Raw genomic sequence first — 144,179 nt, forward strand, 5'->3', positions numbered from 1 at the left:
TAAATTAAAAAATATATGTTTGAAACCTACGTGTTAATATGATTAAAAAAAAACTCTGCATTCCAAAATAATATTTAGCATCAGAAGTTAAGTATGATCAGCACCCTGATATACACAGCTTGAAATCTTCTACAGTCTTTTACAGAATGTGGAGGTTTTGGAAGAGCCAATTAAGGAGGAGACATTGTTAAGTGGGTGTAGCAGGAAGTAGTGAGCAGGTGAACTATTTCTCAAAAAAATAACAAACCAGAACATTCACTTGCTTGTTCTTGGAGTCTATACCCAACAGAAATCATCATCATTATACTTATGGTACTATATCTTGTCTATCTAAAGAAAACTTTGCCTGTCCATAAATAATCTGTTCAAGTTGTTCAATAGAAATTGTTTGCCTTAATTGGTCATGCTTTTATTTTTTGGAGTAATGAGTGAAAAAAAAAGAAATAAAACCAGAAAAAGAACATAAAGTAATCAAAAAATAATGACTGAGTGCAAACAGTGCATCTGAGCATGAGGCTCAAGACTTACCTCACATTTTTGTTAATTTGTCTCTCAAACTCTTTGAAGTACAGAAAAACCTAAATAGGCCAAATTCTCATTGAGTTGACCCCCAATCTTGGCTCCAATTATATTATATATTTTCTCTTTTATAATGAGTGATTACTGTTACTAAAATTCAGTTTATTCTTCTGTAAAACAGGAAAGATAGTACTTAAGAAATCATTATGACTATGCTTTTTAATAAATTGGATGCGATATACCAAAAACCTACAACTGTGCATCCACATCCAAAATCACATTTCACCAAGTGAGAACCTTTCTAGCCCACTATGCCTATCCTAATAATGCCATTAGGCAACATCAGGAGGTATTAGGATACCATCGCATAATCTCATGCCACAGCAGTGAATGAGAACTTCCTGTGTTTTTGTCCATCCAGAGGATAAATCACTTTCCCGAAAAATATTCAGACAAGAAATACAACTCTTTTTTAAATGATTTAATACCTTGAAATGAAATGCCTCAACATTAAATTTATTATATGCAATATGTAATTGGCTACTATCCCATAATGATGACACACTACTATTAAACAAGACAGGCAATATCTCTACTTTCATGGAGCATGACATCTTGAGGGAAAAATAAATAAATAATCAGATCAAAAACTTCAAACAGAATAATTTCAATGAAAGATTTGAATATGATAGGGGGTTATGGGGTAGTAAGTCGTTTAAATAGGAGAGATCATGGTAACTTATCAATGGGAATAACATTTTTTTACTAATATTAATGAGGCATAAAAAGTGCAATAGTTAACCCCAAGCAAATTTAGCATAAAAATACTTCTGATAGAAAAACCACAGACTCCAGTTTTTCTGTGTATGTATTTTCACATGTACCATGGAGCTCAGGTTGGCTTCAATCTTACTATGTAGAGAAGAAACCAAGAAACTCCTTATCACTCCACCTTTACCTCCTAGGTGCTCAGATTATAAGTGTGAACATTCATTCCTTGAGACTCTGAGAAGTAGAAAATCGCTCATTGTGTCTAGAGAATGGGATGAAACCTAGCATGGAATGAAATTAAATCAGATTTATTTTATTTTATTCTATTTTATTTCATTTTATGCTCAGCCTGTGTTATCCAGTACAAGGGAGACATGGTTAGGAAATTAGATTTTATTCTCAGAAGACAGGAAAACAAGTAAGATGCTTTAATAATTAGGAAAGCAATGCATTAGAATTTTCTATATGAAATGATTGACTTCAATGTTAAGATAGAAGAGAAACAAGACTCTGAGAGAATAATGCCATGAAACTAGGATACAACTATTAAAAGTGAAACATTATTGGGTTTTCCATGTATTTGGAAGGTACTGTAGAGATGATTTACAGAAGATTCTGCTTTTGTAAAAAGACTAAAGTCAAGAATGACTTCTAATTTTCTAAAGAAAAACTGGGCACCAGGTCCATCACTCAGAAGATGTTAATGTGGAAAGCTTTAAAACATAGGTTGATTGGAATATATTAGACTGAATGGACTATCAGATGTGCAAGCTCAGCATATGAGTCTGAAGTTCATTAAGGAGATGACAGGAGCTAAGTCAGGTAGACATAAAAGAACAAATGTAAAACAGGAACACAATGATCTGAGAAACATCAGTTCATCCAAAGTAAAGGTGCAGTAGACAGAGAATTAAATTAGGATCGACAAGACAAATGTTGTTCTTCAGAGTAATGGTGATTTGTTTCCTATGAAATTGCTTCTATTTCCCTACAGCTTTATTAAATGGTAATTGACATACAATAATCTGTCTATATCTAAAGTATTCAATTCCATAAGTTTTAAGAAAGTTAGTTTTCCTTAAGTCCAAGTGGATCAAGGACCTCAACATAAACCCAGCTACTCTGAACCTGCTAGAAGAGAAAGTAGGAAGTAGTCTTGAACGCATTGGCATAGGAGAACACTTTCTAAATAGAACACCAGTAGCACAGACACTGAGAGAAACAATCAATCAATGGGACCTCTTGAAACTGAGAAGCTTTTGTAGGGCAAAGGATACGGTCAACAAGGCAAAGCGACAGCCTACAGAATGGGAAAAGATATTCACCAATCCCACATCTGACAAAGGACTGATATCCAGAATATATAAGGAACTCAAGAAATTAGACATCAAAATGCCCAACAGTCCAATTAAGAAATGGGCTATAGAACTAAACAGAGAATTCTCAACAGAGGAAACTCAAATGGCTGAAAGACATTTAAGGAATTGCTCAACATCCCTAATCATCAGGGAAATGCAAATCAAAACAACTCTGAGATACCACCTTACGCCTGTCAGAATGGCTAAGATCAAAAACACTGAAGACACCTTATGCTGGAGAGGATGTGGAACTGGGGGAACTCTCCTCCACTGCTGGTGGGAATGCAAGCTTGTACAACCACTTTGGAAATCAATATGGCGCTTTCTTAGAATATTGGGAATCAATCTCCCCCAAGATCCAGCTATACCACTCTTGGGCATATACCCAAGGAATGCTCAACCACACCACAAGAGCACTTGTTCAGCTATGTTCATATCAGCATTGTTTGTAATAGCCAGAACATGGAAACAACCTAGATGCCCTTCAACTGAAGAATGGATAAACAAAATGTGGTACATATACACAATGGAATACTACTCAGCAGAGAAAAACAATGACATCATGAGGTTTGCAGACAAATGGATGGACCTAGAAAAAATCATCCTGAGTGAGGTATCCCAGACTCAGAAAGACAAACATGGTATGCACTCACTCATAACAGGATACTAGATGTGGAACAAGGATGACTGGACTGCTACTCACATCACCAGGGAGGCTACCTGGAAATCAGGACCCCAAGAAAGACACAGGGATCGCCCAATGACAGAGAAATGGAATGAGATCTACATGAACAGCCTGGACAGGAGTGGGGGTAGTGAAGGGCGAGGGTCGAGGGAAAGAGAGCTTGGGTGAGTGGGAGATTCCAGCTGGATCAACAACAGAGAGGGAGAACAAGGAATAGGAGACCATGGTAAATGAAGACCACATGAGAATAGGAAGAAACAAAGTGCTAGAGAGGCCCACAGAAATCCACAAAGATACCCCCACAACAGACTGCTGGCAATGGTCGAGAGACAGTCCGAATTGACCTACTCTGGTGATGGGATGGCCAAACACCCTAATTGTCGTGCTAGAAACCTCATCCAACTACTGAGGGATCTGGATGCAGAGATCATGACTAGGCCCCAGGTGGATCTCTGGGAGTCCAATTAGCAAGAATGAGGAGGGTTTATATGAGAGAGAATTGTTGAGACCAAGGTCGGATAAAGCACAGAGACAAATAGTCAAACAAACGGAAACACATGAAATATGAACCAATGGCTGAGCGGTCACCAACTGGATCAGGCCCTCTGAGTGGGTGAGACAGTTGATTGGCCTGATCTGTTTGGGAGGCATCCAGGCACTGGCACTGGGTCCTGTGCTCATTGCATGAGTCGGCTGTTTGAAACCTGGGGCCTATGCAGGGTCGCTTGGCTCGGCCTGGGAGGAGGGGACTGGACCTACCTGGACTGAGTCCACCAGGTTGATCTCAGTCTGTGGGGAAGGCTTTGCCCTGGAGGAGATTGGAATGGGAGGCGGGCTGGGGGGAAGGTGAGGGGGGCAGGAGGGGGGAGAACAAGGGAATCTGTGCCTGTATGTAGAACTTAATTGTATTGCAAAATAAAAATTAAAAAAAAAAAAAAAAGAAAGTTAGTTTTCAGAAAAGTCACCACTGCAGTAAGGATAGTGACCATGTCCACCACCCATTGTGACCCTTTGTAAATTCTCTTTGCAGATCTGCCTTCATTCACTGGGACCCCAGGTAAGCTCTCAGCACAGTTCTGTGACCACAGTTAAGCTGCATATTTTATATGTTATTTGTAATACATATATATCAATTTGTTTGACTTATTTTAATCAAAACAGTTAAATGGCTTCTGTATTGCTGTATGTATCTATAGATCATCTTTTCAAGTTGCTGACTAGCATTTCATTTTATGAGAATGTCAAAATTTCTTTGCTTATTGATGGTTACTTCTATTTCATGTCTTTGATGATTACAATAAAGCAAATGTGCATGAATGTTCATATATAACTCATTTTATAGATTTAAATTTTACTTCTTCTTGGAGAACATGTACATAGCAGAACACATGGATTATATGGTCAGTATTTTTTTTAACATTAATTCTAATAGATCATTGTTTTGTGACATGATTATATATTTTGTTTCCATAAGAAGTATATAAAAAGTTTTAGTTCCTTGACATCTACAATGACAGCTGATATCATCATATTTATGAATTTTAGCCATACTAATAGGTATGGGGTATTTCATATTCCTGCAAATATTCTTGAATTTTTCTTTAAATAATATTTTTATTTAGATATGGTTCATTCAGTACCTATGAGTCTTTACTTATTTTTTGTTTTCATTGTTATATGTTTTTGAAACAGTATCTCATGTAGCTCAAGTTAGACTATGCAGCTGAGGGTGACCTTCCTGCCTTGCTTCCTGAGTCCTAAGATTACAGTTATTCACTCTCATGCATGGTTTTTTCTATGTAGTCAAACCCAGAGCCTTTTGTACGCTAGGAAAATACTTTACCAACTAGGCTAAATTCCCATCCCTTTTACTCTGAAGTTGAACGATGATTAGGGGTAGTTATTTGCTACTCCTAAGGTAAAACTTCCTTCAGGAATCTACTGAGAACTGCTTTAATTTAGAGGGTTTTTTTTTTTTCCAAGATGGTTCATGAGACAAGGTTTTTGGTTTTGTTTTGTTTTCTGAGTGTAACATCTTAGCTCTATTTTCTTCAGTCCTTCTATATGGTTATTTCTATGGCCTTCTGTGGTCTCCTCAAATGTAGGGTCTTATCATTGTTATTCTGAATATTTTCTTACTTCCTTGAGTGTCCATTATCACACAATCTTGTCTTATCTGGACCCTACATTTCCTTACCTGTGAGCTCTGTTTTCCAAAACAAGGAGGTATGCTATGGTCTGCCTAAGGTTTTCATTGTGTTTCATCACCCTTGCAACAGAGGCTGGAATCTCTCTTGAGGCAGAAAAGTGTAGTAAGAAACATTTCTTCTGAATTACTAGTCTCTCATTAGTATTGATATTTCATTTCCAAATTCAATTTATATATATATATATATATATATATATATATATATTATTTTTAAAGGACTTGCTTTACAAAAAAAATGACTTGCTTTACTATAGCAATGTTCTAATTTCTGTAAGACTTTAAATCCATTGCAACATCATGTGTGCACTTATACTTTTGTAAAATACTGTAGATTAGTGATGAAGCATTATCATGAAAATTAAAAATGAATAGAGTGCCCATGTAGCTGAAAACCCTTCTTTTCTTCTCACTTATTTTCATAAGCTCATGTAGGCCTTGGTTACTCAGTTAATACATATTCACGTTATTATGGCTCTACCATAAGCAGATATTATATGAAACATTATTCTTGTTCTTTGAGTTTATAATATTACATATTATGAAACACAATAATCCACACCATAATATCTAGTGAGGGACATTGATACAAAATTGTTTGGCCAGGTCATTGCAACCATTGTCCAAGAGGATCATCATAGCATCTCAAAGGTTATTTAAAATACTTTCAGTTTTCAAATACAAATTACAAGTATGAAATTTGTAACTAATGAGGACTTGACAATATATCTGTCTACATCAAAGGACTGAATGAGTTAGGGAAAACTTTGGAGCTCATATCCTTAGATTGGTGTATTTAGAAGCTATGGAAAAAAGCTTGACTTCAGAAAAAGGCAAGGAATACCTGCCATATTTTCTATTTTTCTACTCCTTGATGTTGTTTTAAAAGGGTTCCTTAATTAATTTTGTTCTGCTGCAAAACAGTGCCTTATATTGGATACTTTAAAAACAGTATGACTTACATTTGACTTACAGTTTTATGAGATGAGAAATCCAAGATCAAGGCAATCTCCACCTGGTGAATATTCATACCACAGAGGCAAGAAGAGGCCACATTCTTGTCTATCAACTCACTCAACACCACATTCATGAAGGCAGTGTTCTCATGTCCTGAGCTCCTATATTAGGCCTTGACTTTCAACACTCTTACATTGCGGTTCTCTCTAGCACTGGCACGTGGGGAATGTGTTTATACTTCAACAGAGCATCTGCCTCTTCCTAATCCATCAAGTCCAGAGGTAGAAGTTTTGTTTCACTTTCAATTTTGTCCATATAATAAAATCAAGGTCATTATCTAAGAATGAGGAAGGACAGATGACTTAACAAGATAAGTAAGGATATAAAAGTATTCTCCTCGAGAATAAAGGAGATCTCTTGTTAAATTGCATTCTAATTTTAGATATTTACTGTAAATTTATATAGTTTCAAAAATGTAGATTTAAGGAAAGGATTAAAAGGTAAATGTATACATGTTAAAATACCTTGAATATTCATGATAAACTGAAGCTCAGTACTAGATGTGGCATATCCAATTCTGCTTGAAATATGAATGAAGAGTGTTATAATGCCTCCAATCAGTTGAGAGGGGACTGTTTTCAAGTGCCAATGCCCAAGGTAGAAAGTAGAAAGAGCCAATACTTTAACAAGCACTTCACTACACCAGAACATAGCACCAACAGCTTGGTTTTCTAAGGTAAAGAAAATGTCAATGAATAATTGGTCTGTGCCTTTAAAAACTATTTCCTGCACAGTTGATGGAGAAAACCAGATGCACGTTGGTTTCTATGCTGGTTATGTCTCTCCCTGTATGATAGGTACAATTCCATTAGCAACACCCTAAATCTAACCATTATACAGATTATTAATTTTATTTCTTTTCATAGATGTTTCTCTCTCTTTGTATTTTTTCCAGTGTTTTTTTTTTTGTGTATCTGTTTTGTGGTTTTCTAGAGAATGCCTTCAGTTTTTTCCAGATATACGCATGTAGCTTGAGTTTTCCTGCCTGGCCCATGGTCAGGGCAAATCTCTCTCACTTGCCAGTCCCACAGCCACTCAGACCCGACCAAGTAAACACAGAGACTTAAATTGGTTACAAAGTGTATGGCCGTGGCAGGCTTCTTGCTAATTGTTCTTACAGCTTAAATTAATCCATTTCTATAAATCTATACCTTGCCACATGGCTCGTGGCTTACCGGCATCTTCACATACTGTTTGTCATCATGGAGGCTGGCAATGTCTCTCTGACTCAGCCTTCCACTTCCCAGCTTTATTTTCCTCCTTGTCCCGCCTACACTTCCTGCCTAGCCACTGGCCAATCAGTGTTTTATTTATTGACTAATCAGCAACACATTTGCCATACAGAACATCCCACAGCATACGCACATTAGTCCAACAGCCAGGGCAAGCTTCTGGTTTACGTCTCCCAGTCTTTGCCATATTTTCAGTGTATGTAGACAATGTTTCCATTTGATCCTTTTATTTTATGCCAACAAATCAAAGGAAAGCACATTAAATTTGAAATGTGAAGCCTACATTTTGTTCTCTTCTCAATCACCCTTTCTATAAACAATAAATATTAAATAAATTTACATTGGCACCAATAACTTTGTATTTTACCAACATTCTAAACTTATCTTTCATTTTGTAAACTTTTTGCTAACACTACTTATATTTTTAAAAGATATGATGTGCTATTGTTTGTATTTAACAATGAATGATTAAAGCAATTTAATTCACATTAGCTACTTCATATACTTATTTTGGGGGTAAGAAGAGTTGAAATTTAATTTCAGAGTAATTTTCAAATATGTAACATACTGTGAAGCATTATTTTTATCATAAAATAGTCAGTATGGTATTAAACAGATCTAAAAAATTTTCCTTTTACTGTATAATCACATTTTGGTACCTTTTACCCAAATCTTCTGACCATCCTTCCAAGCATCCTCTGAAGCTGCCATTCTACTTTCTACTTCAATAAATCCCACTGTTATAGATTCAATATTTCAATAATGTCTCTCGAATTTTCTTATGGCCATAACATTGTAACAGACTAGCAGTTGAAGCAATGATAATTAACATGATCCCTGCCCTCATTAAGAACTGTCTTATTATTAGGACAACATGTATGACAATGAAGGAAAAGGAACATCATACACTCTGAATCTCCTCTGCTTCCCAGATGTTTCCAAGGATGTTGAAAGTTTTATGCATTCAGAGGGGAAGGGCAAAATTGTGGAATGGCTAAAATGGTAGAATGTAATCTTTATTTCAGGGGTTCAGTAAGGAGTATCAAAAGAAGTCCAAATATACAGTAAGACAAAGGGGGACACGTGGCAGTGGGGAAGGCCATGCCTTGACAGGGTGAAGGGTTTGCTTGGAAATGACGAAACTGACGGTGAACTTAACGATTTTGAGAAGTGCTCCCTCAACTCTGGATTAACTTCAGAGAGGACATGGTTAGCCTACCACAGACTCTTCCAAGTATCATTTAAAAAAAATTAATCATGTTTCTTTCAAAATACTGAGAAGTCATTACTGTGTGCTCTTCATGAGCTGCTGCAGGTTTTTATTGGGTTAGCGTTGCCAGTTTAAGTGTCGCTTCCCCTGGTCCTGCCAAGCTCTTCCTGTGAGATTTACTACTCTACCTTCTGTGAATGATCCACTGAACATATTCACAGGCATCTTGATTTCATCTAGGACAAATGGTCCTCAAAGAAGAAATTTCCCTTTCTTCCTTCATGTTCACATTTATTTCAGAAACGTATCTGACAATGTAGCTTATATTTTTTTAAGCCTTTCCCTGCCCTTCTTACTCCTTGTATTGTGAAATGATCTAAGAGTTTTAAATGACACTGGAGAAGAACAAAGCAACCCAGCAGCTAGGGAAAGTCAGTGTGCCCCATCATTTTCTGCTCTGAAGAGATAAACTGATCAATGACATGCTACAGTGATTTTACCAGAAAGTCTAGTTATTGTTTTGGCTTTTGCACATTAAAACTAGCAATGGTTCAATTAGAAGGGTCATGTTAAAAATTTTCTTGCCAACTCTGAAGTTTCTTATTGGTTGCCTAGATAATCACCCCCCTGCTCCCATCCAGGAAGTCTCTGCTCAAAAGGGAGACTTCTGAACCCAAGAGAATACTTATTCATTTGAAATAGTATGAAGGAACCCACAATGCAGTGAATGAAACATCAAGAAAATGTAAACATCTTTATGGTGGTGGAATTCCTGACGTGCGGTGCAAGATGCTTCTAACAGAAAACAGCTGTTCCATGTGTGTCTACAACCAGGCAAAAGGAAGAATGTGAGTCAGATAACTTGAGTCATTACAAACCAGTTTAAAGCAGCTTTAATGCCCTCAGATATTAATGAAAGTCAATGAGCAGCATTGAATACTTTGCCCTTCAGGGGCTGTCGCTGGTCAGCTGCGTGCTGTTTGTTTCTGAGTTAATCAAATTACTATATCATTGTTGCATTTGTATTCTCTGCCATTAACGCAGAGGGTCTCTGAGGGAGGAAAGGGATGTTCTTGGCACCTTAAGCCCATGGGGGCTCAGGGAAGGCACTCACTTAGATTACCCCTGTTGATGTAGTGGCGTAGATGAAGATCGGTGGCAGGCATCAGTGTTTAATGTGTCTAAAAACTGAATCAGATCATGTTATCCAGGCAAAATAGGAAAAGCACACTCAAAGAAGAGAAAGAAACTGTAATCAGACACATGCATTGGTGTTAATTTCTTAATCTGCTTCTCCTTGTGAGGTTCAGACATTCATAATTCATAATACGAGTGGAAGTCATTTCAGAACAATTAGTCCTGCGATGGAACTAATTGTTATCAAAATAAAAACCACATTCTGAGTGATACTGATACTTTCCACTTGTACTTGGCAAAAAAAAAAAATCGTTCCCCCCAGCAGCAGAATGGTTAAAATGAAGAAGCCAGGTTATTACACATTTCAATTCCAGAGTCAAATATAAAAATTTCTATTATAGGGACAATTAATTACATCTCAAAATGGCAAATGTGCATCCTTGTCAGGTAGAGTGTACTCTGATGGCCTTTCCTCAAACACTGAATGTGGAGATTTGATCTCTTCTAATGGTGCCGAGAAAAGGGTAATTACGCTATGGTCAAAGCTAATTTGCTTTCTGCCAGATGAACTGTTGTATTTTATTGTACGCTGACATTTTAAAGTAATTACGGCACTGTTGACCTTAGACAATTCCAGTTGTATCGCTGTCTACAGCTGCAGTGCTCGGTCTACCTTTGGCTGGCAGACAGTGGCTGTAACGAGGTAATGACACGGACAAAGAGCACCATATGGGGCTCCTTTGAGATACACAAAGCCCAGTGAAAGGAAACAAGAAAATTTTAACATCATCATTACGGTCACACATCTCTACAACTATAAAGGATCTTGTCCACACAAGCTTGTGTGCATGCACAGGCACACACAAGCACACAAATAATCTAAACACTTTGCCTGCTTATATCTTAGATGTGTGCATGGGTGTATATGAGCATGTGTGAGTGTGAGAGTGTGTCTCTTTTGTAAATGGCAGCATGCATCAAGAAGAAAAAGAGGTCAGGTACAACTGAACGTGACGGACTGGTCTTCCACTGACACGAGTTCAAAGGCTAAAGACTATTGATTGAGATAAAAGCCCAGGTTCTTATCTAATGTTAAAGACACTCCTTGTTGTCTGGAAGCTGTGCACATAATTAGCCAGAAAGACAAGCACTTCAGCTGGAAAATCACTATAGGCTGAGCTTCCTGAAACTCAGATTTTCATTTACAGAAGAAGTTATTATTTGTTGATATTTTTAAACATGCTCTCTGACTGCCTTTTCTATGATAGAAATAAAAATGTGTTCAGTATTGATCTGGTTAATATATCCCTGACAAGATAACAAAATAGATTAGTATAACTCAGAAAGAATAATGATTCAGTTTTTTTCAAGCAAAAATGAATAGTAGATGGAACCCTGGAATTACAGATGAGAAGAGACAGAAGAAAACTAAGCCTTAGTACTGTTGAACATTTTACTGTGCTTATTAGGATATGTGGAAAGGAACTATGGAAATGTGAGCTAGCACACAATAGGAGAGGGGTATTGCCCACACCACAGCTTATGGCCTACTTAGGCAATTATTACAAGAAGCAAAATAAAAATCAATTTATTTCCTATTAAATTATACTTGTATTATCAATCACTCTTTTAGTAATTTTCAAAAGGGTGCATGAGTCATTACTTCATTGAGGAAAAACTAATGTAAATGATGTCACAGAGGTGGTAGCAATTGCTTCCATGTCCTTGGGTAATTCAAGCTGTGGGATGTGTTAAAGTTTGTTTCCTAGCCCCCGCCCCCTACCACTGTTTTTTTTTTTTTATGTTTGAAAATCTTACTGCTAGAATATTTTTGCTTTCATTTTAAAGACTAGGTTTATTTGGAAGAATCCCCACTAAAATAAAAATTGCATGGAACTGAGGCATCTATTAAAATGGTCATTTGCAAAATATTAATTTTGTGTGGTGCACAGTTAGGACTTAACCTTCTTGTAATGCCAATAAAAAAAGATATTCTAGAGCACAGAAATATCCCTCTGTGAAGTCCTATTTGTTATATACCTAGGCTTAGGATATAGTGATTAATCCTGATTTTATATATATATATATATATATATGAAAAAATAAATACAGTTAAAGAATATTTACCCAACTGTGAAATTCTATGTGAAATTCCTACTAGTTTTAGAATAACTCAACCACTCTGACAGTTATTTTAAAAATGATATATCCAATAAAAAGCATATTCTAAAACCTGCAAAGGGAACACTTTTAAACACATGAAAGCATTCTGAGTGTTTAAAGTGGTATCCTAAAAAACTTATAATTCCAGTACATTGGATGTTCATAGATTGATACATGGGTCTCAAAACGGATCACTAAACACAACTGAAAAAATATAAACAACCACCATATTTATGTTCTAGTTTTATTGTCATTAGGGATAATTGCACATACCCAAGAGACAACTTTTATTTATGAATATCCCTGACTGTAGAACTTCACCACACATACTAAAAGGTAAGCAAACCTCCCTTTTCATACTTTTAAAAACTTAAAAAAAATATTTATTTCTTTGGAGTGTACATAGTTTTGTGGAATTTGAATTCTCTTGTCTAATTGTGTCTACTTTGCAGCTCCAAAGCAGTGGAACAAGGAAAAGAAGGTAAAGAACAATTTCCAAAAGCTAAATTTATCTTAAAAATAAAGACAGAAGAAGAAGCGGAAAGAAAGCCTCTGTATCATATTTCTCACAGAGGAATGGAGTGAGGGAGATACATGAGGTTGTGGAGTCACGGAGGCAGGAGACACATCCTGATAGATTGAGAATGAGTAGTGGAAAGAAGGAGGGTGACAAGTAGTAAGAAATCACTTCCTTGCATTCAGAGTGAGCGATGCAGCTGCAGGAGCAGAGAGGCAGATAGATGGAGTTACCAGTTCAGATAAGGAGAGAGCAACACCAGCAATGCCGGGGACTCTGTACAAGCCCACACTCTGTAAAGAAAGTGTGCAGCATCACGGAACATTCACTGCAATATTTGTGACCAGACCCTAAAAAAGCCCAACTATTTAAATACTGATGAAGTCTTTTAATGATCAATGAAGATGCAAAACAGACAATAGCCGTATATAAGAGCTCTGAGTTCTAATCTTCACTATTGATTTTTTAAATTATGTTTAGACATCTTTCAGAACACATATAAACATTATTATTGTTTTGACTGTGCTTTGTGAAGTAGTTCCAGTCAGGTCTGAGAGACACACAACTGCAGCTTTGTATAATATCACATTTAACTCCACTGATTATTTTAGAAATCTTTTTATGCCAATAAAAGGTGATAGACAGATAATGAGTGTGTAGACATTGAAGATGATAAAAAACAAAACCAGAAACAACAAGGACAGCTTTCGGGCAAGTAAGCACATTAAAGCATGAATTTAAAAATCTTGTAGAAAGTTCTAGAGATGAGTAGAAAGCAAGACAATGCTCCCAAGTCTCCCAAAATGAGCTATTTTTTTTTTATGCAAAGCTATTTTGAGCCATAAAAAAACAGTAATTCTAATCAAGTCTACAGATTCATTAAGGACCATACTAGATCGAGGTCAGATGTGTGACCCTCCAATCTGGGTGCACTTAGCTGAGGCAATGCCATTTCATCATTACTCTCTTGAATTTATTGTCCATGAAATAGGCTGTTGCCTGCTTTTCTATCAAAACAAATATAAAGACTAATCCAGCACGTAAAAATGTAAGTCGGGCTATTGAATCTTTGTAGCTAGCCTGAATATACTGCACAGCAAAAGAAATATTCACAACAGTTAAAAGTATCCGCCCTAATGGAATGTATTATCTCCCCTAAAGATCTATTGCGTGAAGTGACTTTCATTAATTTCAGGAAATGGAAAGCAATCTTCGTATGTCTGACTTTCCTTAAATGTCGTCTGTGGAGGAAAAGTTTAAAACAGCCCCAACATTTTACTTTGCACATCAAAATATGGCTGAAAACACAGACAAAAGATGCTGAGAAACTATGGGAGACCAAAACACCAGTATTAGCATAGATATTCTGCACAAAGGTAAATATTAATAAAATGAAATACTTAAGGTACCGTAAGTAGAAAAATATGTACATAGGGATTTTCACACATTTATTTTTATATACAGTTTTTAAGATAAGCAATTAATGATAGTAAGACTTCTTTCAACACTGATTTAGTTAAAATATTAGGTTTATATATTTTATATATTTATCATTTTCATATTATATTTATTTATATTTTACTGATAACACAATTAAAAAGTGAAGCAAACCCAGATCATTACAAAGTTAATTAAATTAAATACAATCTACAGTTACTACCAATTTTCTTTATTACATTCAGCTTGGCTTTCAGTCCAATCACAAATTGGCCTTTTCAATCACAAATTTAAATATTTCAGATAAGTTATCATTTTAGATCGTATCGGAGAACTATTTTACGCACATTCCTACCAAATAATAAATTTTACATAGATTAACCTAAATTAAGAGTCAGACAGAAAATGGTTACTTTTTTTCTTTCTTTCTTTTTTTTTCCTTCCATTTTTCTTTTCTGAATGATGAGTGACTGTCAGTGTGTGGACGCCTCTTTTCAGGGAATGTGTGAAACTGTCACCCCGCTATATCTACAGGACAATCCAGATGTTACCCAGTATGAAATCTGGATCTCAGCATTGTGATGATTGTCAAATGAGAGGCACTTAACTATGTGCCTGAGTCCTAGAGAAATGACACTTGGAAAGAGTTGAAGGATGCCAATATCTCTCCATATTTCAGACCTGTGTTTCTCCTCTAGTGAGCTTGCAATATGCTCTTCCAAAGTAATATTAAAATACTTAATAATCTATTTTGGAAAAGAATGGGCTTCACCTCTGAACAGACTTCATTAGTGCTTATATAGAAAGAAAATTTTGTGCTTTACAGGTTTTCTCTAATCATAGCTGCGGAAGCTGAGGAATTCTGATCTGAGGACAATACGTGCCACACTGGCATCTCAGCCTGTTTATGTAGGTAATGGCTGGTTTAGGATCTCTCTGAACTGTCACGTAGCATTTGAATTAATGAGGCCATGGAGGTCTAAGGTCCCTAAAAGGCCTCTCTAGATTAGGGTCTATTAAACTTGCCACAAGCTGCTCAATGTTGAAAAGTGACAGCAGAGGCCCTTTTAATTTAATGTTTTGTTCTAATTTTTATTCCATTTTTTTTTATTTTAGAGTACCAAAAATATTATTTCCACATTTCTCAGCAAATATCCACTAAACGTCCATTGAAGAAATTTCTATACATATATTAGGCACTAAAAAATAATCTTTATGAATTAATCAATATTTCAAAGGAACCATTATCAAAATATAAATTTAGAGAATTATGTTTAAGAAGTTAAATTGTGAGTTTATATATGAGCCAATTAATTTTACATTTTATTGTTCCAAATTGAAGATTACAAAGTGCAGCTAAATTCCAAACTAAAATAATTGAAACTATAAAAATGTTGGTATGTATAATTAGGAATGAAAAGAGGATAATATCATGGTGCACTCTTGAAATGCACAAATATTGTCACAAAAGAAACAATTAGTTTTCTGTAAGGACCATGGTTAGTATCATCCTCCTTTATTTTCAGGACATGACTTTCATATTTTCTTGGGCATATTTTGTTTATTTCCTGCATAACTTCAATCTCTATTCCAGATGCCTATAGTTTTTCTAGATTGTGATCCCATTAATAGAATTTTTGTTTTGCTTTAAAGTTTTGGAATGCAAATTCAATTTAATGTCCCCACATGCAATAGGTGCTTAGCCTTTATTTTCCTGCACATGATCATTAGATGGTCAAAATATGAGGTTATTTTCGGAGTGATTATGATGATGTTGACGAGGCCTGACACTTACGCCACTTCAAACGCACAACCACCAACAGTTCCATTGCAACAAAAGAGCTCCCAGCATAACACATTTTAATAGTCAGCAGAGTTGTGAATTCACAGCTCTGCACAGCAGGTGTGGCTGCACATCTTTGCGCCCCCAAATACATTTGCTCATCTAATCTGACAGATTAGACAATGGCACAAAACCTCCATCACCAATGTCTAAACAAAGACTTCATTTCAAGAGAGGCAAAGCTCTGTGCAGACTGTGTTGCCACTAATAACTTTTCCAAGCAGAAAACAATGTATATTTTATTAATGAAAAACAAATTGCAGCAGGCAAGATGAATGTCTTGGCTTTTCTGACATTTTAAATAATTTGTTTTCTCTTCCCTTTTGTGCCTCTAATATTTACCTTCATATCAATCTTTATGCAATTTTGTTAATTAGCTGTGGTACTGGCAGTAGAAAATGGAAGGCTTCATACTCTAAGATCTTAAAGTCTCATGCAAAAGAAAACTGTGTGGTTTTCATGTTATGTATTGGTGTGTTTGTGTGTGTGCGTGTGCATGCCTGTGTGTGTGTGTGTGTGTGTGTGTGTGTGTGTGTGTGTGTGTATGTAATTACATTGGAAAGTATCACTAAGTATGGTCAGAGTTAAGTTGGATTTCGGATACTCATACTCCAGAGATAGGTACTTAGGCAAAGACTTTCAGTAAGAAAAGACAACCTGATTTAATATTCCACTTTATGACAGCAGAAAAGTAAACATCAAACTAGAGATGTGCATGTTTTCCTTGAGGGAAAGGCCTGTGTGTTACTGGGCTTGGTGTCTTGGTCAAGGCAGCACTTATCCTGAATTAGGAGGAGGAAATAGCAGTCCTGGTGTATAGCAGGTCAGTTGCAAATGTCGACTTGAACAATTTACAAATCAGGAGCCTGACTTCAGTCAGTGGCTTGTGGAACCTCCCCCTAGCATTTTCCTATTATTTAAAGATCATGTAAGGTATATCAAGAGTATGTTCGATGAAAATACTAATTTAGAGATAAATTCTGTAAGTGTCGGGAAGCACCGGCTTCTGCTAAGCAGTTTCACTTCAAACAAGAGGGTTGCTAGTTTTGTCAACAGTACGAGGTCATGGAAGGCTGCCAAAGAGAACAGACCTTTTTCAGTAAAATGCCTCCAGTTCTCAGCAATCGTAAGATCTCCTGTACTGTTTTATTACTAATATTTAAACTTTGGCATTGCATCTTCTGCTGACAATTTCTTGAGTTGGAAACCTTCAGCACAGAATGAGTTCACACACACACACACACACACACACACACACACACACACACACACACACGGCAATGAATCACAGTACACTCTCTGACAAGTTTAAATGATTTTTCATTGTCTTGTGAGACGGGGAAGGACAAGGAGTGTGAGGTTGATAAAGTTGTACTGTAAACTCTTCCTCTGTCTCTGTCTTTCAAGTGACTGCCTGAAAGTTATATGATATACATTAGTAAGAAAAAAAAATCCTGAACAGTGAGAAGATAATTTCACTGAGGGAACAGTTTCACTAATAAATTTCAGTGTTGTTTACATTTTATAATATGTTGTAATTGATCCTAAAATGAACATATGCTGTACTTTCCTCTTTGAGTGTTTAAAAGCAATTTTAAAACACAAAACTGAAATGGCCTTTCAGATTTGTCATTATCTTAATAACCAAACTTGAAAGTTAATATACTTAGAATGGCAGTATTTCTCAGGTAATGAGTGGAAAAATCTGAAGTGCTTGATCACCAAGGCCATCTCTCACTTGCAATGCAAGCATTGCTTTGGAGAATCAGCTACCGAAATGCTCATTTGGATTTTCTCTTGTCTTTGTGGAAAAGGGCTCTTTTGAAATGAAGTACATTAAGGCCTTTTTGTGACTGGCAGAGAAAGCACCTTGTAAATAGAATAATAAATGCTCAGTTCTATTAACTGGGCACAAAGTAGTACTATCAAGTACTTATACTGCTCCTATCATTGTGATTCTTAATGAGATTTTTATTAGAATTTTTTGATTTTTACCTGTTAGTATTATTCAAGCCCTTAAGATATATAAGAACAAATGCAAATTACTCATAATATAAATGAGAATTTCACATATTACTAATGATATCCTGGAGTTGTAAGATATAATTAACATTAGAGAGTGCCTGGAGAACTCAGGCAGAAACAAAACTGGAATTTCAGCTTTATTATTAGAAACGTATTGATGCAGAACTCACAGGTAGGTCTTGCTCCCTCGGCTGCCCCTATTTTCTTGGAGAATGGTTCAAGTATTTAAAGCTTTCTTGCTGCCTTGGCTGGTTTTTAACACAACCCGTGCGTGGAGAACTCTGACATTTTGGGGCGGACATTATGCTGTATTGTATTACAGCAATATCTGTAAGCTATGCATGGCCACTTTTATTGTTTTAGTGTTTTAAAAGCTATGTTCTGTTTTAAAATTACATTAAGAATATAAATTTCAACCTCAGAATCATGAGTCCTTACAACGGTGGCTGAATGTGTGCTTTTTAGCACAGGGTACGTTTCATTTAATATTAAGCATTCATCCTCTTACATTTTTTTTCTATTTTTGAAAACCATTTGAAATGAATAGACATACACCATAGGATTCTAGACTGAGGGCTGATGACAGACTGAAGCCTAGTGGCCTCTTGTGCAGACACTGCCCAGAGAATATTTGAAGTTGCTACAGTTTACGAAGAGGCTGATCTTCACAGAAGCCAGATTTTCTAAAAAAGAAAAAAAAATTTAAAGCCATTTTGCTCCTAATCATAGACAAGCATTATAGATCTTAAAGCATGGCTGTGACCAGGCAATATTTTTACTCATACACTTTTAAGTGGAGACTAGAAGCTGCACAATTTTGGATAAAGGATTTATATCCTTATAAATTCCATGGAATCCCCTACAAAGCAACTGTGAATATAGGGGTTTCTGAATAATACCTTGTGCTATTCATTAATCAAACTAAAATAATGGAAAAGCACAGAAATTATTCTGAATTGATATGAAATAAGTCATGATCCAGCCATTCTACCATATGGTTTAAATTGGTCATCATATATTTAGGAAGAGTTTTTGTGTTAGTCTACACAGAATAACAAAACACACTCTCCCTTCCTTGTGATCAACATTACCACTTCTGGCCACATCCAGGAAAAAAGAAGTTATTGCAATGTTTTATAGCAAAGATGTTAGAAGATGATGTTCTTCACCACTGGTTTACTCTTACTGATCCAGTTTAAAAAGTTCAAGTTTTAGGCATGACCTGTGATCAATCAACATGGTGTAGCACAAAGATGTCATGATGCTTTTGTGCTTGGCCATCACAGGCTATGGAATTATAATTTGCATTATTTAGTGTTAAAGGAATTGATTTTACTTATTTGAAACAAATCACTAGGTGCTTAGTATTTATGCAAGTTTATTTTACTCTCAGGGACATAGTATTTACAATGAATGGTCAAGAAAGAGTTTACTATAAAATAGTTTGTTTATATTTCCCTTAATCTTTGAAGCCCATGCTGGAACAATTTTAAATCTGTTAGTCTTATAGATAATAAGTGATATAAGTTTGCCATCACTTGACTTGTAAAATATTAGACCAGCAAAATTGGAACTTTATTATAATGTTTTAGGGACATAATTTAAAAAAAAGAACTGTGCATACTTATTGACACCTATGAATAATTTTGTAACTGCTCTTGTCATCACAAAATATCTATCAGTACTGTTTTCATACACAAGTCAGTTATTAAAACTCAGGCAACATGGTATCTTCTCAATTTGGACAGTTAAAATGTCATAAATATGTTAAAGAGAAACACAGAGTTTAATGTGAAAATTTACAGCTGTACCTGTATTCCCACTGAAGTCCCATAAAGAACTAAGATCTCTAAGGTAATGTCCACTGGGCTGTCTAGTAATCATTTTATCTATCTGTCTATCTATCTATCTATCTATCTATCTATCTATCTATCTATCTATCTATCTTGCTAGTGGTCATATCCATTCCTCATAGTAACTGTTTCTAACTCAATCCATTTTCTCCAAACCATTTATTCTAACTCCAACCCTCACTAGAGAAATAACCATTCCTCTTACAGAGTCTTCATTGAGGGGATATAAATCATCAAGAGTCAGCTCTTTCAAATTGCTGACATCCAACAGATCCCTATTCTGAGTCCTTTTGTCTCTCTCTATCAGCCACTAAAACTGCTGTAGTAGGAGACACAGACATCACTGGCAATGATTAGGGGAAGAGTCAAGTGACTGTTCTCCCGCCTGGACAGGCCTACTCTTTAGGCCCTAAGCCCCGAGGAACACCCTATATCCATCCTCCCATCATGGCCCCAACAGCCAGTCATCAGGTAAAAGTCCTGCAAGCAGGCTGCTCCACCACCCCAGCCATCCACTGGACTCTGAAATGTACAAGTCCCACTTCACCCACAAACCCACAGAATCCATCATCTTCCCCTGGGGCAACCATTTACCACAGCATCAGCTGACCACATGCATCACCTGCACCAATTAGAGGAAGAGATGAATAGACAGCAGTGTAAGAATACATTCAACAACATGAAGAGCAATATGGCACCACCAAAACCTGGTGGTTCTACAACAGCAAGCCCTGAACATTCCTACGCAGATGAAGCAGAACAAAACAACCTTAAAAACAATCTTATGAAGATGATAGAGGCCCTTAAAGAGGAAATGAAAAATTCCCTTAAAGAAATCAAAGAAAAGACAAAAAAAAATGGAAGAAATCAATAAATCCCTTAAAGAAAGCCAAGATAAAACAATCAAACAACTAAAAGAAACTTAAGGACCTGAAAATTGAAATAGAGGCAATAAAGAAAACACAAACCAAGAAAATATTGGGAATGGAAAATCTGGGTAAATAAATAGGAAGTATAGATGCAAACATAACCAACAGAATACAAGAGATGAAAGAATCTCAGGTACTGAAGATATGATAGAGGAAATAGATTCACAGGTCAAAGAAAAGGTTAAAAACCCATGAAACATCCAGGAAATCTGGGACACCGTGAAAAGACCAAACCTAAGAATAACAGATATAGAAGAAGAGAAGAATACCAGCTCAAAAGCACAAAAAAATATATTCGAGAAAACCATAGAAGAAAACTTTCTCAACCTACAGAGGGATGTGACTATGAATATACAAGAAGCTTACAAAACATCAAACAGACTGGACACAAAAAAATCCCCTCACCACATAATAATCAAAACATTAAACATAAAGATTAAAGAAAGAATTTTAAAAGCTGCAATTAAAAAGGCCAAGTAACATATAAAGGTAAACCCATCAGAATAATACCCAACTTCTCAATGGAGACACTGAAAGCCAGAAGACAGACATCATGTAAACACTATGAGACCACAGATGCCAGCCCAGACTATTATATTCAGCAAAGCTTTCAATCACTATAGACAGAGAAAACAAGATATCCCATGACAAAACCAGATTGAAATAATACCTATCCACAAATCTAGCCTCACAGAAAGTACTAGTAGGAAAACTTCAACCCAAGGAATTAGATGCACCCAGGAAAACACAGGCAATAGATAATCCCATACCAGCAAATTCCAAAGAAGGGAAATACACACACTAGCACCACCACCACCAAAACCCCAAAATAACAGGAAATAACAATCACTGATCAATAATATCAATGGATTTATTCACCTATAAAAAGACACAGGCTAACAGAATGTATACAAAAATAGGATCCATCCTTCTGCTGCATAAAAGAAACACACCTCAACTTCAAAGACAAATATTACCTCAGAGTAAAAGGTTGGGAAAAAATTTCCAATAAAATGGATGTAAGAAGCAAGCTGGTGTAGCTATCCTAATATCTAACAAAATAGACTTCAAACTAAAATGAATCAAAAGAAATCAGGAAGGACATTTCATATTCATCACAGAAAAAAATCCATCAAGATGAAGTCTCAATTTTGAACATTTATGCCCCAAATACAAGGGCACATACATTTGTAAAAGAATATTACTAAAGCTTAAATCTCACATTAAACTCCACACACTAATATTGGGAGACTTCAGTACCCCACTATCACCAATGGACAGGTCTGCCAGACAGAAACTCAACAAAGAAATAAGAGAGCTAACAGATGTTATGACTCAAATGGGCTTAACAGACATCTATAGAACATTCCACCTAAACACAAAAGAATATACCTTCTTCTCAGTACCTAGTGGAACCTTCTCTAAAATTGACCACACTCATTTACAAAGCAAATCTCAACAGAAACAAAAAATTGGAATAACCCCTGTAACTTACCAGATCACTATGGCTAAAAGTTAGAATTCAACAACAACACAAATTACAGAAAGACTATAAACTCATGGAATCTAAATAATTCTCAACTGAATCACCAATAGGGTCAAGGAAGAAATAAAGAAAGAAATTAAACACTTTTTAGAATTCAATAAAAATGAATGCACAACATAACCAAACTTATGGGACATTGTGAAAACAGTGCTAAGATGAAAGTTTATAGCACTTAGTGCCTACCTAAAGAAGTTGGAGAAATCTCACATTAGCAACTTAACAGCACACATGAAATCTCTAGAACAAAAAGAAGTGATCTCACCCAGGAGGAATAGATGCCAGAAAATAATCAAATTGAGGACTGAAATCAATAAAATAAAAACAAAGAGAAAAATACAAAGAATCAATGAAACAAAGTGTTGGTTCTTTGAGAAAATCAACAAGATAGACAAACCCTTATTCAAACTGACCAAAAGGCAGAGAGAGAAAATATCCAAATAAACAAAATCAGAAATGAAAAGGGGGATATAACAAGAGACAACGAGAAAATCCAGAGAATCATCAGGTCATACTTCAAAAACCTGGACTCCACAAAATTGGAAAATCTAGAAGAGATGAACAATTTTTTGGATAGGTGCCACATACCAAAATTAAATTAAGACCAGATAAACAATTTTAATAGACCTATAACCCCTAAGGAAATAGAAGCAGTTATTAAAAGTCTCCCAACCAAAAATGCCCAGGCCCAGGTAGTTTAGTGCAGAATCCTACCAGAATTTCAAAGAAGAGCTAATAGCAATACTCTTCAAATTGTTCCACATAATAGAAACAGAAGAACATTGCCAAACTCTTTTTATGAGGCCACAGTTATCCTGATACCCAAACCACACAAAAACTCACCAAAGAAAGAGAATTACAGACCAATCTCCCTCATGAACATTAATGCAAAACTACTCCATAAAATATTGACAAACTGAATCCAAGAATACATCAAAAAATCGTTCACCATGATCAACTAGGCTTAATCCCAGAGATGCAGGGATGGTTCAGCATGTGACAATCTGTCAATGTAATCCACCACATAAACAAGCTGTAAGAAAAAAAAAAAAAACATGATCATCTCATTAGATGCTCAAAAAGCCTTTGACAAAATCCAACAACCCTTCATAATAAAGTTCTTGGAGAGATCAGGGATACAAGGAACACACATAAACATAATAAAGGCAATATTCAGCAAGCCAACAGACAACATTAAACTAAAAGGAGAGAAACTCAGTGATTCCACTAAAATCAGGAACAAAGACAAGGCTGTCTATTCTCTCCATATCTATTCAATATAGTACTCGAAGTTCTAGCTAGAGGAATAAGACAACAAAAGGAGATCAAGGGGATATAAATTAGAAAGGAAGAAGTCAAACTTTTGCTGTTTTCAGATGATATGATAGTATACATAAGTGGTCCCAAAAATTCTACCAGGGAACTCCTACAGCTGATAAACTTTTTCAGTAAGGTGGCAAGATACAAGATTAACTAAAAAAAATCAGTAACCCTCTTATATACAAATGATAAAAGGGCTGAGAAACAAATCAGAGAAGCATCACCCTTTACAATAGCCACAATAATATAAAATATTTTGGGGGTAACTCTAACTAAGCAAATGAAAAACCTGTATGACAAGAACTTTAAGTCTCTGAAGAAAGAAATTGAAGAAGATATCAGAAAATGGATATATCTCCCATGCTCATGGATAAGTAGGATCAACATAGTAAAAATAAAAATCTTACCAAAAGCGATCTGCAGATCCAACACAAGTTTTCACAGAGCTTGAAAGAGCAATACTCAACTTCAATTGGAAAAAAAAATGTCCAACATAGCTGAAACAGTCCTGCACAATAAAAGAACTCCAGGAGACATCCTCATTCCTGACTTTAAGCTCTACTATAGAGCTATAGTATGTACTAAAAGTTTTCCTGTGTCCCAGCCAGCCAGCAGCCAGGACAAATCGCTCCTACTTGAGTCCCCCAAGTAAACACACAGAGGCTTATATTAATTATAACTGTTCAGCCATTCACTCAAGCTTATTACTGACTAGCTCTTCCATTTAAATTAACCCATAATTCTTATTTATGTTTAGCCACATGGCGTGGTACCTTTTCTCAGTTCTGCCTTGTCATCTTGCTTCCTCTGTGTCTGGCTGGCAACTCCTGACTCAGCCCTTCCTCTTCCCAGAATTCCTTTAGTCTGCTCTTCCTGCCTATAATTCCTGCCTAATTACTGGCCAATCAGTATTTTATTTATCAACCAATCAGAGCAACACACATTCACAGCATACAAATTGATATTCCACAGCAATAGTAATAAAAACAGCTTGCTACTAGCATAAAAACAGACACATGGATCAATGGAATTGAATTAAAGACTCTGACATTAATCCACACACCTATGAACACCTAATTTTTGAGAAAGAAGCCAAAAACATACAATGGAAAAAAGAAAGCATCTTCAACAAACGGTGCTAGCATAGATATTGACATGTAGAAGATTGCAAATAGATCCATATGTATTGCCATGCACAGAACTCAAGTCCAAATGGATCAAAGACCTCAATATAAATCCAGTTACACTGAATCTAACAGTAAAGAAAGTGGAAAGTAGCCTTGAATGTATTGGCACAGGAAATCACTTCCTAAATATAACACTAGTAGCATAGACAGTGAGGTTGACAATTAATTTAAAAGCTTCTATAAGGCAAAGAACAATATTAATAGGGCAAAATGACAGCCTATAGAATGTGAAAAGATCTTCACCAACCCCACATCTGATATAGGGCTGATTGTGGCAGGGTCCTATGCTGTTGCTCCCTTTGGGGCAGGGGGCCAAGTAGGCACAGTGTCAAACCCTCGCAGACTCTGGGAGAATGTCAAAACAACAAGCTCAGTTTATTCAGGAAGAGGCAAGCATTATATACCCTCCACCCTACTCTGGGGGAAGGTCTGATGAATATGCATCTGCTAGTGTGGCATGGCTGCCTCTCATTGGTCCAGGTCATCTCCAGATCATGTCTCAGCTGCTGTTGCTAAGGTCCTTAGACAGACCCAGATTGACTCTCAGAAAGTATCTTTTTTACTGGTTTGGGTGGGCTGGCACTCAAGCTTGTTAGGGATGAGTCAACCCACAACTGATCTCTAAAATATATAAAGAAATCAAGAAAATAGAGGTCAAAATACCAAATAATCCAATTAAACAGTGCGGTACAGATTTAAACAGAGAATTCTAAACAGAAGAATCTCATATGCCTGAGATATACTTAAAGAACTGTTCAACATCCTTAGCTATCAGGGAAATTCAAATCAAAATGCCTTTGAAAGACCCTCTGTACCTGTCAGAGTGTCTAAGATCAAAAACACTAATGACAGTCTATGTTGGAGAGGATGTAGAGAAAGGCAAACACTTCTCCACTGCTGGTGGGATTGTAAACTTGTACAACCACTTTGGAAATCAGTATAGTATTTTCTCAGAAAATTGGGAATCAATCAATCTCAAGGCCAAGTGTTGGGAGAAAGGAGGGAGGCTGAGCTCCAGGAGTCCAGTCAAAGAGAAGGAGGAGGGATTACATGAGCAAAGGGGATCAAGATCCTGATGGGAAAACCCAGAGACAGCTGACCCAAATCTTATGGGACCCACAGACTCTGGACCAACAGCTGAGGAGCCTGCATGTGGACAAGAGTTGTGTGGCTTGGTCTGTTTGTGGGGACCCTGGCAGTGGGACCAGGATCTATCCCTGATACATGAGCTGGCTATTTGGAGCCCGTTCCCTATAGTGGGATGCCTTGGTCAGCCTTGATTAGGGTGGGGGCATTGGTCCTGCCTCAACTTGATATGTTATGCTTTGTTGACTCCCCATGGGAGGCCTTACCCTTTCTGGGAAGTTGGTGGGGGTAGGGCGGGAGGGAGATGGAGAGAACAGAAAGAGTGCTGGGAGGGGGAACTGTGGTTGGTATGTAAAATGAGTAAAACATTTAAAATAAAAAATAAAAAAGTAAAAAAATCTTTCATCTTAATTTAAGAAAAATTTGGAGTCTTTAGTTGTCCCCTTATTTGACCTCTGCAGAGTTGACACCAGCAAGGATTCCACTGTTACTGAGAAGTTTCTCAGCCAGCTAACCCCATCTAGACTTGTATGAATAATACAGTTTTCTCAAATTACTTTAGACATTTCTCTTCTGTAAATTTGTCAAGATTTTTTTCTTCTTTACAAAACTTTTAAATTCAGATTTTTAAGGGATTTCTATTTTTAAAGTATGTGAAAGTATTATTATGAAGCTTTACATATCAGAAATGATCAAGATATTTGGTAGTGCTTAAAAAGATGGAAAGTACATCTCACTCTTCCCTGTATTTCATTAACATTTGTAGTCAGTAACAAAATTCAGTTAAAGTGTCAAGTGATATCCTAAAGAGAGTTGAGTATGCTTTTATCCCTGTCTATTGGATTAGCTTTTCTTTGCCAATTGTGATACTCACACCAAGCCCTTGAAATCATCATTACCACCTAGCATGCATTGACTGTTGTGTAATATATCAGCTTTTTCTAGTGTAATTATACATCATAGTTTGTACATGAATCATAAAACTCTCCAAGTTTTGTTCCATTGACACATCTACATTCATCAATGTGAAATTGATATTTCAGCAGTTTGTATGATTTGCTTGGATACTATCAATTTCTAGGATTTTCTACAAAGCCTTATAATTGCCGTAGCTTCATTACATGTTTTTAGGATGAAATACCCTGAAAAAAGAAACTCAAGGGTTAGCTTCAGTTCACACTTCCCTGTTCTATTTTATTATGGTGAGACAGCCAATAAAGTAAGAGGTTGATCTGTCAATCACACCAAACTCATGGACCGATGAGTCCTGCTTAGCCCCTGCTCTCTACTCACCTAGCCCAGAATCCCAGCCAGGGAACGGTGTCACTCACATTCAATGAGTCTTCTTACTTCAATTAATACAATCAAGATAATCCCCTATAAGTGTAATCCTGTCTCCTAATGATTCAGAACTCAATCAAATTTGCAAGTAACATTAGCCATCATAATAACATAATACAATAATATTTAGATCTAGGAACACACTTATCTTTAAAAAGCATATGATGAGAATTTGTTGAATGGTCAAGTATTTTTTATAATTATCCCTTTCTTTCAGTAAAATAACTATATACTCTTGGGGTGCTTCCTTTAGTATCTACACAGGATGGTGAAGCTTGCCATTTAATCCCATAGCTCAAAAATTATAATAATATCTTTAATGGGAATGTTTCTAGCATTAATTTTTGAGATAAGGAGAGAATTTCCTAAATTAAAAACAGAAATTTATCTGTATCTTAAATGTCAAGACAAAAAAGTACAAATATTGATCTACTTATTAACTGTATGCTGGAAATATGGTTTATTCCCATGAAAGTTCGCTACATTAAATAGATTTTACTCCTATATTCGGGAGATCTTTGCAAAAATAATCCTGTGGATTATTTATGCTGCCTTGTGAAATTCAAATACTGAGCTGTCAATGTTAGTGAAAGGAGCATATATTGAAGCAACGATGATGACAATTTCCTTGGTAGAACTTTGTTTTCAAAAAATCAATCTGTTTTCAAAAAAGATTAGTAGATTCAACAATAAAAAATAACTTTAGTTTCATCTTTAAAATTCTTTAGAAGTTCAAGATGTACTCAACTTGCTGGAAATTGTCTTTCATCAAGAATCAGGGTCTTTTACTCCCATGCCATGATGATGTAAAGAACAGAGTACTCAATGAGAATCACATTATTCAGTCCCTCTACCCTTTATAGTCATTACATGTTTTACTTTCTTCATTCACCAGGCATGCCAGCAGAGGATCAGATTGAACCAGTGGTGATGAAGAAATGCGTAAGTGAAATTATGACCTATTTGAATGAAGAAATACACATTCAATTATATGTTTTCTGCCTTGTTTTCTTTAAGTCAGAATTATTTTTCAAGATCCATCATTGTTGATGATTGTAGCTATCATTTATTAATTTGTGTCACTCTATGGAATTTCATTATGAATACATACCATGATGAATCAATCTATTGCGTTTAATGCATTTGTGTCAGCAAGAACACAGCTGTCACTATATTCAGTTGTTGATCCCATTAACGGCTTATGAAGATGATGTAAGATAGTGGTGATGCATTTTGGAGAATTTGCTATGACTCTAGATAATGGCTTTATAAATCCTGTTGCTTATACCTTTTAAAGCTCTCTACAGTTCTAAAGGCTTGTCAGTATCCTTGCTAACTTCCATATGGATCATAAACTTCTTGGCTTTTTGGAGCTCTTTCTTTCTTTAATTGCATCATTATACTGAAAAAGAACCCATGAAAGGAAGACACAATGGGTATGATCTTTGGAGTGTCTTAATTACTCTTCTGTTGCTGTGAAGAGACATCATGACCAAGGCAATTCTTATAAAAGAAAGTACAAGACAGGGTTTCTCCATCTAGCCCTAAAGGCTGTCTGGGAACTTGCTATGTAGATCAGGCTGGCCTCTAACTTTCTCTGCCCCCAATGAGTGCTGAGATTAAAGGTATGTACCACCATCACCTCACTAAAATCATACTTTCTTATAATAATAAAATTATATTAGAAATTAAGGATAGAGGACAAATTGAAAGAATCACAGATATGTAATAAATTATACAACATATTCGTGAATATCCAATATACATTAGATCAAAGAATAAAAATTAAAATAAAATGGATAGAATCAATATATATTCACATACACACACACACACAGGGAAATTTATTAGAGTGGCTTACAGATTGTGGTCCAACTAGTACAACAATGGCTGTCTATCAATGCAAAGTCCAATAATCAGGTAGTTGTTCAAGCTTGAGACTGAATGTCTTATATGGTTCTCAATATTCATCAGAATACTGAAGAAGTAGGTTCTACTACCACTGAAGTAATGAACTTGACAGCAATGGCAAGGGCAAGTGGTCAAAGAGCAAAGGCCTCTTTCCTTTTTGTCCCTTGCATAGACTGCTACAAGAAGTGTGATCCTGATTTAGGGTGGGTCTTGTGACCTCAAGTGATCTGGATTTAAGATGGGTTTTCCTGCTTCAAATGGTACAATTAACTAAAAATTCCTCACAGGGATGCATGAGTTTTAGTTAATTTCAGTTGTAGTCAAGAATACCCATCACAAAAGGACAAATATTTCAAATCAATAACCTAACCTTCTGTCTCAAGAAACTAGACAAAAAGATAAATCCAAAGTTAGACATGACAAAAAAAAATCTAGAGTATTTTGAAATTTAGGCTAGAAAAACAAAACAAGTGAACAAAAGAAAAGATAAAATAATTAGAAAAGTTGTTAATAGAATAAAATTTAAAAGTGCCAAGTGTGTTAAAATCAGATATGGAAATAAGACCAATGCTACTCTCCTCATAGCTATGGGATGAAATGAGCACACTGGATACAACTGTATCTTGACAAGATAATCCAGATTAAATGCACAAATTCTTATTTTTTAATTTTTAAGGATTTAAATTTTTTATTTTATGTATGTGAGTGTTTTGCCTATGTGTATGTGTGTCTCATGCATGCCTTTTGTCTGAGGATGTCAGTAGAGTGCATTAAATCACTTGGAGCTGGAAGAACAGATGATTGTCAGCTGCTGTGTGAACGTTGAGAACTGAACAAAGGTCTGCCATAAAAGCAAAGATTTCTCTTAAATACTGAGCCATAACTCTGCTTCTGTGAAATGTACAATTCTTAGAAAAAAATATACTAACAAAATGATTGAATGAGAAATAGAGAATCTAGGTCCTGGAGAGATGGCTCAGTGATTAAGAGCCTTTTCGGTTCTTCCAGAAGATGCAGGGTTAGTTCCCAGAACCACATTCAGTAGCTCAAAACCACGTGCATCTTCAGTCCCAAGGGAATCTGACACCATCTTCTAGCTTGTATCTTCAGTTTCAAGGAAATATGAAACCTTCTAGTTTATGGCAGCTGCATGCAAGTGGTGCACATATACACACTCAATCACATACACGCACAAAAAATAAATACATGAATCTTAAGAAACAGAGAATCCAAAGACAATAGCATAGATATCTTGTCAGTAATCGTGGTTGTTTGAACAAGCATGTTCCCCATAGGTTCATGTATTTGAGTTCTTAATCACCAGGGAACAAAACTCTTTGAAAAGATTAGGATGTGTGGCCTTTTTGGAGTAGGAGTGACCATATTGGAGGAAGTATGTCACCAGGGGTGGGCTTTAAGATTTCAAAGGTCCAAACCAGGCCCAGTGGCTTGCACTACCTGTTGCTTTCAAATACAGATGTAGAACCCTCAGGTACTATTTCTGCCTGCATGCTGCTATGTTCCCTGCTATGAGGATAATGGACTAAACCTCTGAAACTATAAACAATTAAACACTTTCTTTTATAAAAGGTACCATAGTTATGGTGTCTCATCATAGCGGTAGACCACTAACGAAGACAGAAATTAGTACCAGAGAGTAAGGTATTGCTGTGACAGGCCTCACCATGCTGTTTATTGGTGGAATGTGGACTTTGGTACTTCTAGGGTAGTTGGGCTTAGTAAGCCATATTAGTAGGTACATAGAAGACAGTGCTGAGGGAAATTCGAACTGTAGGGACACAGCTCAAAAAATTTCAGGGAGGAAGAATATTAGTAAGTATGTGGCCTTGAGACAACTCTTTTAGTAATAGTGAAGAATGTGGCTGCTTTTTGCCTTTGTCTGAAAAATCTGCCTGAGGCTAATTTGAAGAGTTTTGGATTAAGGACATTGACAGAGGAAATTCAAAGACTTCCTAAAATTGACTGTGTTGCGTGGTTATCAGTGATCACTTTTATGCACAATTATACTTAAAAGGAGCAAGCTGAGCAAGGAAAACACAAAATGTACAGCTTGAGGAGAAAGTGAGCACGAGAAGTATTAATGGAGCTAAATCCAGTGCTCGGGGAGATAAAAAGTTTAAAGAAAAGATTGATGCTAAATGGAATTGTGGGACCAGTACAGCTTGGCTGCACTGCTGCCATGACAGGCTTGATTAAAAACCAGCCTAAGTTGCTGGTTTACTGGCAGGCAGCAGCTGGTTCCAGGAAAAGCCATAAGCTGACACCACCTGAGACAGGCCAACATCTAAGGGGAAGTACCTGACAGTCCAAACATTCCAACCATTAGGTAAGATTAGACAAGCTCACAAGACTTTTCTGAGATCAGCACACACCTATTCCCTTTCACCCAGATACCCTTAGACAAATGTCAGCCAATCAGAGGTCCTGAACTTTGGAAATCCCCACACTCCAAACTCTACTATGATTAAAAACTCTACCCCAACTGAGCTTAGTGCTCTCTGATTGTACTGCTGTGTTAGACACATGGCAGGTCCAAGTTTGAGCTTGAATAAAGATGCTTTGTTTCTGCATATGGCTTTGTTCTCTGTGGTGATCTTTGGGGGTCCCCATGATCTGGGCATAACATTTGAGGTCTCTTCCTGGGATCTCCAAGCCCACCAGACCACTGCCCATTGAGCCTTCAGTCAACTGGTAAGTTTTCTGTGTCTACTGTTGTGTTTTCTGCGTTTACTTTCATTTTCTGTCTTTCTGTACTGGATATCCTTTCTTAAGTGGGCCCAAAGCTCATAGTAGCCTGTAGACAGTCTAAGCAGATGCCCAGAAAGACCACAGGTTGGTTACCTGGGAGACATCTCAGGACCCTTTTGAATGGGATTGGATCTCTTTTGTTAATTCCTATAGACAACGTGGGTCACTCCCTTGAGCAGGTGCAAAGTCGACATCTTCATTTCACCTGCCTCTGGGTGCCAGGAAGAGTCTGTATTGTTCTGTGAACTGTTGCTTTTGTTCATCCTCTTTCTGACTTATGAGATGATGTTATGGAACAGGCTCAGATAGGGCCAGAAGTATAGGGTTTTAGACTTTTTTAAAAAGGGGAAATTTTCCTGGAAGGGATGAGGCAAACAACCTTTACCTCCCTTGAGCATTTCATTCCCTCAGTCACTCTCCGGCCAGCACCACCAGCAGCACAGGAGGCAGGGCCACCCTGGTTTACTGTGGACTGGGTTTGCCCTTGGCTTGCTGAAGAGTGAAGTGGTGGGGCAGCACGTTAAGCTACAGTGGCTTTGTTGTGACATTGTAGTAAGACATCGCTGCCCAACTGGCTCTGATTCTGGTTGGAAAGTTTTATTTGTCTTGTTGGGAAGTGTTGTCTATTTCTCAAGAAAGCCATGTCTCCCAGTTTTGTCTGTGTTTCCTGGTGTATTCGTAAGTTTTGTTGCAAGCATGGAGTTGAAACAAAAATGGTTAGGATAGTTTTGCTCTCTCTGCTGCCCTGGCTGCATTTATGGTCAGGGCTCAGAATTTATCTCTGAGCTCTCCTCACTGGGTTTGGGTTAGCAGAGGTTCAGATGTCTTTTTGATGTAGGTAACATTAAAATTGTGTTATTCTGTTCTTCTTTATGGGAAAGCTGGCTCTGCAGTTGGATGATGGCTCTTCTTTTTCTAGACCCAGGCATGCTTATTTAAGCTTCCTCTGCGTTGCTTTATCAGTCTGAGCTCCTGCCACAGTGACAAGGAGAATAAAGCAAAGAAGAACAGCCAAAAAATTTAAACTTGTTTTGTGTGAACATTCTGTACCTTGAGGTTTATAAGTTTATTTTGTTTTATATGGTTTAAAAAAATCTGTTAAAATTAAAACTAAAACTAACAACCCTGGGAATTGATAATTAAAAATCTTTGCATGGGTAAATTTAAAAGAACCATATGATATAATTCCATTTTGGATTGCCACCATTTTTAGTCAGCCACATGGCTGGTTGCCATTTTGCTAGACTTAAAGAAGGTGAATGTCATGTGATTTCAACATCTTTGGGCAGTCACATGCCTGGCAGCCATCTTTGCCAGGGTTAGAAAAAATGGATGTCAGATGATTTTACTGCTGTCATCTTGATGAAAGGTGACCATGTTGAGTGGGCCTACTAAGGAGGCAACAACAGGTCTCCAAGATATTTTGGATTAGGGTGAATTCTTATATGATAATTTGTGTCCTGTCCTGAAAACAAGGTTTATAAAAGATAGGACTTAGAAGCAATGCTTGTTTAATGAAATATTCAAGCTGCACCGCAACACTTTTATACATAAGAATGTACCTTGCTCTGGCAGCTAAATTTTGTAATTTAAGTGTCACCCAGGTGATAATGGTTTCAAAGACAGGAAGGGATCATGGGGAACAGCTGAGATTTGTAAAAGTATGGCAAGTTTAGAGTTTATAAAAGAATCCAGCTGCAAGGGTGGACCTTAACAGTTTTGGAAATGCCAGTGCAAGATGATAGTCACCAGAAGCACTAGCCACAGTGAAATGGAGCAGGGTGAGATCTAGAAGGCTTGCTATGTATATGCTGCTGGGGGTGGGGTCAAAGAGGTGATCCAAACCTCTCAAAAAAAAAAAAAAGGGTCAAAAGGATTGTGCATGAATCCCAGATACTGAACTTCGGATTGGTTGCACTATTGGAACTTGAATTTGCCTTATGCAGAGTGTGACTCTGTCATGTTTTATCTCTCTTGAAAGAAAAGAGGGTACTTGTTTTTGATGTTGCAGGAAGACATTTGAAAGATTTTAAACCTTTTTAAGAACAGTTTTTAAAATATTTAAATTTATAAGGCTGTGGAACATTTTAAGTTTATAAAAGTTTTTATATTGTTATTATTTGGACTTAAAGGCTAAAAATTAGAGTCATAGCCATAAGCACCAAATAACTACAAACTGGGATGTTCATTTCTTGTGATACAGCAAGACAATGGCTTAAGAAGTCTGGCAAAGGGTTTAGAGTAGCTTCTGAGCCCATGAGTCTCCACCCTTTGAGTGTTGGAAAACCTCTTTACAGGGGTACCCTAGGACTACCTGCATGTCAGATGTTTGCTTTGAGATTCATAACAGTGGCAAAAGTGCAGTTATTAAATAACAATGGGAAAAATTTTGTAGTAGAAGGTCACCACAACCTGGGGAACTATACTGAAGGGTCAAAGCATTGGAAAAGTTGAGAACCAATAGCTTAGAGAATGTCTCCCTTTAATCAAGGTCTATTCAGGCTTAAGAATATATGTCTAGCCTCCATATCTTTGCTAACTTTGTTAAGCTTAAGCTATTTTGATAAATTGAGTCATATAAATATTTTATATTGATACTAAAAGGAGCTTCAATTGAGAAATTATTATTTTTTTTTAGGCTCATACTTAACAGAGATAAAACTTTGTAGACAGGGTTTCTCTAAGCCATTGTCTCTTGTGAATTCAAGGTCAGGTATTTAGATAAAGCTCTCATTCCTTCAAGGTCTTGGAGAAAGTTCATGATTGCTAAAAAGGGAGTTACTCTCCTTATTTCTGGCAAGAGGACAATGTGGCCCTTCCATTAACATATGGTTGTGGTGCCTTAGAACTTCTCAAGGGCAATACTAGCCTCTAGGCTCCCTTAGTCCCTGTTCATGGGCCATGCCCCAACTCACCCCTTTCTCTTGTTCCCATTTCTGTGTGATCTTTCCTTTGTCATTTTTTCTTGAATTTCCAAGAGACAGCCTTAACAGCTTCGTACAAACTTGTTCTGTTTTTACCCACAAAAATGGCTATTTTGTTTGGTTTATTTACTGAATCCATTATCTATGATTAAAAGGTTTTATTTTGATACTAGGAGAACTTCTGTTCAAAATCATCATTTTTAAGGCTAAATCTGACAAGAATAGAACATAAAGTCTTAGTCTTATGAAAGATGCTAACTTATTATAGACTTAGAGAACACAAGTTAATAGTCAGTCATCCTTGCAAATGATATATAGTTATGCTAAGTACTGTATAATTAATTACAAGGATAAGCATTACTTAGTTCCCTGTATATGTTTTCAAAGTTAAGCTTAAAACAAGTAACTAGAAACAAAGTTGTCTATTCAGATATACCTAAGCAACCCTCGAATACTTCAGAGATATAAAGAATATGGCATTTGAAAGTTTATTTTTATCAGACAGAGACTCCCAGATCCTAGCAGTGACCCAAGTTCTCCAAAGAATACAGGGTACCACAATATCTTCACCTGGGTTATGGCAATTTTGACCATTGGGCAAGATGCCCCAATGCAACATATGCCAGCAAGACCCAGCCCAGAATGTGGACAAGCAGCAGGACACTGGAGAATTGATTGCACCCCTTTTGCTTAGACAAAATAAGATTGGTCTTCCCCATGTTCTTTGTCCACAGGAAAAAACTCTCACCTTATGGGCCTGGCAAAGACTGATGCTGTTCTGACACTTCTACTTCCAATGCTATGGAGACCTGGGTATGGCTAACTGGCTATAGACTTGTGTCTGTCATTTTTAATAGATTTGGTAGCTGCTTGGTCTGCACTCAAATATAATTTATCCTTCTCAGATCTCTGATAGTACTGACAGCTAGGCTAGCTATAACTTTGTCAGTTTGGTAGCATCAGACAATCAGATCCTTCTGCAAGGCTATAACCAGCTTATTTGCTCATTTTATATATAAAAATCAAGCCTTGATTTTTCAAGAGCTACTAGGTCTCTTGATAAGAAAATGTTCCAAGCTGTGAAAGTTTAAGTCATTAAAGTTTGAATATGAGTCTGAAAAAAAGGTCTGAGGATATGGAAGCTTAAAGGTTTGAGGGTCTCAGAAAATGATTTATAGCCTAAGTTTCCCCCACCTGTCTATTCCTAAGAATGATATTTTTCTCCCTCCTGGTCTTGGGACTCCTTCCCTTCCTACTTGCTAGGCCTGAAATTTCCAAATATGTTCATAAATTTTAACTTCTATTCCTAGTTTGAACTTGTCTCAACAGGTTTCTATTTAGCTGGTAGTCACATTGAAGCATCATTTGGTAAGTATACCTGCTCCAAACAACTACAAGCTCTGGACTTGTTGAAAGCTGATGTGGACCAGTCCAGCCAATGTGATTGTTCCCTGTCTCTACAGCTGGTTCAGATAACTACATGCTTCTGATAAATCCACCATTGCCCAGCCTTGGATAGTCTTTCAGCCTATTTGTGCCTTGACAATAATGCCCCAGTGTCAGCTGGAAGTAGTTACAAAAAGAGAATACATATTTTGTCCTGTGCTCCCTGCCCTTAATAGGTTAAAATGCTGAGTCAAAAGAAAACTCCCTGGCATAGGGGACAATGCCCATTGTCTACCTGTAATGTCTATCTATAATGTCTACCTATAATGCCCATTGACATACCAGGAAAATGGGCCCAGAGTTGTCAATTTATGGGTTTATTAACTAAAATGGTTCTGCAATAAAAATAAGATACTTGACCTTCTTAATGCGGAACAAAGGAGATATTATATGGCCTTAAAAATTTTTAAATTATTATTTCTATATAAATCATTCAGGATTATAACCTGGCTGTACTCAAAGATTAGAACTACAGGGTCCTAAGAACGAAGAATGGCAATAGATGCAGATGATACTGCCCTAGAAAACTCTGTTACACATTTCAAGGAATCACTCTCCCTTCTAGCTGAACTAGTTCTCCAAAATAGAAAGGGTCTTCACTTATTGTTCATTCAACAAGGGAGCCTATGCAAGGCCTTAGGAGAGCAATGCTGTTTTTATGTTAACCACTCAGGGGTCATTAGAGACTCCATGGCTGTGTTGAGAAAGTGGATCCATGACTGAGAAAGATAGCAGCAACAAGGAACCAATAAGAAAATTTGTTCAATTGGTCCCCCTTAATGATCTTGTTTCTTTTACTTACACTTGGCCTTTGCCTTCTTAATAAACTAACTACCTTTGTAAAAGAAAGAGTCAGCAGTATTGAGCTAATGGTTCTTAAATTCCATTACCTTGAACCTCTGGGCATACAGGACTCATGATTGAGTTCTGTCATTGGTACTTGTGAAAGTGATGAATGTGAGACCCAGAACAGCTTGGCCACACTACTTCCAGGACAGGCTTGATTAAAAACCAGCCAAGAAAATGGCTTGAGTTTCAGTTTACTGACAGGCAACACCCAGTTCCAGGAAAAGCCAAAAGCTGACACCACCCAGGGATGGACCAGCATATAAGGGGTAGTATCTGACACTCCAAACATTCCAACCATTAGATAGATAATATTAGATAAGATCACCAGATGTCCCTGAACCCAGCAGGCAACTATTCCCTTTCACCCAGACACCCCTAGACAAATGCCAGCCAATCAAGGGTCCTGAACCTTGGAAATCCCCACACTCCAACCTCTACTATGATAAAAAAAAAAACAACCCTGCCCCTACTGGGCTCAGGGCTGTCTGATTGTACCACTGCATTGAACACATGGAGGGTCCAAGCTAGAGCTTGAATAAAGGCTCTTTGCTTTTGAATAGAGATTCAGTCTCTGTGGTGGTCTGAGCATAACAGGAAAAATGGGAGTGGTGACCACAGGGCAGGACCCCACCTAGCTGAGCTTGTGAAAAAGAACTAAAGAAAAACTTGAGTAGTGAAGGAATCCATTTGAAAAAGAAAGCTGGTGAAAATGTCTTCAGATGAGGGGGCCAAGTTCCAATCCCAGAAAACAGAAGAAATTGGCAGCTTCAGCTTTGTGGTTCTGGTTTTAGAGTCAATGATACAAGAAAGGAGTTGTAAAATGCTTATGAGAGCCCACACTGGTATAAATATATACCAATTTATTAAGGGATATAATGGGAAATCAGACTCACTAATACAACACAGGTGGGCATGCTGCTGATCTGCTGCTGATCTGCTGCTGATCTAGCTTCTGTTCTTTGCTGTTCTACCCAGAGGAGATGGGATCAACTTCAAGGCACTCTTTGTTGCTGACTCCAGCTCTCCAAGACAAAGCAGGAGGGTGACAGCACAAGACTCCTCTCCCTTAGCTTTTAAATAGTCACATACATAGACAAGACCACATCTTAGGGCTCATAACCCCCAAAAGTCACTGGATGAAGGGATTGAAATCCTAAAACAAGGAATCTGAAAAGATACAAAAAACCACAGAAGCCAGATGTGTGTCAGAGGTGTCCCTGCCTGGAGGCCCTGGGAGACCATTGCACAAAGCTGTCAAAATGAAGCCTGGAAATTTTTGGAGACCACAAGGTGTTGGAGATGCCAGAATCTTGGAATACCTGCCAAGGAAAGCTGCAGACTCAGTGGGAAACCAGCCCAAGAGAGAGAAATGTATTGCAGTCATCAAAGCTTGAAGGAGTTGGAGATCTGAAGAGCATCAGACGTGGAGATGAAGAGTTGAAGCTTGCCCAGATGGTTTTCAATCTTCCTTTGGTTCAGTGTTTTCTCACTATGTTCCTTTTCTTCCCATTTGGAATAATAATTTATATTCCATGCTATTTGTTTTATATCTGATCTGCTTTTTTGTTTTGATTTTACACAGGATTGCAATGAATAGATTTCCATGAGTCTTAGATGTAACTTTGAACTTTGGACTTTTAAACTGTTGAGACTGTAATAAACTATGGGAATTTTGGAACGTGGACTGAATGTACTTTACATTTTAATATAACAAGCCTACAGGGGGCAGGAAATGGAATGTGTGGTTTAAAAAAGAATGACCCACATAGGCTCATATATTTGAATGTTTTGTTATCAGGGAATGGCACTATTGGAAAGAATTAGGAGGTGTGGTTTTGTTGGATGAACTGTGTAACTCTGCAAGGACTTTTGAGGTTTCAAAAGCCCAAGCCAGTCCCAATGGCTTGCTCTTCCTGATGCCTTCCAATCTGGATATAGAACTGTCAGCTACCATTTCTGCCTAAATGCTGCCTTGCTCCCTGCCATGAGGATAACAGACTAAATCTTTGAAACTATAAGCAAGCCCCAATTAAATAATTTTACACGAGTTGCCATGGTTGTGGTATTTCTTCACAGCAATAGAACACTGATTAAGACAGTAGTTAAGCCGGGCGGTGGTGGTGCACACCTTTAATCCCAGCACTTGGGAGGCAGAACCAGGCGGATCTCTGTGAGTTCGAGGCCAGTCTGGGCTACTAAGTGAGTTCCAGGAAAGGCGCAAAGCTACACAGGGAAACCCTGTCTCGAAAAAGAAAAAAAAAAAAAAAAGACAGTAGTTAAACAAATCAATCTCTTATCAAAGAAAGGGCTAAAACCAGATGATTTTATTAATGCAATGAACAAATGTTGGAAAAAGAAATATGCAAAATCCTGAGTTTGATCTCCTAACATTGGAAACAAATTTATGTCAATTATTTTAAAATTTTTAAAAAATTGAAGTGGTTGGAACTTACTCCATTTAACTGTTATAACCTTAAAACTAGAGCAAAATAGTAAAGCTTCACTTCCTATTTGATTTTCCCTGAGATTCATTCATTTTTTCTTTCTTTCTTTCTTTCTTTCTTTCTTTCTTTCTTTCTTTCTTTCTTTCTCTCTTCCTTCTTTCCTCTCTCTCATCTGTATACTCTCTCTCCCTTTCTTTCAAACACACACACACACACACACACACACACACACACACACACAACTATCAACCAAATAATTCTATGAACATTGATGCAAGTCAGTAAAATAATGATAAACTGAATTTAGGAGTTTATAAAAAGGATTATGAACTAGAATATTTCCTAGGAATATAATATTTACTCATTATATTAAGATAAATAAATAGCGTATATCAAGTTAATAAAGGGTATGGGGGAAGGCATGGTCATGAATGGAATTAGAAAAGATCATATTTAGTGAGACAATCCAGACCAAGAAAGACAAACACCAGCATGTTCTAGCTCATCAGAGGCTCCTATTTCCAAATTCCCAGACGTGAGTACAGAATCTGTGTAAATGTGAAACCAGGAAATCAAATATGGATCATCAGCATGTATGAGAGGGAATAGAAATGAGGATAGCAGGGTATGAGTAACTGATCAGGGAAATGGGGACAAGGGGGGTACACTAATTAGGAATAGGCAGAGACATAAAAATAGAAGGATGTATGAGAGTAAAATAAAAGTAAGAATGCTTGAAAAGTCATAAAGAATCATATTACTATTTATAAAAATAAAAGTCTATAATACACATAAATGTCTGTGTAATACATATATAATTGAATTGAAATTTTCTCACCACTGCTGAAAATGCTCCATCTGAGAACCAAAGACTATGTAACAAAATTGTGACAGCATGCAAAAAAATTCATCTTTTTACTTGTTGGTCATGGCATTATCTAAGAGACCCCCAAGACATCACAGAATATTGCTATTGCCTGTGGTTTCCCTCTCCCTACCAAAGGTGAAGGGTAATTTGTTATTTCAGAAAATGCTGTGCACTTCAGACACAGGACCCAGAGGCCCCTGACCTGGAACTGACCTGAGTGCCTTCTCTTTCAGGACTAGTTTTCATGACACTAAAAGGAGCCATGCAAGCTTCCAAAGGAGGGAAACAAATGAAAGTGCCAACCAGCTATGACAGCTATGAACCACAAAAATGACCTACATGTTACCACAGCCTTCATGATATGGTAGTGGTTACTCATGCCTTGGCAGTAACCAACAGCTCTGTAATTGGACTTAAGATCCACTCAACTAGACAGAAATTGTGCTTGGTACTGGATACCTAGCTAACTACTCAGGGCTGGTGAAGTTTTAGATCTTAGAAAAGACCCTACAAATGTTACTTTACAAAACCAGCATAATTCCACCTGTTTTCTAAATGTTTGTTTTCTCCTCTCATCAAAAGAACCTTTTCTTTGCAACAGATAAAGACCATAACACAAAAACACAACCAATCACAATGCAGAACAGTAAAGCTCAGTCCCAATGAATACATCTACAAAGTAACTCCTACACCTAAGACTCGGGGATCATTGTCAGAGATGGAAAGAAAGACTGTAAAAGTCAGGGAGTTTGCTATGCTAAATCCATAAAATCTCACCAACATGACTGTGTAAACATGAGCTGAACAAGGATAACAATAAACACATTAAAGTAGACTGGAGAAGACCAAAGGTCACAACTGTACAGAAAGAACAATAGGCAAATAAGGAATGTCCATACTGAGAGAAATTGTTTTCCCCAGGGAAAAGAACACAAATTGGGTATCCAATATTGTAAGACAAATTGCAAAATGGTTTTATTATTAAAAACCCAGAGCCAGATACTGGGATGAAAAACTGAGAAATCAAAGAAATAGGAAAAGACACAGACAACCTTGTATCACTGACACCTCAGTCTCCAAAGAGACCTACTTCCTGTATACTCATACCTATATGACTTTCTGTTCTGCCATCTCATTTCCTCTCTCTGCACACCTACATCACTTTCTGTCTGTCTATTTAGACTTCCAGACCTTTATGATTAACTAGTGTTGGAATTTAAGGCATGTGCCACAATGCCTGGCTCTGTACCCAGTGTGGCCTTGAACTCACAGAGATCTAGAGAGATCTCTGCATCCTGAGTGATAGGATCAAAGGCAGGTGCTACCATTGCCTGACCTCTATGTTTATTGCAGTGGCTGGCTTTTTCCTCTGATCCTCAGTTAAACTTTATTGGGTGCACAAAGAAAATATCACCACATTTCCCCCTGTTTTTGTCTAAAATTTAAAAAAAATATCAATTCTTGCTCATACAAACCCTCCTTATTCTCGCTAATTGGACTCCCAGAGATCCACCCGGGGCCTAGCCATGGATCTCTGCATCCAGATCCCTCAGTAGTTGGATGAGGTTTCTAGCATGACAATTAGGGTGTTTGGCCATCCCATCACCAGAGTAGGTCAGTTCGGGCTGTATCTCGACCATTGCCAGCAGTCTGTTGTGGGGGTATCTTTGTGGATTTCTGTGGGCCTCTCTAGCACTTTGCTTCTTCCTATTCTCATGTGGTCTTCATTTACCATGGTCTCCTATTCCTTGTTCTCCCTCTCTGTTGTTGATCCAGCTGGGATCTCCCACTGCCCCAAGCTCTATTTCCCTCGACCCTCGCCCTTTACTACCCCCACTCATGTCCAGGCTATTCATGTAGATCTCATTCCATTTCTCTGTCATTGGGTTGGATAAAGCACAGGGACAAATAGCCAAATGAATGGAAACACATGAACTATGAACCAATGGCTGAGGGGTCACCAACTGGATCAGGCCCTCTGAATGGGTGAGACAGTTGATTGGCTTGATCTGTTTGGGAGGCATCCAGGAAGTGGGACTGGGTCTTGTGCTCATTGCATGATTCAGCTGTTTGAAACCTGGGGCCTATGCAGGATCGCTTGGCTCGGCCTGGGAGGAGGGGACTGGACCTACCTAGACTGAGTCTACCAGGTTGATCTCAGTCCGCGGGGAAGGCTTTGCCTTGGAGGAGGTGGGAATGGGGGGTGGGCTGGAGGGAAGGTGAGGGGGGTGGGAGGGGGGAGAACAAGGGAATCTGTTGCTGATATGTAGAACTGAGTTGTATTGCAAAATAAAAATTTAAAAAAAATTTTAACTAAAGCAAGAAAACTATATACAATAAGTACAATAACTATATATAATATATACAGGCATTAAATACATCAACAATGTCTAGTCCATTGGCATTTGATGAACTCAGAGGAAATATTACATTATCTGTCCTTTTTGGTAAGTCCAAAATCTACCTAATTAACTTTCTATCTTAACTTGTATTACCAACCGAAACCTATTTTTGTTTGAAAACTATCTTTTATGTCTTGCAAACTTACACACTTTACACTTCTTTAGTGAGTTTCTTTTCTGAAACTGTTAAGAGGTAAACTGTAACTACAAATATCTAATCTTCAACTCCCTCAGAGACCCAAGAAGGAAATAATATTAACTAGTAAAACAGGAAGTCCAAACAAGGAACTTCCCAAAAATGTGAGTTATGACAGAAACAGCCAGCTGCCTAGACTAGACAGTCACCCAAGGTTACTCTGCAACATTGGGGCATCATCTTCAGCCTACAGGCTTAGCGTATCTGACAGACTCATTTGTGAAGCAGGATTTTCTAAAAAGCCTTCCTACCTTTTCTCGGCAAGGATCAGCAACCCTTTGTTTTGTGTCCTGCTTGTCAATTTTGGACAGCATACTGTCAGTAGTCAATGTGAGGGCACTTTCTTGCCCAGTGGCTAACTTTTGCCACAATGAAAGTAAATTTTATATGGAGTTTCTTCAATGCCCATCATCTCTGAATATCTAGCAAAATAGACTTCAAACTAAAATCAATCAAAAGAGATCAAGAAGGGCACTACATACTCATCACAGGAAAGATCCACCAAGATGAAGTTTCAATTCTGAACATTTATGCCCCAATACAGGGGCACCCACATATGTAGAAGAAACATTACTAAAGCTTAAACCACATACAAAACCCCACATATTAATAGTGGGAAATTTCAACACCCCACTTTCACCACTGGACAGATCTCCTAAATCGAAACTTAACAGAGAAATAAAGGACTTAAATGATGTTATGACTCAAATGGACTTAAGTGATATCTACAGAACATTCCATCCTAACAAAAAAAGAATATACCTTCTTCTCAGCACTTCATGGAACCTTCTCTAAAATCAACCACATACTTGGCAACAAAGCAAATCTCAACAGATACAAAACAATTGGAATAACCTCCTGCATTCTATCAGACCACCATGGTTTAAAGTTAGATTTCAACAACAAAAACTGTAGAAAACCTACAATCTCATGGAAACTGAATAATGTTCAACTGAATCACCAATGGGTTAAGGAAGAAATAAAGAAAGAAATTAAAGACTTCCTAGAGACCAATGAAAATAAAGACACCACATACCCAAACTTATGGGACACTATGCAAGCAGTACTAAGAGGGATATTCATAGCACTAAATGCCCACATAAAGAAGTTGGAGAAATCTCACACTAGTGACTTAACAGCACACCTGAAAGCTCTAGAACAAGAAGAAGCAAAGTCTCCCAGGAAAAATAGATGCCAGGAAATTATCAAAGTGAGAGCTGAAATCAATAAAATAGAAACAAAGAGAACAATACAAAAAATTAATGAAACAAAGAGATGGTTCTTTGAGAAAATCAACAAGATAAACAAGCCCTTATCCAAACTAACCAAAAGACAAAGAGAGAGCATCCAAGTTAAATCAGAAATAAAAAGGCGGATATAACAACAGACATTAAGGAATTCCAGAGAATCATCAGGTCATACTTCAAAAACCTCTACTCCACAAAACTGGAAAATCTAAAAGAAATGGGTAATTTTTTGGATAGGTACCACATACCGAAGTTAAATCAAGACCAGATAAACTATTTAAATAGACCAATAACCCCTAAGGAAATATAATCAGTCATTAAAAGTCTCCCAACAAAAAAAAAGCCCAGGACCAGATGGTTTCAGCACAGAATTCTACCAGATCTTCAAAGAAGAGTTAATACCAATACTCTTTGAATTGTTCCACACAATAGAAACAGAAGGAACATTTCCAAACTCCTTCTATGAGGCTACAATTACCCTGATTCCTAAACCAAACAAGGATACAAAGAAAAAGAACTACAGACTGATCTCTCCCACGAACACTGATGCAAAAATACTCAATAAAATACTGGCAAACAGACTCCAAGAACACATCAAAACAATTATCCACCATGATCAAGTAGGCTTCAATCCAAGGATACAAGGGTGGTTCAACATACAAAAGTCTGTCAATGTAATACACCATATAAACAAACTCAAAGAAAAAAAACCACATGATCATCTCACTACATGCAGAAAAGGCATTTGACAAAATCCAACACCCCTTCATGATAAAGGTCTTGTAGCGATCGGGAATACAGGGAACATACCTAAACATAATAAAGGCAATTTACAACAAGCCAACAGCCAACATCAAATTAAATGGAGAGAAACTCAAAGTGATTCGACTAAAATCAGGAACGAGGCAAGGCTGTCTTCTCTCCCCGTACTTATTCAATGTAGTACTTGAAGTTCTAGCCAGAGCAATAAGAAAACATAAGGAGATTAAGGGGATACAAATTGGAAAGGAAGAGGTCAAGCTTTCCCTATTTGCAGATGACATGATAATATACTTGAGTGACCCCAAAGACTCGACCAAGGAACTGATACAGCTTATAAACACCTTCAGCAACATAGCAGGTACAAGATCAACTCAAAAACATCAGTAGCCCTCCTATATACAATTGACAAAGAGGCTGAGAAGGAAATCAGAGATACATCACACTTTACAATAGCCACAAATGATATAAAATACCTTGGGGTCACACTAACCAAGCAAGTGAAGGACCTATATGACAAGAACTTTAAGTCCCTGAAAAAAGAAATTGAAGGACATGTTAGAAAATGGAAAGATCTCCCATGCTCATGGATAGGCAGGATTAACATTGAAAATGGCAATCTTACCAAAAGCAATCTACAGATTCAATGCAATCCTCATCAAAACACCAACACAATTCTTCACAGACCTGGAAAGAATAATACTCAATTTCATATAGAAAAACAAAAAACCCAGTATAGCCAAAAGAACCCTGTACAATAAAACAACCTCTGGAGGCATCACGATCCCTGACTTCAAGCTCTACTATAGAGCTACAGTAATAAAAACAGCTTGGTACTGGCATAAAAACCAACATGTGGATCAATGGAAGGGAATTGAAGACCCAGACATTAATCCACACACCTATAAACATATAATTTTTGACAAAGAAGCCAAAACTGTACAATGGAAAAAAGATAGCATCTTCAACAAATGGTGCTGGCCTAACTGGATATCAAAATGTAGAAGGCTGCAAATAGATCCATATCTGTCACCATGCACAAAACTTAAGTCAAAATGGATCAAAGACCTCAACATAAATCCAGCTACTCTGAACCTGCTAGAAGAGAAAGTAGGAAGTAGTCTTGAATGCATTAGCATAGGAGATCACTTCCTAAATATAATACCAGTAGCACAGACACTGAGAGAAACAATCAATCAATGGGACCTCTTGAAACTGAGAGGCTTTTGTAGAGCAAAGGATATGGTCAATAAGGCAAAGCGACAGCCTACAGAATGGGAAGAGGTCTTCACCAACCCCACATCTGACAGAGGACTGATATCCAGAATATATAAGGAACTCAAGAAATTAGACATCAAAATGCCCAACAGTCCAATTAAGAAATGGGCTATAGGACTAAACAGAGAATTCTCAACAGAGAAAACTCAAATGGCTGAAAGACATTTAAGGAATTGCTCAACATCCCTAATTATCAGGGAAATGCAAATCAAAATGACTCTGAGATACCACCTTATGCCTGTCAGAATGGCTAAGATCAAAAACACTGAAGACAGTTTATCCTGCAGAGGATGTAGAGGTAGGGGAACTCTCCTCCAATGCTGGTGGGAATGCAAGCTTGTACAACCACTTTGGAAATCAATATGGCACTTTCTTAGAAAACTGGGAATCAATCTACCCCAAGATCCAGCTATACTACTCTTGGGCATATACCCAAGGAATGCACAATCATACCACAAGGGCACTTGCTCAGCTATGTTCACATCAGCATTGTTTGTAATAGCCAGAACCTGGAAACAACCTAGATGCCCTTCAACTGAAGAATGGATAAATAAAATGTGGTACATATTCACAATGGAATACTACTCAGCAGAGAAAAACAATGACATCATGAGGTTTGCAGGCAAATGAGTAGATCTAGAAAACATCATCCTGAGTGAGGTAACCACTCATAGGAGGATACTAGATGTAAACAAAGACGACTAGACTGCTACTCACAACTCTAGGGAGGCTACCTAGAAAACAGGACCCCAAGAAAGACACAGGGATTGCACAATGACAGAGAAATGAATGAGAGCTACATGAACAACATGGACGTGAGTGGGGGTAATGAAGGGCAAGGGTTGAGGAAAAGAGAGCTTAGCGGAGTGGGAGATCCCAGCTGGATCAAGAACAGAGAGGAAGAACAAGGAAGAAAAAGCCATGATAAATTTAGACCACATGAGGATAGGAAGAAGCAAAGTGCTAGAGAGGCCCACAGAAATCCACAAAGATACCCCCACAATAGACTACTTGCAATGGTCGAGAGACAGCCCTAACTGACCTACTCTGGTGATAGGATGGCCAAACACCCTAATTGTCGGGCTAGAAACCCCATCCAATGACTGAGGGAACCGGATGCAGAGATCCACGGCCAGGCCCCAGGTGGAGCTCCAGGAGTCCAATTGGTGAGAAAGAGGAGGGTTTGTATGAGAGAGAACTGTTGAGACCAAGGTTGGATAAAGCACAGGAACAAACAGCCAAACAAATGGAAACACATGAACTATGAACCAATAGCTGAGGAACCCCCAACTGGATCAGGCCCTCTGGATAAGTGAGACAGTTGATTAGCTTGATCTGTTTGGGAGGTATCCAGGCAGTGGGAATGGGTCCTGTACTCAGTGCATGTGTTGGCTGTTTGAAATCTGGGGCTTATACAGGGACGTTTGGCTCAGCCTGGGAGGAGGGGACTGGACCTGCCTGGACTGAGTCTACCAGGTTGATCTCAATCCTCAGGGGAGTCTTTGCCCTGGAGGAGATTGGAATGGGGGATGGGCTGGGGGGAGGAGGGGGGAGAGGGGGAAGAACAAGGGAATCCATGGCTGATATGTAAAATTAAATTAAATTATAAAATAAAAGAAAAAAAGAAAAAAAATTCTATGTAATTAAAATATCCTAAATGCCACATTTTGTAGATCTCTGAAGTGTTTGAAAATGACCTGTCTATTTAAAATATATTTCTGTTTGACCTTGCAAACATACCTAATGTGACTACAAATTCAATTGTCATGACTAACTACTAACTTTAACTTATTTATATCCTAATTAGTTGGTAATAATAACTTTCAAGTATTAGCAAATTGCATTACATTATTAAATGAACTGTGTAAGTATAATACCTTGAACAAGATTAGAAATATATGTAAAATATAGTCTAACAAAATCAATCTCAAATTTGTATCAATATATATAATTTGTATACAATATACAAAAATCCAATCCAATGTAAAATGTTTTAAAACTGGTTGTAGACTAATTGCTAAAAGTCTTAATAATAGAAACCCAGAGCCAAATATTGGGGTAAAAAGCTGAGAGATCAGAGAAGCAAAAAGAAGCCAGCCATGTTCTTATCACTTGGAAATCATCCACCAAAGAGAGCTACTTGCTGTATACCCACATCTATATGCTTTTCTGTTCTGCATTTCAATTCCTCTCTCCACCCAGAGACATCACTTTCTGTTTCTGCTGAGCTCTGTCCCTTCCTATCTGTCTGTACAGCCCTTTATGGTTAACTAGTGCTGGAATTCAAGGTGTGTGCCATAACACCTGGCTCTGTTCCCAGTTTAGCCTTGAAATCATAGACATCCAGACTGATTCCTGCCTCCTGAGTGACAGGATTAAATACATGTGCTACCATTGTCTGACCTCTATGTTTAATATAGTGGCTGGCTTTTTCCTTTGATCCTCAGTTAAACTTTAAGGTGCACAATATTTTAGAGAACATAATACATCACCACATTTTCCTTTTTTTGTCTAAAATAAAAATTATAACTAATATAGGAAAAGCTATATACAATAAATACAATAATGATATACAATACATATAAGCAATAAATACATCAATAATATCTAGTCCATTTGCATTTGACAAATTCAGAGGAAATGTTACATTATCTATGTTATTTTGGTAAGTCCAAAATCTACCTAATTTACTTTCTATCTTAACTTGTATTACCAACTGAAAACTATCTTTTATGTCTTGCAAAATTATACACTTTACACCTCTTAGTGAGTTTCCTTTCTGAAACCGTTAACAAGGAAAATTTTAACTACAAATATCCTATCTTTAACTCCCTCAGAGACCTAAGAAGGAAATAATACTACCTAGTAAAACAGGAAATGCAAACAAGAGACTGCCAAAATATGTGAGTTATGACAGAAACATCCAGCTGCCTGGACAGTCACCCAGGGTTTCTCTGCAATATTGGGGCATCATCCTTGGCCTACAGGCTTAGCATATCTGACCAACTCATTTGTGAAGCAGGATTTTCTAAAGAGCCTTCCTACCTTTTCTTGGTAGGGATAGGCAGTCCTTTGTTTTGTGTCCTGCTTGTCAATTTTAGACAGCATATTGTCAGTAGTTGATGTGAAGGCACTTTCTTACCCAGTGACTAACTTTTGCCACAATGAAAGTAAACTTTATATAGAGTTTCTTCAATGTCCACCATTTTCTCTAAAGTAGAATGGTGCTGCCATGAGCAGATTTGTCTCATAGTCATAAAAAAAAGAAAAAAATCTTTGTCATTAAAACATCTTAAATGTCATATTCTGTATATTTCTGAAGTGTTTGAAGATGACTCATCTATCTAAATATATATCTGCTTGACCTTGAAAACATACCTAATAAGACTAGAAGTTCGATTGTAATGACTAACTACTAATTTTCATTTATTTATATCCTAATTATTTGGTAATAATAACTTTCAAGGATTAGCAAATTGCATTACATTATTAAATGAACTGTACAGGTACAATAACTTGAACAAGATTAGAAATATATGTAAAATATAGTCTAACAAAATCAATCTCAAATACATATCAATATACATAATTTGTATACAATATACAAAAATCTAATCCAATGTAAAATATTTAAAACTAGTAGTTGCTTTCTAAAAATTGATTCAATAATCTACCTTTTTATCTTATCATACCTATATAAATCAATCTCAAATTTGCAACAATATACATAATTTGTATACAATATATAAAAATCCAATCCAATGTAAAATATTTTAAAACTAATAGCTGCCTTTTAAAAGTAGATTCAATAATCTGCCTTTTTTATCTATATCCTCCTTTTTCTATCTTTTTTTTCAAAAAAGAACCTTAAATGTAATATCTTTTTTTAGCCTTTTTCCTGACCATTAACAATAACAACTTGTAACCAACCATCCTTAACATTGACAATTATCCAAACCCAATAGAATGACAAAAACCACCCACCTCACCTCTTGGGAATGTGGGTGTCATGTTCTTAAAATTACTTCCTGCTCTTTGGGGGCAAAGGCATTTTTAGGGGATCCTGAAAAGAAAAATTGTGGGTTAATTGTCAAGTCCTGGAAGAGGTAGCTGCATCATTTGTTGTCTAGTTTCTGCATAATGTGAAAGTGCAGGGCTTATCTTTAGTCCTTGTTTGAGTAGTCTGTGAGGCTGGATCATCTCAGTTAGCCATCTCAAAATTGTCCTGAGCAGTTTGTAGTCCAAAGCTTATCTTTGGGTGATGTTTGTCAGATTAGTGGTGTTATTATTGTCCATTTGCAGTCATCATTGTGGGGCTCCATCATCTTTCTGGAGACTTCAAATTTGCTGTTAGGCATGGTGATGATTCCTTATAGAAAACTGATAGAGACTAAAACATAAAAAACATGTACAGGCAGCTAGATGAAGCCTTTTTTCTAGAATTAGTTAGTATTCTATATGATCATTGATGTCATTAAAAAGTTCATAATATATATATTTTAATCTTATAAATTTTGATGTAAAATTCATACCTTAAGAAAAGTTTATAGAATCAAAATAGAACCAAAGAATTATGAATTAGTGACAATAGAATAGTTTCTTAATTTTGATTTTCTTCTGTCCCATATCAGATGGCTCTTCAGATATGATACAGAGATTTGGCATTTTCCTTTCAACAAGCATGCTTGGGTTTAGAGAAGGAGAGGGCCATTGTCCAACTCCAAAGCCAGCTTAAATTTTAATTGAACTGGGACTACATAAAGACCATTTATGTTAAATGTCTGTAGAAAAGAGGAGAAACAAACATTTAGGAAGACATACGAAATTTTATATGTGATATACCAGTAGGCCAATTTACTCTTTTGCTTGGGATATTTTTTCTGAATGATTTGTCCTTTTTTTCAGATGCCTCATTCATCCAATAATCTTCAGATTCCTTAGCCTTCATTCTCCTGAAAGACAAAACAACACAACATAAAACAAAACAAAACAAACAAACAAAAACAAAAAACCATTCCTCAAGCCTAACTTTGGGGAGGTTCCCTTTTAGTAAGCTATATCTGATTAAATGAAAAGCATTTGTTAGTGGTATAAGTTAATGGATGGTCATGCTGATTGATGAACTACCAGCTCTTCTAATTAAGAGATCTCTCTTGTTCAAATCAAACCTTTATCAACTTTGATGGTATCTACTGCTTATCTTCTCCTGTAGAAACAAAAGCAAAACCTCATCCCCAACATAACACATATCCTGGTTTCCATTTTGAGGTCAGCACATTCTTAAAGTATACAGGCTGATATAATTCTGTAGTTTTTTTTCTTTCTATTATCCAATGTCTCTCTGTAGCTGTTGTTCCTTTCTCATTAGCATTGAGAAAATTCAGTTAATAGGGCATTATGTAATCGATTTCTGGGGGTTTTGTTACCCCTTTCTGTCTGTTTAGCATATACTTTAGAGTTTGATTTGATCTTTCTATGACTGCTTGGCTTGTAGGATTATGTGGTATACTTGTAATATGCTTTATATTATAATAAGCAAAAAACTGTTTCATTTTACCAGAGACATATGTTGGGGCATTGTCAGTTTTAATTTGTACAGGTAAACCCATGATGCCCATAACTTCTAGCAAATGCATAATTACAGTATCAGCTTTTTCAGAACTCAAAGCAGTTGCCCATTGAAATTCTGAATAGTTATCAATGGTGTACATATTTCAATTTTCCAAATTCTGCAAAATGAAACATATCCATCTGCCAGATTTTATTCCTCTGAGTACCCTTTGGGTTACATCCTGCTGGTAATGGCATCTGATTGTAAAAGGAACAAGTAGGACATTTTCTTATAATTTTTTTGGCTTGCTGTCAGGTTATGGAAAAATTCTTTTTTAAACCTTTACTATTGACATGATGTTTTTTATGAAATTCTGAGGCCTCCAGCACATTTCCTATCAATAATTTATCAATCTCATCATTACCTTGTGTTAGAGGTCCTTGCTGATCCATATGGGATGGGATGTGAGTTATATATAAGGGATGCTTCCTATTCCTGATTATATCTTATAACTGAATAAATAACAAAGTTAATTCTGACTCATCAGGGATAAATTCTGGAGTGTCAATATGTAAGACCACTCTTTCAGCATACTGAGAGTCAGTAACTATGTTGATAGGTCCCAATAATTCTATTAATACCTTCAGAATAGCATACAATTTCAATTTTTGAACTGAATTATAAGAACTTTGAACAACTTTACCTAAATTTTCTGATTTATAACCTGTCTTTCCTTATTTGTTTGCATCTGTATAAAGTGTACAGACTCCAGATATGGGTGTTTCCTATACAATGAGAGGCAGGATGCAATCATCTCTCTGTAAGTTGAATTCTATTGCTTTTGGGATATTAGCTATTAATTTCTTCCAAAAAACCTACTGCAAGCTCTTTGCCAAGGTTCACTTTCTGCCCATCATTTGTCAATGTCATCCTTAGTTAAAGGTACTACAAGTTCTGCTGGGTCTATTCCTGCTAATTGATGAAGTCTCACCTTTCCTTTTACAATCAAGTCAGAGATTTTTTTCCACATAAGTTTTTAATTTTTTACTCTGTTTATGTGGTAGAAATATCCATTCCAATAAAATATCTTCCCTCTGCATTAAAATTCCTGTAGGAGAATGATTAGAGGTAAAATAACTAATATGCAATCAAGCTTTGGATCCACACGAGCCACTAGTACATCCTATACTTTCTTTTCTACCAAGGCCAATTCTCTCTCAGCCTCAACTGATAATTCTCTTAAAATATTTAAGTCCTTGTCACCCTCCAAGGTTTTGAACAAATTGCTAAGTTCATCATTTTTTACCCCAACAATAGTCTGTAGATTGGAAATGTCTCCAAATAATCTTTGAAAGTCATTAAGAGTTTGTAATTGATCTCTCCTTATTTGCATCTTTTGGGGTCTAATTTTTTGTAGACTTATTTTATATCCTAAATAATTAATAGAATCTCTTCTTTATATATTTTCAGAAGCAATTTGTAATCCCCAACAAGGCAAAATTTTCTTTACTTCTTCAAACATTGTAAAGTATCTGTATTTGAATCAGCTAGTAAAATATCATCCTTGTACTGATAAATTATAGATTTAGGAAATTGTTTATGTATTACTTTCAATGGTTGTTGTAAAAAATATTGGCACAGGGTTGGATTGGTTAACATTCCCTGTGGGAGAACACTGCATTGATATCTCTTAACAGACTGAGAATTATTTTAAGTATGCACCATGAAGGCAAATCTTTCTCTGCCATTTTCTTGTAAGGTATTGAGAAGAAACAGTCTTTTAAATCAATAACTATAAGAGGCCATTCTTGAGGTAACAGAGTGGACAAAGAAATTCCAGATTGTAGAAAGCCCATTGGCTGAATTACTTTGTTAATTGCTCTTAGGTCTGTTACCATACTCCACTTACCAGATTTCTTTTTAACAACAAATACAGGAGAATTCTGAGGGATGGTTGATTCTTTAATATGCTGAGCATTTCACTGCTCTTGTACCAGCTCTTCTAAAGCCTGGAGTTCCTCTACTGTTAAAGGCCTTTGCTGAACCCATACAAGCTTGTTTATTAACCATTTTAAAGGTAGAACTATTGATGTCTTTGAAAGATCAGTAGCTTTTTGCCCTTTTCTTTTAGAATCTGGATGGCTGGTGACTGTTCTTTATAATAATACCTTCAAATATTTCTCTCAGAAAACATTTGTTAGTTTATGGTTTGTTTCTGAGGTTGGAGTAATGTTATTCTGGGTATTCCATTGTTGTAATAGATCTTGACTCTGTAAATTCATAGCTGTATTAGCCACATATAGTTTTAATTTTCCTCTCTGTCCCCTGGCCCTATATATTTAAACCATCTTGACCTCTATTTTATTGAAACAATGTTCCAATACCTAGCAGCTGAATATTTATCTCCTGAAGAGGCCAATTTGGATGCCAAGATTCTGGTGCAATTATTGTTACATCTGCACCTGTGTCTACAGACCCTCAATGAGAACATCATTCATTCATATTTTTAATTTTGATCTTTGTTCATTTATAGAAATTCACCAAAAAAATTGCTTTATGGTTTATCCTGAATTTTTTGTTCTTTCTGCTATAGCTGTTCTATCATCCTGAGTAGTATGGCTTTTTATAATAGGCATTTGGTTATTTAATTGCTCTGAGAAGAGGTTTCTTCTACAATAGCAGGAAAGGACTAAACTGAATTTGCCACGGGGACCTGTGAGAGGCCCCTCAGGGAGTTACCCAGTGGCAAAGGCAAAGGATTACCTTCTCTGTCCCTTGTTAATCTACATTCTTTAGTACAATATTTACCTTTACTACTGCTTCTGCATAGTCCAGAAGGGAGGGGCATTCTTTTGACATTGTTCATTGAAGAAAAGTTGATTCAAGGAATGCCCTGTTTACAGTCCTTTCTTAGGTGAACTTGTTTACTACAATTAAAACACATGACATTATTATTTTTCTTCAAACCTCTTGAAATCACCTCTCCTATCCATGTATCATTATGGTCATGTGTAGCTAGAGTTTTCCTGTCTGGCCCACAGTCAGGACAAATCTCTCTCACCTGCCAGTCCCACAGCCACTCAGACCCAACCAATTAAGCACAGAGACTTATATTGGTTACAAACTGTACAGCTGTGACAGGCTTCTTGCTAACTGTTCTTACAGTTTAAATTAATCCATTTCTATAAATCTATACCTTGCCACGTGGCTCATGGCTTACTGGCATCTTCACGTGCTGTTTGTCATGGTGGTGGCTGGCAGTGTCTCTGACTCAGGCTTCCACTTCCCAGCTTTATTCTCCTCTCTGTTAGTCCTGCCTATACTTCCTGCCTGGCCACTGGCCAATCAGTGATTTATTTATTGACCAATCAGAAACACTTTTGATATACAGAACATCCCACAGCACTTCCCCCCCCTTTTTTTTCAAAAAGGAAGGCTTTAACCTTAACAAAGTAAAATTACATATAATTTGGAAATTTGGGTATAGCTTCTCTTACTACTTCCTGCTGGAGGGGGGTGCTGTATCTTATGGGGACACAAAGAAAGTTTTAGAATTATGGAATAGTCCATGAGGCTGTATTGTCTGAGACAGTTGTCTTCAAACCATTCTGGATGTTGGATCATCTGGGCCATGGTGTCATTGGAGACCTTTCAAGGGGTCCTGGCTGGTCAAACCTGATATGACTTAATCTGGAACAAATCCATAGTCTCTGACTTTCTGTGGAAACAAAAGCAGAGTCTCCTTTCCAAAGCAACACATCCTTACATCCAAATTTTGAAGTCAAGGTACCTTTTTAATATACATTTTGGCATAACTCAACAGCTTTTACAATCAAATGTTTTTCTGCAGTTAAAAATCCCAAAGACAACACAATCCAGATTCTCTGTGTAATATTCATCTTTATGTGGCTTATTTTTATATTAATTTTATTGTCTCTTTAAGGACTTTATTTTTTAAAACTATGTATGTGTTTATATAACTGTATATATCACCTTTTTTGTCTCTTTCAAGTCTACGTATATTTTACACACATTGTAAACTGTTACATCTGAATCTGTCTTATTGTGATTCTATTGCTTTAAACTGCAACAGCTGTGGCTGCTGGCGCCACCCACTTCAGCTTCCCAACATGGTGGTGGTACGTTTTCTGCCAGCTCTGGGAGCTATCATGGGTCTATGCTTTTATCCAAGCAGCGTGTAGCCCAGAAACCTCTTTTTTTGTTTTGTACTAGCAAAGGCTAAATCCACCATGCAGCTTAATGTGCCACTTGCAGAGGCCTCATTCCCGCTATATGGCGGCAGGTCGAGCACGCATGCTAGGAACCTACCAGTAGCTCAAACCAGCAGCTGCTGCTCATTTGAGAGAGACAATTTGGAAGCTGTTTTTAGCTCCGTTTTAGAATCTTTTCTCAAGTTTTAGGTGGAAACTCTTGCTAACACGTTGGGCGCCATTTGTGGCTAGAGTTTTCCTACCTGGCCCACAATCAGGACAAATCTCTCTCACCTGCCAGTCCCACAGCCACTCAGACCCAACCAAGTAAACACAGAGACTTATATTGCTTACAAACTGTATGGACGTGGCAGGCTTCTTGCTAACTGTTCTTACAGCTTAAATTAATCCATTTCTATAAATCTGTACCTTGCCACGTGGCTCGTGGCTTACCGGCATCTTCACATGCTGTTTGTCATTGTGGTGGCTGGCAGTGTCTCTGACTCAGCCTTCCACTTCCCAGTTTTATTCTCCTCCTTGTCCCGCCTATACTTCCTGCTTAGCCACTGGCCAATCAGTGATTTATTTATTGACCAATCAGGAACACTTTTGACATACAGACCATCCCACAGCACACTTGACATACAGACCATCCCACAGCAGTCATGAGATTCAATATTAATTGTATCCCTGATCCAATCCTCCAAGTGTGCTGATCTTGCCTTTAATGGCCTAATTACCCTATGGCATGCTGCATTCGCATTCTCAAAATCTAAAGATTCAATTATTATCTGTCTTGCTTCTGAATTTGGTATCATTCTGTTTACTGCTGAAGATAGCCTTTGTAAGAAATCCATGAAGGTTTATTTTTGGCCCTGCATAACTTTTGTAAATGACTCAGTTTTCTTCCCTGCTTCCCCAATTATGTCCCATACATTCATGGCTGCTATGCAGCATAGAATTAGGGTTTGGTTATCATATAAACATTGTCTTTGTATATCAGCATAATTGCCTTCTCCAAGAAGTTGATCCTGGGAAATTTCCACACCTCTACATCATTGTTCTATAGTTTTAGCCTCCTTTTTCTACAAGGTTCTCTACTGTAACTGTGGTCCAGCCTCTAGAACTTCTGTAACTAAATCTTTTCAGTCCTGAAGGATGATTCTATTGTAAGTTGACCACAAGTTTAACATCTGCTTTACAAATGGAGAATGAACACCATATGATACTATAGCTTTTTTAACTCTCTTCAAGTGTAAGACTTCCCCAGGAGTCCAGTTAGTTCATACACACTACTGAGCATTTGGCTGTTCCTGTAAGGTTACTGGGTAGATTAAAGTTTGCTGTCTAGAAACCCTAGGCTATTTCTCTGTAATCATATAATTCAATGCTGAGATAGCTTCACCTTTGAATTCTTCTGCCTGGGTCTGAATTTCTCTATAAATCATTTTAACAGATTTTTCTAAAACTTTTATCTTGGCACTCAAATTGAAAAGCCTTTTTAATGCTAAAATAAAAATGATCAAACAAATAATGTTCATAATTGAAATTATATACATCCCATCAACATTAATTATCTTCTCATTTAATTGTTCCATTTTCAGACTGCCTAATGTGTTATCAAGCAGAGACCAAATTTACTCCATTGTAAAAATTTTTCCCATTTTTTAATGTGGGAAAAATCCTTTTTTAATTAATTTCTCCCTTTAAGATTTCTTAATTGACTCACCAAGTCTGCTGATTGCATAGAACAGAAGTCTGAGGGAGTTTCAAGACAGCTATCTAGTGTGGTAGCAGTCTGAGATGAGAATCCAGAGAAAGCCCACCACTCACCAGGAGAGAAAAAGCCAAAGAGACTCCGGCCCCCATCGGGTGGAGATCTGGCCATGTGCAGCTCCAGCCTGAGTCAGTGGCCTTTAAAGGCCACAAGCAGCTTTTTGTAAATTCAAGCTCACAAACGTTAGGGCACCAGATATAAGATGAACTAAGAAGTCTTATTAATAAAAACCTGGAGCCAGATATTGGGATGAAATACTGAGAGATCAGAGAAATAGGACAAGCCACAGACAATCTCTCCTCACTGACACCTCAGTCTCCAAAGAGACCTACTTCCTGTATACCCGTGTCCATATGCCTTTCTGTTCTGTCATCTCGTTTCCTCTCTCTGCCCACCTGCATCACTTCCTGTCTGTCTATTCAGACTTCCAGACCTTTATGGTTAACTACTGTTGGAATTCAAGGCATGTGCCACCACACTTGGCTCTGTTCCTTGTGTGGCCTTGAACTCACAGAGTTCCAGACAGATCTCTACCTCCCAAGTGATAAGATCAAAGGCATGTGCTACCATTGCCTGGCCTCTATGTTTTCTGTAGTGGCTGGCTTTTTTCTCTGATCCTCAGATAAACTTTATTTGGCGCACAAAGAAAATATCATCACACAATATCAAATTAGATTTTAAAAATGAAAGTGTTTTACTTGTGCAGGCATGATGAATAAAATGAGTAGATATCTATAGAACTGATGAGAATCTTTGTAAGTAATCTATTTGATAAGCTAGGAACTTGATTACAAGAACCATTATTTATGGTGATATTTTATTTGTACTGAAATGTGATTTTATTTGTATGTTAATAAATAAAGTTGCCTGGGGGTCAGAGCTAATAGCAAGCCATAGCAGAAGCCAGGTAGTGGTGGCCCACATCTTTAATCCAGATCACATGACAGACAGATCTCTGTGTGTTCAAGGATACAGCCAGCATGGAGACACACGCCTTTCATCTCAATACCAACCATAGAAGACCTGGAGGTCTGTATAGACAGGCAGTGATGAGGAGGTCATGTGGTTGGGTTTACAACCAATGAGAAGACAGAAAAGAAAGTCAATAAAAAGACAGATACATAGGAAGTAGGTCTCTTTCTGAGGGGAAGGATGACAGCAGCAGCAAAGGGTAAGAAAGGTGATTTTAGTATCAGGTCTCAGCTACTGCTCTGACCTCTTGGGCTTTTAACTCTGTATTTGGCTCTGTGTTTCTTATTTAATAAGACTGTTACATCTACAATTATTGCAGATTCTTAAGGAGATGTTGTCCAAATTCAAGGTTACCCTTGCCAATTTAGCAGGACCCAGTCTTTAAACAAAATTGAAGCTATGAAGAAGATGTAATTCAATGTTAGAGCCCATGCTTAGCACACACAAAGCCATGGATTTAATATTCACAACACAAGGAGAAAAATAAAAAAAGGAGGGCAAAAAAAAAAGGAGACAGAAAGTGAGAAACATTAATTGGATGTTGAGACTTTGGATCCACAAACAGTGTTGGTGATAATGCAAAATAATAAATCTATGAAATCAATTTAATGATTTCTCCAAAAATTGAACACAAAGTTACATGTATACCAGGTATTACATCTTCAAATATACATCTAAGAAAGCCAATAAGAGCACACAGTACAATGTTCCTCTGTGACTTCTGTTTCAGTTCCTGACTCCAGGTTCTTGTCTTGAATTTCTATCCTGACTTTTCTCTCAGTGATAGAGTATGACCTAATATCCACTCATAAGCTGGAATAAACCCTGTCCTCCCAAATTGCTTTTGTTCATAGTGCAGTATCACAGTAATAGAAACTCTAACTAAGACAATTCCCATGCTTTAAGAATTTTAACTCAAACAAAGAAACAACAACTTAAAAGGAGCCTCCACAAATCTGTAACTCAAAATGACTAAGAATGAAGAGTCTCCCCAGGAATCACATGAAACATTAGAAAGGAAGAACTTAGTCTTTAGTCTGTGAGAGCTGGGGCTACATTCCAGAGCATAAAAATAATTTATTTTACTGATGAAATCAAACAGTAAAAAGGAAAAGATACTGTAATTGCTAACAAATTACTTTACGAAGTCCATGGGCTTTTAAAATCTTAATACTAAGTTCAAGCAGCCCACATCTATTAGATTACAGATTCCTACAGCCTTGTGGACTACATTATTGTGGGCATCCATGGCTCTTAGAAAAGTCAAGGAACACTTGGGGCTAAATATGTGCAGCAAGCCTTTGGAAAATGAATCTCAGAAACAATATTTCTTAGACATTCCTAACTTACTGCTTTTCTACTATGATTTAGTTTGAACATCACATTTGAGAATCAAAAAGGGAGATTATGTGCTGAGTAATGTTCTTCAATTAAAAAGAAAAAAAATGTTTTGGTTGTCTTGAAGATGAAGCCTCTTCCAAACCTTTATAAATAAAAAGTTAAAAAAAAAATCCACATTTAAAGTGAAAAAAAATATAGCCAACTAAAATTGCAGGGGGATTTGCTGTACCTGTACTGGCCAAAATTCATTATTTTAAAATTATTTTGCTTTAACACCATATATGTTTATATATATAATTCTATTTATATAGCTTTACTTGTCAAAATAATACTATTATTACAATATTGTTTGTTTTAACAATTTCTAATAACTATGGTAGATGAGATATATACTAATATTTACTTCATTTCTTAATGTTTCCTTTAAAGCTCATAGGGAGATTTCATTTTGAATTCTATTATGTTTGTGATAGGAATCTTTGTTTAAAGAAGACAATAATTATGTTACAGATTTTGTATATGTCCTTGAAATAACTTGGCCAGTGTTACAATGGTCTATAGCTAACATATTAGTATCCTAAACTTTTGTAATAGCCATTTGTTTAAAAAGACAACTGTAGTGGGATGTCTACATGAGGGTAAGTAAACCCATTTACATTAGGTTTAGTGTAAAATACTCCAGTGTACTTAGGCTGCTATCAAAAGCTTGGCATGATTCACTGGTCTGAGTAATCTGCATAATTTGGTCCCTGCCTATACTTCCGGTCCCACTAACCTTCAGAATTATTATTTTTTTTTCAATCCTTAGAGTGATGCCCTGGATTCATATATTATTCTTACTTTCACTTCCAATTTCTCATGCCTGGCTCCTTCAAGACTTTATGATTTCTAGCCAAGTATTTTCTCTCTCAGAGAAGATTTTTCTCTAACTTCTAGGAAAAATATATCACTTTAAAATGCATTCTTATGTTTTATCCTCTGTGTTTCATGTACACATATAACTTCCTTTTTCTTTTATTTTCTTGAGACAGAGTATCTCTATATAGCTCTGACTATCCTGGAACTCACTATGTAGACCAGACTGTCCTTGAACTCACAGGGGTTCACACCTATCTCAGCTCCTATGTATATTAAAAATATGAGCCACCGTGCTTGGCCTACCATGGTTTCTTACTCTACCATTTTTCATCAGTATTTTGTATATAGAATGAAACTTGACTGAGAGAAAGGGATATATTCATAATGCCTAGAAGCGTGATAGAATTGTAAAATTAATGAAATTAGTAACACTGACTCCTGTGACCCTAATGTATCATAAGTGCTGCTATTTGAGACTCTCCTTCTCTCACAACACTCACCTGTATGTTCACACAACATCCTCAGATTTTGAAACACTGTTGCCAAACAGCTAATCTTGAACATTTTCAGATCAAACAATCTTTTGCAATAAAACTGCTTATGCAATACTTTAATAATTATACATTTTTGCTGTCCATTAAAGTATGATTTGCAAAGATAAGGTATTGTATGAAATGTGCTTGCTTTCTCTGACCTCACTAAGAATTCTCTGTGCTAATCTAAGGCAGGATTTGGCCATGTGTGCTTAGTTGATTACAGCAAACACAGGGAAAACGGCTGAGAATGCTCAGACATTGAAACCAGATGCTACTGCAGGGGAAACTCTGCTTTATTAAAAAGACAAAGCAAAATTGGAGAATGTAGCTTGAAACACACAGTCCAGAGTTTTTCCTTTCAAATTCAGAGACTATCATCACTCAGTTTATTAAACTAGAAATTTCTTTTGGATTGAAGACAACTTTACAACTCAGGTGTCCTTAACTAAAATATTCATTTTGCATACAGAAGGTTACGTAATCAAACATCATGCCAATTTAAAAGAAAAGCATTTAAAATATTCTGTATCTTGTAAAATTTTATATAAAACATCTTAAGGACTTGACAGGCTTGTATACATGTTGTTTGTATAAATGAGCTCTTCTAACTCTGTTTCTCTGTCACATCATCTTTATCCTGGAATATTGCAGACAAGGAACTTGGACATTGCATTTATGAACCTTATAACTAAAAAGTTAAGAACATGAGATCAGAATGTCTGTAGCAGAAATGAGGCTGAGCAAGTTATATATTCACAGTGCCTAAAAAAACAATAGAATCATGGAATGAATTAAAATAGTGAATACTGACTTCAGTAACTCTAACATGCCACATACACATACTATTTTCAACAACTCTTCTCCCTAAATCATTTTCTCATTCTATTAGACAATGAGAATGCATTGCTTGGTCACTGGAAAACCCTAAACTTCCAAACATTAGCTTCTGATTTTCAGATCAGTCTCATCTTCAGCCTACTCATCATTAAATCTAATGTCTCAATAATTATATAAAATACTTCCTGGAGAAATAAAGGTGCTATGAATTTAAATATGATATAATGCTAAAATTCAATGTATATCTAGATTGCAAGGGATTAAAAATGTAAAAACCTATACATGTTCAAAATAAGGACATGCTGGTTCTACAACATCAGAAATTTAACTTAATAATCTGGTATAAAGTACTACATTTAAAGCAGTTTAAGAAATTCACAAAATAAAAATTTACTCTTTGGGGTAGAATCTCACTATTTTTTAAATTTTAGTTCCTGTTACTTTGGCCTCCAACTTCAATTTCTAAGCCCAATACATATATACACACACACACATACCCATATTAGTACTCATGTATACACACACACACACACACACACACACACACACACACACACACACAGGTATCACTGTCTGTATTCATAAAGGACTAACACACACTATTTTTTATCCACTTCTATTTTACCTGTCATTGTTCAATACTGATTTTAGGAAATTTGAAAGTCAAGCATAGTCACACATTATAACATTTTAATATTTTCATTTTCTAGGTCCATCTGTTTATATGCAAATTTGATGGTTTTATTTTTCTTTGCAGCTGAATGGTACTCGTTGTGTATGTGTTCCTTATAGTCATTGTCTACTCCTCTGTTGAAGAAAATTTACAATGTTTCTACTTCCTGGTTATTATAAATAGGACAGCTATAAATAGTGCTGAGCAAGTGAGTATCTGTAGGATGTAGAGTCCTTTGGGTATATATATATATATACACACATAAATACACACACACATGCCAAGGAGTGGTATAACTGGGTCTTTTGGTAGATTTACTTTTAATTCTTTGGGATTCTCCATGATGATTTCAAGAGTAGCTACACCTACTTGCATTTCCAGCAACAGAAGTTCAGGTTTCCCTACTCTACAACCACATCAGTATTTGTTCACAATTGTTTTGTTGAACAAAGCCATTATGAATGGGATAAGATGAAAACTGAAAGTTATTTTAATTTACGTTTCTCTATTTGATAAAGATCATTGAACATGTTTAGAAGATTCTTAGTATCATTTTAATTGAAAGCATTTTTTTTTCATACTATACATTCTGATCACAGTTTTACCTCCCACATGTCTTTCCAGATCCTCCCAACATTCACACCAATCCAACTCTTTGTCTTCTTTCTCTCTAGAAAACAGATAGAAACAATTAATTGACTCCCAGATGTGGTAGCAAGAATTTCCACAAAAAACCTGAGAAAGCTTTAAAAAAAAGATTTTAAAACAGAGCTAAAAACAGCTTTCTAGTTGCGTCTCTCAGGCAAGCTGGGAGCTGCAGTATGGTGGGTTCTTGGCATGTGGGCTTGACCTATAGGAAGGCAGATTCCTGCCACAGTACACAAAAGTGTCTCCAAGTCATGCAGGATGTTGTGTAGCAGATTTAGCTTTTGCTAGTACAGACAAAAAAAGGGGGGGTCTGCTGCACAGTGCTTGGTAGCATAGAACCACTGCTTCCTGCAGTTGACAATAAGCATATCTCCACCATGTTGGGAACCTGAGTTGAACAGTGTCAACTGCCAAAGTCACCATGCAGCTTAACAGTTTAAAATCTCTCCTGATCAGAGAAGGATTATAGATTCATAATAACACAGATTCAGATGGAATAAAACTCTAAACAATTTACAGTGTGTATGAAAATGTATGTAGGCTTGGAAGAAAGAGGAAAAGGAGGATAGTCAGTTATATAAAGAAATAGATAATTTTTAAAAATAAAATCTTTAAAGACACAGTAAAAGCAATATAAAAAATAAGCCACATAAAGATGGAAATCACACAGAGAGTTTGGATTATACTGTCTTTGGGATTTTTAATTGCAGAAAGACATTTGATTATAAAAGCTGCTGAGTTAAGCCAATATATACATTTTTGATTTAATTTTATTTTATTTTACAACATAATTTAATTCTACATATCAGCCTCGGATTCCCTTGTTCTCCCCTTCCCACCCCCCTCCCCTTCCCCCCAGCCCACCCCCCATTTCCATCTCCTCCAGGGCAAAGACTCCCCCAAGGATTGAGATTAACCTGGTAGACTCAGTCCAGGCAGGTCCAGTCCCCTCCTCCCAGGCTGAGCCAAGTGTCCCTGCATAAGCCCCAGGTTTCAAACAGCCAACTCATGCACTGAGCACAGGACCCAGTCCCACTGCCTGGATGCCTCCCAAATAGATCAAGTCAATCAACTGTCTCACCTATTCAGAAGGCCTGATCCAGTTGGTGACCCTTCAGCCATTGGTTCATAGTTCATGTGTTTCCATTTGTTTGGCTATTTGTCCCTGTGCTTTATCCAACCTTGCTCTCAACAATTCTCGCTCATATAAATCCTCCTCTTTCTTGTCAATTGGACTCCCGGAACTCCACCCGGGGCCTGGCCGTGGATCTCCGCATCCGGTTCCCTCAGTCATTGGATGGGGTTTCTAGCACAACAATTAGGGTGTTTGGCCATCCTATCACCAGAGTAGGTCAGTTTGGGCTGTCTCTCAAGCATTGCCCTCCTATATACAATTGACAAAGAGGCTGAGAAGGAAATCAGAGATACATCACCCTTTACAATAGCCACAAATGATATAAAATACCTTGGGGTAACACTAACCAAGCAAGTGAAGGACCTATATGACAAGAACTTTAAGTCTCTGAAAAAAGAAATTGAAGAACATGTCAGAAAATGGAAAGATCTCCCATGCTCATGGATAGGCAGGACTAACATAGAAAAAATGGCAATTTTACCAAAAGCAATCTACAGATTCAATGCAATCCTCATCAAAATACCAACACAATTCTTCACAGACCTGGAAAGAATAATACTCAACTTCATATGGAAAAACAAAAAACCCAGGATAGCCAAAAGAATCCTGTACAATAAAACAACCTCTGGAGGCATCACGATCCCTGACTTCAAACTCTACTATAGAGCTACAGTAATAAAAACAGCTTGGTACTGGCATAAAAACTGGCATATGGACCAATGGAATCGAATTGAAGACCCTGACATTAATTCGCACAGCTATGAACATATAATTTTTGACAATATATACATTTTAAAGGTGTCTTGACTTCAGAATTCATGTCTAAGGATACGTTGCTTTAGAAAAGAGGTTCTGTTTTTGTTTCTACAGAAGGTGAGAACCTATGGACTGCTTACAAGCTAATATGGTTTGATCAAGGAAGACCCCCTGAGAGGTCTCCAGATGTTCCAACATCCAGAACAGCTTCAAGGCAACTGGCTCAGAGAATACAGCCTCACAGACTACTCAAATCAGGACTTTGCCATAATACTAAAATTTTCTTTGTTTCCACATAAGACTATCAGTGTCCCCAATCAACAGGAAGTAGCCTAGAAAACTATCCTCACATTCCCAAAAAATGGATTATGGATGGTTGCCCTTGTTTGGGGGTTGGTTACAAATTGTTTTTGGTCATAGTCAATCTCTTTCATGTAGCTTAAAATTTTTCCTGTGTCCTGCTCAGACACAAGTAAACACATAAGGGTTATATTATTAAAACTGCTTGGTCATTAGATCAGGCTTACTATTGACTAGTTCTTACACTGAAACTCAGCCCATTTCTGTTAATTTATATGTTGCCATGTGATCTATGGCTTTACCTGTGTGCCATTACATGCTGCTCCCTAGATGGTGGGCTGGCGTCTCCTCACTCAGCCTTCTTCTTTCCAGAATTCTCCTTGTTTGCTTATCCCATCTATCCTTCCTGCCTGGCTGCTGGCCAATCAGCATTTTATTTATCAACCAATCAGAGCAACATATTTACAGCATACAGAGGTATAAATGGGATATGATATAGAAATGTAGAATACAGATATGATAGGATGAAAGAGTAGATGATTGAATCTACTTTTATGGAGCAACAATTTGTTTAAAATGTTTTACATTGTTATGGATTTTAGTTTTAGTTTGTTTTTTTTCCAAGACAGGGTTTCTTCTCTGTGTAGTTTTGGTTCCTGTCCTGGATCTAGCTCTGTAGACCAGGCTGGCCTCAAACTCACAGAGATCCTCCTGGCTCTGCCTCCTGAGTTCTGGGATTAAAGGCATGTGCCACCACCACACAGCTTTTTTTTTTTTTTTTGGATTTTAGTTTATTGATACAAATTTAAGGTCAATTTTGTTATACTGTATGTATATTTCTACTCTTGTTTAAGGTATTATGTTTATGCAACTCATTTAAAATTGTAATATATGATTAAGAAATATATATTAATTAGTCATTTATGATAATCAAACTTATAGTCATGTTAGTTGTTTTTTAGATATACAAAGCTATATTTTAAGTAGATAGGTAATCTTCAAACACTTCAAAGATCTACAGAATATGACATTTAAAATGTTTTAAAGACAGACGTTCTGGACAGTGAGACACATCTGCCCCTGGCAGCACTGATGCACTTCAAAGAAGATGATGGGCATTGAAGAAACTCCATATGAAGTTTGCTTTCCTTATGGCAAAAGTTAGCCATTTGTGCAAGAAACTATTTCTGCCTGGACTACTTGACAAAATGTTGCATTGACTGGACATGCAGGACCCATAGAAAAATGACCACTAAATTCTTCCAAAACAAGGTGAGATGGTCCTTCAGGTTCCTGCTTTATAGAGGAGACTTCCAGACATTCTACAGGACACAGGGAGTAGCAAATAAAAATCTCTAGATGTATTGTCTGGAGATGGATGCCCCAATGTTACACAGGAATTTTGGATGACTGTCCAGGCAGTCAGATGTCTCTGTTATTTCCAGAATTTTGGAAGTTGCTTTCCATATACTTTCTGTTTACTCAGGTAATATTGTATCCTTCTGGAGTCTTTGATGTAGTTGAAGACTAGATAATTATAATTTTACTTGGTTATGATAAAAGATAAATTAGATATGAAACTTTAGACTCACAATTATAGGATAGATGATAAAATATTTTCTTTAATTTTGCCAAATACAAATTGACTAGATATTGTAACTGTAATTCTTGCTTGATAACTGTTTCTTAATATATAATTTTACTGTATTAAAGCTAAAATCTTCCTTTTTGATTAGATAGAAAAGGGGAAATGCTGGGGGATGTTTTCTGTACACTGTGAATATATGTTGTTCCCATTGGTTAATAAATAAGTTTCTTTAGCCTATGGCAAGACAGCTTAGAGGCAAGTGGGAAATCCAAGGAGAGAGAGAGGAAAAAGAAAGGTGGAGTAAGGAGAAACACAGCCAGCCCCTGCCAAAGGAGCAGCAAGGTGCCAGCAGACTGGTAATGCCATGGCCATGTGGCAACTTATAGATAAATAGAAATGGGTTGAGTTATAAGAGCTAGCTAGCAAGAAGCCTGCTCTAGGCCATACAGTTTGTAAATAATATAAGCCTCTGTGTGTTTTCTTAGGTCCAAGTGGCTGCAGGAGTGCGAGTGAGAGAGATTTGTCTGGACAGCAGAGGGCTGGGTAGGATCTGAGAAATCAACCTCAACCAATCAAACAAAACATAATAAAACAAAGAAAAAGAGACAAAAAGAAAGATGAAAAGCATGAAGAACATATACACATGCACAGATAAACATATACACACAAATATACACATGCACACATTTACATTTACATACTTGACCACTCCCCCAAATAAAACCCCACAAAATTAGAAATTATAATAGATAAACAAAAGACAAGTAAGGTAAAAAGTGTTCAAGCAAAGCATTAATAGAACAAAATATCTCTGACATTACCAGTAAATTTGTTTTGTGTTTGTAATCTATTTCTGGTCATAGGACCTCCCTGAATTTGTGTACCCAATACTCCCTAGAAGAAAATTAATTTTCCTTTGCAAGCAGTTTTCCACTGAAGACAGCCTTTAGGTTAGGGGTGGGGCTATGTGTCCATGTCCCATCTCAGAGCTATGACCCCATGTGGCTTGAACCTGTGCAAGCCCTGTACATGCTGCCACAATTTCTGTGAGTTCATATGTGCATCAGTCCTGGTGAATATGAAAGGCACTGTTTCCTTGGTGTCTGCCATCCCTGCTGGCTCTGGACTCTCAAACATGTTGGATGTAGTTGGTTGTCATTTTTTATTCTTTGTCTCTTTGATCTTTGGGGGGGCCTGCTACCAGCTTCCAAATAAATATATGGAGGTTTATTCTTTCTTATGAATGTCTAGCCTCATCATGGCTTATTTCTAGCCATCTTTTCTTAACTTTAATTATTCTGTGTATCTTTTGCCTCTGGGCTTTTATCTTTCTCTATTAGAATAGAGAACATACCTTTCTTTACTTCTTACTCCATGGCTTGCTGTATAGCTAGGTGGCTGGCCCCTGATGTCTTCTTCTCCTCCTTTTTCTTGCTCATCAATCTTCCTTTCCCAGATTCTCCTATTTATTCTCTCTGCATGCCATCCCCAGCTACCCTTTCTCCTGCCTAGCTATTGGACATTCAACTCTTTATTGGACCAATCAGGTGTTTTAGACAGGCACAGTAACACAGCTTCACAGAGTTAAACAAATGCAACATAAAATCATGCAATGCATCTTTGCATCATTAAACAAATATTCCACACCATAAATGAATGTAACACATCTCTAACTAATATCCCATAACACTTGGAGTCTCCAAACAACCCAGGCTTCATTTTCATAGGTTCAAAAGAGTAGAAAGCTTCTTAATTTAGATAGAATGAGAAGAAAGCAAAGGATGTAAGTTTGTAATAATTTGACAGTATTTCTAGCATCAAGAAGAGCATTTCAGTGTGGTTATAAATGTATATATGCCTACAAGTTTCACCATCATACTTTCCTCAAGTACCACTGTAGGAATAGGTTGATCAATAAAATGAGAAAATAGCATGAAATACTTATGTATGCCCTTTAATCTATATAAATGAGTAAAGACTTCATTTTCTTTGTGTCTGAAACAATATTTGCTTAGTTGCTAAATATTTATTTTAAAATGTATTGTTATTTATGTAGATATATGTGTATATGAGTAAATTCAATATGAGTACAGATGCTCATGGAGGCCAGAGGAGAGTACTAGGTACTTTGGATCTAGACTTGAGGCATTGTGAACCACCCAACATGGATGCTGCTAACCTAATTTGAATCCTCTGGAAGAGCAATCAGTGTTTTAACCATTGAACTATCTTCAGAGTTCTAATTATCAAATATTTAAAATATCTTTTTGAAAGAAGTAAGAGTCAAAGCACATTATGCCAAGAGATATAAAAATCTGTTTGAGAAGACAAGCAAGAGTTATTGTTTAAACAGGTTGAAATTTACATATTTTCATTATAATCAAATGAATATACATAACCAGCAAATAGTGGCTCATTATTAAGCCTAGCAGTGTAACAAAAATAGAGTAGGTTTTTTTTACATTGAGAAATTAAAGTTAGGAATTTAATGTTATAATGTTATATGAAGCTTCCAAAGTTAAGAAACTGATAAAAAATAAAACACAAAGAATTTAGAGATCTACTCAAAATGAGGACAAAACCAGAAAATGTATTAAACTCTCTAGTAAATAACGAAGGATACATAGGTAGTAGCAAAAAAATAAAATCAGCAGCTATTTAGTAATGAACAAAATCAAGCAAGAAAAATATGAATGAAAAGTAGTTATTAATGGCTTCAGAGACCACTGAAAAATCCTAGACAACAAAGACTCAATAAAGTAAAAATGAATTGGTCATTGATGACTTTAAAGAATTGAATTTCAGTACAATGGCAGGAACAGAATAATGTATTTAGTAAGTAATTAAAGAAAAGGAAAAATATGGAGAAAGAGAGAACAGTAAAATGAAATTATTAAAACAATGGAGATATATGAAAGAACTGTATAAACCCTGGTAAAATGCCAGTGGACAAGGAAGACTTCAACATTGCAAAAGGAGAGAGTAATTGATGGAGGAGAGAGGACAAAATTATGGACTTGACAGTCAGTTTAAATGTTAATGGAGAGTTCCTGTTTGTGTAGGAGCAGCTGCTGACAGGAACTCAGGATATGTCAGCTTTAACTATCACCCCTAGGCAGATGAATCCCAAATACTCTTTCTTCACTTGACCTCTTCCCTGAACTCTAGTTTGGTGGGTGGGCTTGTCACTCAAGCAAACATCACGAATGCAGCAACCATGATCCCACCCAACTCATTGTCCTATTATTAGTCTACAGACAGACATCTATTTCTGTCTGACAATTTGTCTCTGTTAGCTTCATGATACCACCACTTTTCTTTTTCCACTTCCTTTCCCAAAATACACTACTTAAGAGATTGACAGTGCCGTTGCATGTGATTTGAACCTTAGAACCTAGAAAGGAGAAAGTATGTCAGATGGGTAAATAAACAAGTAGATTGATGGTGAGTGGATAGGTAGATGAATGGTTGGATAACTGGAGTTATTCATCATGTACAATCTACCAACTACTATTCTAGTCCCTTCTCATAGTGAAAATTACAAGAAGCGAATTTCCTGCCTTTCTTTTATGATATAACATAGACAAAGCAAATTTACTCTATAGTCACTTGCAAAAGATTCAAAACATAAGCAAAAGCTAATGGGAAGACTGAGAATGATCTATCAAAGTGATTCCAAATGGTTCATCAGAAAATGCTTCCATGAATATTGGACACGTGGTCAGAATACAAATGAATGAAATGGAGCACAAACTATGCAGATATTTGGAAGGAACATTTTCCAAGCAAAAGAAAGAAAAATTGAAAAGGTCTTAGATAAAACATGTACTTAGCCTGCTTGTAGCACAGACAATGAATGTGAGAGTGAAGGGCCAGATCATGGGACACTTTTGAGTAAGGTGATAGATACAGCAAATAAATACGGAGAACACTTCATTGAATTTTAATTTGAATAGTCAGTAAATCTTTCCAACTCAAGTAAATTTCAAGTATTTCTTTAATTTTTGAAATTATAATATAATTACATAGTTTTCCCTTTTCCTTTCTTTCCTCTAACTCCTCCGAGGTACACAATCCTCCACTGTCCCTCAATCAAAGGCCACTGTCCTCTGTTTTCTTTAATTCTTTATATACGTCATATATATATATACATATATATACACACACACACACACACATATATATATATATATATATATATATATATATAATCTGCTTGTAGAGGTTATATATATTAAGGTTGTAAGGCACTAGGGAAGGACCTTACTCTAGTAGGGGTGGCATATTATATTTGTAACTGAAAAGAAAGGAGTCAAAACTGATTCCAAATTTTCTTGACTAAATAGCTGTGAAACAGATATTATAATTCTTGAAATCAGAGGGTAAATACCGAGCCGTAAGATCAGAAATTGGAGCCGGGCGGTGGTGGCGCACCTTTAATGCCAGCACTAGGGAGGCAGAGGCAGGCGGATCTCTATGAGTTTGAGGCTAGCCTGGTCTACAAAGTGAGTTCTAGTAAAGGCGCAAAGCTACACAGAGAAACCCTGTCTCGAAAAACCAAAACAAACAAACAAACAAACAAGCAAAAAAGATCAGAAATTGGTTCTAAATCCAGCCAAACTGACAACAAAGTGTAACTAATATCAAGCCTCTGAGCACTTCTGTGAAGGGTTTTCGTTATCAGATTATTTGAAAATGGAATGCCTCCTCTAAAGCTTCCAAAGGCATCTTGTACAAAAGGAGATGGAAAGGGTGACTTTGCTTTTACCTGCTGTCCTTTGTCTCCCTGGCCAGCTAATCTACCCAGCTGCTGCCCCTGCTGCTGCCCCTGCCGCTGCCGGTGCTGGTGCTGTGCTACGCCTTCACTCAAGTCCTTTTGAGCTTCTTCCAGCTTCTAATGTGGATACCAGACCAGCAAGTGGCTCTCTATGAATCCTTCCAGCATTCAATGCCAGACTGGGGCTGCTGAGGCACCCAATCTCCTGGACTTTGCGACTCTCAGGATCTTGACCTATGTAGTGTCAGACAGCCATTATCCAGGCCACATCATGTAACCCGGCCTAATCAGTCACTTTTTAATGTATTTTAATTCAGCAAGTTCTGTTTCACTAGAGAACCTGGACTAATAAAAAGAATAAGCTTTGTATAACTTATTGAAGTATACTTTCCATAACATAAATTCCACTCATTTATTACTATTTTTAATTTTATGTTTGAGATTATACTGTAATTACAACTTATCCTTTCTCTTTCAGCCCTCTAAACCCTCCAGTATTCCTCCCACTCTTCTTCAAATTCATGGCCTCATAGCCTTTTTTCACTAATTTTTAGTGCATTCATAATATATATATATATATATATATATATATATATATATATATATATATATATATATATATATGCCTAAATACAACCTGTTTAGTCTGTATAACATTACTTGTATGTGTGTTTCAGTGATGACCATTTGGCACTGAACAATGAATTGCTGTGCTCTTCCCTGGGGAAGACCTCCTTTCCTGCTTCCAGCTTTCCTTAGTTGCTTGCATTTCTTTATGTAGGGTTGAGGCCTAGTGGCTTTACCTCACCCACTTTGGCATGTCTGTTGGTGTTGTTCTTGTTCAGTTCACATTTGTGTGAGTTTGCAAAGAGGGAGGCAACCAGCAGACCTACTCAGCTCTAACACCTGTGAACCACATCAATGATCACTATGGCATGATAGCCCTAAAGGTGCAGTAGTGTTGGTAGTAGCCAACATCTCTCTAACTGGCCTTAAGTCTAAATCAACAAGAGGGAAATTATGCCTGGAAATGGAACCTATATAATTACTCAGTGCTAGTGAAATAGATTCTCCTCCAACCTCCATCCACTAATTATGAACACAGTATAATTTAACAACAATCCTTGTACCAAGAAAAAAGTATAGTTTTCATCCCTCATCAAGAAAACTTCTCTTTGCAACAGACAGAGATCACAAAAAAACACTGGTTACTTTTTGTTTGTTTGTTTTGTTATTATTATTTTTTTATTTAAAATTTTTTCATTTTACATACCAACCACAGTTCTCCCTCCCATCCCTCCTCCCACTCCTCACCCTCAGCATCCTCCTCCCCCAACCCACCCCCATCCCCTCCTCCAGAAGGGTAAGGCCTCCCATGGGCAGTCAACAAAGACTGGTACTTTCAGATGAGGCAGGTCCAAGCCCCTCCCCCTGCATCAAGGCTGAGCAAGACATCCCACCACAGGGAATGGGCTCCAAAAGGCCAGCTCATGCACCAGGGATAGATCCTGATAGGCCCTTCAAACAGACCAAGCTACACAACTGTCTTCCACACAAAGAGGGCCTAGTCTGGTCCCATGCAGGCTCCACAGCTGTTGGTCTAGAGTTTGAAAACACTCATTACTAAGGTCAGTGCTTAATGGTATTTTAGTAAACATAGAGTGTTGTAACCATCAGTTAACCTAACTTTTACCTATAGTTATTGTTTCCCCTGAAATTTGTGCTCATTTTTACTACCTCCTTGAAAACCATTAAGGTACTTCCTGTCAGGAGTATCTCTCCATTTTAGGACAATCCAATCCATGTAAATTATGTAGCATGCAGTTGTTTCATCTACCACATTTTACTTTGTATTATGCTTTGAGTTTGTTTTTTTTTTATAGCAGTTATCAGCTTTTCACTCATTTTGTTCTGTAGAAATACTTTTTTGGATCTATCACTGCTAAGAGCTCTTTCAGTTTGGGAATAATATAACTAGTAAGTCCTTGAGCATTCATGTACAAGTCGTGTGCATGAACACATCTTTTATTTCTCATAAGCATATTATTTAGAAGAAAGATTCTGTGCTTGATAGTAAATTTATGTCAAGATTGGGATATTTCATAAATATTCAAATGGAGATGCTGAGTACATATATATTACTAGGTCTAGAACTCAGAAAATAGATAAATAAAAATTATAATTTAATATTTCAGGTATAACTTTGTCATTGGACTAGATTAGGTTTAGTTATTTAATATACTTATAAAAAAGAAAAAATCTGGGAAGTAATTTGTTAAATCTAAGAATTTAAAGATTAAATAAAATAAAGCAAATACAGGAAAAGTCAAAACATGCACTCTGTCCTGAGATTGAATACCCTTCACTAATCCCTAAACTCAGCTAGGGACTGTGGCTACATGTTAACAACCTCCTGCTTCTTTCAGTTTTAATGCCTTAGGGTCTTTCTCCAAAGTAGTGAGTCCCACTAAGCCCTTGTGGTGATACTGAGAGCTACTGACCCCACAGGCAGTCATCCATAATGAGAAGATGGGACTCACTACTGCAAATGCCCTTTAGCAAGATTGCTCTGAGATTGGGTTGACAGGTCAACGTTATTGGTCATTTTGCTAAAATCACACTCAGAAAAATAAAAAGTAAATAAAAGGAAAAGTGAAGAGAAGGGGGAAGCTAGTAGAGTTGATGGTGATCTCTTTCTAGATTTTCTTCAAGCAGATGCTTAAAAGACAGAGTAAGATTGAAGAGAGCTCAATGGGGAGACTCATATGTAAAGATGGAGGACAAATGCACTGTGTGTCTGTATTGTAAAGAAATCCTGAAGATACAAGAGACAGGGTGCATAGATGAAGAAATGATGAATTAAAATACATGAGGGGTAGTCAAAGTACAAGATGGAGGACAAATGTACTGTGTGTCTGTAATGTAAAGAAATCCTGAAGATACAAGAGACAGGGTGCACAGATGAAGAAATGATGAATTAAAATACATGAGGGGTAGTCAAAGTACAAGATGGAGGACAAATGCACTGTGTGTCTGTAATGTAAAGAAATCCTGAAGATACAAGAGACAGGGTGCACAGATGAAGAAATGATAAAATACATGAGGGTCGTCAAAGTACAAGATTTTACTTGAGACTATATTTTCATTTTATCAGTTTAACATTGTAATGCTGAAAGTGTGTGTGTGTGTGTGTGTGTGTGTGTGTGTGTGTGTGTGTGTATGTGTATTTTTTGAATGTGAATATATTGGTATGTTAAGTAGTAATAATGTGCTTGATCTTTAATATAGCCAATAAATTTCATCCTGGGTATCTAGATAATAGATATTCCACTTTGCAATTAATGCTATATATATTGAATTACCCAATTTTTAAAATAACTCATTCCATTTTAGCAGGCCCAAATACCATATATTTTTTCATGATAGTAATCCAATAGGTATAGGGTGGGTATGGAATGTCTTGGCTATGCATGGGAGTTGCATTTTTGATACAAAGTGACAATCATATGATGCAGAAGATTTGATAAATATCCTTACCCATTCATCAAGACCAAGATCGGGAAATATTTACACATTACACAAAACAAAACAACACAAACAAGCAAACAAAATCTTCTAGAGTAAGGACAGTTTTGGCAGTCATAAGTTTTACTAAATTAGATATAAATTGAGGTACAATGCAACTTTGTCATGAGTTTATCTATTTTTAAATTTTATTTTATACCTGAATCTTTTGTAGTACACACACACACACACACACACACACACACACACACACACACACATACACACACACATATACACAGACAGAGAGAAGATCTCAAAGAAAATCAAATAGGAAGTGAAGGTTGAATAAAAAGAGTGAAGAACTCCGCATTTAAGATAATGGACACCTGTTATGATCAGAATCTGATAGGTGTTGGTAATATGAATGAGTTATAAGGTAGTTGCCCCTAAAGGGCAAATAAACAACTTCAACATAATATTGTTCGAAAACTCTAAGGAAAGTATATCACAATGGGATCATGCATGGTGATAGCTGTAGAATTCAGTAAGGCCATGACAGTATTCCCACGAAAGGGTCTAATGCTTGAAGAGGATGACCAGGAGGAAAAGGACCCGAAGGGAAAGCATTTCATGCAGATTTAGTTTGATGCAGGTGTAGGGGTGGCAGCATCAGGACTCCTCAGCTTCTATTCATGGAGCCTGCTGTGAGCCATGGTCGCTGGCTGGAACAAACGTCAGGATGAAAGAGCTAAGACTAGGGACGTCCACTTTTACTTTACTGTAAGATGTCTTTGAAAATGCAAACAGTGGTTTCATTCACTTCAAAGAGAAAAATAACTCCCTTATGAGAACAAATCACTGTTTATTTTTAATGAAAGTCCATGAAAATCTATGCATAATATTGTACCTATTGTTATTTTGCAAATTTCCATAAAGTGAGCAAAGTGCTCATGAGACTGCCATATAGCTTCGAGGAGAATATACAATAAAGATGTGGAAAAGGGACGGGATGGACAAAGACATTAAATGACAGAAAATATATAGAATGGAAGGAAAGTTATATTGCAGAAAAACTAATCGCATATAGTTTGTTTCTGAAATGTTGATTATGATACTTATATTAAAGATTATGGCATTAAAATTATAAAAATATAGATTGAATTTGTTCATTTATTGTTGTGCATGTTCTATAGAGTTTTTCATGATTTGTAAAGTTTCTAAAAGTGATAATAGAGAAATTTTGTTGGCATTTTAATTTGTTTTGTTCTGTTTGGTAGTTTTTGACCAAGAGCTCCAGTCCGTCTGTCTGGCCTAGAACTCACTTTATGGACCAGGTTTGTCTGAGCTTGTTTTAATTCTCCTGCCTCAGTCTCCTGAGTGATGCATTTACACATGTTCACTACTATGCCTGACAATGAAACCTGCATTTTATTTATAGTTTTGGATTTTGTATGTGAGTACTGTGTTCACATCATTCTCCCCCTTCTCCCCCTCCCACAGCTCCCTGTTCCTCCCACTCCTCACAATCGTTACTCCTTATTCTTTAATTATAATGATTGCACACACACTTACGTGTGCAAACATATTAAGATAACTCCCTGAGTTATTTAGCACTGCTTATGTGTTTAAGGCTGGCCTCTTGATATTGGAGAACCCATGTAGAGGCTCATTCTCCACAAGCCTGATTTTCCCTCTACCAGCAGTCATCAGTTGCTTGTATGTGGCCTTCTGAAATAAGGAAGCTTCTCTGATGCAGAATGAGAATGACACTTACCTGTGGGGCTAGCTAAAGCATATGGAAAGCTATTGAGTTTATAAATTAACTCAATCTATACTTCTCGTTGACAGATCTTTTTTCTATCAAAAGATTAGAAACAAACTGAACGTTATTTGCTTTGTTACTTAAAAATTTTAACAATATTTTTTAATTATATTATTTCCTTCCCTCAGCTGTTCCCCACCTCCTTACCCATCCAATCCCTGTTTTCTCCCTCATAAAATCCAAAACACCAAACAACAATAATCAAGGGAAAAAGTTACCAAAACAAAACAAAAAAGCACACTGAAAAAGAAAAAATGTGGAGTCTGTTTTGTGTTGGCCACTACTTTAGGCACAGGGCCTGCCCTGGAGCATGGGAGATGAACTTGGTGACACTCCACTAGGTTAAACTTATTTTTCTTTTCCCAGCAGGTATCAATTACAAACAGCTCCTTGACTAGGGGAAGGACTTTGTGTCTCCTTCAGATTAAATATTCATATATAAATCCTGAGAGCAAATATACTTATAGAAGGAAAATCATATAATAGTTGTCTTTTGGGGTCTCTGTTATTTCATTCACAATGACTGTTCTAAGCTCCATCCATTTACGTGCAAATTATACAATTTCAGTTTTCTTAACATCTGACTAATATTCCACTGTGTAAATGGACCTCATTTTCATTGTATATACATCAGTTGATAAACATTGCTGTTTCTAATTTCTAGGTATTATGAATAGAGCAACAAGGTCTAGAATAGAATAGTAAGATATAGAATCCTTTTTGTATATTCCCAAGAGTGTTGTAGCTTTATCAAGTTTTAGATTAATTTTTCAGCTTTTTGAGGAAAGACCACACTAATTTCCAGAGGTATTTTACCAATTTGTACTCCCACTAGCAATGAATAAGTGTTCCTCTTTCACTGTATCCTCTCCAGCATGGCATTCATTTTATCAATCTTGGCCATTCTGAAATGAAATAAAATCTCAGAGTAGTTTATTTAATTTACATTTTCCTGATGGTGAAAGATATTGTACATTTTTATGAGTGTTTTTAGGTATTTGTGTTTCATCATTTGAAAGTGCTCTTATTAGTTCCATACCCCATTTTTAATTGGGTTATTTGTTTTATTGATGTTTAGATTTTTTTTTAGTTCTTTATGTATTCTAGATACGAACCCATTCAATGTTTCTTTTCCTTACTTTCCTTTGCCCATTTTTTCCTGAAAAGCAGCAACAAAATATTTGTTTTTCAGAAAAATACAGGCATAAATTTTTAGAAGAAATATTATTTTATCTCATATGTATAAAATTAGCATATATCTTTGAAACTGTGCTCCAAAACATGTATATTTAGTGGTCTTATAGGCCTAAACTTACTAGGTGCTACTGGATTTTATAGCAGACCAACTTTGTAACTTTGAATAATGTGTCTCACATCACTTTTATAGGCCTTAAGTTTCACTGTGCACCGGAGGCAACTAAGAGACATATTTTGTTTAAAATGATGGCAATACTGTCCAATTCTCAGTATTCAAGGAAGAGTCAATTTTTTTGTGGTGATGTGCAAATTTCCCGTCCATTTTCAGTGGCGTGACTCTTCCAAAGGATGAAAGAGTTTAGTGGCTAAAGTACGGCGTGGAACAGCTAGCTGCAGAAGTCAAAGGTCAAATACTAGGATTTCACTTCATTTTAGCTTCTTCTGTGTCCGTTTCTGCTCAAGGCGACTCTCGCTCCCATTTAACCTATGAATTTAGGGCAAAGGTTGGAAACTGTGAGCCTCTGGCTTCATTTAACAAGACATCTCTAGCACTTTGGTATGTAATTTTTCATAAATAACAGAGATCGCTAGATGCCCCAATCCTAGGGCCAGCAGATGGTCATTATGACAGCAGCTATGTTTTAAGGACAAAATGTTTTGTGATATTTACCTTAATGTGTCAGTGTTACACCTTAATATATATCTGAGAAGATTCTAGTTTAAACCAAGTTGACCTTGTGATAGACTGCTCAGGATACAAGGGTGGAGAAAAGATTTTATTTGATTATTCTTATTTAAAGTTTATACCTCAATTCTCTTTTTCTTTCTGTCATGATAAACTATTATAAATTTTTTAGATTTACTTGTAAGAGAAGAATAAAAAATTATATTAAGTGAAAACAAGTAATTAAAATGTACTAGTATGAATTTTGATACAAGCAATTTAAGTCCCCTAAAATTATAAGATAGGTGAATTTATATCTTATAACTAAATGTTATTGTCTAACCATGTCCTTGTAGAAAACAAAGGAATAGATTAAGTTCTACTGTATCTCCAAATTTGTTTGTGGGTATAATTTTAATATTTAATTCATTAATTTCCCTTTTTTTTTTTACTTTTGATATTTTATAATGAACAAAATCTGTCAAGAGTTATCATGCTGTGGGATGGTCTGTATGTCAAATGTGTTGCTCTGATTGGTCAATAAATAAAACACTGATTGGCCAGTAGCCAGGCAGGAGATATAGGTGGGACTAACAGAGAGGAGAATTGAGAGAACAGGAATGTGGAGGGAGACACTGCCAGCCGCCGCCATGACAAGTAGCATGTGAAGATGCTGGTGAGCCACGAGCCACGTGGCAAGGTATAGATTTATAGAAATGGATTAATTTAAGATATAAGAACAGTTAGCAAGAAGCCTGCCATGACCATACAGTTTGTAAGCAATATAAGTCTCTGTGTTTACTTGGTTGGGTCTAAGGGGCTGTGGGACTGGAGGGTGACAGAGATTTGTCCTGACTGTGGGCCAGGTGGGAAAACTCTAGCTATATTATTAACTGCTATTAAAAAGCATATCTTAAATTAAATTGAGTTATTTTACATAATCTGAACAAAATTAAGGAATAAATGTTGGTGCTAGCCAAAGAAATCCATGGCTTATGAGACTGGACTTTAACAAAATGCATTCACCAACAGGAAGCTTTGGAAATAAGGCAGGCATTTACATAGCTATGTTAAAATTCACAATAATAGAGACAGAGACCTTGACTGTGAAAATAAAAATGAGAAAAATCTCATGCTAACCTGGTAGATGTGCAATACTGAATGGACACAGAGAGGATGAGAATGTCACTTTCCTAGCATAGATGATACACTGTGATTGACACACAATGCTGATGACAGTTGTAGGCTTATGGGAACAACAGCTGTGTAAAATTGAAAGCTCCAGGGTCTGGAGAGATGTTTCAGCAGTTAAGAGCACTAGCTGCCCTTCCAGAGGATCCAGGTCCAATCCCCAGCACCCACATGGAAGCTCATGCCTGTCTGTAACTCAATTCCAGGGGATCTGACACCTGTACACCAATGCACATAGAACAAAATTAAATAATTTTTTAAAAAGAAAAAAAATTCAAAGTTCCAGTGAGCATCTTCACTAGTATTGCTAATGGTTTTTCCTCACAAAGGACAGAAGAGCAAAGAGAACTGTTATTTTGAACTTCCCTTTGATCTGTAAGGGAGATTTGTTTAATGACCTAGAAGTAGCAGTGATTTGGGGAGAATTAAGACATCCAGTTAGAAGTAAGTTTAGGAGCATGCAATAGAAAGCCCACACTTTCTGGCGTGGAGTGTACAGTTTGATTCTTTGCTGAAAGAGTTTAGAGGTCATTACAGGAGGGAATGTAGCAATATCAGAAATTAGGACTAGTCTCAAATGCTGTTCAGCCTTTCCATTAGAGGAAAATAGAAAAAGAAGAGGGTAAGAGCATGAATTTAGAGTTCCTACACTTCTTAATTATTTAATGTTAGCATGTCACTTCTCCTCTCCATTTTTCTATTTCTGTGTCTGTGTATAGATTTATAGTTTTCTACTATAAATTACTTTAATGGAAATTGTTAATTGGAAGCCTAGGTAGTAATTTATAATAACTACTCAAAAGTATTAGTAGCTAACATTTAAAGAGTATTTCTCATGTTCAAATACTATTCTTAACTGATTACTTCTAAGGTACAGATTATAAAAACTCAACATCACAACACCATCCCAGATGATGTGGCTTTTGGAGCTCTTAGAAGGTAGAAGGGGATGAGAAACCTGGAGTCATTACCTCACATGTATGCCATGAAGCAAACTAAATAAACATGTGAAGAATAAGCCTTCCTACACACTTTCTGAGTAAAAGTGTGATATTAACTCCTGGCTACTAGTGCTTTCTTTCTCCTTGATTGCTACCACAGTTGTGATAGAGCTGTGTGCAGCGTAATACTTGTTCAAATGATGCAGGCTAATTGAAGGAGATTTATGTCAGCCAGGCCAATGGACTTTGTTACAAGAATCTGAAAAAACATGATCTTTATTCTGATCAAGTTTAAAAAAAAACTGTGGAGTTTGTCACTCAGGACGTGAAAGAAAACTAATATTCAGGAGGGTCAGTTTCTGCCTTATATCACCTGAGAGTTTACAAAATTAAAAAGTAGTCTAGTAGATATCCTTGAGTGACCTTACACTTTAAGAGAAGCATTTATTAAAAATAAGAATTATAGGCATAATTTGATGCCCAAAATCTCATTATTTTCATTCTCAAAAATATTTTTAAGAAGAGAATGGTTAAGTAAAAAAAAAGAGTAAATAGTGAAGAGATATTTTAAGAAATCACAAAGTGATTTATAAATAAAAGATAATGTCACATATTTGTCTAACTAGCAACAAGAGTTTGGGGAAAATGGAGATGAGAGGTAGAACCACCACCTCCTATTCTTTTTGTCATCAACATCCTGAGTAAACACTCTTTTTTTTTTTTTTTCAAGTTAAACAACAATTTGTAACCAAAACTTTAATCCCAAGGATTCTCACAAACATTACAAATGACAGCATGAAAAAGATATCTTGCACAGTAACTCAAAAGTTCAGCTCTACAATGTACCCTTAAACTGATAGGACACTGCTAACTTAAAGCCTTCCATTTCAAATAAAATGTTACAAACAGCTTTTTGTCCAATCGGTGAGGAACCTCTCTGCAAGCCTTCGGAGTGCAGTTCCCACCCTTTACCTGTTGGCTTGTGTTCACAGCAGCTTTTAAAGACTGCTTATCATTCCCCCACAGCTCCACACGTATCCCAGCTACTAGAGAAACTACAGCCTTTTTCATTTCTGCCAACTCTTTCTATATCATTAGCACATCACACTTTAACTGGGCAGGATCTAGGTTTATTTCAGTCTATGAAAAACTAAAGTTCAAAGCAAATTCAATCTTGCTTAAGGGAACATTGTAAAGTAACACTTCTTGATATTACATGCCTCCTAGGATCCATTTGGAACCATAGAGAATTACATCGTTGTGTGTCACTGTTCAAGAGACAAAACAAATTTGAACAGCTAAAACATCTTAAAAATGCACCAAGCTTATGAAGTCTCAAACAAACTTGAATTTCCTGTACATACTCCAGTCAAATGAAGTTCTTTCCTGTACATCACTTCTTTTGCAAACTGGTCTTCTATTTCCTTTCATTTGACCTAGATCGGCTACGAGACCTAGAGAAGGATCGAGACGGCTTGTGATTTCTCTCGCGAGACAGAGACCTTTCTCTTCTCCTATCTCTAGAAAGTGACCTGCTCCGGCTTCGAGAGAAGCTTCTCCTTCTTGGAGATCTTCGCCGGGGTGGAGGACTCCTCCTACGGTAATCATCTCGAGGGCGACGACCCCAGGAGGGAGGTGGGCCACGATTCCGACTTCTTTTTTCACCATTCGAAAGTTCCACTCTTACACGGCAGCCACATAGTGTTCTTCCATCGAGCTCTCGGACAGCATCAGCGGCATCTCGGGGATCCTCAAATTCAACGAATGCAAAGCCAGGAGGGTTTCGAGCAACCCACACACTTCGGAGTGGTCCATAATAGCCAAAAGCTCGTTCTAATTCAGTCTTGTTCCCATTGTTTCCAAGATTACCTACATACACCTTACAATCTAATGGACAGGAATCACGATGCATTTCGAGATCCTGGGTTCAAACAGCCGAAGCTCAAATCCCAACACTCCGACAGGCCCACCCGCGCCCTTCGGGATCTGCTTCCGCAGATGCGCTCCGTCCCCTGGCGTCCACGAAATGGCGCCTGAGTAAACACTCTTTTATTTCCTTACAAAAGGTAACTGCGAGGAGTTTATTTTTTGCTGTTTATTTATGTGTATCTGTACATGTGTGTGCAAATGCTGGCAGAAGTTTGAGAAGGGCACCAGATACCCTGTAGCTACAGTTATAGGTGGTTGTGAGCCACTTGATGTAGGTGAAGGAGTCAGCTCTGGTCTTCTGAAGGAGTAATATGCACTGTTAACCGGTGAACTGCCTTCCCAGTCCTTAGGCTTTCCCTCAGAACGTCCAACAAACACCTCTCAGATAGTAGGCCTTTCCTTGCCATTGCACTATACATGTGCTTAATACTAGCTCTTTCTAATGTCTGGAAGATCTTTCCTACCTTCTTTTAAATATTCTTGTTTAAAATTGTTTTCATACAAAATAATTTGGTCATATTCTTGCTATTACTCCATGTCCTCCCAGACCTCAAATCCGTACCCACTTGAATTTCATATTCTTTCTCTCTCTTAAAACAAGTAAAGAAACAAAACCCCCAATAAAACCAAAACTAAGCCAAAATATAACAAACCTTAAAATAGTATAAAAAAATCAAACAAACAACTAAACATAAAAATCACTGAGTTCATTTTGTGTTGGCCAGCTGCCCCTGAGCACGCACCTTGCCCTGGATGTGGTTGATGTTCCCACTGTGCCTTCTTGGAAGCAAACTAATGTCCCCTCTCTCTGTAGCTGTCATCTCAAATGGTTTCTTGGTTATGGGTGGGACTTGGTGCTGCTTCTCTTTTTCCAGTCTACGAGGTTGTCTGGTTTGAACTTGTGCAGATCAAGTACATGCTGCTACAGTGTTTCTGAGTTCATATTTATCAGCCCTGTTGTGCCTGGGAAAATGCTGTTTACTAAGATTTATTCACCACTTCTGCCTCTAAAAATATTTCCACCTTCTTTTCTACATTTCTGTGTTCTGAGTAATGCCAGAAATTACAGGACTGTGGCAGTGAGAGGATAAAGAAAAGACAGCCAGCACAGAGTCAACCTGGTTTGGGTTGACGGAGCTCTTTAATGGAGAAACTGTAGCATCTCTGAAGTCAAGTGTATATATATATATACATATACATATATATATATGTATGTATGTATATTTGGACTGGGAAACAGGGTTACTGAATACAGATGAATAGAGACTTGAGTTTATTAACTACAGATAAAAAAGTAGACATGGTTATTATATATAGCTGAATGAGGTGGCAAGTTTCGTTAACTTGGTAGGAGAAATCTTTGTAGGAGAGCATTCTTCAGGCAATAAACATCAGGGGGAGAAAGTTAGTGTGGACAATTTATGCATACATTATCAACAGTTTTACTTGGACCTGAGGAAGCCTGTGCAATCCCTCTGTGCTTTACCCCTAAAAAGCTTTGTTATTCTCATGGGGATGAGATTCTGGGGTCTTGGCATGGTCATGTCCATGTCTATAACACACGGTTACTCAGGATTCACTTGCTTCCTGTATTACACAGATCTCCTTGAGTGGAGAAGTTTTATAGTCAAGATCCAGCTGTGCCACTCTCAGGCACACACCCAAAGGACTCTACATCATATTATATAAATACTTGCTCATCCATGTTCATTGCTCCTTTATTCACAGTTGCCAGAAATTAGAAACAGTCTAGATATTTATCAAGTGATAAATGGATAGTGAAGATGTGGTACACATATACAATAGAATACTGTTCAGTTAATAAGAAGAATTAAATTATGAAATTTGCATGTAAATGTATGGAGATAGAAACAATCATCCCAGGTGAGGTAACCCAATTCCAGAAAGATGAAGACTACATGTTTTCTCTTACATATGAATGTTAGCTTTTAAGCTTTACATGTGTGTTTTATTCAGAATATCCACAGAGGTTAGGCAGCTAGTAAGAGACCAGGAGAATGAGAAATCTTCCACATGGAATATAATGTAGTGTTACAAAGGGGGAAAGGCATATGTTAGAATAGGAGGATTAAATAAGAAGGAGAAAGAGTGATCAAGGAAGAGGGTGAATATTGGGAAGGAAAATTATCACTCAGGGCCTTTTGAAAAGCCCTATGGAAACCCACCACTGTAGAAATTTCCATATATGGAATTGAAGTGGAGTTAACACACAATGGGGAGGCAATACCCAACTAGCCATCAAATGCTACCTAATAAATCCCCCAGTATTTGGAATGTCTTACATATTTCTGAGTCCTTGGAGAGAAAGGGTCCAATACGTAAGCTCCACTGAGTATTATAGACTATTGCTAGTGCTGTTGATCACCCTCCACAAACTGACTGGAAAACCCTATTGCTGAAGACCTCCACTTACTTATGTCATTGAACATGGAGAAATGGAGCTTGTGCTCAGCTAGAAGTTCCACCCCTACAGACAAGTGTTCATAGTGCTTGGAAGTACTAAATGTGCTAGTGGGGAGGAAAAGTGATCATTGATCTCACCTAACTACAAGCACTGTGAACTATAATATCCATTTTTACAAGTAACCAGCTTTTGATTGGATTTAAGATCTGTTCCATGATATGGAACCCACATCTGATACTGTTCTGGAGCCCAAGGACCTGAGACTTGATAGCTCATTTTCTCTAGGGAAAGAGAAAAAAAACTACTGAAATTATTCCACTGATCAAACATAGAAATATTCTATTAATGATATATTGCTATCGATCAGTGCATTGCTAACCCCTTATTAGAGAAGCTTCTTGCAGTAGATAATAACTAACAGAGAAAAGCACAACCAGATAACATTTAGATTTAATGAGTTTGCAGCATTCAGGCATAAAATCTGACATGTCTGTAATCACACCTTTCCTAACTCATGACTCAGGATACTCATACACACCTTTCAAGAAACAGTTCTAATTCTAGAAAGCCCAGAGAGGGCACAATAGTGCCCAGAGAGCTCAGCTTCCAGATAATATGCCACATATTTTCACATGGTAAGAAAACCAGCAAAGTTAGCTAGCTGGATAAAACTTAAACTTTTATTTCAAAATCCAGAGGTACTCTTAATCAGAGAGTTTGGAATGTAACAATATTCCCAAGTGAGAAGAAAGTGTGGAACAAAGTCATATATAAAGTCAAATGAGCTCAGAACAGAATAAGGAAAGAAACAGTGGGCACAAATGTCACATGGAAAGAACAATTTGGTGACAAGTTTCATAATTTCCAATTTTCATGTTTGTCTTCAGCTATAAATGGTCTTCCTGGACAAGTTTCCACAATTAAGTAGGGGGGTGGGAGTGCATATAAAACATCTTACTTTATATTTGGCACAATAAAAGTTTAAAAATCATGAAACTAGACTAAAATAGATTTTAATTCTCAATTTTCAGAAGGAAAGTGGCTTCATCTCTACCTGAATAACCTGCATATCCGAATCAGAAATAGCTGTGCTTTATTTCACATAGCTCCCAAACCAGTTCCTCCAGCTGACCTCTGTCTCTGCCAATGTCTTCATCTTTCTGGGTTATCCAGGTTTAAATATTCAAACTTCTATTTGATTCTTTCTACCTCATCCTCATATTCATTCACTTGTCAAGGTACGTAGCTTCTAAATGCTCCGTGTCACTCATACCCATTCTTGTTAACAGAGTTCAGGTCCTCGTTTCTTTGCTCCCAAACTGTGTGAAGCCATCCCACCTGCTCCTTAACCTTTCTCTTACCTCCTCCGTAATGATGCATCCTCCAGAATTATTCTCGTTGAAATTCATCTCGATGCTTTAACTCATCTTCTCTACCTGCCTGTCAGTTTCACTCAAAGTCCTAATTCTGTCAACTACAACTTATTATCGCTCCCTCGCTGCTGCAACCCCGACATTTGCTTCTGTATCATGTTTTAGGATTTCTGAATCTGGCCAGAGTTGGGGGATGAGAGGAAGAGAAAACAAAACTTGACCAATTTGGATACTTGTGGCATGTTCAAGTGATGAAGGAAAGAAGGAGGGGAGTGCATGCCTTCTCAATTTTACTCAACCGTCTTACGTATCTACGAGTGTGTACAGGCTCCAAGTGATGACATCGTACTATCAGTGACAGATTAACAAAATATTTCTTTTACCTTTTACAAGCAATGGAGATTTTTGTATTGTCTCATCATTTTAAGCTAACTTGTAAAGTTAGTTAACTAATTTGTCTTCAGATTATAGTTATATTGTAACAGGCAAATATATTATACAGGTCTTAGAAGCTTGTCTCTCTATTAAATGAGTTTTCCTCATAAAAATGTTCACATGTCAAGCTATCATTATATAATTTCAGAAAAAACCTGCATAAGCTAAAATTTGGATCACAAATATAATAATTAAGTCACTTATTATTTCATAGCTTTCATCAAAATTTAGCTTAGTGTGATTATCTTAATACTAAACTTATTAATACTAAACTCTTACCTGTACTTCTATCTAATACACATTCGCTTAATAAGCTAATAAAGAGAGCAGTGCATTAATAATTTAATACATCTGTAAAATGAAGTATTTCAACACATGGAAGATCATTTTGAACATGGGTGTTGTAGCTTTTCATGTAGGACTAAATGATGAATCATTTAATATTTTGGTAGATAACTTCATGACTTTTCTGGATCAAGAATTTGGATAAATCCTTGCTAGGTGACTTCAGTTTCCTTTACTGTGGCATGGGTAGCATTCACTGGATAATGTTCAGCTGACTGAGTGCCTACATTATAAAGTCCACAATGGTTCAACTTAGCAGCAGGAAGGATAAGATGGAGGGCTAGAATAGTGGAGAATCAACACTGGTTGCTAAGACTCATTACATGAAACTAACGTCCCCAAACTCAAGTATTTATTCAGAGTTTTATTATTTACTTATTTATTCAATATATTGACCTTTTATGAATAAGTCTTGGAAGTCCAGTATTCTTATTTCTAGCATAACACATGAAACATTATTCATCATAGTTTGAAACCTGTACAATTTCTTTTGAGGTTTTAATTACAATTATGTAATTTCTGTCTTCCATTTCCTACCAACAAATGTTCCCATGTATGCCTCATAACCATTTCTTCTTCCTCTTCTTCTTCTTCCTCTTCTTCTTGTTCTTGTTGTTGTTGTTGTTGTTGTTGTTCTTCTTCTTCTTCTTCTTCTTCTTCTTCTTCTTCTTCTTCTTCTTCTTCTTCTTCTTCTTCTTCTTCTCTTTTGTTTTTTTGAGACAGGGTTTCTCTGTGCAGCTTTACACCTTTCCTGGAACTCACTCTGTAGCCCAGGATGGTCTCGAAGTCACAGAAATCTGCCTGCCTCTGCCTCCCAAGTGCTGAAATTAAAGGTGTGAGCCACCACCACCCAGCTCCACTTTTTCTTAATTGTTGTTATATACATATATTTAAAAGCATCATTTAAAAATTTGAATACAACACTGTGTGTGGCACACGCCTTTAATCCCAGCACTTGGGAAGCAGAGATAGGTGGATCTCTGTGAGTTCAAGGCCAGCCAAGGCTACACAGAGAAATCATGCCTCGAAAAACCAAAAAAAGAAAAAAAAATGAATAGAACATTCATTAACATATAGTCTGCAAGAGACACAAACAATACATGCCAGTTTATTCTCACAATTCATACACAGCTCTGGGAATATAATGTTAAAACTTGTACAAAATGCTAAAATTATAACTAAAAATTTGCTAATATTGCTGGGTGGTTGTGGCACACGCCTTTAATCTCAGCACTCGGGAGGCAGAGACAGGCTGATCTCTGTGAGTTCATTGCCAGCCTGGTCTACAGAGTGAGATCCAGGACAGCTATGACTGTTTCACAGAAAAACCCTATCTTGAGGAAAAAAGAAAGAAAGAAAAAGAAAAAAGAAAATTGCTAGTCTTCCTAAATCTTCTCAAGTGTAATGTTACTTCTGTTTTTAATTTTTTTTATTTGTAACTTTGTACAAGGCAGATGTTCTTTCTAGGGTAAAAATGATTAAGACATCCATGGGGCAAGTGCACCTGCACCATGACCTCAGTGGATCCATCACTGCTGAAGGCATGCTGCACTAGAGTAAGTGCTGTTAAGAGGTAGTCTACGATACTTTACAGTGTCATTCCTTCTCCCTGTGAGAAGAAACTCTGCCCTTTCTATATAGTTTCATCAAAGAAACTAGCAGCTAGGTGACCCATATATGAACACATAAACAATGATGTTTACCTTCTACAAGTGGATTTTCAGGAATTATGTGAAATCATTTTTCAGGAATCAGAAGAGTCAGATAGCTCCCCACAGACAGATAGACAGGGAAAGAGGCCCCATGTAGGTGAATATGCTTTCAGGTGAAACATAGCAAAGTGCAACTTCTCAGTTATTAAAAAAAAAAAATGACTTTCTTCCTCCAATTCCACCTCCAATAGGATCTGTTCCTTGGGATTTGGAACTCCCTACTGGTGGGCTCTTTTGGTAGCAAGCAATCAGCTTTCCCCTGTTTGTGCAAATCATCTGATTCCCATGATAGTTCAATCAGTCAGTCCAGAGAGAGGAAATGAGAATCTACTCCACGCCCAAACATCTAAAAATCTAAACACTCCAGGGAATAGGGACTCTGACTCTAGATATTTCTCCCTTCAAGTAGTCTGCTCTGAGTGTGGTGTGTATATTGCCACTTTCAATAAACCTTGGCTGGGTGCGGTGACTGCAATTTTCTTGCCTTTTAATTCTTTAATCGGTGGTGAAAACAAATCCATTTCAAGACCCCTAGTCAGTTATAATTTTTTAATAGTGTTTCCATAAAAGGCTAATCACCAGTCACAATGCTGAAAAGTGAGTGACAGGAATTAAATGATGCTTAGAAATTGCAGTTGAATTCTTCATGGGTGTTCAAGTTTCTTTCCCATAAAGTCCACTATCTAGATATCTTCAAGACTATGTAACACAGATATCTTAATATTTTAGTATGTGTTAAGGAGAAGCCTGTATCTCTGATGATCCTATTTCTACCTACACTTAGTTAACTCATTTCTTTTTTGGTGTACAACGTGAATGATACCTCATGAGAATTGTGCTTCTTTTTATTCCATAAGAGTAAAGAATAGAAAGTAGTAGTCAACAAGATATCCTGACTAGAAATTAGTTGCATACTCTGTTAGAATTTACATCTCACTTGACAAAGATGTTCTATATATAGCATGAAAGTCGTAGAAAATGAAACTACTTTTCTTTTGACAATTAAGCAACATTAACAGCCTTGTTAAAGCACTAAGGAGCAATAACTTTTTAAAAAAGTGAAATGGTTGTGTGTAACCACTAATTAATTAAAAATGAGACATAAATAACGATAAATATTTGGGCTTGATAGTTTAAATGTGCTTACAAGAGGTAACTATTAGCCTGCTAGAGAGATGTTCAGTTCATTCATGGAATAATGCAGATCCTTCTGAGGCAAGCTGTGATGGGAAACAAAGACTTGGGGAGCCCCTCCCTCAGCCCTTCTCCTCTATTGCAATACCCTTGTTCACAAAGCCCCTTTCAACTGTTCTTTTATTCTACATATTTACTTTTTCTGCTTCAGATCTCTTCTTGCAAGCTCATGCATTTCATTTCCAACTCTCCAGCAAGCTAGACTTCAAACAGGACCTAAACAGAAGCTTCCCAGTGCAGAAAAAAAAAATAATAACCTGGTGCAAGGTTTCGATGATCTGTATAAATGTTTTGAAAGTTTTCACATTTTACATAAGATCGACCAAAGCAATCCTTGTGGAAGTTTAGATAAAGTTACTGAAGCAAAACAGCAGCAAAATAACCAAAGGGTATGAGAAATATTTCACAGGACATTGGATTTATCCCATCAATATTCCAAATATCAAAGCAGATATCAGGATCTGAGCAATTGAAATACAGGATCAAATTTGTTATGCTGTGAATTTTAAGTTTCATTTTCGATTTGGCTTTACTTTTATGATTATTTTTAATTCAGAAAAATTAAATTCTTTAATATGAGTTAAATGAATGTTTACAAATGCTAACCTTGAAATTTTTTGTGTATATTATTTTCACATGATATATGGTAACTGCAATAAAACTTTTAAAATGCCACTTCTCTTAAGCTGTTCATCAAGAAAATATTTTTTAAAAATTCAAAAATATTTGTATTTTTGTGAAAAATATCATTTTCAGGTCAAATAAATACTTAAGTTATCATTATTTATACCTGCAAATGTCAATATGTATGAAGGTATATAGACATTTCTCCATCATTTGTGTAAAACACAATAAATTTTTTTTACTTATATCATTTAAACAGGAACTATGGTATAATTTAAAAAAATACTTTGAATTTTAAAGCAACTTAAATTGTAATATAGTCTCTGAAAATGACTTTTAATTACAAATTATTGAAATGCACGGAGATTATTGTTAATGATTCAATCTTTATTTCTTATAATTGTCTTGTTTTCAATTTTTATATGAAACTTTAGCTCTAACTGTATAGAAATCACAGCAGTCAGGTCAATGGGATGTACACTGTGTGTCCACTGTACTGCAGAGATTTCCCAGGCCTTTCTGAAGTAAAGCGTAAAGTACTTTTCTTTTCTCAAAGAAAATGTGACTCTCTCATTCTTCCAGGTTTACTTTTGAAACTGCTGGTATTCCATGAAGGCTTAGAGCTTCTGTTTTTAAAAGTATGTAATTACTCAAGAGGCTTTCCCTTAATAAGTAATAAAAGAATCAGATAAACACATTTTTAAAATTCACTCATTTCCATTAATCATGTACCTCTGTCCCTGCTTTTAATTGGGGCAACCCTCCTCCTCCTCAAAAGTTCCAAATACTTTCCATAAAGCACATATGCACTCAGGCAGTGATGACCCTTCAAAGAAGCCATAAATGTAGTCGCTGGGAAATGAGAATGCTTCCCAGATGACTTAATTTGCTCTGGGAACACGTGCGTCCTCGTGGGTCACCTCGCATTCTGCTGCCCATGACCTTCAGCGACATCCACCTGCTGGAAGCCATGTTTGATTCTCTGACCGGGGAAACGCCTGCTTGACAGCAGAACGGTATCACAAGACAGTGTGATGGAATTTTTCTTTCTCTGTCATCATTAAGGGGGTTCCCCCTATGGCGAGGGGAATGAAAAGTACGATTTAATGTTCTCTGGAGAGCGGCAGGGGGAAAAGGCCTGAAAGCTTCGCATGCTGCTTTCGGAGTGGGCCATTTCAGTCCTTGTGGCGAATGGGACGTCCCAGCGGAATTCGCCACAGACTGGCTGAAAAGAAAGGGATTAAGACCGTTCTAAGGATGGGAATGTAACAAAAGGACCACTTTTATGATGTAGCAGCATAAAATAAGGGACTCTATTGTGCAACTGATTGCTAAAGATCTTTGAATTGGGCAGCCTAGCCTAGTAGGCCCTGTTCCCTGAGGGTTTAGAGGCTTGTTCTGGATGATGTGTCTATGCTAGAGACAGATTCTGCTCTCATTTAGGGGCGAGTAAGAGATTATCAGTTTGTTCCTACATGAGGTTTTTCCACACCTACCGAAAAGTGGCCTGTAGGGAGATTATACTCCAGTGAAAGTTGCTGCTAATTAAAACAAGTAATTAGTGTTCCTCCAGGCTTTGCGGTTTCACTCACTTTTGCCTGCCAGACAGCATTAGTTTAAAAGCAATCCAATTTCTAGCAATAACAGACTGTAAAAAAGTCATTTAACAAGTGTATAAGTGTAAGGTTACAGTTCAGGCGTTGATTTATCTCTTCTGCGCTAGTTAGAAATAGAGTAGCAAAGTTGAAAAGAAAGGAAGTTAGATAGCTTTCACAAATTAACATTGGGAAAGGAAAAACAAACAAAACCCCAAAAAGACACACTTTGTCAGCTTACAGGGGGGAAAGACAAGTCTGTACCACAGTTAGAAGAACCTGAGATCCTAACTTACATTAGGTATCAAAATCGGATTTAATCTCTTTCCTCGTAGAACTCTTACTTAGCCTTGGTAAACAGATCATTTCATACTTTTCCTTTGTTTCAGCTCCTGCCTTTGCTGAAACAGGGACTTTTTATTGATCAAATCTCAGTGAAATGAAGTGGAGTGGGAGAGTTGAAGATACCACTTTATTACTTCCTTTTTTGCAGTTTCAAAATGACTTGCAGAGATTCATTTTTTATATCTGGTGGAAGGACTGAGCAAAACTAAACTGATTTGCAAAGAAATTAAAAATTGTTGTTGTTAAAATATATAATAGAAATCAATGTTAAAATGTGTCTCTCTGTAAATTCACACATAGGTAAGGATCTAGTCTGACTGCAGTTTATATAACCTGACATTCTTCTGTAATTGATGCCTTTGCTGTTAGAAGGATTTATTTCTGAGGTTAATATCATCAAAGACAGGTGTGCCATTGTGCAAGCAATGCAATACAGATCATCATTGAAATAAGCTGTGACTCTAGCTTCCTTTGAACAAATGAATTCATATTTAATTAATGAAAAATGTTTAGGTTTGTGAGTTCTCCAATGATATATTTCAAAAGAAAGCTAAATATCTCTCTGAAAAATAAACAAAAGTAATTACCTTTGTATAGTGCATCCAATACAAATAATTCTGATATGGACAAAGTCATTTATATAAACTGTTAATACTGTTAAAGTACTACCTTTTTAAAATATTCATCTACCGCAAGATTTAGTAGTAATGCTGAAAAGATTCCAGTTACTTAAGAATCCTGATTAATTTTAAGTTTAAAGTAAGAGTGCACACCAAACAGATAGTTTCTTACATAATGAAATAAATTATCTAAGTTATGAATTCTAACCCGGAATTCAGAGCTGCAGGCTTGTGCTTATACTTCCATCAAATTTGTGTAATGACATACAGAGTAAGAATTTTGGATAATACTGTTTTTTGTTTTGCTTTGTTTTTCTTATGCCAAAACATGAACTAATAAAGGCTGTTTTGTTTCTAAGCACACTTTTGTGAGATCATTTTCCAGTAAAACTTTGAGAAATTCAAAAATCAGTTCATAACTGTTGTAAAAGTCAAGTCTGGTTTATTGAAGATGCTTTCTGTGTCTAATGCTTTCTCATGATTAGAACTGTGTTCAGCTGCCATTTAAGATGGTTTGTAGCAGTTGTTGTTGAACAGTAGAAAAACCTTCCTTCAAAATCAGTCTTTGATGGCATTTGATTTTCTCAAATTGAGTTTAGGCCACATCTATCAAGTCTCCTTTTGACTCAGAGTTGTTTTTTATTTCATGGCTGACGAGCTAGGGAATGCGACTGAGGCAGCGCAAGCCTGGGGCACCAGAGGGCAGGCTGCAGAGACCTGTGAGGCCGCGCTGAACTCTTTATGGATCCTGATGGAACCACAAAGGACACTATAATAGCTCTCATTCCATGTATTAAGCCATATTTGCACAACAATTCCATTATAATACCCGGATAATCTTTAAAAGTAATTTTAAAACAGCAAATGTATAACTGCTGAGTCTCAAGTAAAAGAAAACAATTTTCCTGAGCCAAATGTCTTTCATAAGAGATTTCAATTGTCATTTGATTCTATTTTAAAGATAATTTGACCTTATGATTCTGCCGTTTCTTAAATGCATGTTTCAAACATAATTGTTTTCATTTGGATTTGAAGCTAAAATAATACAGCAAAATAACCTTCTACAATTGTTCTGCTGCTCTGCCATGCTTTGGTCTAACCACAAGGTTTTCTAAGTCAGAATTGCTAGCATTAAAATTTATGTCTTCAGGAGTTCAATATAAGGTTATTCTATATATATAAATATTATATATATATGTGTGTGTGTCTGTTTATTATATATGTATGTCTATCTATCTCTATCTCTATCTATCATCTCTCTCTTTCTCTCTCTCTCTCTCTCTCTCTCTATATATATATATATATATATATATATATATATATATATATATGTCTTGCTTGTTGTATGTGAGTGTGTGTTCCTTTTTTAAAACAACATTCCTGGGGGCTCCAGAGATGACCCAGTGTTAAGAGCACCAGCTGCTGTTGCAGGGGACCCTGGTCCTATCCCCATCACCTGTATAGAAATTCACAACCCTCTGTAACTCCAGACCCCAGAGATATGATACCTTCTTCTAGCCTCCATGAATATTGCAAATATGTGGTACATGGATATACATCAGTCAAAACATCCATATGCATATAATATATGTAAAAATAAAAAAATAAAATAAATATTCTCTATATATGGACAGTTAATCTAAGTCCATTCAGCTAGATTATACAATTTGTAAGAACTCTAAGATCTTTATATAACACAAAACATGAATAAATGTTGAGTTTAATAGAAAAAAATTCATTTAAAATTTTTACCAAGATTTTATTAAAGATACAGTAGTAAATCACAAACTTCCATTGTAGCAGTCATTCAGAAGTTTCTGTAAATGATCAATATATTAAAGATTATATATTTCATTAAAATATGCTATTTTAAGATAAGCTCTGTGCTGTTTCATACCAAGTAACACCCATACAATATGTCAGATTTATTTATTACACAAAAATACTGGCTAGGAGAGTAAAATTAGCATTTATGAAAGGCTGCAATACACCAGGTATCAAGCCAGCTGCTTCATGAATATTGTGTTATCAATTGCCACAGTTAGGAGATGAAAACTGAGTAGTCTACATAGAATAAAACAGTATGTTCCAGAAATGTAAGGTGAAGGGAATTCACATAAACAAACAAATAATAAATAAATTACATAAATAAATAGAAACACATAGAATGTCTGGATTTTTCCTGCCATTGTGCTTAGTGTATTGTAGTCTGCACATGTTGGACAAGACCTGCTATCTGGACATATTTGCTGTAGTTGGGAGAGGCCCATGTAGACACATAGATCAATAAATACAAAATATACCAGTAGATAGAAATATGTAGAGGAAATAAAATAGTTGAGAGATTTGTTTCCATGACAATACTGTGTTTTCTTATTGTTTTTGCTGGTTGTTTGACTTCTAGCCTAAGCTCAAGCCCTTGTCTTGGTTGACTAATTTATTCCAGTATTGGAGAGGGAATCTGGAGTCTCATCATATGCGCTAAACACCTCACCGCTGCTCTGAAGCACAGTTGTCTTTTTTTAAAAATCATTTTTTTTTTTGTGATAGCAAATTTTTTTTTGTGATAACAAATTTCTCAGGATGGCCTTGAACTCATTCTGAAAATGAGGTGAGTCTTCAGTTTGTGATCTCCTGCTTCTGGCCTCCTAGATGGGACTGGAGTCTGCACCACTGGGCCTTGCTTATTCCTACCATATTTAATTCCATGGACGTTATTCTGCTTTCCTTAGATTTTAAGTTCACATTCACTTTGTTGTTTTCTTTCTCTACTAAGCCTATTGGTGTAGAACAAGGCCAATCGCACTTTTGCAGGTCTGTGTTCTCAGAAAGTTTTGAAAACCATACTTCAGCTTGCGCTTAGGCTGTGCTCCAGGCCTTTGCCCTATGCGGCACTGACACTCCTTCTCTCTGTGTTGGTAGTTGCCTGAACCTGTGTCATGAATGATGGAGCCATTGGTTGCTTGCATTTTTCTTTATTACCTGCGTAATTGCTTTGTTTACTGAATGCATATTATGAACTAGCTACTATCCTAAATGATTTTTACAATTACATAACATGTAATCATTCAGATGACATAAGAAAAACATTGCTGTTAGACTCTTGGTATGAATTAGGGAGCACAGAGACCATGAACATTATACTATTATCTAGTGATAAAGTCATGTCTTTGCAAGAAGACAGGGAGATAATTATATTATTTTATGTTTCCAAGTCCTTTATAACACTATAGTCATTTTTAAATGAATGGCCATGGAATGATCACATTTTAATTCAACATTTTAACTTTTTCCCTAAAGTCTAGAATACAAGTTAAATTACATTCCATGTTCCTTTCACAGTTGTTATAAATTGTCAGTTACTGTCACAGCCCCCTGTGCTTCCAAACACCACCTCTCTTCTCCATTTTTTTTCTTTCCATAGAAGGGAGAATTGTAGAGCAGACAAGGCGTTTGTTGTGCATTCAAAACTAGCTCCTCTGTTTATGCTGTGTCACTTTGGGCAATTTATTTAATTTCCCTTAGGCAAAGTTACTTTTTTCTCATCATGGATAATATCTGTCTTGGGGAAGGTTGCTATGGGAATCAACTTAATACAAGTAAAATGGTTTGGCACATGTTTTGCACACAATAATTTGGACTTTATTTGGAATTAAGATTCATTTGGCAATTTTTCTTATTCCAGAAAAGTTTGAGATCATTTTTTTTCAAAATTTTAGTGAAATTTTATCTGATATTATTTTGTTTTAGCTTCATGATTTTTATAGAGTATGCAAAATCAACCGTATAGTCACTCATCATTCATTCACTTAGTTATCTATTAAGAAAAACAACTATAAAGAATTTGAAATTAATTTAATATTTTAGGCTATATTCTAAACAGAAGAGAAATCAGAATTTTTATATTAAAGTTGGTTTCAGTAGTTAGTATAGTTACATTAATATGACTGAGGCTTGAAAAAAATAATCAGTTTAGTAGCAAAGATGGTCGGTTCTTAAAAGTTGAATTTGTTGACTGATTAAGACTAATTTTCTCAACTGCTTGAAAGTTACTGAAAAGTATGTTTCTAAATTAATGTTTTAAATCTTGCTCTGAACATTAGTAATAGCAAGGATTGACAGTGGGGTGCTGTGACAGGATTATCTGTACCTCTTTTCTGGTAAGGCATGCTGTGCTCTGCAGCTCCCTCCACTGAACTTTGTCTCTGACATTAAGCTCATGCAAATATGTCTGAGAGATATTCCATTACGCTGTTGTGCCTCTACTAATTCTTTTTTTAGCTCTTAGTTTGCATTGACCATTATACACTGTGGTTTATGGAATTTGGTAAAAATAAAACAGCTCATATTTGGTAAAAATAAAACAGCAATAAAAGAAAGGTGTCTTTCTCCACTTTTCCTGCTAGAGCATACTAACACTTACAATGCTGTTCCTGCTGTACTGTCCAGTTCATTTGATACCCAGCTGAAAGGATACATTTCATAACAGATCATCCACTTTGCTTCTCCTAGTGTTTTTTTTAAGAGGTCTCCCCTTTCTTTATAAGTTCTATTGTGACATCAAACTGTATTATATGACAGTATCATTTGTGCATTTATCCCCTCTCTCAAATCTCATTAAGTATGTAGTGTCCATCATATTATACAGTATACATCTAGACATATGCAACAGCACACTAAAGTGCTAGAATGTGGGGTAAAACATCATACCTTAGAGGAAACAATGGAACCTCAACATCTTCAGGTTGAAGTTCTAGAGAGAATCAAGAAAAGTGTTGGATATGCTCTTGTCTTATTAAATAATATTACATGAGCCAAGACAGAGCTATGGCTACCAGCTACCGTGGTACAACATAGGCTTGAAATAGTGACCTTTTCTAGTGTTTTATACTTTCCTAATATTAGTTATTTTGTCTGCTTACTAATGCCATGTGTATTTATTTGTTTAGCTTCTTATCCTAATATGTAAGCTTCACAAAGCGAAGAAAGTTGTATTACTCATGTGCTCTCTGGACTTTCTTCAAATACCGAGTGAATGACGAGCAGAAGATGCAGCACTTAAAGTACAATGGGATCAGATGCTTGAGTTACTTTCCTAAAGGTTATGGGAGAAGCTGTGTAAAAAAAAAAATAAATAAGTAAGGTGATGTTGGCCAAGCAGTGGTGGCGCACGCCTTTAATTCCAGCACTTGGAAGGCAGAGGCAGGTGATCTCTGTGAGTTAAAAGGCCAGCCTGGTCTACAAAGCAACTTCTAGGACAACCAAGGGTGTTACACAGAGAAATCCTGTCTCTAAAACACAAAACTGTCTATATATAATCAAAATGATCAACTTCCAGAGTGCTCACAATAATACCTCAGAAGGACACTGTTAGTTTGAATCATTTTAAAAGCAGGTTTTCTCTGTTCTTGGATGAATCTGGTTTTTACAAGCTTTGTTTTAAGTGTAGATCCAAATGGCATGTTGTTTCTTCTGTAGTGCTTGTACTTCAGGAAAAAAGTGAGAACTCTGTGAAGCCATAGTCCATAACAGTCAGAGTTCACTCTATTATGTTTTCTTACAGGATCAAAGCTCTAGATAGTGCCATCTCTACTCCTTAGTATTTTCTTTTTACTAAATTCAGGTTTTCCTTTATAAAATTCTCTGAGCATCGACACAAAAATCCCTTTTCAAAATAAATTCAGTATTTCTCCTTCATTTTTCTCTACTTTTAGGTTTTCTTCCATGCCAGAAGGAAGTGTCTTCTCATGAACAACTTTTCATTTTGATATTTATAAACATTCTCATTTTTCTAATGTTTTCTAATTGAAGCCAAGTAGTATTTAAGCTTCATGAAAACAGTACTCATGTGTTTCATATATTCATGCATGCCAAATTCTGTGAATCTCACCAAACACATCTTAGGCACTCAGAAAAAGTACTTGAAAAAGTAACTTTTCTGTTTTCAGTTGTTACTGATACTCTTGCTTTTCTGCTTTCTGTTCAGTACACTGGGTGTATGGCAATTTCCTTCTCAATATCATTATATAGACAGTTTTTTGGATAAATACATATTTGTGTGTGTAAAGATTTACTCCATTTCCAGTTGCACTCTCTGTTTTTTGTTTGTAGTTACAGATGTAAGGTCACTTCATTCTGCTCCTGAGGCCCAAACCCACAGCCAGCTGCCATACTGTGTCTGCCAATATGGACTCTAACTCTTCTGAACTCTAAGTCAAAATAAACCTTTTTTTCTATAAATTGCCTTGGTCATGGTATTTTACCACAGCAACAGAAAAGTAACTTACATACTGTCTTACAAAGATGGTCTCAAATCAGTCTGCTCTCACAGTCACATGGACTCTTTCTTTAAGTAACAGTTATTTCTTATATTTGTGGAGGCCAGAGTGTAAGCTCACAGAACCAGCAGGATCTGGTTCATGGGACCAGAAGTCTTTCCTCTTTGGGAGGGATATCTTGTTTGCACTGGCTTTGTAGTACATAGCTACTTCTTATAATTATGTTAACCAATTTGATAATATTCCAATCTCATGACCTAAGTACATCTCAAAAGCTCAGGTATGAATATTATCACATCACTTGGTATTAGGACTAAATACCAATATATAGATTTTGGAGAGCCATGGATGCTCCATCTTCAAGGAAAGGGGAGCACAGCATCATGTGTAAAATACTAAGGATAACAATTAAAGCAGTTGCTTGATCTCTCTCTCTCTCTCCTCTCACTATCACGGATAAAACGTTATTAAACATTTTGTTCCTATCTGACTGCTGATAAAAGCTTGGTTATGTTAAAAAAGGCACCTCAGCTTGACTAAGTACCGTTATGAATGATCATGGTACATTGCAAAGGACAGGTGAAAAGTGTCTGTCAGTCAGCGTGCTTACAGAGATAAATAGAAAGATAAGCACACACAACATTAGCTAAACTCAACCCCAGGGAGTTGAAAGTGTAGCACAGTAGGAGACTACTTGCCTATTATTCATGATGCTCTGAGTTTAACTCTCACAGCACCAAATAGAATAAACAAAATATTCTAAATTCACCACAAAAGGTTTTACCATAAATGATAAGGTCTGTTTTCATAAATTTGATAGGTCCTACAACTTTGCATTAATTGCAGACATCAGCCAAGTGAGCAGGTAGCTTGATATTCTTTCCCTAAGAGGTATATCACCTTTAGTCAGTTATTATTTTTGATCTTTAATTTCCATCCCTGATAAATTAATTATGTGTTACGAGTTATTATTTTAGTAAAGGTAAAAGCTCAGTGTAGCTAGAGTTTTCCTGCCTGGCCCACAGTCAGGACAAATCTCTCTCACCTGCTAGTCCCACAGCCACTCAGACCCAACCAAGTAAACACAGACTTATATTGCTTACAAACTGTATGGCCGTACCAGGCTTCTTGCTAACTGTTCTCACAGCTTAAATTAATCCATTTCTATAAATCTATACCTTGCCATGTAGCTCGTGGCTTACCGGCATCTTCATATGCTGCTTGTCATGGTGGCGGCTGGCAGTGACTCCTTCTGCCTTCCTGTTCTTTCTTTTCTTCTCTGTTAGTCCCGCCTATACTTCCTGCCTAGCCACTGGCCAATAAGTGTTTTATTTATTGACCAATCAGAGCAACATATTTGCCATACAGAACATCCCACAACAGCTGAGTGTTAAGGGTGTAAAAAGGATTCTTTCAGCCCCTCATATTTGCTGCTTGTTCTTTTGTTTCAATTTGTTTGTTTGGGTATTAACTACTAGTAAAACTGAGTTAGTCAGTAAGTCAGTCTGTTAGTTATTTAGCTACTTAGTTGAAATTTCCCTATTTATCTCAGGGTAGCCTAAACCTCAGTATGTAGATCAAGTTGGCCTAGAACTGCCGTGCCTCAGCTCGAATACTGGGAATACCACCATACTTAGTGTTTTCCTGCCTCTTTGAAGAACTCATATTTATCCTATACTTTACCAAAAATGTTTTTTTTTCTTGCTATTTCTATAGACAAATCCAAACTACCTTCAGACCAATGAGAGTATGGCTGAAGGTCATTCAGTACAAGCTGCACTGTAATTGGTATAAAAGAGCAAGGGCTGATGTTATACTCTAACTAGCCACATGGCCTTTCGCTGACAATCTCTTTTTCTAAGTTTTCCTGTACCAGAAACTTGTCAAATTAAAAGAAAAAAAAAGTGAGATATCTTCTAGGTCCTTTATGGTTCTTACATTTCATAATCCCATCATATATCATTTCAAATTACAAATCTCCAAAAGCTCCCTGGGGTTGAGTTTAGCTAATGTTGTGTGTTTATCTTTCTATTTATCTCTGTAAGCACGCTGACTGACAGACACTTTTCACCTGTCCTTTGCAATGTACCATGATCATTCACAACGGTACTTAGTCAAGCTGACATAAACCATGGTTTCCTTTATAGTAGAATTTTGATTTAAAAAAAAATCTGATTTTGTTTTTTTTTAAAACAGAATCTCCCTTTTAGAAAGGACTGTTCCTAAACCTATGTCAACCCTCACGCGTCAGCTTCCTGGGTGTTCAAATCAGTAGCCTTAGCCACCGTACTCAGCTTCAGTCGAAATTTTCGTTGTTGTTTGTTTGTTTGTTTTTTAATTAAGGAATGTCTTATTCTTCTTACATACCAACCACAGATCCCCCTCTCTTCCCCCCTCCCACGAGCTGGCTTTTTGGCACCCACTGCCTATAGTGGGACATCTTGCACAGTCAGCCTTGGTGCAGGGCGGGTGCTTGGGCCTGCCTCCACTGAGTGTACTAGGCTCTGCTGACCCCATGGGAGGTCATACTTTGTTGAGTTGAAATTTTGCATCTAGTACTTGAGCTATGGAACTTTCAAAAAATTCAACTTCCCCACTCTGAATAGGATTTTATTTACTTTGAAAATTGGCTGATAGTTTGAATTTTTTCTGAGCCAATGACTTTGGGCACTGCTTAAAAACATAAAGCTAAAGAAGTTGTTATATATTCGTGCCATCCTTCACTTATTTTCTGTCATTTAATACATTCTATCATGTGACATGTTTATGAAGAGTATGCTTGACAATCATATGCTCAGAGAAGAGTGTATGTGTGTGATCTCAGACAGAGTCAGAGAAGAGCTGATACCCCAGAAATGTCTTGTGTTCATGAAAACGGCCACCCATGCATTGTCACTGTGATCTACAAAGCTCATACTTATGTATTCACAGACCACATTAGTCCCTGAGACCTTCAAATTGGCCTCTAAGGGTTATCGTCAGGCACCTATCTTGTAAGTTCAGAAATGATGACCTTTTAAAAAAGACACTTAAGTAGACTTTTAAGGAGATCACTAAAAAGGAATTTAATCAGGCACAGAGCCACACAATTGGAAACAGGAAGAGTTAAGTACCAAATATTCTAACGTGGCTTCTTGAAGGTTATGCTGAGCATCTAGTGAGGAGAAAAGTAACAAAAAAAAGTGATAACTTTTCCAGGGATAACTTCCATCATTACAGAATCTACCTAGATTGCTTTATTGTATTAAAACAGAGTAATTCACTTTTGAACCCCTAACAAAATGTAAGTAGATTTATGAAAGGATGTAGGTTTAGATAATTTACTAGCAACTTCCATATGTCTAGTTACAATGATAAGAATATAAGTAATTATAGCTATCAAAGAATATGAAAACTTTACACCTTAAAAACCGTGTTCTCTGCTGAGGGTGGTGGCACATACCTTTAATTTCAACACTCAGGAGGCAGAGGAAGGCAGATCTCTATAAGTTTGAAACCAGACATCATCTACAAAATTTAAAAAAATATGTTCTCCTATGTTTTTAGGTGACTACCTTTATCTTTTCATATTTATATAATGCTAACATTGTTTTAAAGAGGTATGTTAACTTAGAATAGGAAAAAATAAACGGTCATGTAGGTTTTCAGGATTACTAATATTAAGGAAAACATGGCTCCACAACTTGATTTATTCACCAAAATTAAAATTAAGGCCTATCCTAAAGTAACAAGGGCATGTCATTTCCAATTCAAATTTTAAACAAAGCATGTGGACCCTTCCAGATATTCACCGTCCTTTTGAAATAGCTGTGGAGACATTAGGTCACTGTCCCTCTGAAGCAGTTGATGTATGTTTTCTTTCCTTTAGCTCACAATCATGGCCAGTGGATAAATGTAAATAAATAGATGCAGCTTTCAGATATATCAGTTTGGTAACCAACTGAGCAGTTGATCCTCAGAGCTGTTTCAGGTTTTTGTTTGTTTTAAATTTTTATCCTGTTATTCTTTCTTTGTTTTTCCTTTCTCTAATTTTCCATTGCATATTAACTTCTGGATAAATTCCCACTATAGTTTCATAACTAGATTTAATGAATCTGCCGAACCTTTAACCTTTGGCCAACAAACAAAACTATCACAGTATCTATTACATTTATTTATTTATTTATTTTGGAGGGAAGATAGTTCTATGTCAGGCATGTTAATGATAAATCTTTTAGTGTACAGGAGCTAATTTATGTGGGTCCCTGTATAATTAAATAGATGGAACTTAATCCTTTCTCTGCCCTTTCTTAAAATCTGGAAATAAAACTAAATGCTGGGTCTTGCTATCACATCCACCCTTATTCTACTTCTCCATTGGTAATCTGTCTACAATTATAAATCTTGGTGCCAACTTCCAGTGAAAAGATAATTTCTTCATAAATAGACAGCCTTTGCAGCCTCAAGGGCTATTTTGCCTGAGTCTTTGCCTCTTAAATGCATCCTGTCTACTGACTTCGCACGGCCTGCAAAGCTGCACAACCGGTGTTTCTAAGAGCAGCAGGCAAGCCGACGAGATGTGCTTAAATAGATCAAATTCTAAAACCTGGAATTTATACTTTGCACTGTTCTACGCCTTTGAACATCTATAAACATCTCTCTAAGTGTTGTCCTTCCAAAGGAAATGAAAAACCAAGCAGGCAGTCAGTCCTGCCTCATTTCTGGGCAGAATAAAGTCATGCGCCGTGAACACTAGAGGGGGAGCTTCCCCTCTCTGAGCTGCTCATGCTTCTAGGCGGATCTTTCGGAAACAGCAAGCTGAGGTCTCACCAGCCAAGGCTTTAAGGGCAAAGGTCAAGAATGGGAGGCAGTTAATTTGTTGTTCTTCTCTAAAAAGAAGCAAGACATCACAGTGGACTTGAGAGTCTTAGTTACTATTCAAGCCATGTTACAGAAAATCTTCAAATCCTCTCCAAGGCAGTTTTAATTTAAGGGATAGGATTAGAGAGCTTTATGGTTTTTTATTTCTTTTTCTTTTTCCCTCATATTTTGCTAAAGCTGTGCATCATTTAAATACCTAGTGAATTATGGAACGAATCGTCACAAAATATTGATAAATTTAATGTCGAGGGAGAAGTAGGCACCCTGTTTATTAGGGTCTAATAAGACACAACATTTGAAATGAGTTTACAAGGAAGTTAGGCCTTGGATCCCCCCCTCCCCCCATGCACCGACACCCTTGATTTAAAGAACTTGAGATTCTATCCTTTAGAAATGAAAACATATATTTCAACTACTCCCCTCTCAAGTTTAAGGATTTTTAAAACTATTGAAGTTATTATGCATCTCAAATCTTCATAACAATAATCTAATTTGCAAAAAACTGAACAAATTTAAGTTTATCAAATGGATCATTTTAAGTACAAATGTTTAGTACAATTTTAGTAGGAAAACTGTAAGCTGATATTTCATTTGTTATGACTCTTTTTTCCTGTCACATCTTGTATTAGATAAAACACACTGTTTTATAAGAACAAACTATTTTTCCAAACGGAAAAACAATGATAAAAAATTAACAAAAGTAATTAAAAACAAAACTGCTTTTCTCTAATGCTGCCAAGTACCAAGTCTGATCTCCGCTGAATATCATTTTGCAGCAAACTCTCATTAGCCAGCACCCGAGTCTCTTCCTGGGACACTTACACTATTTACTATGAACTTTTGAAAGCTGACCCAAGCATGATGAGTCTGGTGTATGAAAGCATAATTAATTTAAACTATATTTTTAAAAAGTGGAGAAAGAAGAGGAGGAGAAAAAGACTAAAAATCTTTTGATTTCAGTTCTTGGGATCGTGAGAATGGCCGGTGAAGTGACAGTGGGTGCTTGATTTCAGTGAGCAAGCTCTGCAGATGAGTGGTGACTGATCAGCTCTGACTCCCCTAAAGTGTTTTATATGAGCAGAGTGAGAGTTAGCACCCCTCCCATCCAGCAATCAACAAAACTGTCCATTCGTCCTTGTTTTTTTTTCAGGGAAGATTTCAGAGAACCATGGTGAACAAACTTTGAAATTTCTTTTCCGATTTCTGCAGTGTTTTCTCCAGAGATCAAGTGAAGGCTTATTAGCCACCTCCCACAAGCCTGCAGATTAATTTTTCCATAGGCATTATTTGCATAACTGAGAGAGCAAGGAATGCCGCCTTAAATGGATTAACCAGAGGATAGAAGAATTCTTCTTATAAAATGCTCGGTGAAATCAGTTGTGAGGCTGTCGATAGGACCGTCAACTGCCTCTCCTTCTTTGTCCACTGACGGCAGTGCAGGTTGTGTGAGTCAGAAAGCAGTGAAGTGCTCCGGGCTGATAATACACAGACTTGAGGTTGGAATTGTACATGAATTGACCAAACAGCTGCTACTTTACCTCTGTTGTCAGTGCTAGGACATTTTTTCCTCTCAAGAAAATCATCTAGTTAATTTCTTGTCTTCTTATAGAAAAAGTGCTTTACATAAGAAAGTATTATAGGAGCTTGCCAGGCGGTGGTGGCGCACGCCTTTAATCCCAGCACTCGGGAGGCAGAGCCAGGCGGATCTCTGTGAGTTCAAGGCCAGCCTGGTCTACAGAGTGAGATCCAGGAAAGGCGCAAAGCTACACAGAGAAACCCTGTCTTGAAAAACCAAAAAAAAAAAAAAAAAAAAAAAGAAAAGAAAGAAAGAAAGTATTATAGGAGCTGAAGAGATGGCACAGCAGCTAGGCGTACTTGTTGCTCTTGCAGAGGACCCAGGTTCAATGCCCACATCCACATGAAGTGTCCCAATCATCCCTAACTCCAGTTGCACAGGATCTTATGCCCTCTTCTGACTTCTGGAACACCAGGAGTATGTGTGGTATACATACCCCAAACAGACATACATATAACATCATACAGACTGAGCAGCTTATATTTAGAAACTTATATGTGTATATATGTACATACATATATATGTATGCAATAACAATTAATGAAAAAGTGGAGATGAATTTAAAAGAGATCAAGAAGAGATATGGAGGGTATGGAGTTTGAAGAAAGGGGAAGTGAAAAGTGATGTAATTATAGTCACAATTATCAAAATAAAAGAACTTATAAAAATAAAATAAATGTAAGAAAAAAATATTTGACATCTGAAAATGTTAAGCATTAATGAAATTTCGATTAAATCCTCAAGTTTGACCATTGGTGGCACATTTCTTTAATCTCATCACTAGGGAGGCAGTGGCAGGCAATCTCTGTGAGTTTGAGGCCAGTCTGGTCTACAGAACTAGTTCCAGGACAGCCAAGGCTACACAAAAAAATTCTGTCTGAAACAAACAAACAAACAAACAAACAAAGTCCTCAAGTTAGATAAAAATCTGAAGGTAAAGAGAAAATGGACTGGCCTGTGAACAAACAAATTTTTGAAAATTATCTACAGCTTGTGTGTGTCCCGAGTCATTTGCCTTTAACATACTCCAGATATATATGTTTCTGAAGTGTTTTACCTTCCAATATTTTCTTCATTCATTTTTCCATATGACTTATGTTCTTTAAAAGTACTTTCATTTGTGCTGGGCGGTGGTGGCACACACCTTTAATCCCAGCACTGGGAGGCAGAGGCAGGTGGATCTCTGTGAGTTCAAGGCCAGCCTGGTCTTTAAAACAAGTTCCAGGAAAGGCACAAAGCTACACAGAGAAACCCTGTTTTGAAAAACAAACAAACAAACAAAAAAGTACTTTCATTTTGCTTTTAATTTATAAAATTAACTTACTATGAATTTATGTATTTTCCTTAATGTAACATTATGTTTCATGAGATAATTAGACTTATTCCTGTGATCTTCTATTTCTTTGATAACCTTTGCATTTTAGAAAGCTGAATATAATCAGAGTAGATACTCACATTCATGTTCAGATATTCACATTCATGTTCATTCTATAAGTCTCATTTTCACAGTAAATGTTTTTTCTTATAAATTTTATTGTAACAAAGTTGTAGAGATAAACATATCTAGCCAAATTATCAGTTAAATGTCTAAACATTACTTCAGATATCCAAAATAAGTTTTGGACCTCAAGTGGGAATGGGTGGATAAAGCATGATGGATATATTTAATTACTGTATAAATAATTTAAGAGAAAAATTGCTGTATAATAGATTCACTTAGCTGGCAAGTGTATAAACTTTCATGTAGTTATTTTTGGGGAAGGAGGGAGCCCTGGAAGTAAATGTCTCTACTCATGAGCACCGAGGAAGAAAGTGATCCTCCGCAACCACTGTTCTTCCGTCATCTTTGAGCATCACTGTCCCATCATTCCACGGACATGCACGGCTGTCAGTTTCTCATGTCCTGTTACAATATAGTTTATTTTAAAATATAGGGAGAATGGAGGCAAATAAAGACATCCCCAAGAGAATGAAAAATATGCAAGTTGTTTAACTGAAGTTTATATTAAAATGATTAACTTAGTTTTAAGGAACCTCATTTAAGTGAAGCTGATTGATTACAGAGGATTTTTTTTGAATAAATGTAGTTAACAATGTCGAAATAGGTATCCTTTTAAAATTAGTATCAAATACTTATAGCAAGTGTCAACAATTATTTTTTGTATTTTTATAAAGCTAGGAACTGAAGCCAAGGCCTTGAGAACATTAGATAAATACTACTTATTCCGACTTGGTTTGGATTCTCAAGTGACTGACTCATAAATTAAATAACATTGTACACCTACTGTGCTTCAATACACTGTATCTAAGATTAGTTTAATACTGTGAACAAGGTCAGACAGGTTTTAAATCATATGACATTTAAAAAATTGGCATGTACAATGAAGCAACTATCAATAGTAACTAAGTAATTCTTAATAGTAACTAAGTAAGTTCCTATTGAACACAGGAGAGATTCTCTTCCAGCCTTTAATCATCTTACAGGATGTTAAGAAATGGTAGAAAAGACATGAACAGATTTTCTAAAATTTATTTATTTACTCTACAAAAAAGAGAGGATGGGAAGAACAGATATAGTTTAAACATTAGCTGAGGTTGTAATATAAAAGGAATAGAAATCTTATGAAAGTGATAGATTAACAAGGGTGCTTGTTCTGTACAGAGGATGTCAGCCATGTTCATCTGGTGATAGTGGAGAGCTATTAAATGTTTTTTTTAAAGCAAATTAATGACCAAGACAGATTTACATGTTACAAAGATTACCCTGACAACCGTGTGGGGAGTGGAATGAAGACTGCTGAAATTTAGAGAAGCAGCTCCCATAGAAGAAGTGACCATGGTTTAAAACATCCAGTTGTCCTGGCTTTTAGTAAGCACCCCTCTGAATGTCATTTAGAAGGCAACATTGAAAAGTTGGTCTTAGAATTGATTTAGTTCGAAAGGGGAAGGGAATAATTACATATAAGTGACATATTAAGTGTGTCACAATTTATTAATATGTGTCAACTTCCTATTTACCCCAACTTGGGGACATAATACCACAAAGTAATACCATGCATAAACAAATGCCTATCCATATAATTTTGTTCTAAACTCTTAAACAGGATTATAATTTCTTCTTTTTATTCTTCTTTCATTTCTTTTGTTCTCTCTCTCTCTCTCTCTCTCTCTCTCTCTCTCTCTCTCTCTCTCTCTGTTTTTAGGAATTGATCACACAACATTTTATATGCTAAATAAATGCTCTACTCCATTCTGTACCTTCAGCCCTACCATTATGATATTTTGGAATGCTATTTTTTATTTCATTTTACTAAGTGCATGATTCATTAACCTTTTACTTTTTACTAGAATTTTCCAAAGTTACAGAAAATATTTTATCTCATATTGAAACAAAACTGTTTCATATCAATAGGCCCTTGCTTAAAATTCCAAGTACTTGTCATTTAATTAAATCCAGAAAAAATAATGAACATTTCTTTTTACTTTAAAAAATGACCATGTTAGGCCGGGCGGTGGTGGCGCATGCCTTTAATCCCAGCACTCGGGAGGCAGAGCCAGGCGGATCTCTGTGAGTTCGAGGCCAGCCTGGGCTACCAAGTGAGTTCCAGGAAAGGCGCAAAGCTACACAGAGAAACCCTGTCTTGAAAAACCAAAAAATAAAAAATAAAAATAATAATAATAAAAAAATGACAATGTTGAAGCAAGAATGTATTTTATAGACAAATACTAAAAATTTACAACATGATTAAACATTAAACATTTTGTGTTTGTATAACTATATAGTTATATGATTATAATTATATAAGTATTTGGTTGTATACAATATATGCATTTATCTTTTAATCTGTTTCTATTATTGACTTATTTAATAAACTGTCAGCTTATGAAATACACACAAACATTCATGAAAATTGTATTACATAAAATGTCAGAAGTTGAATTATTTGGTTTATGAGATTCATTCACTTCAGGTTTACTTTTTGCACTTTATTTTGGAAAGAAAATATGAGAGAGAAGGAAGCGAGAGGTGGGGTTGAACAATTTAGTTTCTAATAAATAATTTATGTATCTTCTGAACACCAATCTAGGCAGAAAGTTAGGATATCCAGGTAATGATGAAGTAGATGTTGCCTAAAGTAACTGATTCCAAAACTTAGCTTCATTCGTTCTCCTGATTCCCAAAGAATAAGAGACAGAAACTTCTGATTTGGAAGTTTTCATCATTTCATTATTAACATTTCCAGTGGTTTGAGAAGAAAATAGAATAAGCATAGGAAAATAGGAGAATAAAGGAATTTTCTTGATTTTCTGTCCTGGACTGTAGATCTGATATTTTCTAGTTAAGAAAATGTTTCAGTACCCTGAAATTAGGGATAGATTAGACTCTTTTGGAGTGCCATGGCCACTCTAGTTCTTCCAGAGTCAGGGTGGATACTATGGGAAGGGAAGTGCGTATTAATACTTTCTTAAATCCTGAAGCACAATTACATCTAAGATATTAGCTGATAAGAAATTGATAAAGCATAGAAACAACATCTCTAACCTTTAGAAGAAGCAAACTGGTATTTGCACACTATTACCTAGAAACAAAAGAGGTTAAAGAAATCACGTTTCTGTAGAATTACTGAGGCAAATTCTACATCACTTAAAGTTTTCTGCACACTGAGGGGGAAAAGCCTGCTCCTAGGAGATGGCTCAGCTGATAAAGGGTTTCAGGCATGTGGATTTGACTCTTAACCACAGCACCCACAAAAAGATCCTAGTACTCCAACTGCAACTGCATTTCTGGCTTTCTACTAATTCTAGTCCTGGAGAGTGGTCACAGAAAGGTCCCTGAGTCTGTGTCAGCCAGTCTAGTTGAACTAGCAAGATCCATGGTCAGTGAGAAACCCTGCCTCAATAAATAAATTAGAGAGCAGTTGAGAAAGACAACTTACATAAGCTTCTGTCCTGAGGTACAAATGTGCACACGTATACACACACACATACACACACACACACACACACACACACACACACACACACACACACACGTAAGCATGCACGCACACATGCACAGAACCCACACAATCTTCTGTATGTGGGATACTATACACAATAGTTTTACCAGATTACGTTATATTGTGTCAGTTTACTTTCTTCCTTATTAAAATAACCACTGTTTCATTCATAAAGGGTCCAAGTTCTGATGATAAAACACATTTTTGATATTCAAAAAACATTCATTCATTATGCATGCTTTGGATAACTAGAAAAAATATAATTTTAGGTTATTTAACCTTTATTGATCATTTTCATGATTGATTCATTAAAATTATATTACAAATTTCCATAAGTAAGTTCTAAATATGTTTCTGACTCTGGTCTATATTAAGGGTGATTGCTGGGGGTTCCCAGTAAGTTGGACAAGAATTATATTTGCCCATCTCATTCTGTGTTTGTCATTCACAAAGTTTTCAACATACAATAGTACATAAGTAATCCACTGAGAGGTGCTGATTACATTATCCTAAGCCCATCCAAATTATGTTATGGTTAGTCTGTTCAAATTATAAAAAAAATTAAACTTTAAAATTTTTAAGTGAAATTTATCAGAAAATAAATGAATGTTCCCAGCATAGGACCAGAGGAAAATCCGTGGCTTACAATGTGTTAAATGTGTTTATTTGCACTTTCAAAGTTCAGATTTCCTCATACATTTTCATACTGATGGAGATAAAATGCTAAAGTCTTAAATCCCTCTATGCCATGCTGAGTTGCTAAGGGCTGTTGAGTTTTTGTTATTTCTCCTCTCGAGTTAGCTCTGATTATGCCTGCTGAGTGAAAAATTTGTATTTGCCGACAGAAATAGGAACCACCCCACGTGCACTTGCACTCAGCAAATGCTCCAATACATCACAAAGATTTGCTCAACCCACCTTCAGAGGCCAAATTGAGCATGTTATTTTCTGTTTAGGTCTGATTCTGGGGCCTATCAGTCAGGAGTGTTTTCCAATCTCTGATTAAAGCAAGGTCTCCAACGCTGGAAGTGTTCGCACACAGTCTCATTAGAGCACTGGATAGAGTGACCCAGGCCTTCTAGCACAAAGCTCTGAGTGAACTTCAAATATGAGAGTGCATCAATCAAATCCAAGCAAGGCTTTTATGTCATTTTTCTACTTTGCCTTTAAAGTCCTATAGGAATGCCCTTTCCAGCTGTACAGCCCAAATGCATTCAATAGAAACAAAAAAGCAAAGACCCCCCCACTCTCTTCTCCTTCAAAATGGGTATGGTTTTCCCTCCCCCACTAAGTATTAGAGAGTCCTCTGTGCATTTTAAATTATTTAGCATGTTCAACAATGCAACCAAGAATGTATTTGTGTCACTCAATGGCTGTGTATTAATTATTCGTGCCCATTTGAAAGGGTAACCAATAAGGTCAAAGGAAACCATATTGCATAATATGCTTCAGACAAGGGTAGCTGGAAGATTGAGTGTAAAATAAAGCACTGCTTATGGGGCCTTTTCACATCTCACCTTAAACCTTCCATCCCAACTTCAGTTAATACACCTGCATCTATATGTCTAGGGGCAAGCATGTCTGAATGGTGTGTGTGTGTGTGTGTGTGTGTGTGTGTGTGTGTGTGTGTGTGTGTATGTGTGTGTGTGGAGGATACCATTAAAAAAACAGAAACAGCAAAATAATAAAGTGTTAGAAAGTGTAAAGAATCTTGGCAGAAAAGACAATAAGACATAAGTCTGAAAAGGAGTCAAAAATTTAGTTAAGTTTTGTTCTATATACTGCTCAGGGCAATAGAGTCACTTTCAAAACAGATCTTTAAAAGATAAACATAAAGCAAAACAATATAAAATTCCCCACTAATATCGTTAGAGTGAAATACCTGGGTGCAATGATTATTAAAGTTAGGTACTTTCATTGCGATCATCAGCTGAACAATAAAATTGTAGCACAGTTAAATTCAGTATGAACTGAATAATATGAGCTTCTGAATCTGGGAAATAAAGATAACTTAAACGAGGGCAATAAATCTTTCAGATAGTTTATACAAAGTTTCCTGGATTTTACACTTCTTTTTATCAAGTAAGTGGTTTAACTACTCAAGATAGCCTATGAGGAACTAGCTAGGAAAAGCAATTCACACAAGCAAAGTGCACACTGCGATATTAGACAGATTTCTTGTTTATTCAAGGGGATTCACTGCATCTGTACATTTTCTTTTCACTTCTACTATTTCTCATGAAATAGTAGGCACAAATAACACTTCACTCCCTCATGTATTACATATTATGTAAAAGAGACTTTGAATTTAGAGTAATACATACATGGTTTTATTTTAACATGTGTTTCTTTATAGGGCTTCAGATGTTTGAAAGAATTATGCAGATTTCTATAAATGAGTACTAGAGCACTTGATAGAACCCCATCTGTGCTTTCCTCTAGTGTTTGGTAGGGAATCTGTGTTAACTGTTTTTTTTTAAAGCTAATTAATTTATTGCATAAAACTTAATACACCTGATAAAAACTTTAGTTCATCTCAGTATTTTTCTTTCTGGAGCTGAAGTTCGCCATCAGCTCTATTCTGGTTTAACTTCTCCCTTTGCAGATTTCCAAACTGAAATAATGAAAGGATGCTTTTACTTAATCATAAGTGATAATTGAGGCTGTAACCATTTAAGTCGATTACTAAGTATTTCACATATTTTCACACAATATCCCAATAAAACATCTACTGATACATCTTGAAGGATATTTTAAAGACTTGATTTTTTTTTAAGGTAACTTCTTAGGAAAAAAAGAAACATAGTCATGAAATGATTCAGCCAATGCCATCCCTGAACATTCTTGTCAATTTCTTTAAGGTTATGTCAATATAAGATCTAAAATCTTATGACCAACAAATCACAGTGCACTATGAAGTTAGTTTGCCATTTGTATATAACTTGCTTAAGAAAATAACAAAAAATCCATATTAGAAGCTTCAGTTTTTATTATCAATTTGTTATTTACATCTGAAGATGTAATATGAAAGAAATCGATGTTCAAGACAAAGGAGAGAAATAACTGCAAATATTTATAGGAACTACACTTGATCATCATTAAAGCGTTGCCTCTGAGATAAACATATGTGAGATATGTATTGCTGGAAATATCTTTTGGTGTCTCTACATCCAGCATCATCATCTTGAAATGATCGTATGGTTGTCTTTACCATGTACCTCGTATGAGAATGAATGAATGTGATTGGTGAGTCAAGTAATATTCAGCTTTGAACAATGACTCACAATATATTGGTTAATAATTATTAATTTTGATAAGAATAAATATTTATAAGAAACACAGATCACATTACTTAGTTGAGTGCATCAAAATGAAGTAATTTCTCAAGTAAAAACTTTGTTTCAAAGCTATTTGTTTCATTTTCTATGATTATGTTCACCATTTAGGTGAAATTCATAATTTAATTAGCAAACTAGATGAATATCTTTATACTTACAAAATCATGTAAATTGTTTGTTTATTGACATTAACCATTTATTTAGTAGGAACTAATAATATAATTTAGCTATACATTAAATCTATGAATGATATGCTAACATTTGAGTGCTATTCTATATGGTATATATAATTTCTTAGTGAAGGATATACAGTATTTATTTGAGTTTAATTTTTCATCTACCTTACCAAATACTCTGGAGAGCCATCCAATGAGGTGTACTGTTGTTTATCTGAAAAACAAAATCATTTCAAGTGAACTGGCTAGAAAGTACATTTTAGAAAAATGTTTCTATATCTGAAAATCAAAATTAAGTTGTCAAGTGCTCTGACTAGAGAACACTGAGTTATGAACTAAACCCTCACGCTGTATCACAGTTTAACAACTGAGCCACAGAGCTCTTAAGCTTATATGTGATACCTCTTTTGTTCAATATTATACAAATTTTAAAAGTTGCTATGTATGATAAAAATACTCACATTAATCTTGCCTCAAGGCTCAGCTAAGGGTTCTAATGGTTGCCTAACACCCAAGAGGAGAAGGGGAAATATCAGTTTTATACCAGTAATAAAACCTCACAAAGAAGGATTATTTTGTAGTCACATATTGTCTTTCATATACGGAAAATGATTCTGTATAAAAGGTTAGTTGAAGAGCAACAATAATTCTGCACATTGTGTATCAGATATACAATGTGTCACACATCATGAAGTTTGTTGTCTATCTATGGTTTCTCTTCCTAGAATGTTCACCTTAAGAGGATATAAAAGATAAAACAGAAAGTAACACAAATTTATACTTTCAAATCAAGTTAAATATTCCTCATGTAAGGTAGGCTAGTTTGGAGAGATTTAAGTGGTAAGAAACATAATAAAAATAATGTTTATACATAACCTTCCTGACGCTAATAACTCTTCATAATGCAGAAGATTGAGGATTGGTATTTTACCTTGATATTAAAAAATTAAAATCACAAACATTTTTTTGGAATTATGCATTATGTTGAAAGAACACTTTGAATATATCTGGATTCTATCTCTATAATACAACTATTACAAGCAAATATTACCTTGATAAATTTGAACCAGCTTAAATTTACTGAGCTTTATTCCAACTTGTCTTCAGGAAGTTCATACTCCTTGGTTAACATCTTAAAGTTAATATCCATTTTCCTGAGAGCTTTCTAGACCTCAGTCAAAGCCCTCATATTATTCTCATTTATTATCTTCCTTTGTTAATTTCCTTTCTGTAATAAAACATTCACCATCATTTAATCTTTAGTTTTCTTATGAAGTTTAAAGATGGAACCAACCTTTTCTAAAGGAATACTCCTAATTTTATATTTATGGAATGATATGATTTTGTATCTATCACTAGTATTATCACTAGGAATTACTTTATAGAAATCAGGGGAAGAGAGATTCATTTCTCAAAAATAAAATATTTTTCTCAAATAATTAGAACTAGTCAAATAGATCAAACACACATACCGCCAGTAGCTCCGGCAGAGCAAAAAATATCTAGCCATACTTTAAGAATTCCAAATATACTAATCATTAATTTTTAAATGAAGTTTCCACCTACCTACCCCCACCATTACATCAGGTTGAAGAGTCTAAAAGAAGGTAGACCCAGAAGAGAACTTTTCAATGCTTTAATTTTTTTAAATGTGATACTGTTCTTTTTAAGGGTTCTTTCATATGTGATCAGTCGGAGATACTGACTTTTGTGAGTTAACACAAAAGTGAAGTAGCACTTTCAAGTCCTGTCTCTCTTTGGAGATTTAATGCACTTTGTAATATCTCTGAGATCAGTCAGGGAGAGACAAGAAGAAAGAAATTTGATTTTGAGTCTGGACCAAAGCTCAGCGACTTGAGAGGCACCTAAACATAATGAAAAGGAAGAAGTTTCAAAGAGAAAGTTGGCAGCTATGACCAGAATCCACAGGGCCAGCAGGACTAACATCAACCAGAGGCAGATTTAGAGGGGTGTCTTATGATCTCTCTTGATGCCATTGACACTTCAAGACCCAGTTTCATTGGGGGACAGTCCAGTAAAAGAACATCTCCAAGGGACACAGCATGGCTGCAGCTTTGAGAAAGACATGAAAATACCAGCACCAAGGGCCTAACGCTGTCCTTTTCTCCTCCAAAGATCACATGCATCTGGGGGAAGGCAAAAGTCAACATCTGAAATGTGCTTTTTTCAAGCTTGACTTGAATGGTATAAAGTTGGCCGTATAATAGCAAGATGCTTACCTTTGTGACCCAGGTCCAGCCTAATCTAAGAGCAAGTCATTAGCTGGTGTCTGGTAGCCTTCACTTACCTCCTGGTGAATAATTCTCTACCCTCGCTTTCTCTTTTTTAATTTTTTAAACAAAAATAAATCTCAGAAAAAGTGTGTGTGAAATATTGAGCATCAACCTAAAATACTCTTGTCTCCATGTTTTCCATGATCAGTTGAGTCCTAATGATTCTGAAGGTTGTAACTGATAACAAAATATTGATGCATAGAATGCATACTGTAACCTTGGCATAAAAAGTATCAAAACAAAAATATTACCAGTAATGGCCAGGGAATTAAATAAATCAGACAGATACCTTAAGCTAGAATTGTGCATAAGCAAGAGAGGTGTGTTTTTAAGGTACTTGGGCAGTGACTTAGCCTTTCAATCACATAGTCAGTACAAGGAAGTCAAGTCTATGTCACATTACACCATGTAAAAGATATTAAAATTATGCCTCAAGTATATCTGTCATGATGATACCTATGCTAAAATGCCATAAAACTAAATTTATAGGGGGTAAATTGTGATTAATGTGTGATGACAGAAAACCTTACACACTTGTTTGCATAAAAATTATGTGCAAAATGTGAAACAAAGCTGGTACTTGTCAAAATAGTGGGAAGAAAATTCAGTTTTCACCTAGATGTTCAGATAATTAGGGTAAAGAGCTAATAATTATCATTTCAGAATTACTTATTAATTACTCAATGATAAAAATCATCAATTTAGAATAAATATATCTTCATGACATCAGACTATCTGATCAATTTCCTAGAACGGAATAGTTAAATTGAGCAAGAAAAATTAGTTTGACATGTTCTTTCACAGAACACTAATTAGACTTTAAGTTTTCATTGACTGCTAATACTTTGCAGGTAGACAATGGTATCTTGTTGTCCTTTTTAATAAGAAGGTGAGGAGAAAATATGGGATTTTTGTTCTAGGAATGAAGCAAATTTGTGAGTTACATTTTCTATTATAAAGTTCATATAGAATATATGACAAATACCAAAAATTGTAAGAACATCTTCTATTGGAAAAGTATTTGTTATCATGAGGCTAAAGTAGTGTAAATGACAAATGTCCCCCATAGTCTTGGACATTGAAAACTTGGTCCCAGTTTTGGCTGTTTGGGGAGGGCTATGAAGTGTGGTCTTCTTAGCAAAAGTATGTACTGGAAGCAGACTTTCAGAATTAAAAAAACTGTTTCATTTAAAATGTCTTCTCTGTTTTGTGCTTTCAGTTTGAAGATAGGAACCTTCAGCTTTCTCTTTCAACTGCAATTACTTTGCCCTTCCATCATGGACTCTAACCCTCTAGAACACAAGCTCAAATAAAACATTTCTTGTATAAGTTACAATTAGTCATGGTGGTTTATAACAGCCAAAGGAAAGTAATTAACCCAGTGATCCTTCATTATTTATTAATAAATCTTTACTATCAATGATATATAAGTTGTAAAGTGAATTTTTGAAACTATTTTCTTCTGTGTTACAGGTGTAAAAACAAAGTGACTTTTTGTCACTTATTACCTCCGGACACACTTCTTACTCTTCAAATGCAAGTTAATATTTTTAAGACCTCTTACAATGTCTAGACTAAATAAACTGCTTGGGTATATTCTGAAAAGAACATTATTGCTATAGCCTATACAGAAGTGGCACACACAGTAATAACTAACCCTGGACAAGTATCTATCCCATTACTGTCCAACTAAAACTCCATTGGAAAAAATATAACAATTTGTTCATGTGTTTTTCTGTCCCCTCTGATAATCTTCTAAGAGTTACTTAAATATTTAGTATTCTATATGTTTCCCTCAGATAAAGTCTCTTTGCTTTCTAAAAATTTATATAATTATTTATCTATTTCTCCATGTACGTATCATCTGTGTATCTACCTAATATCTGATTAATCTACCTAATATCTGATTAAACTAAAAAGAGTAAATGCTATCTTTTAATGAACATTGGGAGGAATAAATCTTTTTTCCTATTCTTGTGATGAAATAGCTATTTTAAGTATATCTACATAGATTTTGAAGTCAATTTCTTTATTTTAAAAATATTTATCTATAGTATACTACTTATTAGTTTGTAAATGTTCAGAAATAAAAAGGGAAAATGGATCTTTTTAGTCTCACAATCAGTTGGAATGTGGAAACAAAACATATATAAATGGTGTTTTAAGTACCTGTAAATGCTGTGGATAACCTCTTTTTAATCTGTTAGTCAATGGGATCCAATAGTCCTTAAAGAATTAGAAGTTATAGCCAATATTCTTACTTACCCCCAGAATTCAATAGCATGACCATGTTGCTAAAGACACCACAGAACATGGAGAAACTAAGCTGGTAATCACCTGGAAGCTTCATCCCTATTGACTGGTTTTATAGTGTATGAAGGTGCAATCCACATTATAAGAGGAGAAAGTAATAATCAGTCTCATCCAACTATGAATCTTGAGAGCTACAACAACAATCTACCAGCAAGACATGCCTAGTTATAAAATAGTGGCATGAATATTATGAGAGTAACCAACTTCTTTTAAATTGGATTTAAGACTCCATGAGATGAAAATTGTCCTTGGAACTGTTAATGGTAGCAAGAATCTGTGCTAGATAGTTCTCAGGCCCCAGAGGAGAACCTGCAACTATCATTCTGTAAAATGAATATGATAAATAAAGTGACTCCTAATGACTTATTCCTGTATTCATAATCAGTGTATCTCCCAAAAATATCAGAAAAGTTCTTTCTGTATAGATATCAACTAACATGGGAGCTCAACTGGTCAAGAAAAGAGAATAAAAGCCTGTTAAGTACTCAGCATTAAATGGGACATGGAAAGCACACCTCTGCCCACAAGGCTCAGGGATCTTTTTGGAAAAGGGGGTGAAAAGACTGTAAGAGTCAGTGGTGGTGAATAACCTCCTTCCTCATAAGCTGTGTCTCCCTCATCATCTCAGTTTGAGTGAATTGTGTTTTGCCCACAATACACAATGAAAGTAAATAACATCAGGTGTTAATCTATTGGATCTGTTTACAAGGCTTCAAATGGCATAACAGAATCTATTATGATAAAACATTGAGATTTCAATTCAACCTACACAACATGGACAAAATTATGCTAGTATTTAAAGTTATACCTATACCCCCTTTTAAATGTTTGACTAGTCATTGTGATACATACAGTTTTATAAGTGATATGATTTGAACTCCAAATTAACAAAAAATCATATTTCTATATTGGCTTCTATTTCTTTTTGTAGAATATGCCTTTACAGGGCAATGCATTAATTAAAATTGTATCGATCCATTACCTGTTCTTTGTTTTATGGTTACTAAAACCATTGAAAACATTATTCTCCTTGTTTATAAAATTGTTCAGCCAGGGATTCACTTCTGAGTTTTAGTTACTATAATAAACATTATTAATCTTACCTTTACTGCTACATCTTAAATGATCAATCTTTCCAATTAAATATAATTCTCAAAGTATTGTCCTCCTTGATTTAGAAGAATAATTGGTTTGTTCCTTAATGTATTAAAGAAAGTGATAATGCAAATATTCTGGTAATAGAATTATTTCAAATTGTCTCCAAATGTAATTAATCAAAAGAGCATTTAATAAACAAGATTAACTGTAACCAGTTTCTTTTAAGTTGGATACACAATTAAGAGATAATTTTTTATAATTTTGGTTAGCTGTTTTAGATATACCAATGTATTTTCATAAGCTATCATAAGTACTTCTCAAGTACTTCCTTTAAGCACTTCACTGGGAACTATTACAAAACATTGCAACATTAGCAATAAAAGCTATTCTATAACCAAAAGCAGGCCATGTATGAAAATACTTAAAGACTTGACTTCATGAGATAAAAAAGTAACTAATGTATCATAGATCTATGAAATATTTGCAATACTGTCTATTGTTTGTTTGCTTGCTTGCTTGTTTGCTTGCTTGTTTGTTTGCTCTGTGTGTGTGTGTGTTTGTGTGTGTGTGTGTGTGTGTGTGTGTGTGTGTGTGTGTGTGTGTGTGTGTATGCAGTCATCCACAGGCACACATGATAATAGCACATGTTTGAGGCCAAAGATCAATTTTATGAAATCAGTTCTCTCCTTCAACCTTTACCTAGGTTTCAGGACTGAACTCAGATTGAATTGAACACCAGACTTCCGCACCAAGCACTTTTACCTGCTAAGCCATCTTATGAGACCTACTTTTAAACATTTTTAAAAGATTAATTTGACTCAATCTTCAATCCTTCTGAGAACATTTGAGAAATATTCTTTATTTGACTTTATTTCAAACTGAAACTCAGGTACCTCTCTGTACCATGCAGAAAAAATCAGGTACAATTCCTCAAATAATAGTCTTAAAAACATGAGCTCAGATTCAAGCTACTTTAAACATTCAGATTTCCATCACAGAAAATCTTTGTTGTTTTTCTGTCTTACCACCCAAAGAATAAAAGTAATACACCACAACTCTAATTAGAAGAAAAGGAAATGAACTAATAATAATTAATTAAAAATTGTCTATATCTTCACCATTTGGAATCTAGAAATTTGCAAACTGCTTGCTTTTGTTAAAAAACACATCAAATAAAATAAAGCACAGATGTTAATAGGTTTTTGTATTACCTTTCATGAAAATGTCATCCATTGTTTGATATCAAGAAATTAATATTTTTCTTAATTAGTAAGAGAACTTGAATTTATAAGTTTTTGTCCTCAAAATTTGAAAACCATGTCATTAGTAAGTAGCATTGTTTTACTCAAGGTTTTTTTTTGTAATCACAAAATTATTTGTGCCCTTCAATGTGTTACAAAAGAAATATTTCAACATTATATTTTCTTCACCTTCTTTCTCTAGGAAATCTAAATAATTGTTTCCCATTGGCATAGAGTTTCTTTGAATAAAACTCTACTTTGTTTAATTCTAAACTAAATGCTTCAGAGAAAAACAAGGGTATTCATCTAGTCAATGAAAACCTCTTAGAGTCATTGCATCATTCTAGTACCATGAATTGTAACCAACTTGATTTAGATCTGTCTATAACACAAAGATTTCCTTCAGTGCAAGGACAATATGAAGATTTTAAATTAGTGATATTATAACTCCACCAGTTTTTATACCTACATTTCATTATACAGTAAAATTACTATGTTTGAACAAAGTCTTAAAATACTTATGATTTGATAAGGACTATTCCAATAGAGGTTTTTAAAGCTTTCTTTCACCAATTTACTTATTATCAAATCAGTTAATATTAATTGAATATTTTCAGCACTCCAAATATTAAGGCTCTGACTACTTAATAAGGCAAAGTTTTCACTCCAAAAGAATGCAATAGTCTGATTCAAAAACTGGGACAATAAAACCACTCACTCAATTTAAAATGAAGAATTTGTTCTAACGCATTTTTTCTTAAGATCTTTATTAAGCATAGGTCCTCATATTTAAATCACTACAATGGCATTCATTGCTCTGTCTAATGAATGACAACTTGCAAGAATATTTGAATGTCTTTTGTCTGAGCTACTTTTTAAAGGTTTTGAAATAATGATGATTATGAAAAATGACTTCTCTTTGCTAGGCTCTTTCCAGTTGACTCAAAAACTTTAAAGATAGTAACTAATCTCCTGTTCCTGGAGAGAGAGAGAGACAGAGAGAGAGAGAGAGAGAGAGAGAGAGAGAGAGAGAGAGAGACAGAGACAGAGACAGAGAGAAAGACAGAGAGACAGAGAGAGACAGAGACAGAGAGAGACACAGAGAGACACAGAGACAGACAGAGAGAGACAGAGAGAGGGAGGGAGAAAAGGAGAAGAGAGGGAGAGAGGAGAGAAGGAGAGAGGTAGGGAGAGAGAGAGAAAACAAAAGGAAATAAGAATTTAAAAAGTTTGGTAGTGTTTTAACAAACCAGTTACTAGGAAAAATAAATTAGATTTTTTTATGATGCCAATAATGATAAACAACCATTGATGTTGATTTTTAGAAAGTGATAGTATTTTGAATACCTTGATATATACACAAATTATACAGGGCCCTTTTAAACAGAAGTTACATAATTACTAATTAATTACCATATGCACAATACGATACTTAGCCCATGAAATTTTACATTTTTGGTTGTAATTGGGCTATAATATGTATGAATTTGTGTTTGTACCTCTATAAACTTCTAGGACTCCTATACATTTCTATTTTGTAATAACTTTTCCCAGTCCATATAATAGTCTTAGTCCTTTCTCTGTGTACTATTTCCATGAGTTGGCAGCAATAATATGTCTGGTAGCATTAGAAGGTCATTCCCTGAAATACTGGCTCAGAGAAGCAATAGCCTTGGGCACACTGTTTGATCATGGTAGATAACAAGATTGCAAGGGCAAGAATAGGGAAAGGCAAAACTGGGTGTTAAGTATGAGTCTGCTTTTAGAAATAGCCTCGTCATTTAATATTACAAATATCAATATTTAAAAGGTAAATTGCCTAATTTTTAAAAAATGTTTAATTTTTATGTACTTTATTAATGTTACATAGAAGTTGTGATATAACATTATTACTAGATACAACATTCAAATATACAGAATATAATTATTTACAGTGAATGAAGAATTCATGATTTACATTGAGGAAGACAATATTGATTTTCGATTTGCATATTCATTGTTATATAATTTGTATAAGTAGAATTATATTGTAGCATTAGAAGTAAAGAAAAGGGTTCCTCAACTCTTGTGGTCTTCATTGACGCATCAGGGCCCCATAAACTCAGCTGCTGCTTGCAATGATACTGTTTGTTCATATATAAACTTCCTATAAAATCCAATCAGACTCTTCATTTTATGATAGGAAGATGTAAGCACAAGTAGTTGATGGAAGTTACTATCAGTTGTATAATTAGAAACAGCAATATGTTCACAGTTTTTCTTTGATAGTATATATTTTCATCTTTGTGACACCACTCCATCTTAATTACACACCAACCTCTATCTATGCACATAACTTTACAGGAAATTATTTATAGCTAGTTTGGTTAATTAGCTGCCAAATGGTCAAATTACAATTTTTATATTATTGAAAGTAGTGGTACATCCTCAGAGTGGTTCCTCAAAGAACATGTAGTTTGTTTACAGCAATGTGTGTAAGAAGGAGTAGTTTTCCTTAACTGCTCAACAATATTTATTTAGCATGAACTATGTTCAAGTCACCGAAAATGGCTAGAACCATAGCTTAGGAGAACATTGGCTGCCTGGTCTCCATTATACATTTGAAATTGTCTTGATTATTCAATTCATTGAAATAGAATTGATCAAATTGTTCATAAACTTTAATAATATGGTAACACAACATATTAATATTGAAAAGAAACATTTCATTTTTTTACAAGCAGGTTCAAGTCAAGATTAGGCTGACTGAGTGGCAATGCTCAGTGTGCCTTCACTATGAAAATGTTTTAACTATGCTACAAATTTTTTGCTTATGGAATTCCACTAAATAACAAATTTACAGCCACTGTTTTCTCTCATTTCACTTTTAATTTAACAGTCTAACTTTAAAAGGAACAGAATTAAATATGGAAACACAACACCTATATCTACATCTTTGTTCATTTTATTTTACTACAGCTAATTATCTGAGAATATTTATTTTATACAGAATTTACAGTAAGTAGCAGAAGTATGTCAAAATGAGCATTGGGGAAAATATCAAACAACAAAGAAAACTGTTATTTTCTGTTCACATTTAATATAGTGCATGGAAAAGATATGTCACTCCAGCATCACCTTCTCATGCACTATGGAGAATCCAGGGACAGAGAGTAAAAACATCTCAGGGAAGCATCTCCTCAGATGGTCATGACACAAACTCCACATTCCCATGGGAATGCCGGAATCTTCCCACAGCCCCAGAAGAATGAAACATTTTCAGTGTCTTCTGCATCTAAATGACAAAACACCTGAGAGACAAAGACAGATATTACATGAGGCTAAACAGCTTGAAAGGACAGGAAATAACCAGGTTCTTCCTTGTTCCAAGGCTGGTTATGTAAATCGATGTAACCGCAGATGCTAGCTTAGGAGAGGTAAGACAGCTCATACATTAAAGTCTTGCCTCTTGCAAAAGGTCTGAACAGGTATATGAGAAAGGGACCATAGAGGACAAACCTCAGTGACTGCCATTATTGCCCATATGAGGGCTTCAACTACTTAATTTATAGAAATCAAATTATATAAAATTAAATATTATGTTTGTATATAACTGTGTTACTAAGATTAATTCTTGCTACAACACTGGTGTTTATTACTAAATGATCACTTCTGATAGCTTGGGTAGACAAAGGTTTGGATTATGAATGGGGACAATCCTGAAGATATATATATATATATATATATATATATATATATATATATATATATATATAACATGCTCACAACTTGTTATATAAAAGCTATAATTTAGTTATACCTTGTGTCTTTGTTTTCAAAATCCCATTCGAATTACAGGAATAAGATTTGGTCATTGAAATGGATTATAGATCAATATATATATATATATATATATATATATATATGTATATATGTATATATATGAATGTGTGTGTACATATATGTGTGTGTGTGTGTGTGTGTGTGGTGAATGTTCACATGGGTGTGTACACAGATAGATGCAAATTCATGCGTACTTATGTTGGTCCTTGCAGACAATAGAGGTCAATGTCAGGTGTTGTCGTCAATCACTCTCCATATCATTATTTGAAAAAGGTTTTAAACTGAACCTAAAGTTCATCCATTCATCTAGGCTGGCTTGGTCATGAGCCTCAGGATTCTAACTGTCTCTGCTAGCCCCAGACCCAATCACTGGGGTTAGAGATAAGTGCCACCACATTGTTTTTTACCTGGTTGCTGGGAACATGAACTAAGGTCCTTGTGCTTATAGAGCAGACACTTACTGACCGAACCCTAGAATAGACCTCAATGTGTTATTTTTAATGAATTTATTTTCTTAATAGTAATTTTCACTAGTCCCCCACACACAAAAATGAATAAAAAATACTACTCAATTTCACAAAATCAGAGGTCTATTCTAGGGTAAAAAGTCAAACTTCTTTGATTTTTTGAAAACAACAATATAACTTCTCAAATAAGAATTGAATTCTCATGCTTGGAGTGCGGGTACATGCCTTTAATCTTAGCACTTGGGAGGCAGAATCAGATGGATCTCTATGAGTTCAAGGCCACTCTGGTCTACACAGTAATTTCCAGAACAACCAGAGCTACATAGTGAGACCCTGTCTCAAAAAAACAAAATGAAACAAAAACAAACAGACAAAAGAATTGAACTCTGGCCTTCAATCATTTCAAAGAATTGGCTGGTTTGATGGCATAAAATGAAAATGGTTTTTAAAGGTATTACTCATAACTTACTTGTGTACCTTAGACATTTTGTTAATAGATATCAAATCCTTTAACTGTGTGATATGAGGTGAGGCTTGAAAAGCAAGTACGTTTTGTAGAGCAAACTGAAATGATTAATATCAGATTTTTGTTGAGAACAAGACTTAATGTTAATAAAAGCAATGACAGAAAACAAGATTGAAAACATCTGATGACCACAGAAAACAAAGAGAGGACATGTCAAACAGTAGAGGGTGGAGCACAGTTAGAGAGGGAAGGTAGGATTGTCTTGGATACATGCCCTACTTAGTCCAAATTGTTAGCCATATTGAGACTACAGTTTCTGTTTCTGTAACAGAAAACTTGAGACAGTGTGTTATGAAGAACAGACGGCTCTGTGTTACTACTCTGGAGGCTAGAAGTCCATGATTGGATGGCCCAACTGGGTGGGTCCTTTCACCATCACAAGGTGGAAAAGGAGAAAGAGAAGAATGCAGTGTCTGGCCTGATTGTGACATACTCCTCTCTCTTGCCCCCTAGTTCTTTGTGCCCCTTAATGGCCTGATCACCTGTCAAAGGCCAACTGTGCCAAGGAAACCAAATTACAGCAGCATTTCAGAAGAGACCCACCTTACTAAGATCCAACAGGGATTGATCATGGACTTGTTCAAGTCTTCAACCATGTTACAGTTTTCAAAGTGATTTGTTAAACTCCAGCTGTTTCTGCAGCATTCAAGACAGAGAAGTGAGCACTCTGCTCTCTCTGCCTGCACCCAGCATGTAACAAACACGTCCCTCAAGCACAAAAACAAACCGTGGTCCTCTCCAGCCTTAAGAAAAGAGAGAAAGAGAGAGACCGTCCATGTTGCTTGGTTGTGATTTGGCAGTGGGTGGAAGGGAAAGGGTTTGAAAGGCAGGTGAAGGCCTGAAAGAGAACAAGGAATAAGCCATGCAGCGGTGGTGGGAAAGGGCCAGCTGGAGAGCCTGCACTAGTGGAGTTCATTGCTGTGCATGTGGTGTGAGGTCTGGCTAAACCCTGCCCTAGGGTTTGTATGCTGTTCTGTCAAGTGTGTCTCTGGAGAGAAAGATGGGCCTCACTAAAAAAAGATTCTGGAAATTATTCCAATTTCTTCTATCTAGAAGATAGAAACTAAGTATAGTTTATTATGATAAAAAACAGTTCTATTTTTTCTGTCTATGATATTATTCAAAAAAAGTCATGGAACTTATTAAACTGCTTTTTAGCTCAGAAAGTAATTTAAAGACAAAATTATAATACCCATTGTTTTATTACATTATGCTCTTTAAAGAAATAGCTTCCCAATTTAATAATTAAAGACATAATAAAATTTATAATTAGGAGATATTTTTATTCCATTTTAGCTTATATTTACTTTCATTCTTTGGATGAAAACTATGATCATTCTGCAATGTGTTCTTTGCTTTAAATAAAGTGTGATAAATGTTTATAAAATTCAAAGGATACTGTCAACCCCAATGGAGTCAGTCTTGCTATCCTGTTTATCTTCATAAAGACCGTCTGTCTGCTGCACCTCATTTTACACTCTATACATGGGATACAAGTAATAGTAAGGGGTTTCTGGGAAAAAACAGTGCACCTTAAAAAAAAATCTCTCTGCAATAAATCAATGTATTCCAATACATTACTCAGTAGCTGTCATTTAACTCTGGTTTGGGAGGCTTCATAAAAGCGAGAAGGAAATGAAAGCAAGAGTATGAAGGAAAATATAAAAAAAAATGATGATATTGCCTAGCTACAAGATGCGAAGGGAAATTAATATTCAAAAGGTTAAGGTGTCTGTGAGATGTATGTAATGAGTAACACTCATAGTTTGTTACTACAGGTTCATTGCCTCTAATGTTGAGGACGGCACATGGATAATTTACGATTCCCATTGTCCCCTCTGCAGGGATTAATTCTGAATTATTTATGTACCTATGTACGCACAGAACTGAAACATTTTAGTTAAAGTCAGCCACTCACTCATAGTCTTGAAATTATGCAGCCCTTGTTGCTAAAAATGATGTTAGCCTCTTGTGATTTAAGTCATAACATTTTATTTCCAGTCCCACTGAGATAGAAGGCATGCAGGAAGAAGCGAGGAGTGTTTCTCTAGGAGGGATTTCAGAATGCATTTTTAAAAGATGTAAATATATAATGGTAATTTTGTTGAGTCAAATTATTGTTGTAGAGAGCATATAAATAAACCTTTATTTTATCTGTGATTTGTAATTTTGAATTTGGTACAATAAGACCTGTTTTCTTCCCAGTGTCTTCCACACTGTGCCTCTTCATTTCAATAAAGGGAATTCCACCTACGCACTAATTAATCAAGAATGAAATTTCATTTTAGGAAAGTTGTTCTAATCCATTCAGATTTCACACCAAACTGCTTAGTCAACTCATTTTTTTAAAGTACTGTTTCTCCTTAATCTCCAGTGATTACTGATTGCCAGTAAATGTTCCTCCAACTATAACCAAATTAATGCAAAACACAAAGTAAGTTGCCATGTTTGTTAACAAAGGACTGTATTCTGGACTAATACTTGCCACAGGTAAAACCTTGTTAGTGAAAGATCATCTTACATGTTAAAATCAATTATATTTGTAGAAAGAGTTTATGTTTGAGGAATAAATTATTGGCTCTCAAATATTTAATTAAATTTCTTTGAGTGAAACAAATTTCAAATACTCCACCCACAATTCATTTAAGAAAAAAATATGAACATACAAAACATAAATGTCTCCAAACAACCGACCCTGGGCTTTGGAATTCAGATAGTTCAAGCTATTCTGATCTTAGAATTTATGTTTCTCTAACAATTATAGTGCATCTCAAGCAGACAGGATGTCGCATAGGGTACTGATATGGAAATAGATAAGGAAATAAAAATATTCAAAGAGCAAGAGAATACACATATGCATACATATAAAACATCAATTTCTCTCTTAGCTCCCGCCTCGTACAATTCAACAATTGCTAATAAATTAGGAGGAGGAGCATCTTGATGTACTGCTTGACTATAACACAAAGAAGTGTAGTTAGCACGAAGCTGCAGTGGGTAATGAACAGTATTTTAACTCGGCAGTTTAACCTCCGTGTCTGTCAGCTGTGACCTTTTACCAACCCCAATGAGAGTCTGATTTCTCACTTTTGCTACTCACTGCTGGATGACTGAATGTAGAATTTGACAGCGCGAGGTTTTACATGAAAAGGAAAGGTACTTAAAAAGCATGTTTTGTGATGATAGGCTACATTTATTCACTGTTCATTACACTTGGTGCAGCGTCGGCGGATTGATTGTGTGTGAGGAGCTCGTCTGCTGTGGAAGTGAAGAGGCGTTATTGACCTGCATGGTAGCTGAAGTGACCTCGAGATGACCCCCCTTTCACCTGAAATTGACCTTGAAAACAACCTAGGGTTCATTCCCATTTAAATAAGAAGGAAATTCTTCTTAACAGCACATGAATCATTAGAACTGATATATTGAGCACTTCCTTTTCTTCCCCCTCCTCTCCTGCTTCACTTTCTGAGGTACCTGCTTGTGGGGGGTAAAGGGAATGCTGGCTTTTAAATCTCCAGACCCTGCAGCTGCTTTGCTTGGTGTTTGTACAGATTTATGAAGGGGGCCAACCAGACTTTGGACTGCTTGATGTAAAATTTTACCATTCATCATTATTGATTAGAGCCCACACTCTATGGCAGAGCCCAAACCTTACTATGACAATTGCTATTTCAGTTGTTATGGACCATAATGGGCCATCGGGATGATTTAAAGGAGCACAGTACCTATCTGTAATTACACATGAATAATCCATGAATTTTGCACCACGATGCTTATGATTAGACCTTAACAATCAAGGCTTGAGACATTTATTCTTGTCCTCTCATTGGCACCTGAGCCAAAAGTTGCCAGTTTATGAAAATTTAACCACAACAAGCTTACCCCTGTCTTGTGTCAAAATTTAAAAATGAAATCTTAGTTAAAATGAACCACACACTTGTAAGTGATAGTATATTACATTTTTACAGATGACTTGATTAGTAATTGAACTCACTCCTTATTAGAAAATGATGTTCATCTTTACTTCTCCATTAACATCAAGAAAATGTATTAGATTTCTTTTATAATTGGTGATAGAGTGAAGTAGAATTCTTACTGGTATCATTATCACTTTTTAAACCACCATTTTGCTTGAAGTCTTTATTCCCATATTTGACTAAAAAGGTAAGAGAAAAATAAGCCAACATCATAGATTAGGATTTACAGTATTGTAGAATTTGATAGGTTTTATATAAACTATAATAACCATTGAACCAATACACTAGCCTAGAGATCCATATGGTGAGGATCCACAGTAAATCATTCTCTAATTTTATGTAAAAAGGGTGGTTAGAGAAACTGGTTGCCTCATGATCTTATACATAGTGTAGTCCCTAAGGTTTAGAGTACTGGTACAAACACACCTAATATATGTCCAATTTTGGGGGTACTCCTCAAGAAATCCCCAACTGCAGGAAATATCTTTGAAAAGACACTACTCTGTGGACACAGTAATGTTGAGGTTCTTTTTAGGAAAAGCCAATTTTTAATTTGGTACTCCTGAAGACCCTGATGTGTACAAGTCCAAAACCATGAAATATATTCAAATATCTGTAAGCTCAATTCTTTCAGTTGTTTGAATTTGTGTAATCAACTGGTATATATACTCTACTTTGAAATTCTAGTTTCCTGATAACTTATTTAACAATTTTTGTAGTGGTTTTGGTTTTTGTTTGTTGGTTCGTTGGTTTTTTGTATACCTCCCAGATGTGCCTAGGAAGTTTCCCTTCTGTCTGGTTTATGACATTTCAGCATTTGAACCTTTTGTGTTTAAGTCTGATATATTTTTTATACTGCTCGAATATTTATGTGAAGATATGCAGGCTTATTAGCAATCTGGTGAAGTATTGTAAATCTGGATCAAAAATTCAACAGGGTATTAATTGCATTGACTTGACCCATTTTTTAATCTAAATCTCAATTCTATAATTCTTGTTTCATTTTATGATAATCCTATGCATAAAGGAGGTAACTCGGATATTTGTATACAATAATACCCTACCACCCACGCAGGAGGATTCTACTAATCTGACTTCATTCCTACCTCACCCAGCATGTGAGGGGCTTACACCTGTGACTGCTTCACAGCTCCTTCAGGCCTGAACTTAAGCAATGCATGTTATCCATTATGTCTTGCATCCTCCTCTCCATTACATTGATGAACCTCTGCAAGGGTCCCCAGCAGGTTAAAAGGACTTGCAAATTGCAATTATTCTAATTTGGTACTATAGCATGCTTTTCTTTCAACTCCTTGCAACATTGTTTTTCACTGTAAATTTTTTAATGTTGAAGAAAGCATTGGACTTTTCTGCTAAACAGGTTTCACAACATGACTAAAGTAATTTTTTTATAAACTAAAGCAAAATGAAATGAAAGAAAGCACAGCATTTTCAAATCATGAAAGTAATTTTTAAAACTATTATGTCCTCTTAACTGTTCAGACTTGCCAGTAAATCAAATGAACACAAAGCAGGAGCATGTTTTCTGCAAGAGCAAAGAATACCACAAAAATAAAGGTTTGCAATTAGTATGACATTAGAAACCCATGTACTTATCTAGTCAGCCCCCGTCTCATCTTTGTTTTACCTCTCTATAAAGGATGAGGCAGTTTTGCCCAAAGGAAGAAATAAAAGGGAATCCTCGTTAAAAGGTACATTAACGAAAAAAGAACAGCTTTATTGGGGCATGTGGAAAAAGGGATGTTTGAGTAGTAAATGATAATTTACTTTTGAGGTATATTAAAAAGGTTTAATCTTACTGATCATGAGTTAAATTGGATGTTTTAATCAGTTAGTGAGTGCCAAAAATAATTATGCCAGAGCGCTTAGTCTGCAGAACGTGTACACAAAGCATATAAATCCTGTCCTTCCCCAGGGATTTCTCAGAATAACACACAACTGAAAGACAAAAGCGATATCAAACTCATATAAATTAACATTGCAAATGACCTTAAAAATACAATAAATAACATGATCCCATCACTTTGAACATTTAACACAGAGAAGGGTGTCCAACACAAACATATGCATTAATCTCGTGTATCCTCCCCCAACTTTCTCAGTAAACTTTTTTTTTTCCATTTTCTTCCTACAGTTCAACTCAAGGTCATTCTTTTCAGTGAGAGAGCTTGGCTTGGTGACCAAGCATAGAAACCTGAGTTACTTTTAGAAATGGACATAAAAATTAGGATTTGGGAATATTTTCCTAATGAGTCTTTACTGAGCAAGTAAAATAAAGGAGTTGAATCCAAGGATCATAAAATTCCTTTGAGGTTCTGAAATTTCTATGATTTTATGATTAATGTTTACCATAACTCAGTTTTATGAGACAAAAACTAATGTAGCACATGAATCAATGTTTTGAAACTACCAAAGATAGTAACTCTCACAAATACCTATTTAAGTAGTATATCATTCATTAAGAGTATATTCCTTATAAATATATTTTTATATCAATGTTAAGTACATGTTCATTTTGTTCTGTTTGCTCTTGCATAATAACTTCAGCATTGAATTGTTTTCAAAATATTTATTATATAAAAATGTCTTGGTAGACCATGTGCTTTATTGTATTGTGTATATAAAGATACAAACAATATATTTGTATATATATAATTTGTTGTATTAGATTTTTGATACCTTTAATCCTAATTCCTTTGATAGGTGTGAATGAAGTACATCTGGAAAGTCGGATGTAATTGTAGCAATATTAGAATATGTGTGTGTGTAAATTCAATGTAAAAGCTTATCATTTCCAAGAGGTAGATTTTTTTTTTTTAAGTAAAAGAAGAGTAGGCAGAGGTGAAGTGAATCATCAGTTGTACATCGGATACTTTTCCCATCATGTAACTTAATTGGTTTACACTGATTTTGTACTGGAGTATTTAGAGACAACATGGGGGCCTTTCTGCAGATCTGAACAGCTGCTTGATTTGCTAATGAACAAGATTATCAGTAGCCAATTGCTCACAGCTGACAAACTGCATGCTCCCGGTTAGTCCAGTGAAGAGGGAATTCTATAAATGTGGCTTTTGTGTTCACACTGCTGCCTATTGGGTGATTTAGGGAGTCTACTTGTCCCTTTAGTAACTGAGTTTCATTATATAGCAATTAGGGCTAGAACATACAAAATTTTACACTCTGTGAAAGAGATGGAATGCTCAAACTGAATACCTCTTCTTAAATACACAGTAGCAGCAAATGTATTTGCATGATTTTTGAGTTGAAGGTTGTTACTGTTATTTGGAACATCAAGGATCCCCGTAAGACTTTTATTAAAGTTCATAATCTACTATACACACACTTTTTTGCAAGTGATACGAGACATTAATCTGCTTCAAGTTAAGAACACTTGCAAAAGAAATTAATTTACTTTAGGACACATAAGATTACTAATCTGACTAATCATATGAAAAAAAGTAAAATATGCATCACTTTATATATTTTGTTTCAAATAATGAGTGATGTCTCTTAGAAAAAAGAAACACACATTTGCAATGGGTTAATATACACTCCTTTGCACCTCCTCTTCTATAATGTGGGAGCATTATAAGAAAGACTGTTTTGAAACTAGAGGCACATTCATCTTTGAATATGTAGTTGTCATTTTTTTCTACACTATTCAACACAATTCTAATGTTTAAATAAATGATGAATGTATTTGATTCCAATATCCATTCTGACAATAAGATTTAGAAATGGACTCAGTACCCTTTAGTATATTGCCCTCTCTTACCTCAGTGGTCTCCTTAAAAACTATCTATGAAGAAATGTTTCAAATGACTGGATTGTCACAAGCATGTTCTCAAAACATCATATTATTTTCCTTATCATGTATTTAATATACAAAATGTAAAGTGCTACAGTATCAAAGCCTTGCTCTCTTGGAAATTCTGAGAAAAACATACCTGCTGAGAATATATTTGAATTAAGATGAAATTAGATTGTGAAAGATTTTAATATTTTTATTTAGCATGCTATTTTAATGAATATATTGGTGTTATCATCCCATTTCCAGGGTTATAATATTTTGACTTGTATAAGTAAAACTTTTCTGCTCAATTTCTTTTTGTTTACCTTGAAATTTTTAATGTAATACAATACTAAAATAACACTACATGATTGTCATTCATTATAGGCATTACTTTTTATATGCCCTGACTCTTGTGCTTCCCCTGATTCTGAGTAAATCCAAAACCACTCCTACTTTGTCTCAGTATGACTGAATCTGACTAAAGAAAAACATTGTCCTGTGGACTGGTCTACTCATATGGTGGTTTTCGTAGCCTGAAGTAGACACCCAATGGTGTCTTCTGATCTCTAACTGCTTCTTTAGTCCTTTTATATTTATACTCTCTTATACTTGTCTTCTCATTTCTTATACCTCAACACACCATGACATTTCTCTACTTGGAATAAATTTTCAACAATCAGTTCAATAGTCTGCAGCATGTATGTACCACATTTTCAATCTCCACCCATCAGTTGAAGGATATTTAGATTATTTCTATTTCTTAGCTATTATAAATAGAACAGCAATGAATATGGCTGAGCAAGTATCTTCAAGATAAGGTGTCAAGGCATTTGGGTAAATGCCAAGGAGTGGTATAGCTGGGCCATATAGCAGATTTATTTTTAGATTTTTGAGAGTTCTCCATACTGATTTCCAGTGACTAGACTAGTTTTCCATCCCACCAACAGCGCTTGAGAGTTCCTTTTTCCCAACATCCCCTCCAGCATTTGTTGTCAGCTGTTTTGTTGATCTTTGTCATTCTGGCTGGAGTAAGTTGAAATCTCAAAGTTGTTTTGATTTGTATTTCCCTTATTTCTAAGATTCTTGAGATATTTCTTAGCTACTTTTTTCTTTTCTTGAGGTACCAGGCTCATTTTTTTATGATGGGTCATTTTTTTGTTTTTACTCTGTTTTTAAAATACATTCTAGATATAAATCCTGTGGCAGAGATGTATCTGGAAAATATTCCCTCTCATTCTATGTGTCCCCTCTTCACCACTTCATGTTTCTTTGGTTATACCCGGGAGGCTTGGGTCCATACAAAGATCTACATGCAACTAAGGAACGCTGAAAGTAGGAGAAACGGTCTTCCCCAGAGAAGAAACATCGACTGATTATTCAATACAAAATGGTCAGCCTTGAAAACACGCGTTTAAGTAACATTATTCTGACGGAGCACTTTGTACTTACGTATTCAGGAATATGTATGTATCTACGTACATGCATATTTACATATGTATGTATATATTTAATGTCAATTAACAATAAAGAGGCCAAGAATTTGAAAGAGAATGTGGAGGGGTGGAGGGTTTTATGTGAGTAAAGAGGATGGGGAAATTACACAATTATATTATAATCTCAAAAATAAAAGAAATAATTTTAAAAAGAACTCTGACAAGAAGAAAAATTAAGCAATCAAAATAGAAGCTCTGCGAATCCACCCTCCACATTTTCCAGTATGTTCTGCCATGTAGTCTGCCTTCTCACGTGAAGATATTTCCAGTCAACTATTAAGCTCTTGTCAAAATCAGCATGACCCCACCTGAATCCGCATCTCTTCTTTTCACTCAAAGACATGAATCCAGGAATGCTGTTTCTGACTTTTTCCTACCGCATCAGTCCTTCACATTTTTCTGTGCATTCTCAGAATGAGATGTGCACTGTTTTCTTGTTCTCATTCCTCTCTCCACAAATCTTACTCCAGTTTTCTCCTTCTCTGTCTTTGTCTTCATCTTCATCTTCATTTCTGGACAGTTCTAGTATCAGTCACAGTGATCACCATAAAATACTTCTTTTAGTCACAAATTCCTGGGTTAAAATTAGGTGATTGATTCTGTCCTGTTTGACAATTATGGTCAACAGTCGATTGCCGCCGCCCTTTTTGCACCCTTTCTTCACGTTGTCAGTCTCTGGATTTCTTTCTCCCTGAGTGATCTCTCTTTCCCTGTTCTCTTTACAGAGTCATCTCCTTTTCCCAGGAAGACAATTTGGATGCTTTCCAGAATTTCTGCTTTCATCTCCTGTCTATGTGCTCTTCTTTGTGATCTCACATAATTCAATGGATTTATTAATAGCTATACACTGACGGTTCTCCATGCATATTCCTAGATTAATGACCTCTCATAACCTGTGGACCTAACATAATCAAGTAAATGTCTAATAGACAAATACATTATATGTCCAAACCTGATTTTCCCAAACCTGGTAAACCTCCAGACTTTTACTGCCCAATTGATGAAAATCTATTTTAATTAAATATGAATATTTGTGGCACAGGGACTGAATCCAGGGCTTTATCATGCTCCAGAAGTACTCTACCACTGAACTACCTCTCCAGCCCTGTTGATGTCAACCTTATTCTTCATTTATTCCACTCAGACCACGAGTCACATTTGCATCATTTGAAAATCTTATCACCATATCCTTAAAAGTTGCATACTCTAACTAGCCCTTAGGTTGTGCTGTCATTGCACTGGCCAGAGCATTCATTCTCTTTCCCTGTTTCCACCACAGTACCCTTCAGCTCTTCCACCAGTTCACCCTTCTCTTCTACACCACCAGTTCACCCTTCTCTTCTACAGTTTACGACACTATAGCACCCAGACTGATTCTACAAAACACTGCTGGGGTTATGTGACACTTGTCAACATTTAACAGTGATACTAAATTTCACTTAATATAAAGCAAAGAGCTATGCAGTGGTCTAAAACTCCCAACAACAGCCAAGTCAGCCTATTTCTTCTCATCTATCTTTTGTTTCTCTTTTCCTTCTTCGTGTGGCTCTAGCTACATTTAACCGATGCTTTCCTTTGATGAGCTCACTGTTTCGAATATTTCTTCTCCCCAGAATTCCCTGTAGCTATTACACATTGTTAATATTTTTCTCCAAATTTTCTCTCAAATATTAAATATTAAATAAAAATAATGAAACCCCAAGACACTTATTTAATACTGAAAACGTCACTCTTCCCACCACCAGTCCAAATCCTTGTGATTCTGATCTAATTTTTATTTCCATAGAACTTTTCATCTACCAAATAATTATGTACATTACAGACTTATTAATAATCTGTATTGATAATTTTTGAAGAAATATCATTTTAAATGTAAGACTTCAAGAATATGTGTATTTAATATTTCTTTAAAAAAGTACATTTAGTGTTTGAAAAATTGTTTTGGTTGACTAATCGAATTACGTCATAGTAGAATCTAGTCTCATGGATTTCATAAATGGGAAGCAAAGAGATAAACATCTGCTGCAATAAAATATACTGAAATTTGAGCTGAGACATGTATGAAGAAGGTATTATGAGAGCTTGAACCTGTGAACCTAAGGCTTTCACAGGTGGGCAAGACAAGCTAAGGACTGTCTTCTGCCTGACAGAAGTCTGGTTATTAATTTTAACCAAAGAACCATAGATTAGGGACACAATGATAGCATAGGTGATTCTTCCTACTGTACTGAAATCAGAGACAGACACCAACAGAAGCTTTTACACTCAACAGCATGGTTAACCAAACCTAAATATCTATGCTATACAGAAAGGAGTCTGAAATTTATTCTTCTACTGATGGCACTGAGTCCTGTGAGAAAAGGCTAACATATCATGTTTCTCTGCTGTAATTCACTGGCTTCTCCTCATCCCAGTACGAAGTCAATTACTACAATAAGTCCTGGCAAAAAGACAGTAAACTGCCTTTTAGATTATTTTATACTTCGTTTTTTCTGAATGGGTATGGGAAGACAGTGAACTAGATATAAAGTACTAGCTAACTAAGAAACTACTGGAATACTAGGATTCAGTCCTTGGGATTTTCCATTTGAAATGTAAAGTCCCATAAGAGAAAAATTATAATAATCATAATTATTACAATCATTGGATAATATCTAGTTATCTATGAATTGTAATCTATGAAGGACATTTGGTTTAAATATGCTATAAATAGTGAAATTCTGACTGGGATATTGAAAATGTTTAACTAAAGAAGATAAGGAAAAAATGAGTAAGAATTCTATGATTTAATATCTGTCTAATAAACTAAAGAAAGCAAGTAAAATACTTGTATGGGTTTAAAAGTAATAAATGTACAGTTTCATCATTCTTCAGCAAAGAGCTACCAACTGTATAATTTTCTAGTTGATTTATCTCCTTTCAGTCTTTCTAGAATTTTGACAGTTTTAACTAATGGTATCAGAACTTAAATAAAAATGGGAATACAATGTGAAATGCACAAATCAGTCTGTATGTGTGTGTGTGTGTGTGTGTGTGTGTGTGTGTGTGTGTGTGTGTGTGTGTATGTGTGTGTGTCGGGGGTGTGTGCATGCTTAGGGATAGAATTAAGATTATGTTTTTGTAAAAGAATATAATTTTAACTTATTTATAAAGATTATAGATATACTACAAGATATGGGATGTGACAGAAAAGCTGGTTCAGTAGCAATAATAGTAGGTGGCATATTAGCAATATAACTAAGTGCCAACCAAAGTCTTTCACAGCTACTATGCCAGGACTAAAATAGAAATCAGACACATGTTTCTATCAGATGGGGGTTCATTGGTAAGATGCAGCTGTTGCCTTCAGCACAGAAATTGAAGATAAATAGATTCAAACGTCGAGAGGTTATAGCATCATTTGAAAAATCTAAATTCTAGTTACGTTTTGAGTAACATGAAGCACAAAGTGAAGTCAACTGATCTCAAACACCTTTTCACGACTTTGTGATTCTCTAAGAGCATGCCAGAAAACTTCACATAGCAATTTTTAATTCAAATCAGTCAGTTGTCAGCAATTATTGTAGCAAAGAGTAGGGAAGGCCTTCTCCTGCTACCATGAAGATACATGTGACTATCAATGTTTCACTAGCTGTAAAGATGCCCAGGCCACAATCTGCTAGTGACAATAGAAATTCAGTACTTTAAGCCACCAGTGGAGCAGTGAAACAGCATTGCTTTGGTAATCAGTGGTGAACAGCAGCAAATTCCACTAAGGCATTCTTCATCTTATGTGATATGTTTGCCTTTGAAATTGCCCTACAAACAGGTTCATAGCTGTAATTCCAGCACTTTTGAGATGGAGGCAGGAAGATTGAGAGTTCAAGGTCACAAGATCATCCTAGGCTACAAGGCAAGGCCAGTTTGGGCTACACTAAACTTTCTCAAAAACATAATAACTTTAAAAAATAATCAAACAAACAATAAACAAATAACAGTTTAATTTGAAACAAGAGCTGCTAAAGAATATTATCTTTCCATATATGTCACTGTTGTTGGGACAATTTTGGAAATTATGTTTTCTGAGTAAATACAGAAATAACAATTCCAACCCTCTTATGTATATATAAAAGACATAAATGACCATTTTGCTGGAGAAATCTATTTAGCCCACCTTCTGTGTGTTCACTGCTTCTGGTGTCTTTAAATACACCCCAAACACTACACAATTGGGTATAGGTATTACACTTTAAGCTTCTGTTGTGGGTGGCCCTACTTTCCTTCACTATCACCCTAGACTTGTTAACACTTTATTTCTGCCAAATATTTTCTTGGTTCCCAGTTTGCATGCCTGTAATTGATTTAATGCCTCTGATCTATTATATGTTGTGATGGTTTGATTCTAAAATGTCCCTCAAGGGCACATGTATTATAGTTGTGGCTATCAGCTCATGGCATGTTTTGGAAGTCACTGAATCATTGTGTCTCCAACTTCATCAGTGGATTAATCCATTGATAGAGTCATAACCATAATGACATTGGAACATCATGGAGACTTAGGATGAAGTGCCTAGCTGGAGAATATATACCTCTGGGGTTACACCTGTGAAGAGTATGTCTTGTCCTTGGAATACCTTGGTCTCATGGTTTCCTAACTGTGAGGAGGTTCTGTGAGATATTTGAGCAAACTGTGTAAAAGTGTGTCTCTGTTTCACCTCACTTGCCTGAGGCACCTGATTGGTTCAATAAAGAGCTGAATGGCCAATAGCTAGGCAGGAGAGGTTAGCCAGGAGAGGTTATGCAGGACTTCCAGGCAGAGAGAAGAACTTGGGTTCAATCTAGGTGCATGAGAGATGCCAGCAAGACACGCAGGGAGTCAGTCATACAGAATAGAAGAAAGGGAAAAAGCCATGTGAAAAAACCTCAATTAATAGAAAAAGGTTCATTTGAGTTATAAAAGCTAGTTGGGAACTAGTCTAAGCTAAAGATCAAGCTTTAATAATTAATAAGTCTCTGTGTCATTGTTTGGGGGCTGGCAGTCAAAGAAAGTCCTATAGTATAAAGACCAACTACATTTGGTACTCAAAGCACAGCATGTATATCTACATACGGTCTGAGAAGCTGAAAAAAAGTTCCATACAAGGAGTGGGAACACAGAGTGCTTTCTGGCAACTGCAGTCTTTCAGGTAGGCTATGAGCTCAAGGCTTATAGAGGTCTGACTCCTTAAGAGTCCCTACTGTACAGCTGAGCATTTGAATAGCTGGTGTGCTACTTGGGTGAAGTCTAGGTAGAAATGTGTACTACAGCTCAGCCCAAAAACTTCCCTGGGGCTGTTAAATGTGGCTCCTGGTGAGTACTCATTGGCATGAAGCTAAGCTCTCACAGAACCTGGGGGGCAGGCAGAGCTAGCTGCCAGTTCCATGTGCTAAGTGGAGCTGTTTAAGGCTTGGCTCACACTGTCAGAGAACACTGCAGGTGGTTAGCAAAGCCAGGTCCAGACCTAAAAAACATCTAAACAGGAACAGAATGCTTAAAAATGGACTTAGAGGCTGACAGAGGCAAAGAAAATGGGTATAGACAGTCGTAGAAAAGATGTATAAATAAATAAATAGTTTAAAAATACTAAACTTTTTAAAGAGAGAGTAAAGAATAAAAAGAATAAGCCAAGTAAGGATGGGAAAGACACAGGGCATCTGGATCCTGGATGTGTTGACTTAGAATTTTTTGAATGCTGATGAGCAAAGGACAAACACTGCTGGGAGATGCTGGATTGTAGAAAGAATTGCTAAATTAAACCAGCCTATGTATTCTAAGAGTATCTTAACTTTAGAATGGAAGTCAGAAAACGTGTTGTGCTTGGAAAGAATTTATGCCTTTGTTTCCACAGGAAACAAAGCTATGGATTTCTTCAAAATTAATAAAGATAAGATTTAAACAGGGAGACCTCCTGAAAATCTTGGCTATAGATATAAAGCAAACAAACAAAACCAAACAAAACAATAACCTACAAGACAGATAATGTATAAGCTGATCCATCTACATGGGAACCTCTCTGAACCTGGATGAGATATGATAAATTTTGTTGGCTACAGAGTCCTCATGACTTCTTATTACACGACATCCTTTCATATGGCATGGATGGAGATTTGTATTGCAGTTTGGTTATGCAGTTGAAACAGACTATAAAGTTAACATTTGCCTTTTACCTGATCAAACATAAAACAGTAAATTGTATTTAGCTGATTTATACACAGTGCACATTCCATACTTGTGTTAATGCAGATATGTATGTCATTTTTAAAAGTTTGTATGTTTTCAAAACAAAAGGACCAGACATTACTGAAGACAAGACAAGTAGCCCAGGTGACCCAGTCTCTCAGAATGCCTCTTTTGCAGTTTCCTCAAAAATCTGCATCCAGAACAACTTCGAAGCTGCAAGTTGAGATGGTGATCCAGCCTCACAGACTACTCCAGCCAGGACTTCAGATAACGTCTGCACTTTCCCATCACACAGGAACTGAACAACAACAAGAACAAAATACAGCTAGCTCTCCCAGGACTTGACCAATATCCCTATTTTCTCAGAGTCATCTAAGGATGCTATCGCCCCCAGACAACAGGAAGATGTCTAGAGAACACAATGCCCACATTCCCAAGAGGTGGGGTGGGTGGTTTTTAGTCATTTATTGGGTTATGGATATTTGGCATCATTTAGGGGGGTTTGTTGCAAGTTGTTATTGGTAATTGTCAGGGAGGAAACTAAGCAAACTAGATTAGATTCAGGGTTCTAGTTCTAAAAAGAAAAATGAAGGGACGTAGGAATGATAGGGAAAAAGGGTAGATTATTGAATCTGCTTTTAAACTAAAAGGCCACTATTAATCTCAAATATTTTACACTGGTATGGATTTTGTATATTGATATAAATTTAAGGTTATTTTTGTTATAACAGACTATATATATATATATATATATATGTTTCTAGTCTTGTTTAAGGTATTGTACCTATATATCTCATTTAAAAATGTAATATATAGTTCTAGTCCTTTAAAGCTATTATTATAAACTATTTAGGATAATTAAGAAATGCAGGTTAATAGTCATTTATAACAATCAAACTTGTAGTCATGTTAGGGATGTTTCAAGGTCAAACAGAGATATATTTTCAATAAATAGGTCATCTTAAAATACTTCAGAGATCTATAGAATATGGCATTTAAAATGTTTTAATAACATAAGGATTTTCATAACAGTGAAAAAAAGTATTACGGGCATCAAAGAACCTCCATATGGAGTTCGCTTTCATTGTGCCAAAGTTAGTCACAGGGCAAGAAACTGACCTTGTCTGGACTGCTGACAGTATGCTATCCAAATTGGCAAAACAGAACACAAAAACGTTGACTGCTAAACTTTGACAAGACAAGGTAGGACAGTCCTTCAAATCTTCTGCTTCACAGAAATGTCTGTCAGATATTCTAGGTCTGTAGACTGAAGATGGATACCCCACTGTTGCAGAGGAAGTATGAGTGATTCCTCAGGCAGCCAGGTGTCTCTGTCATTTCTATAGTTTTAGAAGT

General features: G+C 36.1%; 1 protein-coding gene across 1 annotated transcript; it reads right to left on the reverse strand.

The window, feature by feature from the left end:
* Positions 1-83,094: 83,094 nt before the first annotated feature.
* LOC131921524 (serine/arginine-rich splicing factor 3) lies at positions 83,095-83,780 on the reverse strand. Its single transcript, XM_059276263.1, has one exon. The coding sequence runs from the start codon at positions 83,664-83,666 to the stop codon at positions 83,172-83,174; it is 495 nt and encodes a 164-aa protein (XP_059132246.1). The 5' UTR covers positions 83,667-83,780; the 3' UTR covers positions 83,095-83,171.
* Positions 83,781-144,179: the final 60,399 nt, after the last annotated feature.

The sequence above is a fragment of the Peromyscus eremicus genome, chromosome 11, assembly GCF_949786415.1.
Source record: "Peromyscus eremicus chromosome 11, PerEre_H2_v1, whole genome shotgun sequence".
NCBI lineage: Eukaryota > Metazoa > Chordata > Mammalia > Rodentia > Cricetidae > Peromyscus > Peromyscus eremicus.

Excerpts from the sequence above, each read along its gene's own strand:
- LOC131921524 (XM_059276263.1), bottom strand. The coding sequence starts at position 83,666 with ATGCATCGTGATTCCTGTCCATTAGATTGTAAGGTGTATGTAGGTAAT.